Source organism: Danio rerio, chromosome 20 (assembly GCF_049306965.1).
Source record: "Danio rerio strain Tuebingen ecotype United States chromosome 20, GRCz12tu, whole genome shotgun sequence".
Classification (NCBI taxonomy): Eukaryota; Metazoa; Chordata; class Actinopteri; order Cypriniformes; family Danionidae; genus Danio; species Danio rerio.
The window spans coordinates 29,178,427-29,322,605 of record NC_133195.1 but is presented as its reverse complement, the minus strand read 5'-3'; the positions used below and the strand labels follow the sequence as shown (position 1 = coordinate 29,322,605).

Here is a 144,179-nt window from a genome sequence, read left to right as displayed (position 1 = left end):
TTATAATTGGCATATTATCGGATTATTTTAGATTGTAAATAATACATTCCTGTGATTCAAGGATGAATTTACTTCCGTATTCAGTGAAACAATGCTTAGAAAAGCATTGGTATATGCTGATTTCCTTTTTATTGGTACTCAGACATTAATAATAATAATTCTTGTTTTAATGTTTGATTCCTATAATTCTTATAATTATAAAGAATTCTAATGATTTGTTTACTATTAAACAATAGTTATAATTAACGTTTAAAAGCACCTATTTAATTTATATTTATTTTTACTTTATAAGTGTCTTAAATGAGACCTTTTAATGGTATTTCTACAAAAATATGAAGCATTTTTTAACACTGATAATAATAAATTCTTCTTAAGTGTCAGATCATTCTATTAAGATCATCATTTTAAATGATTTCTAAAGAATCGCATGTCATTTAAATTACTGGAGTAATTATGCTGAAATACAGTTTAAAATGTAATTTATTCCTGTGATTTAATCTGCATTAAAAAACAAATCAAATATTTTAAATAGTAATAATATTTCACAGTTTTACAGCTTAAACGAGACCTTGCTGAGTTAAATACTTTTTATAAAGCATCAAAAATATCTTCCTGATCCCAAACGTTTGACTTTTGTTAGTGTAAAAGTGCTTAAGACTGACCACCAGTGATGAAATCTGATATTTAATAAAAATCAAATTAATTTTTCATAATGTAATATATTCATGCTTATCCTTTGGTGTCACACAAGCTTTAATAATCATTTAAGAGGTGTTACATCATAATTGTGGAACAACAACACTATTTATAGACATATCACCTTGGAATGAATATTTTTCTTGTTCCAATTAAGCATATAAGGCTGTGTTAAACATTTTGTCCAGTACAGATGTTCATTTTATGTAATGTACTATTTACTGAAATATATATATATATATATAAATTTTTTTTTTTTTTTTTTTTTTTTATGAATTATTGAGTTATATTTATTGAATTATTTGCCCTTCAGGACTTTAAAAGAAAAGAGTCAATGAGCAAATGAGTTGTTTAACATACACTGAAAATGTTTTACTGACTATATGTACACAAATACAAATATTTCATATATAATATATTACATTTTTTAAATAACAGTTTTTTTTCCACAATGTAAAAATTAATATTTTATCTCAATGTTAAATAATGCATCAACACATTTACACACCCATTCAGTTGCAGGTTTCATCTCAACTTTGTTTGCTAAAGCATTATTTAGTTGACTCTGATTTTGTGTTTCTTTCTGGTCTTTCCTGGGGTCCGTTATTCGTACGTGGATTACTCAGTTAGCTGGATTTGGATATTGACGATTTGACACGATCCAGGATCGTTTCGTTCTTCAAAGCTGATCCGAGAGTTGTTGTCATGGCAACAGTTCTGCTAGGTCAAACCTGATCGGGAGCAGGTTCAATTCATATAAACAGGATTAGATCGGCTCAGTTCAAGCAAAGATAATACAGAAAGTATGTACCGAGTTCTGATATTTTCTTACAGTAAAAGTTATATACACTTATACACTACAAAATAGTAGTTTTTAACTATATATTTAAAGTTATAGTCATTAATAAAATAAATAAAGTTTTACATATTAATAAAACGTATGCAATCATCCTCGAAATGAAAGTACAAAGACTGCCAGCTGGTGGTGCAAAGAGAAAACTTATTGATATGAACTTTTTAGATCGCTTTAGTACAAATTGTGTATAATAGAAATGCACAATATGTGACTTTTTTTAAAAGCAATAATACATTTATGCAGTCATAAACATGTTTTGACAGTTAATATGCCAGTGATTTGATGCTTCACAAAAGTTGCAGACGCCTTTACCAATATCAAAATGCTTTTGGAAACAACCAGTTATTCTTTACACCGATTAAAAAACTGTACTATAATAAAGAAAATCTTTTCTAAATGTAGAACTAAATACATTGATTTGCATTGAAATACATGATGAATACTCTTGTCTTGACAAATGAAAGTGTAAAGCCTGCAGCTCACAACAAATGTGGAAAGTTCTTGCGTGTCATATTTAACAAACCGTTTACTGCTAATTTGATGTAATTTTGCTCACATGGATAATTGAATATTAGTCAGATGATGTCGTCACGCTGCTGTGCCGTCAGCCAATCGTTGCATTGCTGATCATGATTTCGAGGATCGATAGATCTGTCCTTCATAACACACACAGCGATCTCAGATCAGTTCATCCTGACATTCTAATCTGATTCGCGAACTTGTTTGAAGAACCAAATTAGCGAGAGAACAGTTATCAAGATTAAATGATCCAGGATCTGCCAAATAATCTTAGATCATTTAAGCGAGGTACGAAGAACGGACCCCTGCTGTCAACCGGCGAAAAAACAAAGAAAGATGTTTCTGATTGGTCCTCGTTTGTGCATTTGAAATGCTGATTGGCTCACAGAAAAAACCTTTTAGAGCCAACCTACAGTTGGACTTTGTCGATAAAATCTTTGTTGTTTTTTAAATAAAAAGTTTTAAAATGTAAACAACTAATTAAAAAATCACATAATCTAAATAAGTTGTCATTTAATAAGACTTTGTGAATAACTCAATTTTTAAAAAATGTCGGATAGAACCTTATAATTCTATGGTGACGATATGTACACTTATTTATTTAACAACATACTTGGTTTACATTTCAATTTTCACATAATATAGATATACATACAACATTAAATATAGGACTATTTCTGTACATGCATTTGTCAATTTGTATGTTTTGTATTCCTAATTTACTTATTTTTTAATTCTGTCCCGTCACTGTCATTTTGTTACACTGTGGATACTTCTGCCCCAAAAACAAATTCCTCATATGTGCAAACCAAACATATCTGGCAATAAATCTCCTTCTCATTCAGATTCTTAAGGCATAAAGAGTGGAAAAGCAGGAATCATCATCATGATAGCCTAATGTGATTATTGAACTTCAAAAGGCTGGGATTGAATGTAATAAATGTGAGTACAACGTGTTCAAAGTCAAACCATTGCCATAACGTGCTGTGCCGGCTTGTGGTTTCAGAGTACTTCGCAATCAATGAATACCGCACATTTATGGCAAGTGGTTGCTTATGGTCTAATGTTGATGACTTACGACAGTGTTTACATTATGCTGTTTATATTGTAAAATGTTGTAGAAGGATGTAAGGGTGCATTATTCTCATCTGACAGCTGCGAGTAGTAAACTATAGACATTTCAAAATAAGAGCGTGTTTTTGGGTTTATGTTTAAAAGTCCACCACAAAAAGAGTTAAAAAGAGTTATCCACCACAATTTCTTTCTTTCATGTGTTCAATAGTATTTGTTTTTTAGTCTGTAATTTTTGTTACACAAAAAAACTTATTTAATTTGAACAAAATAACATGTAACTTTTGTAACTTATTTTGAGCTCAAGAATAATATTTGAAACATTCCCTCACATTCTTTGTGTAAAAAAAAAAAAAAAATGATGAAGCTGCCATGTTTCCATCGTTTCAAAGTAAATTTCTGTATAAAAAATACCAATAAAATTAAAGTCATTTTAACCCTCCTCTACAAAATAATTGATTACCTGGAAATGTAAGTGTATATTTAAAATGACATTTATTATTTTGGCTTTCATTACTATTTATGGAAGTCTTCCTTTATAAAAATACAAATTTGAGGTGGGGAAATTTCAGAAATTTGGTTGATTTGATTTAAAATGAACCAGTGAGTTGCAGTTTAACCAAATCTTGCATCAAATTAAATGCTCTGATATTTGCCTGTTAAACAACCACTGGATCTGCATTCCTGATCTTGAATTAGCTTTGGATGAAAATAAATAAATGTAAATAACATGATTTAGCTTTTGTATAAGGTTATTTTTATTTGCGGTGGATGTAAAGGGATTTTAAAATGAAAATTTGCTCACAATCAACTTGCCCTTCCAAACATTTATGAGTTTCTTTCTTTTTTTGCACACAAAAGAAGATATTTTTAAAGAAAACTGAAAAACCATTGACTTCTATAGTAGGAAATACTATTACAATGTATGTCAGTGGTTACAGGTTTCCAGCTATCTTCAAAACTAGTCTTTAACAAAAGAAAGAAAAAAGGATTAAAACAAATAAAGAATTTTCATTGTTAAATGAACTATCCGCCTTAAGAAAGTTCTTAAAAACTAGAGTCAGATACTTTATATACAGTTGAAGTCAGAATTATTAGCCCCCTATTGAATTTTTTTTTCTTTTTTTTTAACATTTCTTAAATGATGTTTAACAGAGCAAGGACATTTTCACAGTATGTCCGATAATATTTTTTCTTGTGGAGAAAGTCTCATTTGTTTTATTTTGGCTAGAATAAAAGCAGTTCTTAATTTTTTAAAAAACATTTTAAGGTCAATATTATTAGCCACTTTAAGCTATTTTTTTTCGATGGTCTACAGAACAAACCATCGTTATACGATGACTTGCCTAATTACCCTTATCTGCCTAGTTAACCTAATTAAGTTAAGCCTTAAAATGTCACTTTAAGCTGTATAGAAGTGTCTTGAAAAATATCTAAAAAAGTATTATTTACTGTCTTCATGGGAAAGATGAAATAAATCAGTTATTAGAGGGAGGGGGGGATAAACGTAGGGTCTAATAATTCAAGGGGGCTAATAATTCTGACTTCAACTGTAAGTAGTCCAAAAGAAGAGCATTTATTCAAATATGAATTTTAGTACGACTTTTATTTATAATAAAACAAATATTTACTGCAAACTTTTGAATGTTGCTATAAACACACTTTTTCTCTTCCTCTCTCGTTCATTTTAATGCTCTAGCCATCCATCAGAAGCTGGAATCGGACGGCACAGAGAAGGTGGAGGGCTCTATGACCCAGCGACTGGAGACCATCCTGAACAGTAAGACATAAGACCAAACACATGCTCACAGTTCCACAAAGCAGCTAAATTTAGGGTCAGTCTTGCATATGCGATCTCCTCAGACCATCAAAGCCACACATTTCACGCAGACCTGGCTGTGTTTCTGCGTGTGTTCAAAACCACTCATATCCCAATCATATCTCCATGTCAATTCTCTCATGTGACGGTAGGTCAATAAACACGCTGGTTTCCTGCGGGCCGCACAAATAAACCAGTCACACACTGACATGCTTTCATCGCCGACCTCTTCTCTTTCTCCTCGCCAGCCGTTTTTACATGTACATTTAGATGTATGTTCTTACCAGGGCCACTTATTGCTTTCGACCCTCTCAGCCAATCACAAGCCGACTCAAGACGTTTTATAGTGGCCAGAAGGCTGGATCTTATTAAATCTGACCAAGGGAATCCAGAATAGCTTCGACCACCCAAGACGAGGGAGATCTTGAATTTATTTGAAGCTGAGCGAGGATGATTAAAACCCTTTTTATCAGCTGTTGCCCTTCTACACGCTGTTCTCATCTCTTTCCATTTGCTCATTCCTCGCAGGAGCAAGTGAAACTGCTGACACTCTGTTTCAAGAAGTGCTGGGCAGAAAGGACAAGGCCGACTCCACACGCAACGCTCTCAACGTTCTCCAGAGATTCAAGTTTCTCTTTAACCTGCCGCTCAACATTGAACGCAATATACAGAAGGTGGTAACACACACACACATTTATCATTTCATGGGGACTTAGATATAATGACTTTTATACTGTACATTTTATAAAGCAGTATATTTTACATATAATCACATCACTTACAGCCTGGGCCAGATTTTTGCATAGGCATTCAGGGGGTGGGGGGATGTTACAATGAAGAAAAATTATTTATTTATTGTTTTATTATTTTTTCTTGTAATGCTTATACACTCTAAGACAATTACAACAGTAAAGAACAAAATATTGAATATCATGAAATATGTTCATCTAGGGGGTGCGAATATAGCCAGGGTGCAAATTATACATTGACAATCAGGGGGTCAACTAATATTATTACATACTAGTAATTTTTTTTTTTTGTGTAATTCATGCTTCAGTGAATCAAACTAAATGACATCAATTTTATCGATGCAACATATTTCATTTATCAGTGTTTTGTGGAATAGTTTGTGTATTCTGACCAATACAGAATCCTGTGATTAGCCAGAGGTCAAACTATACAAACAACACATCAAATTTTACTTTACTTTAAGACCATTTGGAGAAACAAACACCTATTTTACAAGAAAAGTATTTGTGAACACTTACCATATATATCGGCATAGATTAATTGATGTGATTATGCATTTACAATGGTATAATCCATTATAGGGGTGGTCATTTGTATATTTATATTATCTATTATTTAATTAGTATTGTTAGTAATTAAGATTCAGAGTTGAGCAAACTATTTAGAGGACTGACCCCCATACATGTTGTTTTCATGTTCTTCAGGGTGGATCAAGCATTAATTAGGGTGGTCAATCCCCCCTAAACCCCCTTTAATTCGCACCTTGGCTGTAGGGTCACAAAAATTTTTGGCCCCGCTTACAGCAAACCTAATGCATGCATTTTCAACATAAAAATGTCAATACATTTTCAACAAAAACTTTGATTGATTTATCGTCTCTCTTAAAAATGTTTCCATGACATTAAAAAAAATCTCACAACACCACTGTTGCAAAATTAGAGATTGCAATTTTGTTTCTGTGCAAAAATAAATACTTAAAACACTTTTGGTTCAGGAAGGGTGAACCAAATTTATCAAAAGTTACCGTAAAGTGTTTAAAGAAATTCTATGTGTGTGTATTTTTTCATAAATATATAAAGACTTATTGAAATGCATCACAGATTCCACTAAAATAGATTTTATAATAATTGACAAAATTTTACAGTATCACTTTTTTATTGTGTTTACACAAATAGTTGCTGCGTTTAGAGCAAACAAGTCTTGTTTTGAAAGCCAAATTTGTCATCATATAAACTGTGATTTGTAAAAATGTGTTTGTTTGTTTTCCATCCAGGGCGATTATGATGTGGTCATCAATGATTATGAGAAAGCCAAGTCTCTGTTCGGCAACACAGAGGTCCCAGTCTTTAAGAAAGGTAATCTGCTAAATGTCTAATAATGTATGTTAACATGGATCGTTTTATATGCATTCTTTTTAGCTGGAGTATTGTGTGAATATTAAGGAAGCCTGTCCTGCATATGTGTTTATAGTGTATTCCGAAGTGGAGACTCGCATTGAAGCCCTGAGGAAACTGCTTTTGGACAAACTTCTGGAAACGCCGTCTACTCTGCATGATCAAAAACGCTACATCAGGTGTGTGACAAACTACACTTGAATTTCAAAAAGAACTGAAGTGTGCCCGGTTAGTTTTTTTTTTAAATATATAAATAAACCAATAGTTTTTATAACAATTTAAAGGCTACTAATTGGTTAGAAAAAACTGTAGATGTTACATTTTATAATTTGGAAAATATGTCAGGAAACAAATCTTTCCCAAAATGTACAGGAAGCTTGATAATTTTATCCAAAATTATTTTACATAGAATAAAATGATTTATACTGTGAGAATAAACTGAATGGGGTATATACACACAGGCTTTTAATTTCAGTCAGCCAGCCCCAGGGCTACCGGTGAATTGTCATCCCATACTAAATCACAGCATTTAAGATCTGATTTCTTTAAAAAACAGCTTTCTTCACTGCCTGGCTGAGATATTATATAAAGTGGGTCTCAGACCAACGAAGAAGCACTGCATTAAATTATATTTTTCCGCGCCATGACTTTAAGATATGGAAATTAATTTTACCCCAGTATTTTTAATAGAGATTCTGTGCTAGCCTACTACTTATCACGGCCGCTGTGTTTAAACGGTTTTTCGTTTCATTTTACGCTGTAACAACCAAATGAATTCTTGAGTCTATTCAACTGATTATATTTAAATTACATTAGAAAATTGATGCTGTAAAAGGAACTTTATGAAATTGAAAATAGCCACATAAACATTTCACTGGAAGTTCATCGTTGGCTGAAAAGCTGTGCATATAGTCCATTATGAATATGAATTTTATTATATTTTATACAGTACTGTTAAATAGCCGGGGGTCAGGAAGAGGTATTTATTTATTTATTATTAAATTATATGAAGGAAGTTTCTGATGCTCACCATCTGAAATATTATTACAATTTCAATTAGCTTTTTGCTTTAAAAAAATATAATTCCTTCAAAGTGGTAGCTTTTACCTATTTGTCATAAATTTGTTTAAATGTAATAAAACTTAGCACGATCTCTTATTTTTTGTATATTTTAATATGCACATTACATAACGTAATGTAATGTTAACGTAATGTAATTACATAATGTTTAATTTTTTCATTAAGATGTCTGTATTTCACCTGTGTTTTGCCATTTTATCCTTACAAATGCTGTTTGGTACATTAAAACGTAATATGCTTCTATGTATTATCACTTTTGTAAATTCTGTTTAACATTTGTGTTGTTCCACCTATAAAAGTGAATCAAAAATGTCATTTATGGTCAGATTTAAAAACATTACCACCAGTTATTTAAGCTAATGGCATTAGAAACCAGCATCCAGTGGTCATGACAACTCCTAGTAACAACATTGCCACAACCCATTGACCTGTGATTACAAAAAAGCAGATAATCAAATGATTCCCTCTCTCATATTTTCATTCAGATATCTGTCAGACCTGCATGCTCCAGGTGACCCGGCATGGCAGTGTATCATCGCCCAGCACAAGTGGATTCTCCAGCTGATGCAAAACTGTAAAGAAGATTTCATCAAAGAGCAGAAAGGTACACACACACACACACACACACACACACACACACACACACACACACACACAGATAGTCTGAAATAAATTGATGGCTTCTTTACAGCGTAAAAGCAGTGTGTGTGTTCTGTGTGAGTGTGTTTATATAGAGAGCAGCCCGTGTGTGGTCTGGTCGTGACCCTATAGAGAACAGGAAGTCCATAGAGCTCTATATAGTGTGGCGGAGCTGAGGGGGGTTTGCAGGAGACACAGACAGACATCAGGGAATACAAGAAGAGAGAGGAGCGTAGATAAACATTGGAGATGATTGGACACCTGGATCAACACCAGCGCTCATTTTTTTCTTTTTTTGTATCAAAAGAGAGAGTAAATGTCCAAGTGCCTGAATGGTACATGTCTTTATCTGTATGAGAGAGAAACATGGTGTGTGTGTGTGTGTGTGTGTATACTCTGTGTGGACATATTGAGTGTTTCAGAATAAATCAACAATGTATTCAAGAGCCCCCGAAAGAGTTTTAGTGCCATCTGTTGTAAGAGAAGAGGTATTACATGTTACTTAATGTTTCATGTTTGCTGGTAATTAATGCCATGTTCACACACTTGGTATAAAAAGGATAGATTATCCAAAAAATAAAACTACCTCATCATTTATGCTTCTCCATGTGGTTTTAAACTTTCATCAGTTCTTCTGTTGAACACAAAAGAAGATATTTTAAAGAATGCTGGTTTCTGGCACCCATTGACTTCCATAGTATTTTGTCCATGGATGCCAGCAACCAGCATTTATCAAAAAATCTTCTGAAAATATAGAACTTTAAATGTTGGGTGAGCTGTCCCTTTAAGATGCAATCACAAGTGGAAAAAGGAGACTTGTGTGCTTCTTTTTTCACTTTTGACCACTTTCAACTTCTCTAATGAGGGGAAAGTGTGTTGATAAGTATTGGCCTATTGATCTTTCAGTCTAGCCTACTGTGAAAGCTAGCTTGGAATGTTCATACTGTACAAACAAATGGAGGAATTTGTAGAAAAGCAGTATAACATAAAAAACACAGTAAAAAAACTCATAGAGGCTAAACTGATAGCTGTGGCTCCTGATGACAAATTGAAGACTTAAAAAGCATCAGTCAATGCAAGAAACTGAACACTTATTTACAACATTATTATTTTTAATCCACTGTCTTGGATTTTGTTCATTCATGAGTTACCAATAACCACAGTTTCAGTTAAAATCTTCTTTAAAGTTCTACTGAAGCAAGCCACTGACATCTTGGTTGGTCAGGAGTAAATAAACAGCATGTTTTAATTTTCAGGTAAGCTATGTTTAAAAAAGCTGATGTAGGAGCTTTCTTCTTGTTGTTTTGTTTCAGTGGGTGGTGTCGGGTTGGATCTGGATCGTTCTTCAGTTCTGAACAGGATCAGTCTCTCGGCTCCAGTGAAGAGAGGAGGCAGTTTCCAGACGCCTAAAGATGACTGTGAGTACAGAAGACCTACATACTCGACTGTTTAGATTTTATTTAATGTAAAACACAGTTAAACAGTAACATGGTGAAATTCATTCGGCTTAGTCCCTTTATTAATCTGGGGTCGCCAAAGGGGAATGAACCGCCAACTTATCCAGCATATGTTTTACACAGCGGATGCCCTTCCAGCTGCAACCCAGTACTAGGAAACATCCATACACACTCATTCACACTCATTCACTAAAATTCACCTATACCGCATGTCTTTGGACTGTGGGGGAAACCGGAACACCCGGAGGAAACCCACACGAACCAGGGAGAACATGCAAACTCCTCATAGAAACGCCAACTGAGCCAGCCAAGGCTTGAACCAGTGACCTTCTTGCAATGAAGCGACAGCACTACCTACTACGTCGCCTAACATAGTGAAAAATTATTTCAATTTACAATACCATCTATTTTAATGCATTTCTAAAATGAAAGTTGAACTTTAAGTATCATTACTTTATTCTTTACTAGATTCTTCAGAAATCATTTTATTAGTCAAATAAATGGTAATATCAATGATTGAAATAGTTGAGTATTGTTTTTGTTGAAACCACAATTTAAAAAGTTTAAGTGATTTTTAATATACTTATGGAAACTCTCATATTATGTAAAAATATAAGTACTCTTTAAGAATCGGTACACATTGTGTCATTAATAAACAGTCATTAATATAGACTAACACTAATCTGTTTTTATATCTTTTCTAATGATTTTTGGTTTCTATTTTTGTTGTTAAATCTTGTATATATAAAGCTTGTCAATTTCAACTATACATTCTAATATAATATTAGGAAATGTTTTTGGGCATCGAATCCGTATATCAGAATGATTTCGGAAAGATCATATGAGACTGAAGACTGGTGTAATCATGCTGTAAAATTCAGCTTGGCCTTCACAAGAATAAATTACATATTAAAATGTACGGAAATTGAACAATAGCTCACAGTATTAATTCATATTATTACTTTTACTATTTTTTAAATTATTACTATTACTATATTACTTATTATTACTTTTTTATTTAAAAAAATGCAAACTTGATGAGCATAAAACCTTTGAATTTTAGTACGTGTTGAATATACAATGGTAAAAGAAAATCTGCTCTTGTTTTGATGCTTTGATTTTGTAGCTTAATGCAGAGTAATGTAATGTAACGTGTATTTATATAGCGCATTTATTGTGTATGCCCATACACACAAAGCGCCTCACAATCATGATACCAACACAAGTGTGCAGCATCCACTTGAATGATTTGACAGCGACCACAGGACAACGGCGTCAGTGCACTGACAAGCTATTGATGGAGTGTAGAGACAGTGAATAGAGCCAATTCGGTGGATGGGGATTAGGAGGCCATGATTGTAAGTGCTGATTGAGGGACTTTGGCCAGGACACCGGGGTCACAGCCCTACTCTTTACGAGAAGTGCCATGAGATTTTTAATGACCACAGAATCAGGACCTCGGTTTAACATATCATCCGAAAGACGGCTCTCACTGACAGTATAGTGTACCCTTCACTTTACTGGGGCATTAGGACTCGCACAGACCACAGGTTGAGCACCCCCTGCTGGCCTCATTAACACCACTTCCTAGTTTTCCCATGTGGTTTCCATCCTGGTACCGACCAGGCTCAGCCCTGCTTAGCTTCAGTGAGTAACCAGTCTTGGGCTGCAGGGTGATATGGCTGTAGCAATAAGTTTGAATTAGGACAGAAAAATGGTGTCATTGTTGACTGGTTGTGAAAGTAAACGTAAAGCTCATTTGTCAGCTGTTTTAATTTTAGTAGCAAAATGCTGTTCTTTTTACAATTATGTCATATTGTTTCTCCAGCTTGGCACTATAAAAGCCCTCAGCAGGTGAGGTTTGTGGAGAAGCTCTCAGATGTAGTCATCAGTCAGCTGCCCAACTTCTGGAAGCTCTGGATCTCCTACGTCAATGGCAGTCTGTTCAGTGAGGTAGATGCACACAAAACTATGTCAGGATTTTAGAACAATAAAGTTTTGATTGCGTATATATTCATAATCATGCTTGTGTTGTCTTAAACAGACAGGAGAAAAGTCTGGTCAGGTGGAGAAGTTGAAGAAGAATGCCAGACAAAGACAAAATGACTTTAAGGTCAGTACAATAGTTCCAGAATTTTAGTGTAAAGATTGAAATCCATAACATTTTCAGACACCAAAATTGTTATATAGCATGAAATAAACATCAGTTAGTGTGTTGAAAGAAATCATATAATGACGGAGCAATAGAATAGCTGGTAAAAGTTTATATATTTCTTTTATTTTATACATTTTTTTGGAACATTATTAAATAAATTTGATTATTATTTTTTATTAGTAGGTTTATGTAACAGGGACAATGCAGTATAATATTGCTACAGTTTAAAGCAGCCGATGCTCCACATATAAGCTTTTAGTTAAAGGTTAATTTGCAGTCTTAATCTCTGACTTTTTTAGACTCTAAAACAATACAAATATCTTTATAATATATATACAAAAATACATTACCAATACATTAAAAAACTGCATGACAGTCATTGTTTACAAACCTGTTTTAGCTGGAACCACTTTTTCAACTCTCTTTGAAATTTGTTTCAACATGCTGTACCAAAGCAGTGTACCTTGACCTGGAAATGTATTTTTTTGTGTTTGGTTCTGTGCAGTTCTGATTGGTTACACTTAATCCCATTACTGCTTGATTATGATATTGATTTCAAAATCATTTTAATAAAAGCCACGTTAATACAATTATCAAAACTAAACAGATTATCTTTTTGTCGATTATTGCAGTGGTGCCATCAAATGTTTTCTTATTAAATAAATGTAATCTTTTTTTTTTATTTTTTTTTTTTTTTTTATTGTATGCCCATATTCACAAAACATTAACATCAAAATGTTGTAGCATAAAGAGAATGTACAGTCTTGAGAGTGAAAGTAAAAGAGAAATTAATGTAAAAAATAAAAAAATAAAATATATAGGTGAAAAATAATTAAAAGTACAATTACATCATCTTAGAGTAGGTTATAACAAAAAATGTAAATGAATGTCAAGGATGTTGTGTTAATTTAAGAGAGCTCTTTTATGTACTCCCAAAGGGGAGACCAAATTGACCAAAATCTATCAAATTTTTTATGTTTGTCATAGGTAAGTTTTTCTAATGGTAGCCATGTAGCAATCTGTGATATCCACATTTTAAAAGATGGAGCTTGTGATGCAGACCAGAGTAGCAAAATACATTTTTTAGCTAAATATACCAATACAATAAATAACTGGAATGCATCTTTTTCAAACAGATTATTTGCATTAAGATTCAATAAGTACAAAGCTGGGGTCATGTCAAAATTTAGCTTAAGAATATTTTCCAGTACTTTATGTATTTTCTTCCAAAATGGCAAAATTTTGCCACAGTCCCAAAAACTATGAATGAATGTACCTTTATCTTTTTTACATTTGAAACACAGGTCTGTGGCATTGGCAAACATTTTCTTAATACGTATTGGAGTTAAGTAGATCCTGTTAAAAAATTTAAAATTAAGCTCATGGATCCCAAGAGACGTACACTTCGGGTATATATTATCACATACAATTTCCCAGTCATTTTCTTCAATAGTTTGACCAATATCCTTCTCCCAAACATCTTTAAGTCCTAACCAGGCAGAAGTGCAATTGTTAGACAAAGTGTCATAAATCCTTGTTATCAATCCTTTTAAACAAGCTGAATTCAGTAAAAGGTATTCGATCTCTGTTGTTTTGGATCTGAGCTCTCCTTTGTCCAACTTTGGTTTTAAAAAATGTCGTAATTGTAGATATTTATAAAAATTGGATTTTGGAACGTTATATTGATCTACAATCTGTTGGAAAGATTTTATGGTGCCTTCTGAAAGTAAGCAAGATATTTGAGAGATGCCCAGTTCCCGCCATGCTGAAAAAACAGTGTTTTGCAATGTTAAAGGCATATCAGGATTAAAAGAAAGTGGGGAGAACAGGGAGAAAGGGCTGGAGATTCCCATATGTGTCTTTACATCTTTCCAAGTTCTAAGAGTATTTGATATGATAAAATGTTCAGAAATCTTTTTTAGTTTTATATAATTTTTAACAAATGGTAAATATTTAATTGGTAAAGGGGAGCAAGCTGTTTCTTCCATTTTAAACCAACTAGAGTTAGTCCTCTCATTACACCAGCTAATCATGTTTTTTATTTGGGCAGCCCAATAATACAACTGGAGATTTGGTAAGCCTATTCCACCCCTGTCTTTAGGCTTCATTAATTTAGAAATTTTAATACGCGGTCTTTTATTGTTCCAGATAAACTTTGAGATGTGTTTATTAAGATCTTTGAAAAATGAATTTGCTAAGTAGCTAGGTATGGACTGGAATAAATATAAGAATTTAGGAAGTACATTCATTTTTATTACATTTATTCTTCCTAGAAATGAGATTGGGAGTGAACACCATGTTTTCAGATTAAGTTTGAGTTTTTCTATAAGAGGTGTATAATTATGTTTAATAAGGTCTTTAAGTGAAGATGTGACATGGATTCCTAGATATCTAAAGCCAGTTTCTGATAATTTGAATGGGGAGATTAATTTTAAATGTTCCAAAGAAGGGGTGTTTAAGGGTAAAGCTATGGATTTGGAAAGATTTATTCTGTAACCAGATAAACTACTGTAGTGTGAGATGCATTCCAGCAATGTTGGAATAGACTGCTCTGGTTTGGACATAAATATGAGCACATCATCTGCATAAAGTGAGGTACGATGATCTTCCCCTCCTATTAAAATACCGTGGAAATTTCTGTTTTGTCTGATGAGTTCTGCTAGGGGTTCGATTACTAAAGCGAAAAGCAAAGGTGAAAGAGGACAGCCCTGCCTCGTCCCTCTTCCTATGCGAAATGGAGTCGAAGTGAGACCATTTGTAACTACTGTTGCTTTAGGATCAGAGTAAAGCAACTGGATCCACTTAATAAAATTATTTCCCAGATTAAATTTATTAAGAGTCGCAAATAAGAAGTCCCACTCGACTCTGTCAAAAGCTTTATCGGCATCAAGGGAGAGAACAAGTGCTGGGTGTCCCTCACCTTGGACAAAATTAATAACATTTAAGAGTCTGCGTATATTATCTGTTCCATAACGTGATTTTATGAAGCCTGTTTGGTCTGGCTTTATTAACTTGGGGAGCATACTCTCTAATCTACATGCCAAAACCTTTGCTAGTATTTTAGAATCTGTATTAAGTAGACTAATTGGCCTATATGATGCACAATCTTGGGGATCTTTATCTTTCTTAAGTATTACACAGATGTTTGCTGTTTTCCAAGTTTCAGGAATCGTGCCTTGATCTAAGATATTTTGTAAAGCTGGAACTAAAATGTTAGAAAGTTCAGGCCAGAATGATTTATAAAATTCTGAGGGGAAACCGTCAGGTCCTGGCGATTTGTTGGATGACATTGATTGTATCGCAGCTAGGACCTCTTCTGGAGTTATAGGCGAATTAAGATAATCTCTATCTTTATCTGAAATAATTGGAAGAGAAATATTATTGAAAAAAGTTTGAATTTGTAGTTGTGAAGCACTGCCTTGTGAGCTATAGAGTGATTCATAGTAGGATCGGAATGTATTATTTATAATGGCAGAGTCATATGTAGAGGTACCATTTGACATCTTTAGGGACTTGATTGTTCGTTCTGATTGTTCCTTTTTAATCTGATATGCTAACAATCGGCCAGGTTTGTTTGCATTCTCATAATAATTCTGTTTGGAAAGAAAAATTAGTTTTTTTATATGATTAGTGTGATCAAGGTTAAGTTTAGCCCTAGCATGACATAAAGTAGACCAGTTTGATTGAGTGGGGTTACTGCTGTGTAGATGTTCAAGTCTTTTGACCTCTTTTTCCAAATCTTGTCGTTTAGCTATGAGAGCTTTCTTATGCGCAGCAGTATAAGAAATAATATATCCCCGAATTGTGGCCTTGGCTGCATCCCACATTATTGTGGGAGAGACAGATGAATTTTTATTATCTGACCAATAATTCTGTATTGATTCCCGTACAATATTACAAAATTTGGGGTCCGATAACAAAGAAGAGTTTAATTTCCAGGTCTTGTTATTTGTTTTGGGGATTTCTAATTTAATATCTAATTGAACTGGAGCGTGATCTGAAATGGTAATTGAACCGATTTGACTAAAAGATGCAAGATTAAAATAGGTGTTTGGAATAAAAATATAATCAATTCTTGAGTATGAACAATGTGGGTTAGAATAAAATGTATAGTCTCTAGTAGTAGGGTTTAATTCTCTCCAACTATCAATTAGGCCAATTTCTTTACATAATTTTTTAAGTACCAAAGAAGATTTAGGATTAACTATAGTTCCTGATGAAGATCTGTCTAGTCTTTCATCTATCACACAATTAAAATCTCCAGCACAGATCCCCAGTCCTGTGCAGTGTTCATTAAATAACAAAATGATTTTAGACATAAATTTGGGAGAATCTTCATTGGGCGCATAGACATTCATCATTGTGATGTGCTGCCCATGCAAAAGGCCAGTGACCAAAATGAATCTACCCTCAGGATCTCTAATTTGGTTTTTCAAAATAAATGGCAAGTGTTTATTAATTAAAATAGTTGTACCTCTTTTCCTGGGATTATTTATGCATGAAGAATAATACACTTGACCCACCCAATCTCGTTTCAATTTTAAATGTTCACTATCCGATAGGTGTGTTTCCTGAAGCATAGCCACTTTAACTTTTTCCTTTTTTAAAAAAGTTAAAACTTTTTTCCTTTTAATCACATGTCCTAATCCTTTGACATTCCATGTTATAAATTTAGTCGAACTCTCCATTACCACAATGTGTAAAAGAAAATAAAAAGTAGACTGTAGTTTTCTTCATGAAAATAATACAATAACAGTATATGATGGGCAAATTTTTAACCTTAAAGAACAGCAAAAAACGACAAAACAACTCCCTCTCCCCCACCCCAGGCTCTGTCCCCAAATGACAGTGCCATCTAAATCCCCCTAAACCTAGGTCTCTGTACCTCACTGGGCTCAGGTAAAGAAAAATTATACCTGCTACCAACATAAGGTTCAGGATCATATTTGAGAGACACTTGCCTCACATTAATCCGCTCCAATAAAACAAATATAATCTCGGACTACCCATACAGCGAAAAAGAGAAAAAAAAAAAGTTAAAAAAAAAAAAAAAAAAAATGAAACATTTGTTTTCATTGAAACAAAAATGACAGGAAAAAATGATTAGTCTGTTATATGAATTAACAGTCACATCTGTCATTCAAAATAGAAATGGCGTATGAGAATCCGGATGAAATAAAGTCACTACTCCTCCAAATATAACTCAGATGAAAGAATACTTAAGAATTCCGTCTCCCTCACTTATCTTGCAAAGTCTCAATGAACTCCTCCACCGCGGCCGGAGTGTTAAACGTACGAAGTTCCGAGCCAAAAAGACAGCGCAGCTTGGCCGGGTACGCAAATCCACGGAACATTTTGCGATCTATCAGAATCTTCCTCACAGCATCGAATTCTTTTCGTTTCCTCATCACCTCTACCGATAGATCTTGAAAGAAGCGCACCTGTTTGCCTTCGTGAGTAATATACCTTTTTTTCAGCGCTGCTTGTATAATGCGCTCTTTATCCGCGTAGCGTAGAAATCTGACAAGTACGCTTTGTGGTGGGTCACTGCCTCCTGGAACGGGTCCAAGCGATCGGTGCGCTCTCTCAATCTCCAGCCTGGGATCAAAAGAAAGGTCGAGCCATTTTGGTATCATTTCCATCAGGAATTGAGCTAGCGGGGTAGAGCCCTCCGCTTTCGTTTTCTAAGTCGTCCACTTTAGCTTGAAGTCGAGTCACTGTTTTCGTCAAAGTAGATAGTTCCCTTTCGCGGGTCTGCAGAGCGTCTTCTGTGGTAGAGATCCTATTTTCGGTTTCCGTAACACGAGAGTCAATTGAAGACACTCTTTGTGACAAATTAGATAAAGTTTCGTGAACGACAGATACCGAATTCGATATAGCATCGAGACGACTTTCAATAGTGTCGAAACGTCCATCTATATTCCCCAATTGGGTACTTAGTGATCGTATTTCATTCAGAACTGGGTCCGTTTGCTCTACCGAGGTCGAGGCCGAGGCCGAGGTTGTTTCTGCTGACGTATTTTGTTTCTTCTTTTTCTGCGATCGCGAAGAAGAGAAAAGTGGAAAATCCTGGGTCTCGGGCATGTTCTCTGGAAGTTAAGCTTTTTAATTATGGAATTCTCTTACTCAGATTGAGGAGGGTAGCGATTTATTAAGTAATAAGGAGCGGAGCTACAGTTTAGGCTGCCATCTTCTCCAGCGTCCGCGAGCGCCCCCCAAATGTAATCTTTTTAATTGTGTTTCAGGTTTTGATCTAAATAAAGGTTTAATTACAGTTTTCATTTTTACTGAATGCAGTTAGGTGAAGCTTGTTTTTTGTTGTATTTAATTGGTGCATTTGGTTGTATGTAGGGCATGATTGAGGAGGTGACCCGTCGCCTGGTGCAGTTGGTTCGAGGTGCTCTGTTACCCTCTTCTCTTACTGAGCTCCAGCTGAGGCAGTATGGAGGCTGGGACACCAAAACTCCGCTCACTGGAGCTTGGCTCACACAGGTCATCCACACCGTCAGGTATTTGTGTGAGCTTGTAGAGAAAATGTAGGAATAAATGTATCTAAATGCACATTACAAAATGACCAACTCCAAAATTTTCTATTGACAAACAGGAAATAGTTCAATCAAAATTGAAAATTCTTGTCGCCTAAATAATACAACGTGTTGAAATTGTGTTGTAGAGAGAGAGAGGAAAAATATGTAAGCCTCAGCATTATAGGGACAGCGGATAGTTCACCAAAAGTGAAAATTTACTCTCCATTTTCTCACACGCATGTGGTAATAAAGTTTTATGAATTTCATTGTTCTCCCAAACATAAAACAAGATTTTCCAAGAGATGTTGAAACCAGCAGCCATTGAAATCAATAGTAGGAACAAAAAATACTATGGAGGTCAATGGCTGCTATATCAGTATATCTTCCTTTGTAATCAATAGAAGAAAGAGACTCAGGCTAAGTTTTTCCTTGCATTTTAAAACATGCACATGGTTTTGAAAACGTTGTCGTTTTACACATCCACAAAAACATACATGTATGATGAGTTTGCACTGTTGATTGCAATGTAAAATAAATCTACAGTTTACTTGCTGAAGCATTAGCAAACACTAGAGCAACAATAACTATTGCAGATACACCGTCATTGTTGTGTGTTTGTTTGCACTTGCCTTTAATCTACTACTCTAAACATATACTATGCACGTGACGTCAAAGACTCAGGCACAACAACAGCAGCATTTTCAAAAACGTTCAGCTCCAGATATATGCATTTTCAATTAAAAAACTCTATTTTGTAAACAAACAAAACGTATAAAATGTTTTTAAAAAATCTTAAAATGTTGTGTAAACAGCCTCCCAAACAGGTTTCGAACAAGTGGAGGCTCAGGAAATGATGACAGAATTGAAGTTGCAATTTAGAACTTCAGAAATTGTTTAAAAAAGGATACAGTTAGCACTAAAAAAATAATATTTGAACTTTGATAAAATAAAACATGCCTTTTAACTTTATTGATATTCAGAAAAAACAAATGAATGAGAGATGTCAGTATAAAACTAATTATTTACTATAATATAATTTATTAATAACATAAGACAGAATTGTCTGGGAAATGCTCATATATACTTATCTCTCTGTCATTTAGCATTACTCCAAATGTCTATGTATATTTTGCTATTTTGATGTTAATTGCATCATATATATATATATATATATATATATATATATATATATATATATATATATATATATATCACTTTAAAATATAAATTGCAGCACTTTTAGAAAAAAAAAAAACGTAACAAGTATTCAGTAGAATGCAGAACTTCAGATTCAGTTTAATCTGGATTAGATAGTTGTTTTTCCTATCACAGATTCTTGTGTTTACATATTAAATTAAATCTAACTGTTTGTTATGATTTTGAATAGCCTATTTTTAGTAGCAGTAGGATTCGAGCTAGATACTCTTATCTCAGCTAAGAGGTCGTGACCTTACATGTAAATATTACGTTAGACACATACTGTGTCTTTACATAACACAAATTTACAAACCACTTCAAATTTCAGATTTACACGTGCTGTCGTTTCTGCTGCAGTATTCTCATTCGCATTAATGTGTGACCATTCCTGTAGTAGTAAAATATTCATCCATCTTTGTCATATATTTTGATATAATTCTTGTTTTTCTGGTCTCTCTCAGGTTGAGTCATGAGGCTCTGTCGGCTCTGGAGATTCCCAATGACCTGCTGCAGGTGATTCAGGATTTACTGCAGGACCTGCGTGTGCACTGCCTGCTGACCACACTACAGCACACTGAAGAGGGTACGAGCACACATTCACTCAGCTCATTTAAACATTCATGAAGGATGAGTTTACAGATGTATTCTGTTCAATATTTCCTCAAAACTAACTGGACATAGAACCACAATCCTTCAGAAAGCATACTAATATTCTCGTTTGGTGCTCAAAATTGTATTTTAATTATTATTATGTTTAATTTTTTAAGCTGTTGTTTTGCCGTTTGGATGCTTCCTTTAGTATTTTACTTAATAGTAGCATTGCTTGAGTAGGTGAGATGGTTTAACACAGTGCAATTACATAAATAAATGTGTGTTATGAGAATTATTTGTAAATCTTTTTGCTACAAATCAAAATTTTAAAGAGACTTTTTCCTGCAGTTTTCTGCCCAAATAAATTGTGTAAAAAGAAATTTAGAAATCATCTTAATATGGACTGGCTGATAGGTACTGTATATTGATCTTTTGCTGATAATCTGTATGAAAGATTATCAGCAAAAGATCAACTGTATGAAACCAGCAGAGGGAGCTTTAGAGCTCTTGACTAGTAGATTCAAATTGCAGTTCAATATAAACAGCTCACCACTCTGGATACTGTTTTTTAAACAATAGCCATCTCTAGTGAGTTACATTTTTATTCATATAGTTAATTATTCATATATTTGCAAATGCTAGTTATTATTATGCTAGTTATCTTCCTGAGCACTTTCAAAGCCTCAGAATTCAACAGAATTCCATTCATCCTTTCTGAAGCAAAGTATCATTTGAATTTTGTTGCGTATGACTTTATTTTAAATAAATTAAAGTTCCATATAAGTGCAAATAGCCATTTGTTGTTGTAACATAAGTATAATTATAACTTATACTAAAATGTTTTGTACATTTAAATGGCTAGCTTACACAGTTAAAGTGTGTTTGTGATAATGTAAGAGTTGGAGAAGTGTGTATTGAATGTACTGATTTAATGTGATATAACTGTGTTTAGATGTAAAGAGACTTGCTGAAAAAGAAGATTGGGTTGTGGACAATGAAGGAATCACATCACTGGTATATCATTTATGATTTTAGTGTATTTTATACTAGTTCATTTGATTTCAAAATGTCACTGTTAAAAGCTTAATGATAACCTGTGTATGTGTGTGTTTCAGCCGGCCCAGTTTGAGCAGTGTATGGTTCAAATGCTGCAGTCTCTGAAGGAGCCCATGGAGTGTAAACCTGGAGAGATCAATGTACAAACCCTCACACACAACTCATAGATCACTTACAGAATAATCAATTAAATGTGGGACCCTAGACCACTAGGCCTGTCATATGTGTGATTTATACATTAAGTTCAACTGAATATATTAGCTTCCATTCATGGGTTATATGGATCTGACAATATTTGTCTGAGATACAATTATTTGAAAAAAATCTGAGGGTTAAAAACACCTAAAAAATGAGAAAATCACATTTAAAGTTCATTCATTTTCTTTCACCATAGTCTCTTATTTACAGTATCAGGGGTCGCCACAGCAGAATGAAACGCCAACTATTTTGGCATAAGTTTTTACAGTGCCCTTCCAGCCACAAACAGTTCTGTAACACATTTAAAAGTTATCCAAATTAAGTTCTTAATAATGCATACTGCTAATCAAAAAGTAAGTTTTGATATATTTACAGTTAGAAACTTTCAAAATATCGTAATGAAACATGATCTTTACTTAGTATTTGAATTATTTTTTGGGTGTAAAAGAAAAAGCAATTTGACCCATACCAATAATTTTTAACTATTGCAAAAAATATACCCATCAAAACAAGACTGGTTTTGTGGTAGAGGGTCACATTTGTTTTGTTTTTTTTGTCAACAGATCTTCAATCTTGATGTGGTTCAAGACAAAGCGTGTGAACAGTGTGTTTCTATTATGAAGGTATAGTGTGCATTATTGTGTGTGTATCTTGGGGCTTGTAAATGTAAGTCCTGCTGAGTTACCAATGTTTTAATGTCTTTGCTTGTTTTAGGTCTTCATTAAGTGCCTTGAGCAGCTCAGCACCAAGACTGATGAAGACATCAACACCTCTCAGTGAGTGTTACTATGCTTATATCATTTCATCAAAATGTTTATTACCGTTTCTTCAGAACAAGTTTGATTTGGTTAGTGATTCTGGATTTATATTTTTGGTTATTGAGTTATTGTTGTTTACAATAAAAGTCGACACTACTTGCATTTGATATGCTTTCTATATATAAAAAAAATATTCTGTACATTTAATGCAGAGACCAAAATAGGACTTTGTCTTTAAAATGCATGTCATAAACTATTTTTATTTAGAATTTAAAAACATGCTAACATTAAAATAAAATTCAATATTTTCATGGCTTTGTTTGAAAAAAAAAAAAAAAAAGATTTAATATAGGCAAATCTGAACGTCATGACCTGTTCCATTTTGCAGTGGTTTTGAGGATAATATCAAGGTCTTTCTCTTTCAGTTTATCTGTGGATTTGACTTCACCTGATCTTTTTGGAAGCATAAAGGAAGACTTTAGTTCAAAACCTGTAAGCTCATTCTTTTCATTTCCTCACAATTGTTCACAATGTTTCATTTCATCTTTCTCTCTCTCTTTTCATAGCAGTAATCAAGTCCAACAGATCAGTATTCTATTAAATGTTTTCAGATGATTTTATTATTCATATAAAAAAAGTTTTCTGGCAGTTAGCACATCAAGTTATGCTTCTCATATAGCCTACAGGTTTAAACCTGACTGACCTGAAGCACTTAATTTTATACTATTCTCTTTACTTTTTTATTATTAATTCACTTTCACATCAAAAAAGGCCAGATAAATAAGCATTAGCGTCCCTCTTTATATTAATTAGCCTTAACTATTATTTAGAAGAAATTTTAAAACCATTTTAAACAATAGTTTTTTAATAACTAATTTGTTTTGCCTGTCATGATGACAGTACATAATATTTTAATAGTCATTTTGCAAGATACTAGTATTTAGTTCAATTTAAAGGCTTTACTTCAAGTTAGATTAATTAGACAAGTCATTGAACTGTAGTGGTTTGTTCTGTAGCCAGTTAAAAATAATAATTTCTGAAAGGATCTAATAATATTGACCTTTGAAAACGGTTTAAAAATTTTAAAACTGGTTTAACTCTTGAAAAACTAAGAACTAATGCATTAAGAAATAACAAAAACAATATGCTGTCACAATTTCCTTGCTCCAATAATCATCACTTGGGAATGATTTGAATATTACTTTCACAGAAGGCCTAGTAATTTTGCCTTCGACTGTAAGTGTTTATTTATGATAGATTGAAATGCAGTGCAGAGGTGGATGTCACCATGACAGGATATTAGAGAATAGGAAGTGAGTGTTGATAGCAGCTACCTTCACACTGCTCTGACATGCTCATTAGTCACAGATGCTTTTGACTGAAATCCAAATAACACCGCGCTGTCACGTAATATCTGAACCACAGAGTGTCCCAGTCTTACTGAAAGCTGAAAACATTCTAGATGAAGAGATTGAGAGTAAGACAGAGAGAAACCAGGTAATGAGGCCATGGGTTTAAAATGATCAGAATGAAACCTCACCGCATTGATTGAAGATATACAGGGACCTCATATAACCCTAATGCGTTTCTACCTTTATTCTTCATCTTCAGTAATGTGTGCACGTGTTTGAGTAAACCCCATAATGTGTTTGGAATGATTTTACAAAAGATACAAAATTGTATAAATGTAAAATGCTATTCTGTAGCTGGCAATGCTCAACATTTGCTATGATTAGCCATTTGTAGTTATTTTGGGGACTTTTTCTTTCTTTCTGTGAACAGCTCTGTCAGTTCCTTAAGTTTGTGCAGATGTCATTGCAGTGCAACCACAAGTCTAATTTATCACATTTATAGTTGATGTATTCCTCCAACATTTGTTTATAAATAAGTTTTGATGTTATGTTGATGTAGAATATTTAAGCATATTGCATGTAACTTTTCAGTTTTTAACATTTCTGATAACATAATGAAACATTTTAAGAAGATCTGATAAGATTTGTTCTAAATTTCAAATAAAAATATTGCCATTTCATAGCATTATTTAGTCATAGATATTTATAGGAAGGAATGTGTCAGTAGAGCTGCCATTTGAGTACTGGGTAGCGCTCCTTTAAAATAAATGTGGGACTAAGGTGCAGTGGAGGACTGGCCATGTGGAGCTAATGATATATACACATTTATACATGTATCTATGGTCGGGACGTTTTAAATGACTTTATTTACATGTGTTTGTGTATATGGAAATGTATTCTCACTCCCTGTTAAATTTGAGTCCCTGTGTCCTGAAACACACCTGCTTTCATTTCTAATTCTAACGGAGTGAGCGATTAGTTTGTGGATGAATCTTCGTTATGAATGACTCATGTGAACCATCGATATCCCTGAATGTGCATATCCACCTTTCTGATCTAAATCATATATGCTGTATATATACATATACATATAACCTATCATACAATAATGAAAAAAATCTTTAATTATGAAATGTTATGTCTTTGTTTTCTTTGTTTGCACGTCACTATACCTGTACGCAGCTCAAAATTCCAGCATCTTTAGATTGGCTTTAGTCTTGACTAGTGCAGTTGAATGACTTTTGTCCAAGGAGCACTGTACAAATGTGGCGGCGATATTGACACATGCTCAGGGCCCATATGCGATATCTAGTGTATATATCTATGTTGTTTGTTCAGAATAAAAAGGTATTTTATTTGTTGTGATTTGAAAATCAGGTTTATTCTGCCAAATGTTGGTTTATTTACCGTTTAAACATTGGTATCAAATTAAAACATAACACCTTTTTTGTTATTTTATACCAAACAAAAGCTCAATTTGACATTATTTATGTTAAATTTAGAAGAAATGCCATTAGTAGCTTATACTGTATTTATGTCAACTAAATTCCACTTGGTGTTTATGTCATATAGTGCAAAGAAATGATTTTGTTATGGTAGTGCAAAGAAATTCTCACTTTTTTCCAAAAGCTTTCTGGGCATGCTGTGTTTTTGTTTTTTTATTGGTTCTGAAGAACACTTTTCCTGAAAAAACATCCTGTGTTCCGTTATGAAAGCCTTTGTCACACTTTCCATCTGCAACACAGCAAATATTCGAGCAGGAGATTGTTGTGAAAAACAGCAGATTTCTTCTCGCAGAGCTCAATGTAGCTGTACTCGGATGGGGTTTCCCCTCGTATGCAGTGGAAGAGCTGCAGGTTTCCCCTCTATCTCTCACTCTTTCTCTATTTTACTCTCTCCCTTTCTCTCTCTCTCTCTCTCTCTCTCTCTCTCTCTCTCCCTCTCTTTCTCTCTCTCTCTCTTTCTCTCTCTCTCTCTCTCTCTCTCTCTCTCTTTCTCTCTCTCTCTCTCTTCTTCGCACATTGTTTTATGGTTCACCGGTTTTTGAGTAAAAGCACAAAAATACCCATCATGCCTATAATATCATTGCTACACGTACATTTCTGTATACTCTATTTTTCATTTTATACTTTTACATTTTTTTTTTTTTCATGGAGTGTCTTGTATTTTTTAAATTTGCATTTATTTGATTAAATACAGTGAAGATGTTTTCTTTTTCTTTTTTTTTTTTAAATATTGTTACAAATGGTTTCCTGTTTGACTTTAATTTATTCAAAGCAGAATTTTCAGCACCATTACTTTCAAAATCATTCTAATATGCTGATTTAGCCCTCAAAAAGCATTTATTATTATTATCATCATCATCAAAATGAAAAGGTTTTAATCCTTAATGGACCATTTTCACAAGACTGTTATGATGAGTTTAATGCTCATCATAATCTTAAATCATTGAAAGTTTTTAACATTTAGATTTTGTTTTTTAAGTGTGAACAATTATATGAAATTATAAATGTATTATCATCTTTGCGTCAAATTACAAAAAACTAATTGGCGCTTATGCGAGACTTTTTTTAATGCAGCGTCTATGGGGATGAGGGTAAATTTGATTATTTGAATTTTGATTATTCTCTCCTCTGGCTGCCATTATTAGTCTCACACAATTTTTTTCATTTCTTTAAAAGTCTTGATCACACCATCGTGGAGTTTTTCTTTCATTATTTCAGCAAATAGAGTTGTAAAAATATTATTTGTTGTACTTTCCCATTTACTGGGCTCTAAGACCCAGCTTTAACCAACTGTGTCATTTTCCGTTACTGAGAAACCCGTATATGTGAAAAGGGTCTATACCAGGGTTGTGCAAACTTGATCCTCGAGGGCCGGTGTCCCTGCAGAGTTTTGTTCCAACGCTAGTCAAACACACCTGAATAAACTAATCAGTGTCTTCAAGATCACTTGAACTCTATAGGGAGGTCTGTTTGAATAGGGTTGGAGCTAAACTATGCAGGACACCGGCCCTCCAGGATCAGGTTTGCCCACACCTGGTCTATACGCTCAATTAAAAAAAGCAAAAAAATATTATTAAAAATTACAGTTTCAAACAGTTTCAAACAACATTTGAAGTGAAAAGAAAAACGTTTATGAAAATTGTATTAAACTTTTAAACAACAATCATTCTTATTTGAGAACTATTTTGATCATTTTGTTTGATCCAGTTCAAATGTTGACTACTATATAGTATATTATTCATTATAAAACAATGGGGGGGGGAAATAAATAAATAAAGTACCACTTGAAAATTCTCAATTTCTCTGTATTTATTAAATATGGGTTTGAGTCAAATGCTAATATTTGTTTTATGCATTTAATGTTTAATAACCTTCCTTCCAAATTAACTTAAAAATATTGTCATTTAGATTTTTTTTCTTCTTCCAAAAATAAAAGTAGGGCAGAATAACAAATGTTTTCATTAACTGCGATCAAAGATCAGCGCTATTCCACCGAACATAGATTTCTTTTGTTGATTACTATTGTTTACTCTTCTGTAACAAAAAATACATTTGACTCAGATCCTATGATTAGAAGCTGGTAGTTTTCAGGTAGTCTCGTTCTTCCTCCCCCTTATTATTACCTTACTGTTAAATATGAATTGGTTTCTTATGTGTGTGGGTTTTATTTTCTGCAGGAACAGCGTCTTCTCATCATTCTCAGTAACTGTCAGTATCTGGAGAGACACACATTCCTCAATCTAGCAGAGCACCTGGAGAAGAATGGCTTCACCATGGCAGACAAGATCATTAGGGTACAAATACACTTTCCTGTTCCCTTTTTTACTTCAGTCCACAGTTTTAAGCACCTTAACAGATGTGTTTCTAAGTTCTGTTGCTGATGTTGTCTTTTACTGAAGTGAGAATGACTCACACAGTCTGAGGAGAAGCTCAAGGGTTTTTCGTGGTGGCATTACTACTCACTCAGTCGGCAGCCAAGAGGGTGAAGCCCTCGCAAAAGGTTATGGTTACCTTTCCAGTAAATGCAGATGGTTTTGATGAAGATCATAGAGAATGTAATGATGAGAAGACTTGCTGTGGCACATAGAAGAGCTTGATTACTCATAGAAGAGCTTTAGCGCTTGATCCCAAACTGACCTGCTTATAATAAAGTGATAGTTCACGCCAAAATTACGCTTACTCTGAAGTTACTTATCAAAGTCAACAGGCACTCTCAACTGTCAGCTTACCAACATTCTTCACAATATCTTCTTTTGTGTTCATTAATGAAATATTCTGTAAATACAAATGAGAAATACATTTTTTATTGATCATTTATCAGAAGTTGTCTCATTGCATTAAAGTATTTGCATACACCTCTTACTCTAAATGGTGATTCACTCTGAGACTCAGCTTAACTTTATTCAAATTAAAGTGATGCAGCAATTACCAATGGTAGTGCAGAATGCTACAGATGTATTCTACAGATTGATTGTCTATTAAAAACCAGCAGCTTATAGATTATTGTTAAATGTGCATAGTTTTGTGCTACAAGTATGTTAGAATCGTGCAGTTTAGATGGTTAGTTCACACAAATAATAAAACATCAGTCATTATTTGCTCACTCTGAGGTTGTTTCAATGCTGTGTGCCTGCCTTTTTATTTGTTTTCAGACCACAAAACACATATCAATTCAAACAAATATCCTGCGTGTGCTTTTAATGTTAATGAGAGTGGACTGAGCCAAACCATAAGGTCTTTTGAAAAACAATGCAAAAACGTATGTGCTTACAAAAAATTCTTTGTTTTTTTTCTTAAGTTTTTATGCAAGTCAGAAGTAAGTCTTTTCTTTAAATTCTCATGTCAAACCTTGAGTCTTTGCATTTAAGTATCGTATCCTCAGTCAACAAGGGCAAGTACAAGTCAAGCTGAACTTACACTGAGTGAGGAATCTGTGCCATATAGGGATCAGAATATTTATGCATAGTGGACATAAATGCAGCAAGCACTTAGCATACCCTAGTAACTGCAAAGCTGCACACTACAAAATAAAAACACTGATACCATTAAATAGAAGCATTCTGGCAGCCAGGCACAGCATATTATTTTTGCATGGGCAGGACCTTTTCAATGTTTCTGAATAATTTGGAAAAGAAGATTGAGATGTTGATATCTGGTCTTTTAATGAGATCCCAGAGGTTTGTCCCCTATTGAAATGGTGCTTTCCATTCTGGTTTTTTTGAAAACGTCCCTAAATCTTAGCACATGTCTAAATAATGGACATGCATGAGTGGTCTCTACTCATTCTGCAAGAAGAGTGCGAAGGGGGATGATTGTTTGTGATGTTAGTGATTATAGTTTTTCAAGTGTCATTTACAGGAAAGAGTCTTGTACAGTATGTAGGGCTGCATAATAATTTTTGTGCTTTTATTAATTAAGAGAACATTAAATCTTTGGAGGGTTTATTTTACCTCGTCTGTTTTCCAGATTTATTATATTGATCATACATTATACTTTGTCTACATCACAGGTGTCAAGCTCAGTTTCTGGAGGACAGCAGCTCTGCACAGTTTAGTTCCAGCCCTAATTAAACACACCTGATCATACTAATTAAATCCTTCAGGCTTGTTTGAAACCTACAGGTGAGTGTGTTGGAGCAGGGTTGGAACTAAACTCTGCAGGGCAGGTTTGACACCCCCTGGTCTATATTATGAAAACTGGTATAATTTTAAGTAGCCTCCTGCAAAAGCTGATACAGTTTCTAATAGTAATGCCAATAATTCCAAATTATATTCAAGTTTACTTATAATTGTAGCACAAAAATAGATGCATAAGCAAATTTATTTAGAGGATAGTCAAGATTAATGTTTGGATTTATGGCATTAATTACAGATGAACTATCTGCAAAAAGCACCAACGGCTTTGTGAAGTTACAAATACTGACTGTATATCACTGTAATTTGAGCAGAGGACTGCAGTGAAGACTGCTAAACTCTAGTGACCATCATTCATTCAGTTGGAAAGTAAATTCAGTAGGAAAAATTCAGTAGGAAAAGGTAAATAAAACTTGTGCTTATGCTTTTTAAAATCTCAAAGAAAGAAGATATTTTCAGAACAATTAAACAGAAGGTCAAAATTATGATTCTTAATCAAGACAAGCTGAAATACAGATCACAGTTACAGAATAGTTTTTTATATGATCTGTGAAAAGGGGCAATGGTTTGCGATTAATCTGAACATGTTCTTCAGGTCAGCATAGATGCGCTGAGACAGCTGGATTATGATCTGTTTGAGATGTACATCGAGAAGAAGTCTGATCCTATCGTCGGCTCTCTGGAAACCGGGATCTACGCAGGTTATTTTGACTGGAAAGACTGCCTGCTTCCTACAGGTATCGTGTTTTCTGGATGCTGACAGCACTCTGTGGATGTTTCTCGAAGTTTACATTTGCTATTTGAATGTTAAAAGTGCACCACCTTGAAGATGGTACTAATAGAGAAACATCCACACGTTAGCTGTTCTTGATTCTGCAGTTTCAGTGTGTTGTCATTGCTTTTGTGTCAGAGTTTCAGTCGTGGTTGTGTGCCTGTGTGTATATTTAGTTTTTGTGGTGCAGACTTGAATTCTATTGGCTGCTAAATCATTTGGGTATTGCAAGAGCGTTTCCTGCTTCTGAGTTGTTATATGAAGAACTTGGTGATCTGTGCAAAATCAACCATTTTTCTTTCACCACTGCTCATGTTTAGTTCTGATCACTGATCCGTTTGAAAAACATATTTATCTCCGAAATATAAAAATATAATGCACTGGCATGAACTAATGTCACCGCTGTTCATCAGAGTTTTTTAATATGGATGTATTTAACAAGAGATGGTAAATATGTTTATAATTCTACAAATGATGTCTATTTGAGATGATTTTAGTTCTTTTCAAGGTTATACCCTGAACAATGATGTATTACCACAAAAATATTGAGCATCGCACTTGTTTTAAAAATGTTAAATGATAAAAAAATTGGCAAGTATGCAATAAAATAATATTATAGACAGACTGACAGACAGACCCACTGGCCACTTTATTAAGTACACCTTACTAGTACCATGTTGGAGCCCCTTTTGCCTTCAGAACTGCCTTAATCCTTCGTGGCATAGATTCAATAATGTACTTGATATATTCCTCAGAGATTTTGGTCCATTTTGACATGATAGCACCACGCAGTTGCTGCAGTTTTGCCTTCTGCACATCTATGATATGAATCTCCAATTCCATCACATCCCAAAGGTGCTCTATTGGATTGAGATCTGGTGACTGTGAAGGCCATTTGAGTATAGTGAACGTTTTGTCATGTACAAGAAACCAGTGTAAAATGATTCGTGCTTTATGACATTTCGTATTATTCTGCTGGAAGTAGCCATCAGAAGATGAGTAAACTGTGGTCATAAAGGGACGGACATGGTCAGCAACAATACTCAGGTAGGCTGTGGCAGTGACACAATGCTCAATTGGTACTAATGGGTCCAAAGTGTCCCAAGAAAGTATCCTTACACCATTACACCACCAGCCTGAACCGTTGATACAAGGCAGGACGGATCCATGCTTTCATGTTGTTGATGCCAAATTATGACCCTACCATCTAATGCTGCAGCAGAAATCAAGACTCGTTAGGCAACGTTTTTCCAATCTTCTATTGTCCAATTTTGGTGAGCCTGTGCAAATGTAAGTTTCCTGTTCTTAACTGACAGGAGGGGCACCTAGTGTGGTCTTCTGCTGCTGTAGCCCACCTGCCTCAAGGTTGGACGCGTTGTGCATTTAGAGATGCTCTTCTGCATACCTCGGTAGTGACGAGAGGTTATTTAAGTTACTGTTGCCTTTCTATCAGCTCAAACCAGTCTGGCCATTCTCCTCTGACCTCTGGCATCAACAAGGCATTTGAGGCAACAGAACTGCTGCACACTGGATATTTTTCCCTTTTTCTGACAATTCTCTGTAAACCCTAGAGATGGTTGTGCGTGAAAATCCTAGTAGATCTGCAGTTTCTGAAATACTTAGACCAGCCCATCTAGCACCAACAACCATGACATGTTTAAAGAAATTTGTTTTAACAAGCAGTTGGACAGGTGTACATAATGAAGTGGATGGATGGATGGATTGACTTTTTTATGTAAGTGGTGAACGGTACACTTCCACTAAGCCTAGAACTCATCAGCCAGTGTCTTCATTTCTCCAGATCAGTTTATTAATATTGAAATTAAGTAATTAATATACATGAAACATGCACAAACATGAAGCTTCTCTGTATGTCCTAAATGAATTAACTCATTGATCAACCTTTTCCCATTTTTTTTTCTCTCTTTCTGACTCAGGCGTGAGGAGTTATTTGAAGGAGGCTTTGGTCAGCATCATCTCTGTTCATGCTGAGGTGAGAGAACAAACCCTTCTGTAAAAGATGACTTTTTAGACCTTACTCCAGAAAAAAGGCACATGTTCTATTCAAAACTCTAGAGAGCTGTTTACAGCATTTAAAGGATATGCAAACTATGCTTTCTGGAAAATTATTTCATCAGACTTGGCATAAAAAAAGCATATAAATCAACTGTAAATGTACACCACAGTTCAACATTTTTTTTTTAAAAAGTAAAGTTTTGCTCACTAAGCTGCAGAAGTACAAATTAAAATACATTTTTAATTTTAAAATACTCTATTATGTAACTAATTCTTCATTTATTTGTAGCATAGGTCAACATAGATTTTCTGTATTCTTCTGTTTTTGCCCAGGTTTTCACAGTTTCCAAGGAGCTGGTTTCTCGTGTTCTTTCAAAGATCATCGAGGCTGTAGCAGAAGAAATGAGTCGCCTCATGCAGTGTGTGTCTTCTTTTAGTAAAAATGGTGCCTTGCAGGTATGGTAGCATCCTTCACATACACAATAAGCATTTGATCTGAAAATACTAAAATTGACATTACCCTTTTTATATTACTCTCTCGAGGCGCGTCTGGAGATCTGTGCTTTGCGAGATGCTATAGAGCCCTATCTCTCATCAGAGAGCTGGTAAGACATGCGACTGCAATGAGAAATTTAAACAGAAAAGGTGAAAACTGTTAGTATGTTAATGCTCATGATCTTTTCATTTGTGTCTCAGCACTAGTTTTAAGCAGGCATTGGAAGCGCTTCCACAGCTACAGAGTGGAGCTGACAAAAAGTAAGTTACACTTCAGTATAGTTACAAACATGACTGAAACCTTGACACTGATAACACAAAACTATTTAATATTTAATACTAACTGCTATTAGAGATTATTAGAAATGGGGATGATGATTATTAAAACCATTTAATTGTGATAATTTAGGAATGACTTTATTATGCAGATTGGTGCTCTAGAAATCAAAAGTTGAAAATGGTTTTGCTGCTTATTTTTTCTGGAAATTCTCTGATTAAATGTTACTGTATCTTTTGATCAATAAGAGAGTTTACAAGTACAGCATTTGACGTTTTTTTAAACATTATAACCATTATTACTATCAATTTAATGTGTTTTTTCTGAACTCAATCCTCGTGACCTCAAAATTTCAAGTGGTTATGTTTATTTTTAAATAATAACATTTGTGGAGGGGTAGTGAAAATGCAAGGGCAAGTTAAAATGATAACTGTCAGGTTGGCTGGGCCAACACATCTTTACATTTAGCCAAAACTGAAGATTACAAATTACGCTTGATTTTAAACCAGCCAGTAGTGCATCAGTAGAATCAGATCATACGTCTACACAAATCAATTTTGGTTTTATCCTGGAACATTACTTAGAATTGAGTATTTTGTGTTTACCAGAGTGTTTTTTAATATCTCTTTTCTACATGTATCTCTTTCTCTTTTCTCAGACTCTTGGAGGAGCTACTGAATAAGTTTAAGAGCAGTATGAAGCTGCAGCTAAATTGCTTCAAGCCTGCCTCATTTCAGCCTGTAAAGCGATAAACCTTCACAAAGCGCCAACATTTCAATTACTCTTTTGCATTGTAACACTAAGAAACCATTTCAATTTTAAAAACCATTAAAAGCCAATTTAGTGCCACTAAAATAGCTTTTTCCTTTCAGAATAATTAACTTGACCAGTTGTACTGCCTCTTCATTCACCTTAATGATCACAGTTTTGGTTTAAACTAAAATAAATTCATGTATGCTTACACTGAGTGGGTTTTTAATGTACATTAATGTGCAAGAAATGTGCCAGGATTCTGTTTTTGTGTTCGTGTCAAAGGGATAGAAATTTGCAGAGTTTTGCATTTTGTGGATGATACGGTTGAGTTCAGAAATGACTCTTGTCTTCTTTTTTCAAAAGAGTCGTTTCTCTTGAAGTCTATTATGACCACTGATGCATGCACACACCCTGTCTGGTGTCAGATGGAAAGAAACACACCCTGCCACCTTGAGGAAGTGTTTAATGCTGGGAGGTGGCCTTCACTCAAAGAGCACTGGCATGTGGTTTGGGAGTTAAAGAAATAACTGATTAGAACACACGCTAGACACTGAGTTAATATGATTTTTTTATTTAACCTTTATTTTATTATATAGGCTTTTTGTGCTAGTAAACAATCTGTAAAGTTACAAAGCACAAAGTCTTCAAAAAAGGTATTTAACCTCTTCAATAGAAATCACTTACCTGAAGCTTCTTGTTTGTTGCTCTGCCATTATGTAGAGCAGGGGTGTCCAACCCTGTTCCTGGAGATCTACTTTCTTGCAAATTTCAGTTGCAACTCATATCAAATACACCTGCCTGCGATTATCAAGTACTATTCAGATGCTGATTAATTAGTTGAGTTGTGTTTGATCAGGGTTGGAGCTTAACTCTGCAGAAAGGTAGATCTCCAGGAACAGGATTGAACACCCCTGATGAAGTGACTTAGATGATAACATCTTACGCAATTGCATGTTTGAGTCAGATTCATGGGAGACAGTCAAAATATCAAGCATTCTAAAGACCAGAATAAATCAGCCGCTGAAGACCTCATCCAGCATCTCTTGCATGGACAAAGGGTGCACTTGCAAGGCCACTTTAGCATTAGTTGCTTAGTGTGCCTCTGAGGCCTACTGATACAAATCTTTCTTGCTGATCTCTGTTTCACTCAATCCTACTAGGATCATGGCAGCAGTTTAAGCCCTGCGGTTGTACCCGTCTACTCAGAAGGGGATTAGAGTTGGTGTCTTTGGCATGGGAGGCAAACACCACAATCTCTTGAATTAGTTGCTAGAGCACCTCTTAAAGGCCAGTGGAGTGAAGCAAATTCCCTTAAAAGCTAGTCATTTCCCTTGGCGGCCATCTTTGAAACAACTCTCGGGCAGTTTGCTCAGGCATTCTGTCTGAAAGGAAAAACATCAAATTCTACCAAAAATGTTTGCCAAGTGTACGATTACATTGCATGTTTGGAATCACCAATAAAATTAAACAACAACTGTTTCATAAGTTACGTTTCTGAACGTCCGAATCAAACAAGATCTGCATATTTTCAGGTTGCCCTAATGCGCGTGCACACTCAACCTCATTTTGTGGCGTATTGAGTAGTTGCTGTCATGTGATGTGCGTTTGACAGGACAAACTCTACCTTGCGTTTGTCATATAGATTACAAAACCAGAAAAATCTTTCGTTTTCAAGTGCACTTGGTTCATTTAAAAGTACAGATTTCAAGCTCTATGTGGATATATTTCTTATGTCTTTGAAGCAAGTATTCACTGAGATTGCAGTGTTTGCTGACCACCAAATTGCCGTAAAAGCACACGTCTGGTCCTATAGCGATCGGTTATTGGCTCCTGTTCCAGTAGGCAGGGCTTCATTCGCCATATTGACAGTTACACTTTTCCCCATTCAGAACTATATGAGTGACATGTCTTGTGTATTTTATGGTTTTTGAGTGAGGCGTAACTCTGCAGGTCTTAATAGATGGCCTCTGTAACAATCACTCCCATCCGGGTCACGGCACCAATATAACTCCTTTGGTTGCACTTACTCCTCTGTTCTAGCTTGTTTTCACCAATTGTAGATTCTGGATCTGTGCTTTTGAGATTGTGGAATGTCTGATAAGCTGATGATTTGTGGGTATCTCTCTGTGTTTGGGCTGAAAAAAATAATTATCAGGTAAAGCAGAAAAAAAGATGTGTTGCAGCAATGTCCTGAATGCAGTTATTTTCCTGAACTTTAAATCATGTAATCACTACCAAAAATATATTTCTCATATGTATCTGCATTGATTTTAAAAATAACTATGTTTGTGTTGGAATGCATTGGACATCCTGAGAAAATGTGTAAGCTCACACAAACAAAATTTCTTCGAGTTTTCCACTGTTTACAGGCTCACGGCTTTACATTAACACATAAACATGTTTTGGATCATTTTCCGCTGCCTACAGAGCGGAAAGGTGCAATCATTAAAAACTTCCCTTAAGCTGTAGAGCCTGACATCAATACACCCACCTTTTCACCTAGTGCCACGCAGGCTTTGATGCTACTCTGTCAAACAGCTTCCCTTAAATGAGTGGGTGTTAGGCACTCTAAATTTAGAAAGAATAGAAATCAACAAACAAGACACTGACTGTTGGGAAAAGCTGTGTACAGTATCCATCATCTCACTGCACTTTTGCAGGTTTACACAAGTACTGTACTTGTAAGCTGCAATCACAGAGGTAGAGTTATGAAGCTTTTAAGACACCATTCTTCAACTGTCTCCAAGAGATTGTGAAGTTCTCACTTTGAGCTTATTTACAAGTTTGTCGTTCTTTATGGTACACAGCATTGTTAAAAACAGCCAATGAGGTAAACAGGTTGTTTTCATTGAGAATGAAGGAAAAAAAATAAATGCTTCTGTCAGTCTGCCTTTTCCTTTGTGATGTCATCAAATTGAGACTGCCCGCATCATCCTGTCTCTAAAACCACAAACACCATCCTGTGTGTCTCTGCTGTCATTCACATACACACCCTGTCTATAATATCAGCAGAAAACATTCTGCTTCTGTTGAATGTCATTGTGGGCATGATGTCCCCTCAAGTTCATGGGGATTCCAGTGTTTGTAGTGGGGGCTGAAGGTGGTCCCCTCATGCCATTTGGCTAAGCTTAGGTAAGCACAGTTGGCCCACCACTGATGCCACAGTTAGCCCACTAATGATGGAGAGACACGCACGAGTGACGTCCACTGATGTTTGTTCAGACAGAATCCTCTCAACAAAAAGATCATAAAACAATGATTGTTGCAAAAAAAGATGGGAAATAAAAGTTATATTTTGTAGTAGATAAACAACATCACACTAGTCTTTCATAGACATCACTAGTCTCTCACAGGTCCTCACTAGTCTTTCAAAGGTCATCACTAGTCTCTCACAGGTCATCACTAGTCTTTCAAAGGTCATCACTAGTCTCTCACAGGTCATCACTAGTCTCTCACAGGTCCTCACTAGTCTTTCACAGTTCCTCACTAGTCCATCACTAGTCTTTCACAGGTCATCACTAGTCTCTCAAAGGTCATCACTAGTCTTTCACAGGTCATCACTAGTCTCTCACAGGACATCACTAGTCTTTCACATAGTCCATCACTAGTCTTTCACAGGTCATCACTAGTCTTTCACAGACATCACTAGTCTTTCACAGACATCACTAGTCTCTCAAAGGTCATCACTAGTCTCTCACAGGTAATCACTAGTCTCTCACAGGTCCTCACTAGTCTTTCACAGTTCCTCACTAGTCCATCACTAGTCTTTCACAGGTCATCACTAGTCTCTCAAAGGTCATCACTAGTCTTTCACAGGTCATCACTAGTCTCTCACAGGACATCACTAGTCTTTCACATAGTCCATCACTAGTCTTTCACAGGTCATCACTAGTCTTTCACAGACATCACTAGCCTCTTACGGTACATCACTAGTCTTTCACAGTCATCACTAGTCTTTCACAGACATCACTAGTCTCTCAAAGGTCATCACTAGTCTCTCACAGGTAATCACTAGTCTTTCACAGGTCATCACTAGTCTTTCACAGTTCCTCACTAGTCCATCACTAGTCTTTCACAGGTCATCACTAGTCTTTCACAGACATCAATAGCCTCTCACGGTTCATCACTACTCTTTCACAGGTCATCACTAGTCTTTCAGCGGTCATCACTAGTCTCTCACAGGTCATCACTAGTCTCTCACAGGTCTTCACTAGTCTTTCACAGTTCATCACTAGTCTTTCACAGACATTACTAGTCTTTCACAGGTCATCACTAGTCTTTTACAGTTCCTCACTAGTCCATCACTACTCTTTCACAGGTCATCACTAGTCTTTCATAGACATTACTAGTTTTTCACAGGTCATCACTAGTCTTTCATAGACATCACTAGTCTTTCACAGGTCATCACTAATCTCTCACAGACATCACTAGCTTCTCACGGTTCTTCACTAGTCTTTCACAGACATCACTAGTCTATCACGGGTCATCACTAGTCTTTCAAAGGTCATCACTAGTCTCTCAAAGGTCATCATTAGTCTCTCACAGACATCACTAGTCTCTCACAGGTCATCACTAGTCTCTCACAGGTCATCACTAGTCTCTCAAAGGTCATCACTAGTCTCTCACAGGTCATCACTAGTCTGTCACAGGTCATCACTAGTCTCTCACAGGTCATCACTAGTCTCTCACAGGTCATCTCTAGTCTTTCACAGTTCCTCACTATTCCATCACTAGTCTTTCACAGGTCATCACTAGTCTTTCACAGACATCACTAGTCTTTCACAGATAATCACTAGTCTTTCACAGACATCACTAGTCTTTCACAGGTAATCACTAGTCTTTCACAGACATCACTAGTCTTTCACGGGTCATTACTAATCTCTCACAGACATCACTAGCCTCTCACGGTTCATCACTAGTCTCTCACGGGTCATCACTAGTCTCTTACGGGTCATCACTAGTCTTTCAAAGGTCCACTAGTCTCTCAAAGGTCATCACTATTCTCTCACAGGTCATCACTAGTCTCTCACAGACATCACTAGTCTCTCACGGGTCATCACTAGTCTTTCACAGACATCACTAGTCTCTCACGGTTCATCACTAGTCTTTCACAGACATCACTAGTCTCTCACGGGTCATCACTAGTCTTTCACAGACATCACTAATCTCTCACGGGTCATCACTAGTCTTTCACAGGTCCTCACTAGTCCATCACTAGTCTTTCACAGACATTACTAGTCTTTCACGGGTCATCAATAGTCTCTCACATGTCATCACTAGTCTCTCACGGGTCATTACCAGTCTCTCACATGTCATCACAGGTCATCACTAATCTCTCACAGGCCATCACTAGTCTCGCGTTGTCACTAGTCTCTCACATGTCATCACTAGTCTTTCACGAGTCATCACTAGTCTCTCACGGGTCACTACTAGTATCTCACATGTCATCACTAGTCTTTCACAGTCATCACTAATCTCTCAGGTCATCACAAGTGTTTCACAGACATCACTAGTCTCTCACGTGCCATCACTAATCTCTCACAGACATCACTAGTCTCACATTTTATCACTAGTTTCTCACATGTCATCACTAGTCTCTCACAGACATCACTAGTCTCACGTTATCACTAGTCTTTCACAGGTCATCACTAATCTTATCACTAGTCTCTCAGGTTATCACTAGTCTCTCACAGGTCATCACTAATCTCACGTTAGCATTAGTCTCTCACATGTTTTCACTAGTCTCTCACGTTATCACTAGTCTCTCACATGTTTTCACTAGTCTCTCATGTTATCACTAGTCTCACACCAGTCACCACTAGTCTTTCACTGGACATCACTAGTCTCTCACAGATCATCACTAGTCTCCTTTTATCACTAGTCTATTACATTTTATCACTAGTCTCTTTTACAGATCATCACTAATCTTACATTATCACTAGTCTCTCACAGGTCATCACTAGTCTCTCACAGGTCATCGCTAATCTCACATTATCACTAGTCTCTTACATGTTTTGACTAGTCTCACGTTATCACTAGTTTCTCACAGGTCATCACTAGTATCTCACATGTTTTCACTAGTCTCTTACATGTTTTCACTAGTCTCTCACGTTATCACTAGTCTCTCACAGGTCATCACTAGTCTCACGTTTTCAGTAGTCTCTCACATACGTCACTAGTTTCTCATAGGGTCTTCACTAGCCTCTTGTCTGCTCTGATCTGCCTGTTTTATGTGTAATGGGATTTGTTGTCCTGTATTGAAATTGCAGTCTGATTGACGTTGCTGAAGAAGCTTTTGATAAACCTTTGCTTTCATTCTGCATGCAGCTGAATAAGAGGCCCATGCCACTTCCTCCACCATCTTCCATTGACCTCTTTATGCATTTTCGGTTCTTTTTTGTCAGTTTGACAACAAACATAATGTTTCTTATCAGACTGAAAATAAATGAAACTTTTGGACTAGTTCTTGGTCTACATAAAGCACAGATTAGTCTCACCGAGAAAGATTCTTACCTTGTTCAATGCTGAACTGGCCTGCAGCTGCAGAGATGAATTGATTGTCCATTGCGGTTTAAAACACCATATGAGAAAACTGAATATTTAAACTGCCTGGCTATTCACATTATTGAGAATTAATATTAATAATTAAGGAGATAACCACATGTTGCCAGATTAACACCAAAAACTGGAATGAATGGAAATCTGGAAGTGTTTTATATATATCCGGCCACTTTATTAGGTACACCTGTCCAACTGCTCGTTAGCTCAATTTTTTAAATCAGCCAATCACATGGTAGCAACTCAATGCATTTAGGCATGTAAACATGGTCAAGATGATCTGCTGAAGTTCATACTGAGCATCAGAATGGGACAATTGAAGACTGTCACCAAAATTGGACAATAGAAGATTGGAAAAAAGTTGCCTGGTTTGGTGAGTCGATTTCTGCTGCAGCATTAGATGGCAGGGTCAGAATTTGGCATCAACAGTATGAAAGCATGGAGCCATCCTGCCTTGTATCAATAGTTCAGGCTGGTGGGGGTGGTGGTATAATGGTCTAAGGGCTATTTTTGGACACAGTTTTGGCCCATTAGTACCAACTGAGCATCGTGTCAACACCACAGCCTACCTGAGTTTTGTTGCTGATCATGTCCGTCCCTTTATGACCACAGTGTACCCATCTTCTGATGGCTACTTCCAGCAAAATAACACACCATTTTGTAAAGTGCCAATCATCTTAGACTGGTTTCTTGTACATGACAATGAGTTCACTGTACTCAAATGGCCTTCACATTCAACAGAATTCAATCCAATAGAGCACCTTTGGGATGTGGTGGAATTGGAGATTTGCATCATGAATGTGCTGCCAACAAATCTGCAGCAACTGTGGATGCTCTCATGTCAATATAAATCAAAATCTTGGCAGAATATTTAGTATTTATCTAGTACCTTGCTGAATTTATGCAACGAAGAATTAGGCAGTTTTGAAGGCAAAAGGGGGTCCAATACCGGTACTAGTAAGGTGCACCTAATAAAGTGGCCGATAAGTGTATATATACTTCAGAATAATTTCATTAGTTAAAATGCATAAAAAACTGCCTTTCCATTGCTGCTGTAATAAACACTAAGCAATCATTTTAGAAATTGTAGCTTGCTCTCTAGTTTGATTTTATTTGTGTGTGAATGAAGAGTTTATTTGCAAAAACTTATATTGTACATTGAAGAGAAAACTTGCAAAAAATATATATTTATACAAATAGGTAGAACCAGAGCTTTTAGCAGTTTTCAGAAATCATTTATTTACATTGACTATAAAAAAGTTAAATTGCCTATATTCTAAAAACAATGATTAACGGGTTTTGCAAAAACTCTTAATTTATATACATCTATTTACTGACCTTAAAATTAAAGTCAATAACCAGTACACTCTTTTTAAATAGGTTTTTGCACTGTTTTTATTAAAACCAAAAGCGACACCAAATTTGACCTATTTTATCTCAATAGCAAAAAAACAGCAAAAGTAGTGGAATAAAGAGTAAAACAAGTATTATACAGACTAAGCTATCAAAAAGAGCTGCCTTATGAAAACTTTTGTCAACTTTCTAAACTCATAAGCTATATACATCAAAATCTTTGGCTTTTACATTCTGAATGCAGTACATTGAGCCAGTCAAAGCTAATATTCACACTTTACATTCTCTTGTCATGTCAGCAAACAAGTAACACATTTAACGGTAATAAAGACACGATACATTCATAGTACTGTACAAAAGATTTGCATCTTTTCAGTAGTAAACAATACACAACTTGTCTGAATGTCTCGTTAGCACTAGATTATTCTGGAGGGATTCTGCCCAGTTCAGGTGTCCTGAAGCTTAGCAGAGTTATAACATATGCCATAACAATTTAGCTTAAAAAAAAGTCAAGTTTAGAGATTCCATATTGTAAATATTGAAACCCTGAGATCACAACCTCATTTGCATATTGATTAAACAAGAAAGGCACCTGGTGTTGATAACTGCTTGTCCATCATCTGTTCATAAACAGGATTTCATAACCCTAGGTTAAAAAGTGGTGCAAACCCACTTTCAAATTTATAAGTAGCTTAAAATTATTGTTCACCTCAAGTTTTTCACCTCGTACGATATGCTTTAAGACATAAAGCCATATATCTGCGGAAATGGCTCTCCAACTGGTCTTCCAACTGAACCTGTTTTTTCCCTAAAGGTTTGTTCTCCATTTCTGTCAAGTGGTGGAGTTTTAGTTTCTACCCACGATCTATGTTTCCATTCAAAGACGCGAGTTAGATTTAAACGTAAAACTGGAATATCACATAAAACATTAAAGCGAGTTATTAGCAAATAAAGCACGTTTCCTTCCAATGAGTGAAAGAGAACAAAATCATCCCCCTGATAAACTAGTGCCAATTATCAAAAGTAATTATTTATTTTGCTGAATTGAGAGTAGGTACTCTCAGCCTTTTTTTTTCGAATATAATAACTTATTTGCACCTCAAAAGACAAAGAAGAAATAAGCTGTGGCTTTACAAGGAGTGAGACCGCTAACACGCGTTTTTTCTTTCTTTTAGGATAAAACGTTTTGTCTGATCATCCATTTTTAATGCACATTTTCAATATGCTTGCGCTTCTTGGCATTTCCAATATTTGTTATGCACTTTTCCAAAATGTGCATAAAAAGAGGTGGATAGAAACATAGATACTGTCACCTTTGGCTTGCTTTATTTTAATTTGCATCGAACTGAACTGAATCATCAGCGAATTCCTTAGAACTAAACCAGCATAGTTTGGAACTGAAATCGTCAAATGAACTGAATTGGACTTGACATATTGATAAACAAACACTGACAAAACTTCATAGCCCATTTGTCACTGCAAAGCTGCTTTGACAATTTGCATTGCACAAAGTGCTATACACTAAAAATAAATGTGACTTGACCATACAGCAGAAGTTATTGAGCTCAAGTGTCATTCGCTTCTCAGTATTCTTCAAAATGTCTACTTGTATGTTCCACAGAAGGAAAAGGGTGAAGGTGAAGTCAGCCTTTAACCCAGGATTAAAACTTGCTTTATCCCAGGGTTAAACTCAAGGTTTAGCGGGTCAGTTTTGCGGGCCGCTGTTGTGGTGGTGTGTGATGACCCTGTGGTAGTCTTGGGTGGGTGAAAGGCTGTGTTCAGGTGGCAGGTGCTGGAGCTCATGGCTGCGGATGTAGTTCATGCTGCCCGGGTGAGTGAGGATCAGAAGCTGGCGAGCGAACAGTGGCTCAACCTGTGACACAATGAATAAACAAGTAAGTTTACATAAAATTGTTGTGTTTTGTAATAATTATTAATCAGTTTTTACAGAAGCATAAACAGAAGAATGTCAGACGTCCAGGATTAAAAGACGCACCTGCACTGTGTAGGTCCTTCTTGGTCTTTGACCCTCAGTGCTTTCATCCTCAAAGAACAGCAACACTTGGGAACACGGCGCAGGACGGGCGTGAAGAGTGTAGCTCTGCAACTCTGTGAGGGAAAACAACAAGGAGACGTTTTATTCACAGTCAGCTACGGGTGAGGTCAGAAAAAACATGCTAGAAAGAAGAAAGGCAATAACTGTGATCTAGAGTGGAGATCTACAATGTCATTGAAACAGTTGAAAGTTGGTTTGCTTTTGAAAGATGTCTTTTGTTACTTGAGTAATTACATTATTATTATCATCAGGGTGTCCGCGTGGTCTTAAAGTATTAAAAGTTGATAAATCATTTATGAGAAAATTAAGGCCCTTAAAAGGCCTTTATTTAAAAATCTTAATCACGTTTTTATGAGGTCTTAAATTTAGTTCAAGCGTTGTCCAATGTGTTTGACTGTATAGTGTTTGAAAGAGAATTATTTTCCTTCTAACATTAACAACGGTGTGCTCAATCCACGAGATTGGTTTGGGTCGGGGATTGTTTGGCCAAGCTTCTCCATCCGGGTGATGTCACGTAATTTGTGACAAAGGCAGGAAGGTGATGTGTCGCTCTCCACATGTAGCGAAACCATAGAGTGAAACAGCTGGCAAAATGGGAAAATGTAAGTTTAAACATGGCCTGAAGCCTGTCGCTGAATACAACCGCGTAATTTATTCTTTCAAGCTTTGATTCTTCCGAGCTTATTTGGTTTCTGTTGAATGGTTGTGCTTCATTGATTTATTGTACTACACCTGTTTTTTAACTGTTTATAATGTAAAGGTTTGATACTGATTAGAACTAGATTAAAAGGTCTTTAAAAAGTCTTAAGTAAAACCTTTAGAATTTGTGCATATACCCTGTATTACAATATAAATAGCTATTCTCTATTTGATTATATTTAGAAATGTCCAAACTGAATCTTCAGCTTCATTATTGCATCATTTAGTGTAACCTGATTTTTAAATATAAAGTCTAATATAGTGATTTGTTGTTCAAGAAACATTTGAATGTTGAAAACAGTTTGGATCATTATTTTTATGGAAAACTTTTATGGTGCCAAATAAATATGTTTATAAAAAGCAAACCACTGCTTTAGCATAGACCTGTAAATAAAATTTCTAACTTAAACTGCTGGAGAACAGACTTAAGGTTGTGAGTTCTAGAAGTTTATTGTTACACTGTAAAAAAAAAAATTATTTTAAAAAGGTATATTACTTAAAAAAGAAAAAAGTGAGTAAGGCTTTTGCCTAAAAAGCAACAAGTTGACTTTACTCAGTGAGTAAACCCGTTGTTACTTGGAACTGTTATGTTGACTTAATTTTAATTTTTAATTATGCACATAGTTCATTTAATGAACTATTCTAAGGAAATGAGTGTACTTTCAAATGTTACCACAGACAAAATGTGACTAATTTTGCTTTGCAACTTAACCTTTTCATATCACATCCATGATTATTTAAACGTGTGGAAGTACAACATTAAAAGTAAAAAATGAGCAATCAGCACCAGAGTGTGCCCACAATACAACATCTTACTCAGTATTTATCTTTATCTTCCAATTAAAGGTCGATTGAAATTACCAGTTTAAGGAGTCATCAAAAAACCTCAATGTTTTGCTGTGCTTGTCATAGTGTATTACTCAATTGTAAATGTCTCATAACTGAAATTTTTTTTTTCAGACTACACATGTATTTTGTTTTCTTTCCATACTTTGAGCTTCATGTTTATTATGGCACATGTGACTTGTGTGGCATTTGAGTGGTGTTCATCATCTGCTGGAAAACGAGCTTCAAAACACTCAATGAATTTGTGATGGGTGGTGGGCGCGAGCTAGTAGTAAATCAGATGACTGACGCTGCGACTCTCACTAAATGGCAAGCCACAAATGTTATGACACACTATTTACTGTAAAAGCTTTCTGACGTGTTTGTTTACTGTAAAGCTTGTTTATCTTTGGAGATGGGCAAACAAGATGATGCATACAAATAATGAATTTATTAGACCGAAGAATTACAGTTTCAAATAATTGACAGTCATTTCTTACGAAGAACAATGAGTGATTTAGTAGCCTGTTCTGTTTTCACTTAAAGGGATTGTTCACCCATACATATTGAAATATACATAGTGAAAATGTCCAAACCTTTGTGAGTTTCTTTCATCAGTCGAACACAAACTAAGATATTATGAAGGATGTTGCACACTGGTAGCCATTGATATACATAGTAGGAATGAAAAATAGTATGGAAGTCGATGGCCACCAGTTTCCAACATTTTTTAAAATACCTTTATGTTCAACAGAAGAAAGAAACTCAGTCTGTTTTAGAGTAAATGGATTGTGAGTAAATTATGACAGAATTAAAATGTTTGGAACTGCCTTCAGATCATGTGGTTCATAATTGTCGTAATCATGAATGTATCATTCTAGTCACCTGTGATGAAGAGGTGAGTGTCCAGCAGTTTGCAGTTCTGCTCTCGCTCCAGCTTGTTGGGTTTGTCTGTCGGTGGTGCGTGAGCTCCTGTCCAGTACACCCTGCAGGGGCAGCATCGGCGGGCGTAGAGCCCATCAGGAGCCATCCAGAGAATAACGCCCCGCTCCAGAGGCACCCCATCAGCATGAGGCAGTTCAACCAGTTCTGGAGCCCCAGGTGAGGCGTAGGCCTGTCCCTCTCTGCTGGGGCCCAGCTGACAGCCCTCAGGACTGCTCACGGTCACCTCTCGCACCAGCGCGTCTCGGTAAAACACCATCACATGCAGGCGATAATCTAATCAAAAGGAAGACACAATTTAAATAATTTCAAAATGGCCTATTGAACTAGTGAGTTTAAAATATTAAAATCATAATGTGAGCCTTTGCTGGGAAATAATTTGGACTACTGTTTTGATATTCCCCTCATCTACCTCTCATTTAGTCTGTTTGAACTCCGCCTGTTTTTTTTTACCCGACTGAAACATTCACATCTGCAATTCAGATTCCATCTAAACAACAATTAAAGCTACTAAGTCCCGCCCTCCGCTGCATAAAACAAATGCTGGATAAGTTGGCGGTTCATTCCACTGTGGCAACCCCTGATTATTAAAGGGACTAAGCTGGAAAGAAAATGAATGAATGAATTTGCTAATACAGTACGTCACAATTTAGCAAAACAAATCAATCAAGTAGGGTCTTTCTGCGGACTGCAAGACAGTGGCGTAACTTATAGTATGTTATAGAGGCGTAACTTACAGGGGCGTAAGCGGAGACCTATGTCAAAACTATGTTGTCGGCCAGATGGCGCTGTACATCAGCTATTAACAATCTACACCTAATCCACACCTAAACCCAATCATCACAGTTATGCACGTCTACACCTTCCCTAAACCTTAACCCAACCATCACAGCTATTAATGTCTACAACTACCCCAACCATCATAGTTATTAATGTGTAAAACTACCCCAACCCTTAACCCAACCATCACAATTATTAACGTCTACACCTTCTCCAACCCTTAACCCAACCATCACAGTTATTAACCTCTACACCTTCCCCAACCCTAAACCCAACTCGTCAAAGGTTTTAACGTACAGCCGCGAGATGCTGAGGCTTTCATACTTGACAAGCTCGCCGTTGTACTGTTATTTGCAACCACAGGGGGCGATGCTGAGTAGGCTTAGTTGCATGGTGGAGTTGCTAAATGAATAAATATATATATATCAAATGAGTTGGTTGGATAAATTGGGAGAAAACTCATGAAAACATTTGGTGAAAATGTTCTCTGTTCCGCCATCTTGCCAACAACATCTCGTTGTGACATCTGGCATGGTTCAATGGGACATTGATAACTGAAAGTTACGCCTCTCTAACTTACCAAAAATTATGCACCTTCATATTACATCCTGCCTTGCAGTTCGCAGACAGATACACTTGGATCTGACGCTAAATCTGCTACATTTGCCCAAGCTTTAAATGTCATTTTTGATATTTTGTTCATTCTGTATTTTAACATTTTGTGATGAATTTTAGTTTTTGGTGTTTTAATCTTCATTCATTTAGACAAAATAGTAATGAATGTTAATGTTGCGTATAATTATTAAGCTTTATAGCTATTAACATTTTGTTGTCATTCTATAAGGAAAATTGTAACACTTATGTTCAATCATATATATCGTCTGCTTTGTTAATATTTAGTTTCAAGGATTTTTGAGGTTTGTTTGTCTCCTACTTTTGTTTTATTATACTTAATTATACTTTGTGTTTTATCTGTGTCATTGTAGTGCAGATTTTTCACAACCTTTTCTCTTTTTAATCACAATACGCAGTATTTTAAATGGATAATTCGCCCACAATGAAAATTCTGGCATCATTTTTTTCACCCTTGCTCCAAACCTGTTTAAGTTTCTCTCTTTTGTTGAACAGATAATAAATATATATGTTCAAAATAGCTGTAAACCTGTAACCATTCACTTTCAAAGTATTTGTTTTTACTTTACAGGTTACAAGTTACAACATTTTTCACAATATCTTATTTTTTGTTTGGAACCAATTGAAGGTGAGTAAATGATGATTTTTTTTTTCTTCATGTGAACTATCCCTTTAGGATCAATTCTAGACTCTTATTTAGCCGTTCAGTATGTCAGCGTGTTTCTGATCACATGCATTTGTAATACAGTACCTGAGAGTGCCATGGCCTCAGCAGACCTCATGCTGGTGTCCAGAGTGAAGGGTGACGGCTGTGGATCAGATGCATTACAGCTGTAGAAGGAGCCACTGAACTGGTAACCTGCACATACACAAATACATCAATGCAATTGCAAGCTGCATGAACTTCCTTATAGTTTCTCTCAAAAACACACTGTACCAGGGTCCCAGCGTGAAGTGTACGGGCTCTGGCTGTACGAGATGTCAGAGAGGGTGGGATACTCCCTCCATCCTCTTTCTGCTGGAGAAATGTAGTTGCACACCTGTAGTGACAAGCACATATGGTGAGTGATCCAAAACACAAACAAACCAAAGGAGGAGTTAAAATGTTGTTTAGTTCTAACCTGAGATGGTGCTGGTGCATAAGTTGGATGCATTGGATAATTGGGAGAGCCTGAGTTAGACTGCGAGTCTTCAATAGATCTGGATCCTGCAACAGTTAAACATTACATTGTTTTTCACTGAGGCTTTACTCTGCTTGATAACCTTCATTGACAGTATTATGAAATATAAAGGTGCTGAATGTTGATTTTCAGAGTGCAGTTGATTTTTTTTTTGTCTCTTGCCTTTTTTAGATCCTTCCGGGACAATCCTATATACTTTATAGGGGTCCGATATGTCAAGTTGACTGCGCTCCACAATCTCCTCGAAGTCATTACTTTTATTAAGAGCACAACGAAGACGTGTTTTCCAGGTTGGTGGGTCAGGTTTGTCGACCCCTTCACGGAATTTGCCTTTAAACAGAGCCCAAGCCTGCAAAAAAGTAGGATATGTCAATAAATGAGTCCATCAGATGTCCATAAAAAAAGAGAAATATTAGGTTTCAAATTATTTTTGTTTTTTAGTTTTTGTTGATATTTGATTTACAGTTTTAGTGTGTAAACTACTGTACACTTCGTGAAAATGTTTCCTTCCTACCTGATTACACACTTTCAAAACAAACACAATAACAAAAAAAAAAACAAATATGAGCATCAAAAGTGTTTACCTGAGGACAAAATATGTGCTAACTCATTTATATATGTGTCAAATACTATATATTAGACAAATTAATTATATTATAAATGTCCTGTGCAGTTTTTTTCCTGAGAAAAAAAAAATGTAGGCCTATTTCATACATTTACCATAATTAACAGAATATTCTTTGGGCATTTCTTTAGTCAGGGATGTTCATTTAGAACAGATCACAGTGCAGCTCAAAAACAGTAAATTAACATTTTAATTTTTTTTACTTTTCCTCTTAAACTTTAGACCACTAAGTTTTACTAATTTGCCAAAAAATGTCAAACTATACTTAAATATGAGCCTTTATTTATTCAACAGGTCATGTATTGTTTAACTTTTATATCGATAGCATATCTGTTACACTGAATAACATTACAAACTTCCAAGTGGACACTATACTTGAATTTAATATACTTTCTACATATTTAAAAATCGCTTTTGCGAAATTTGATTCAGACACCAAAATCGGGCTCCCCTGCGACCCATGTGCGAACAGAAATATGCAAACAATGCACAACTTAATTCTTCAAGCCAGATACAATATAACTTCAGCTATATAATTATAGATGTATTTAACTTCACGCTGCTAGATAAATATAAAAAGCTGAATTTATAAACATGCTTTGAAAACTATTTATGTGTGTTTTAATAACAAAACCGAGCATCAAGACATGCTTCTCTACACTCTCTGCACCATAACTATTAGAGGAATAATGTGGTAACTTTAATTTTACTGTCCACATGTGTGTTATTACATGCAATTATATTACAGCAAACCTAGTGTTAAAAGTTAATCTTAATCCTTAAATAAAACAAAAATAAAATAAAACAAACTTTCGCATTATTTTTGTTAAGTGAACACGTTTAATTACTTTTTAAGTGACTTTATATTATAATATATCACCTTTTACCAGCTTTTTGGCTGTCAGTTATTTTTACTTTGTTCTTAAATGCACAATTAGCCTATTAGCAGAGTAAGACTGCTGCATGTTTTGTTGCTCATCTCCCTCCACGTTCAGAGTGACTGTACCTTGAAGAGCGCAGCATCCTCGTCCCTGTTGTAGTCCTGTTTGCCCGCGTGCTTCCACGGAATCCGAAAGATGCTCTTCTCGTCGTTCTCCCATACGAGTCCAGGGTATTTTCCAGTGTCCACCTGCTCGATCAGCCACTGGCGCAACTTTCCGTTACCGGAGCTCCCCGTCATCCCGCGCTCTTCATCCGAACACATCTAAAATAAGAAAAGAAAACTTTATCATTCAGCTCGTATCATTATGAAACTAAACGTTCAAACCGAAATGGCAGATAAATGAACAACAAAAATTGCAATAGAGTCTTAAATGAAAAGGTATGCGTACTGCAGAAGGTACAGAAGCGCGTGCTGGTCGTTCTCACAGCTTTCGAGTTTTGAAATGTGTCAGTAACGTAGTTCAGCTTTCGACCGCGACTTTTCTTCAATCGTTTGCATCTAAGGAGCGGGGCGGAGCGTTCGACGCGCACACGATTCCACGCACCTGCAGTGCGCGTGAGAGATGACGGACGTCCCGTAAACAGGCGGGGGCTGCTGCACATGTTAGGCTATATTAAACCCACGCCACCAAAGCGGGACTTTCAGCGTTTAATAAAAGAATATTCATTTCTTTGAATTCTTTGACGTTAAAATGTCAGCTGCTTGTCCACAGGTGTTATTTTAGAACAGTTGTGTTGTCAAGTTTGTGGCTCGATTCCAAAGTGGGTACAGTGAAATGTAGGCTATCAGCTCGTTAAACAATATGAGAAAACAAATTAAACTATAGGTAAACTTGACTCTGACAGGCCCTTAGACAGCCTGATTAAAGGGGTTTTTCTTATCTCTGAAAAAGTGGTCTTTTTTTTGCAGTTATTCGCTTATTTTCTATTTAACTATAAATATTTAAATACTGGATTTAGGTGATATTTTAAGCACTTTTTAATCTGGTGGTTAGTCTGATGGTCATCATAACAAAATATTTTCTGAATAGTTAGAATAATGAAATATGATAAATATGTATTTTAAAAATACAATTGTATTACATCATGTACATTATCAAGGTTTTTAATGAAAACTGTGGTCTATTGTAATATATAGGCAAATAACAAACTTGCCACCACAATTCATTTTTCGTAAGTCAGAATTTAGCCATTTGAATATTAAAAAAACTTAATATAATAATTATTATTATCATTATTATTTCTACAGAGCTATACAATTGTTCTAGCGTCTCTTGTAAAATAAAAAGTACATTTCAAAATTAATGGATAACAACAATAGCCAAAGTAGTATTCAAATAGATTTTAATATTTTTTATTGGTCATGTTTTCTTTCAAGTATAAGGTCCAAGATTTAGAATAAAAGTTACTTGTCCCCTTGAATTATTCACCCCCCTGTTTATTTTTTCTTTAATTTCTGTTTAATGGAGTTCCTCAAACATTTGAAACTTGAAACAGCTTGAAACGGTCTTGAAACTTTTACAGCCTACATTGTGAAAAAGGTTCCTCACAATTCCGTCATGTTGTCCAAACACAAATAAATTTAATTTAAGTAAATTGAACGTAAAACAATTAAGTTGTCCCCAAAAAATATAAGAATTGTTTTGATTAAGCTCATTTTAAAGATGCAGTTTGAACAACCAGCGAAAATCTTTGTCTTTGTGAACTACCTATTTGTATGCTTATATCTTATTTATAAACTCACTGATTTGTGGTTTGTTGATGTCTGGCAGTGGTTTGCTTTATGAATGTTCCTCAGTACTATAGACATTTCAGACTACCTGTATTAGCATTCTTAACTCACAGAGGCCAGTGAACATTTTTTTACAGTTGTAAAAGTAAGTACACACACTGCAATTTTGTCGTCTGCAGCTTTGAGTGAGCTTCTCATTGCAGAATGATGCTGGTTGACTGGCAATGTTTTTATATTCATCATCTTGGGAAAAAAAAGTTCTGAAAGTGATTTTAGCGATAATGCTATGCAAGATCTAGGTGACTTTCATCAATATTAAAGAAGAATTTGAGCTAAAACCGTGGGTCTTGATGATTCATAGTGAAAATTGCTACTTTTGAGAGTGTAAAAAAGCAAAACCATGAAAATGTTTTAAAGGTATCTTAAAGCGAAATGATGGATAAGTGCGAGAAACTATAGAAATAGTTCAGCCAAAACTGAAAATGATGTCATGTACATGTCAGAAAGTCGTGTCAGTTTGAGCTTCTTTGTTTAGTTGAATACAAAAATCTTGAAAACAAGTAACCTACATATTATTTGCTTTTCCTACTAAGGATGTCAGTGGTTATAACTTTCTAGCGTTCTTCAAAATAATAATTTCTTTATGTTTAACAGAATAAAGAATCTAATTAAGGTTTGGAAACACTTGAGGTCAAATAAATAGTAAGTACATTTTTATTTTGTGGTGGATTATCACTTTTACATTGTTTACATCTTTAATCCACAGCCTTAACAATGGTCTACTGAAGAAACAATTCAGTAAATTAACAGCATATTCTCATTTTGAATGGACTACATCTCTTTAAAACCTGTATTAATTATGTATACAGCATACTTTCTTTACAATTACACTAGACTATGTGTCACATATACAGCCATGTGAAACAGTTAGGCCACCCTATTGAAATTTATACATTTCTCTACCAAAAAACTTAGCAGGTCTTATAATTTGAAATGTAAAGCCTCAACATGACACCACATCTCACAACGTGTCATCATTTAATTAACAGAATAAAGTCGAGATAGGAAAGCTACAGGGGACAAACCCTATGACCCATGATTAAGATGCTTGTAGATCCACTTGTATGTTCTTATCAGTCTCTTACTTAGATCATTCTGGAGGAGTTTTGAGTTTTTTTGGGCACCACTCTTGCCATAGCATTTTAGTCAGAATGAGTCTGGACTTTGACTGGACCATTGCAAAACCTTGATATATTTTCTTCTGTTCAATTGTAGATTTGCTGGTGTGTTTTGGGGATCATTGTTAAGGTTCATGACCCAATGGTTGGTTAAACTTTAGCTGTTGCACGGGCATTGCTTTAAAGGGATAGTTCACCTAAAAATAAAATGCTCTCACCTCCAAGTGGTTCCACACCTTTAGGAGTTTTTTCTGCCATTGAACAAAAGAGAAGATATTTTAAAGAATGCTGGAAACCGGTAACCATGGCCTACCAAACAGGAAAAACTGTAACACTTTACATAATAATCCCTGAATAATGATTTATTAATGTGTAAGCTAAATAATATTTTATTATAAACTAACTTTACCTTCAACGTGAGTTCGTTTGTAAATGATTGTAGCTTACTTGTTAGTCAGGTTTGGGATGCTGTCCCAGGAGAGAACCCTGATCTCGGAGATAATTCAACCCAGGGCTCCCGTCTGGTCAGTAAGTAAAAAGGGGGGTCTGAGATGAGGTAGGTCTCGAGAGCTCCCTCTTTTAAAAGAAGGAAATGAAAGAGATGGGGTGGAAGGTGGGATTCTTCCAAAACAAAGAAAAGGCAGTAGAGCAAAATTTGTCTCTTGATTGTAGGCTTGGATCAATCTGATTTGATTTTTGTTGATTACAGATGAGAGACCAGTAGTGATTAATCATATCACATGCTTCTCTCGAAATTAGTTTGTAATCTTTACTTAGTTTAAGCTAAATATAACCAATATGCTCTTGTGACCTGCTAATATCTTTATGTCATTGCTTTACTTGGAGGGGCACGTTATCAATAACTCATTATCATTAACTCATTCTTAACTTCTTATGGACTTAAACTGTTCATTTTGATGTAGATAGAACACGTTTCGATTATTTCTAATGTCAGATGTGCAGAAGTGTTACATTTACACATGGGAGTTCATGAAAGAATGAGTTAATGATAATGCCTTAAATCATCATTAGATCTCAATGATGTTTAATGTACATATTAATTACATTATTCAGTTACAGCTATAATAATGTGTTGGCAGAAAAACAAATTCTATGGAAGTCAATGGTTACAGGTTTCCAACATTTTTCAAAATATCTTCTTTTTGTGTTGCAGCAGAAAGAAGTTAAAACATTTGAACTAAGTATAGGACGAGTAAATGCTGATGACTAGTTAATGCATTTAATTATCAGTTTCTGGCTTATTTTTGGTCACGCAATATGTTGTTGTTGTTCATCTGATGTTTTATTTCCCAATGTAAAGACCTGCCAAAGGTTTAATAATTGCTTATAGCATATATTAAACACTGAAATTTAACAGGGTGTCTGAACATTATTACAAGATTGTGAACATTTGACACAATCAGAATAATAACCATTACAAAACTGTAACCTTAATGTGAATCGTGTTAGTGTGTTTTTATAATGTCTGGTCTGAACTATCAAGTGTTATTGCTGTTGTTTAGAATTTTTTCTGCATCAAAAAGTTTCAGACTGATGGAGTCTAGTCAGTAAGGCTGATCTGTGTCTGTTTGTAACCAGCAGAGGGCAGTGACAAATAATTTTTCGATGAGAAAAATCAACGAACACCAAATGAGTAAACAATAAAACTTTAATATTATTTTATATCTGAACGTTAGCGTAGGCTACCAGATTTTTTGAAAATCTAGATTAGTGACAGTGGCAGACTATGATTTGATGGGTTCGTTTCTGATATAATGGAGTCATGTGTTCATAATGGGCTTTATTAATTTTTTAATAAAGCTATCACAAAAAGTAACACTTAAAAGTGTGTGTGTGTGTGTGTGCGCGTGCGTGCGTGCGTGCGTGCGTGTGTGTGTGTGTGTGTGTGTGTGTGTGTGTGTATAAAATATATATTTTTATTGTTCTTAGTAATCAGAAAAGCATGCATACACACGTGTCATAAATAAATAGAATCATCAGTATTTAATATTTTTTTTTCATTACATTTTATTTTTGGTTTAAAAACACGACAATATTTTAAAACCTAATAATGATGGAATTAATATAGTTTGACATTTTTACAGATTTGCAGTGATAGACATTTATGAAAAATGTGTAATGTTGTATTGGGTAATTTGAAGTTCATAAAACTATTAAATGTTTTATTTACACATTTATATAACATGGAATGTTCTAAAAAATAAATATCAAAATACATAATTTGCTTTGAACAAAAGAAATTATACCAACATATTGAAAAAAATATATTTCAATATTTAATACTTCATATATCGGTTATTCAAAGACATCATAGTCAAATTTCACTTTTAGATGCAAGTTCCTTTTATTAAACACCCTTTAGATTGTCTTTAAATAAATTATAAATTATTATACTTATAAAACTTATTAATAAAAGTATATTTAAAAATATTGAAAGCTACAGCTGGTGTGACATCATCAGGTCACATGACCATCAAATGACAGTTGTGAATATTTCAAAAGAAATACAAAGTAGGCTGCAATATTCGCACAATGTAACTATTTTAGTGTCCGCTAATAACGCCTGCTCCTGTGAGTTCAAATGAATACTGCAATGTGAGTAAGTGTGTGACGGTTTTAGTGAGAAAGACTATTAAGCCTTGTCTCGCCTTGTCACTCCGTTAATTCTCACCTATTACATTGTATTTTCATGTTAGACGCCTTTTTTCGTGTCAAGCTTTTTTACGACAGTCTCTGGATTTGCTCAAACCGAAAGTGTCAGGACGCACAGTGCTAAAACCGTAAGCAAAATTTATGAAGTTTTATACACGCGGCTAACGTAATACTGTAACGTACTGTATCACCGAGACTCTGTCATAAAACTGATGAGCTCATAGGATTTAAATGGAGGAACACGGAAGAGCGGTTGACACAATTTACTGGAAACTTAAGAGGCGGTTTCGGTTTGCCGGACATTGAGCCAGAATGTGTGATAACAGCTGTTTCTGTGAAAACAAGCAGGATACCATAGACGAAAGCCTGGACAAAACGTGTATCTTCTGTACCATCGCGAAGGGCGATGATCGATACACTGAGATACTCGCAGAGGTACGTTAAGTTGCTCTTATCTCCATTTTTTCTTTCACTTCCATGAATTGGCAGATTCACTCCTCTTTCTAAAGCTAATGTTTTATATAATTTTACATGTTTATAGTCTTCTTTACGAAGAGGAAGTTTTAGTTGTTGTCACTCTAAATTGAAAAATTAAGCCGTCATAATAAACATTAAAAGGGCTGGTCCAGTTATCAAATGCTTCGAGATCTATTCACTGGGGCGGTAACATGACAGAGGACAAATAGTTGTAGAGATTTTTGCTCTTATATTGTAATCAGATGTTTATATGTTGTTTTGTCCAAACCTATATACATTTATAAATATCAAATTAAAAATAAGTTAAAGCTGACGTAGATTCTGACCTCATCCGCGTGACAGGGGCGGGGGAACCCCGAAAACTTACCCACGGAGTGGAAAGATAGATACGTGTCGTGTGTGTGCACACAATATATCCTGTAAATGATGTAGTCCTATCCTGCTGTAATGCTACTAGTAAATATTTTTAATTTTCCATTAAATACTCCAATCGTACGTATTAATTAGCTAAACCAGTATTTAGATACTAGTAAAGTGATAATAGCAGAGTGCTTATTCATTAGATAGTCCTATAGTACTTGGTTCATTAGTCATTATTTTGTTGATAGCAACAAGCCCCAAGAAGCCATGAATTACATTGAATTGAATTTATAACAGGTAATGGTTGTTGTTAGGCACAGGGTGAAACAGATAGTCTGTTTGCTGCTTAGCTGCTACTATCTATTTAATAGACAATAGCACACATATATAGGCTAGATGGATAGTACTTATTTAAAATGTCAATAGTAAGAATTTATTTTTAAAAGTAATGTTTTTAGTTGATCTCTACTGTGGCTACTAGTAAAAGTTACAACAGTTTATTAGGTCTAATAAATAAGTAGTACCTATGAATAGCTTAAGATTTAAGATGTAATGATTAAGTAATAATAACCATCATTTAATGAATGTTTACAGGGAATATTTTAAAAAGATAGTAGTCACTTGGAATAATTATTAGCTAGAAATAAATATGTGATATTAAAAACAGTCTCTGTTGGAATTCATACTATAGTCAATACTTCATTTTTATGTCACTTACAGATTCCTGTATAAGTCAATGGGAGGAAAAGACAGATTTTTAGCCATCACTGAGTGTAATATTTACTTAAGTACATTTGTGCAGATATATTTTAATTAGTTTTTATATTAATTTAAATAATTATAATAATTTATTTGATTCATCTACAAAACAGTGATAGTTTATATTATATTTGTTTACCAATTGGATTTGCATTGTAAACCCTAAAAACAAGTTAAAAGTTAATAAGTGTTTAGTTATTATGCTCCCAAAAAATCCCCATAAATTTACAGATTTAAATTTACAAAATTTCTTCAGATTCTGTCTGACCCTGCTAATGACTAATTACTACTGTCTAATTAATAGTTAAGAGTATCTATTGAGTAATAGCCATAATATGTAAATTAAAAAAATAAGCATTAGTAATTAAGTAGACAAGTACTTATTAACAAAAATACTAGTCCCTCAAAATTAAGTACTAGAGTCATAAAATGTATACTGGAACTTTGCATATATGATAAAACATCTTGCCATATACAGTGCTGATTCTGCTGAACAAACAATATAATAAAATGGACACTGGTACTTTGAATATATGATAAAAACAACTTTCGTAGTATTAAGCATAGTCATTTTGTTGTGCTTAAATTGACTTCTATTTAATATATCTAGCTGTAGATGAATATAATGTGATTATTGTTATTGTTTATTTTTGGACAGGATGAGGACTTTGTTTGCTTCAGGGACATCAATCCAGGTGCACCTCATCACTACTTGGTTATACCAAAGAAACACATCTATAGCTGTTTGTCGCTCTATGCAGATGACATAAGTCTTGGTAAGATTGTGTGTTTTTTGTGGAGTGGCATTTGATTATTTGTGACTAACCATGATTTAGGAATAGCTTTTATACTTGCAGCCAGCAGGGGACAGCAACAGACAGAGAAATTAAAAATGGGCTTTATGCACATCTTGTGTTATTCAGCCAATGATGCAGGGGCGGACTGGGACTAAAAATCAGCCCTGGCACTGTAACCACACCAGCCCACATTACCACACCGACACAGCCCCATGTACGGACACGCATATTCACTACTCATATTATTGTACAGATGGTGAAATAATATAAGCAGTACCATATGTGCTACATATTTAAACATTTAATGCATGTGACTGGAACAAAAACAACCTATTTATAACAAATTTATCTATGCAATCATTTTATTCATTCATTATCTTTTCGGCTTAGTCCCTTTATTAATCAGGGATCGCCACAGCGGAAAAACCACCAACTTACCCAGCATATATTTTACGCAGCAGATGCCCTCCAAGCTGCAACTCACTGTGAAACCCCTATACACACACATTCACATACATGCACTACAGACAATTAGGCCTATCCAATTCACCTAGGGCACATGCGAGGGAAACCAGGAGGAAACCCACACGAACATGCAAACTCCAAACAGAAACATCAACTCACCCAGCCGAGGCTCGAAATAGCGACCTTCTTGCGCCCCTGCGCTGCCCCCTTTCGAGACTATTTCAGTTAAATTTATGCATTTGACAGCGTTTGATTTTAGAGACATTTTTTTTTTGCTTTCTGTGAGCTTTTCGGCACCGCCTTTCCTTTTTTTATGGTCCATCTCTGACAATCAGCTTGTGTTGCATTTACTGTTTGTTTGACATTCTTGCCAGATTTTGATTACGTCTGCATAACCTCTAATTGGGTCGGCCCATCTCAAACCAGTCGGTCATTGCCGATTGCGCCAATGCTTAACATTTATTATTATTATTACTACTATAATCATCATCATCATAATACTCACATCTTGCAAGAGTTAAAAGCTGCCTGCATGTAAAAACTATACATATAAAAAATAAAAATAAAAAAAAATAGCTGACCGGCCCACATTTAAAAAACGGTCTGGCCCTTCTGGCATTTCCCATAATTGCCAGATGGCCAGTCCGCCCCTGCAATGATGAACTTCCAGTGAAATGTTTATGTGGCTATTTTCAATTTCATAAGGTTCCTTTTACAGCATTGATGTTGTAATGTAATTCAATTATAATCAGTTAAATACACTTAAGCATTCATGGTTGTTACAGCGTAAAAAGAGATGACAAAGCGTTTAAATGCAGGCACCGTCATTAGCAGCAGGCTAGCACAGTAACTCCATTGAATATACTGGGGTAAAATTAATTTCCATGTTTTAAAGACATGGCACAGAAAAAATATAATTTTATTAATGTAATGCAGTGCTTCTTGTTTGATCTGAGACCCACTTTATATCGAATCTCAGCCAGGCAGTAAAGATCACTGTTTTTTTTTAAAGAAATCAGATCCTATATGCTGTGATTTTGTATGGGATGATTGTTCACCAGAAGCCCTGGGGCTGGCTGACTGAAATTAAAAGCCTGTGTGCATATACCCCATTGAAACCTGATCAGGGTTTCTCTGAGTCTTAAAAATATATGTAATATATAGAGTTTAAGGCATTGAAAAGGTTTTACATCAAGTCATTCCATTAAAAGTTCAATATATGCCATGTAAAAAAATGATGTGTCAATCTGTCATGACAACAGATGTTATTAAGTTAACAATATATTTAATAAGTTAATAAATCAGGTTTCAACTAAAATATTTAAGGTGTACAAAATTTCAACTGAATATTTAAGTCAGTTTGATTATTGTAAGTTTAGATGACTAGAACAGTTCATCTGAACTAAAAGCAATAAGGCGGAAATATGTCTTTTACAGTGTATAAGAATATATTAGTATTTTTACTTCCCAAACATTATTAGATCAACATTTACTTGATTTAAAACAGATAATTAAGTCTTGGGTCCAAAGTTGTACAAAAGTATTTATGGGTAAAACATGAACAAATGACTGTGAGGGAAATTAGGCCTGTCACAATAATCATTATTTCAACTTATCACGCAACACATAGGCATAACCTCAATCATTTTTGTTGATGCAATATATATCACCCATACATAAACATCAATTCTAGCAAGAATTTAGCTCATTGTGCAACCTCTCTATCTTTATTAAATATGTCAGTGTCAGTATGGTTTATAAAACGCTGTCATATTTACTAAAATATATTTTTTATGTGGGACCTTAACAACTGAAAAGAGATCTGGTAGCAGATATTGCAGCCTTGGTTACTTTTTACCTTGTACTTTTTTGTTAACAGTTATTTGTTATTTATTTGTTTAGGTGATGTGTTTTCGCAGTCTGATTCCAACGCCTAACTATTAAATTGTTAAAATAACTAGGATTGAATGAAATATTATGTGTTCTTTGGAAGAGTGTATACTTGCATTGTGATGCTATTATATTGTCATTCTGGCATTATATAATGAGTGGCATAAAATCTTGCCACTTATATTAAATATTGTCCTAAATGACAATAATAATTACATTTATCACAATATATTTTGGTGCAATATGTTGTACAACAAAAAACAGATATTGTGACAGGCCTAGGTAAAAATTACTTTTTCATTTAAATTAAGTAAATTCTTTTCAGACCACTGGCATTTATATATTCTTATTCTAATGGTAAACTTGAATTTTGAACATTTTGATGAACATTTTAATTAATTTCCATTTAAAACGAGAACTAAGCTTCTTATTTGATACCATTTTGTCTCCAGAGTAAAATGTATTGCACTTGAAAACAAGACATACAGAGGAAGAGGTGCATTATAAGTCATTTCCAAGATCTAGTATTTGCGTTCATAATTTGTTTGACTTACTCAAACTGAAAACCACATTTGTTAACAAGGGGGTAAAATCGAATATTTTCAAATATATTTCGACCCACAATTGTGCTTTTTAGAACCAAATATTTTTTTTGCTTGTTTGTTTGTTTGTTTTAGCTATTCTAAATAAAACAAATTGTGTAGTCTATAATCTGGAATATTTTTGTTATTTTCACCAATTGTCATTTTATGTGCTAAATAGCAAAACATTTTATTTATTTTATTTTTATTTTGTTTTAAAGGGTACCTATTATGCAAAAATCACTTTCATAAGGGGTTTAAACACAGTTATGTTGCAAAAGTCTCTGAATATAACCTGTTTCTAATAGTAAAAATATATATAATTTTTCTTTTACATCCCACTTCATAAAAGCAGAAACAATTTGATTGACATTCTCCCATTATACGTGTCATCAGAACAGGAAATCCCCGTCAATTAGTGACGATTTCTCGCTTATTAGCATAAGATGTTAGTCCTGTTATTTAATCTGCCACTCTGCTGACACGTAGGCATTTGTAGCTCCGCCCTCTTTTAAAAAAAAGCACAACCTTATTTGAATTTAAAGCAACAGTCACCAATGTGGCACAATTAGGATTTAAGCCTAAAGATGCAGTTTCAAAGAGTTATAAAACCAAAGAGTCCTATATTTTGAGCTGAAACTTCACATACACACTCTAGGGACATCAGAGGCTTATTTTACATCTGGCAAAACGAGCATCATTTAAATTCTCAAACAAAAAATTCTATCTCTCTAAAACAGCACAACACAATGGTGATGATATGGTTAATGTTTAATTTATTTTAATAATAATAATATTTAAATCACGTAAACATAGAGAGATTATATAGGAAATGTATGAATAAATTGTGATTATTATTTGCAGTTAGGGGGATGGCAGAGATGGGAAGAAATGTACTGAAAGCCAACAATGTGACAGATTTGAAAGACATCAGGTATGCCTTTCTTTCATTTTTCATTCATTTTCATTTTTCATTATCATTTATCAAGTACTAATTTTGAGTGAAGCTAGTATAAAATGAGAATGTGATCGTATTTCAGTCTAGGTTTCCACGTGCCTCCGTATATCACCGTCCCACATCTGCATCTACATGTTCTTGCACCTTACAGCCAGCTGTATAAATGGGCAATAAATAAATTTAGAACCAATTGGTACATAAACGTGAGTAAACTAAAGCTATTTCTTATGATCACACTTGGTTGTATATAAGTTCATAAAGTTTGACAATTTTTTTTAGTGTTTCAGTTTGTTTTTTGTGCCTTATAGGAGGAGAAGACTGTTGAGATTCTGATGAAGGGAAAAACTCAGATGGTCTAAAAGGGATTTGTGCTAGATCTGAATCTTCATGAATCTTTGTCTGAGGAAACTTGAAATCACAAGCCACTTAATTGAAGATTAGGGTCACTGCAAATTTCATATTTTTATTTTATTTACTACTGAAGCCTTTTTTTTACTAGAATGGAAGATTTATATTACTGACAGTTACTAACAAAGTGTGATATTTATTGTTATTGCATAGTCTGTTATTCACTTTATTCATTTTAGATCACAGTCCACATGCTTTATTGTCAGCAATGATCAAATACCATAGTATTATTATTAATTATTATATAAGAATCAGAGGTCATTAAAGCTCATTCATTCATCATTCATTTTCTTTTCGGCTTAGTCCCTTTATTAATCTCGGGTTGCCACAATGGAATAAACCCCTAACTTATCCAGCATATGTTTTACACAGTGTATGCCCCTCCAGCTGCAACCCATCACTGGGAAACACTCATTTACACACATACACTAAGGACAATTTTAGCTTACCCAATTCATCTATAGCATGTCTTTGGATTTGTGGGGGAAACCGGAGCACTCGGAGGAAACCCACGCGAACACGAGGAGAACATGCAAACTCTACACAGAAATGCCTCAATAAAGCTCAGTATATACTTATTCATATATTGATGTACATGCATTCTAATTGATGATATATAAATGATAATTTATCTATATTTATGTGTTTTGAATAAAACCTTTTTTTTCTGAAAGCGGCTGATCATTTCTGAATATTTAAATAAAAATGTTGTGATTAAGAGCTTTTTTTATTCTTATAAATTAAAATTATTAATTAAATAACAAAACATATTTTTATTCTTAAAAAATAGCACCTTTTACCACATTCAGATGTTTCATATGTTTTTTAGACAAAACTTGACTAACTCTTTTAAAAACTTTTTAATAACAAATAAAAACTCTTATTCTAACTAATTTTTTTCAAAACAAAAAAGCAGTCAATGTTCATTATAACAAACCTGTATGGATTAAAACAAATGTCACCATTTTACTTAAATGCATACATAGTTCCCATCAATCCAGAAAAACTAAGAATTTCCTTGTAATTATTTCCATAGCTGTTTACATATATTTATTCCCGTTGTTGCTTTGATTGAACTTTTTCTTGTATTTCTGTGTATTTTTATTATATTTGTGTAAATTGCTTTGAGGTTCCTTTTTTTAAAACAGCATATAAAAATACTAAAAGAATAAGTTTTTAGTCATTATTATAAAAGATTGTTTTTTTGTTAAAAATAGATCACATCTGTGGCATGTATGGTATTTTAGGAATAAGGAAATGTTAGTCATGTGAGAAACAGCATCTGTGTAGTTATAAAGTTCATGCATAAACTAAATAAAAAGTTTACACATGAATGTTTCCCCATTCTAACTAGACAAAATTAGACTAGACAGGCTAAAAAGAGAGCGAGAACTTTCTATGAGAATGTTTTCTTTGTGTTGTCAACGTAACATGGAACCTGTCTCAGTTGATGTGAAATTTTAAAGAATGGCCTAATTTATATGAAGTGTTATATTATTAGAGTGTAATTGTTTTTTAATAATTCAATGGACTGTAGTCAATTATTCTGTTTATATGGTTTATAAAACTTAAGGTTGTATTGGTAAGAGGTTGGGTAACACTTTATTTTGGTGATCCATTTGAGTATTAGTAGACCGTCTGCTTAATATGTTAATACTGCTCTTTCAACAGACATTTAACTGACTATAAGAAACTTTGGAAGTACATGTCAACTTACACTGACCCTAACCCCAATGTAACAGTCTACTTATAATCTAATGAGAATTAGTTGGCATGAAGATGCAATATAACTTCAATTCAACTAACGCACCATCAAAATAAAGTGTGATCAGAGATTATATTTTACGATTTTGTTCTTCAGCTCCGATGTGTGCTAGTAGTTTCTTACACATCTCATGCAAAGCCTTCTGTTTTGTGTTGGTTTGATTTGACACTTGCATCTTGGTGATTTGCAGTAATCTAAAATCTGTTTAAGTGATATAGAATAGTAATCTGCCTGGGTCTTTTCTGGGCTTTTATGTGACAATAAGTGCACACCCTAAAATGTTTGTCATTCAATCAGAATGAAGCATTAAAAAACCCCTACTGTAATACAAAACAATAAAAAAGTTGTCAGCCTGGCTGGCTTGTTACTGTAGATGGTGTAACGTATTAAACCTTGCATTATTTGACTATGACTTCTCATTTAAAACACAGTAAAAGTTAATCCTAAATCATGTTTAAGTGGTTTTAATGTACTCAAACTGCCTTCATTAAAACACAGATTTAACTAGCATACAACAATGAAAAAACAAGAGAAAATGTTTAAATTAGGTATACAGCAAAGCTTGATAAAGCCAACTTATTGTTGTGTTATTTAAAATTGCCTATATAATATACTTTTGCTATAAAATGTTATGTTATAATTCTTCTTCTTTTGAGACTAAAACACTGAAAAAAAATCTAATAACTATTCAGAAAAAAAAAATTAATCATGTAAAAACAAAAACTTTCTGTGTAGCAGAGGCCAGCTAGTGAAGTGCTGTGCAGATCAACCTCACTCCTCTGACCTCTAAAGGTGCTTCTGCAACAGAAGCTAGAGACCCTGGTCTTAAGCCTCCTTGTTAGAGCAACCGACTCTCGTACGAAGAGTTCCATCCCACTTCGGAGCGGGTTGGGTGGTGTAGGACCGACAGGGTTACAATGGTGCCGTGAACCAGATGGAAGTGTGATTTAAGGGGGTGAGTGTAGCAGAGGCCAGCTAGTGAAGTGCTTTGCAGGTAGACCTCACTCCTTGACCTCTAAAGGTGCTCCGGTGAAAGACACTAGAGGCCATGGTATTTAGCCTCCTTGTTAGAGCAACAGTCTCTCATACAAAGAGTTGCCGGTTTAATCCCAGCTCAGAGTGGCTTGGGTGGTGTTGGACCGGCGGGGTTTTATTGGTGGTGCCATGACCCGGATGGAAGTAAGGTAGGGGGGGGGGGGGGGGGGGGGCACTTCATAGCTAGTGAAGTGCTATGCAGTTACACCTCTCCTCTGACCTTCAAAGATGCTCCAGCGACAGACACTAGAGACCATGGTCTTCAGCCTGCCCATTTGATTTGCCGGTTCGATCCCAGTTCAAATCGGGTTGGGAGGTATAGGACCAGCGGGGTTACACCTGCATCTGTTTTTTCATTTAAAAAAAGACAATTTAAGAGTTACAGTACATTATTTGATCCTTTATTTAGCTGATATTTTTCTAATAAACTTGCAGAGAAACTGATTGCCAAAACAAACAAAATATGATAAACATGCTTTGCAAATATGGCAAGACATGACAAATTCTTCATATTCCGGATTAATGTAAGTGCATGTTCAGTTAGATTAATAAGAATCTCACATATAATAATAAATTATAGCCTATGAATATCCCACACAATATCTAGTCAAATATCAGATTTAATTCTCCATTGCTTTTGTTGACCTCAAACACTTAAATGTGATTTACCATTTTTACAGTTTGTATCAGTCTGCAAAAGGAAAAGAAGACAAGTAGTGAGGACTAAATGTTGTATAGTTGTAGAGAACGTCATTTCATTTTTTTCAGTTGTGTGTTAGGTGTTTAATGTACTCTTAGCACGACTGCTGTTCACTTCAAGAGTAGCCTATCAAACAGTTCTTTATAGACCAAAGCTTTGCGTCAGAAATCTGTGATCTTTTTCATTACACATCTCTTTCTTTTCATTTTTAAATGACACTCAAAGGTCATCAGAAGCTCAGGTCCACAAGTCTGTTTACATTCACTCAGATTTTAGCACAAGGAAAGCATCCACAGAACATTTTCTTGAAGGGGTTGTTATTATCATGTCTTTTGGCCTGTGCCAGTTTGATAAGCACTTCCCCAAGCACAGCATCAGTTTTCTGCACATTGTTTAAGATGTAGTCTGTCATGGGTCCTTGCTCCTCCACAAGCATCGCCACATCCAGGAAGACTTCATGAAGGCTGTTGAGTCGGTTTTCCAGCTCCAGCAGTTCCCGATGTCGATGCTCGATCTGGTTGAGTGCAGAGCGAGCTGTTTTGCCCTCTGACATGATGTTATCGTTAAAGACGTTCCACTCACCGTTCTCCAGCATCTCCTCTATCTGGTCACCTGACACCTCTCGACCGACGATCTCCATTTGTCGTTGAATGTGACGCTTGCATGATTCCTTGTGATTCATCTCAGCATCATTGTACTCGGTCATTGCATCTTGGAAGTTGTTGCTCAGGGTGGCATACTGTGTTCGGGCGATTCTGGCTACTGCTGAGTTGATGCCATGCTCCTCTTGCAGCTCTTTGGCGTGGGCGTCCATCTTTTGTAGACGTGCCAAAACGTCCACCCCACGGGTCTTGATGTCACCTGCGATGGCATTGGCGTCACGCTTTACATAACTTGTACGTGTCGGTTCGTTGAGTATTCGTGTGTTTTGGTCCCTGAGCCGCTTGACCTCGAGGCGGATGAGCTGAATCTCACGTCTGGTGTCTTGAGCCTCGTCAAGCACAGACTCCATATCTTCACCATTGTCAAAAATGACAGCCTGCTGGCTGAAGTTCTCCTCCAGATCCACATTGCTGAAAGAGTCAGATTCTACCTCCTCTAGATGACTGTCGGTCTCTGAGATGGTCAGAAGATGATTTAGTCGGTCCCTCATGATTGCTATAAGAAAGAATGAAGAGCAAAGGACATTAAGTATGGGTTCATCTTGACAGGGTTGGTTTGATGTAAAGAAACTCTGCTCTAGTTAATATCAATAAGTGTGAACACAAAAAAACAGAACAAAACGCAGCAACAATCAATGAGACCCCTGAAATAGTGAGTTTCAGATTGTGTTCAAGTTGGTACACTCTTAAAAATAATAAACAGAATTAAAAATAATTCTGAATAATTTCAGAAGGAGGTTTTTGCCCTGCAACCATTATTTTTGGTTCCTAAAAAGAACCTTTCAGTAAACAATTCTTAAAATATTTTTTTTTCTTATTGTTAATAACATTTTTAAAATCTTTAGTATTTTTTACTACAAATAATGCTTTTATTAAAGATTATTTGTGAAACCAGCCATACAAACTCATTTTTTTTTTGTTTTATTTAAAAGTGTAGTTTGCTTGTCTTGATTAATTTATTCTGGACCACCAAAAAGTAAATAACAATTTTAGTTCTGGTTCTCTTTACACTCATTCAATAGACACAAAAATATATAAAATTGGGATTTTATAATTTGCAATATTATTTTCCCTCAAGCTGTCCTTGTTTTTAGGCATTGTGGAACAAAAATACCTTCTGACTGTAAAAGGCAGATAACACTTCCTTATCTACCACGAAAAAGTCACAAGTCTAACAAGTTTATCCGTGAAACTATTTCTGACTGGCGTCACTCACCAAACAAGTTTGAATGGATTGAATTGATACTTCAGCTTTTGTTTCTGTAAAGATAATATGCTCTTTAGTTATTTGTATTTTACTGCAAAGCGTATTAAAAAGAGATAATATATATATATATATATATATATATAAGACTTTATTTGAGTCACTAAAGCTTTAGCTACAGATAAACATGTGGCACACTTCTAAATTATTTAATTTTGGATTGTTGGGTTACTTTTGAAACATTTGATAGAGCTGAAATTTAAATTTATAATGAAGATGTCATTTAACAAATTTTGGAAAAAATAAATTAAGGACAAAATACGTTCGCAAGTTAACATATTAAAGTAATAGACAGAAATATTTATTATAAACAAAGTTAAGCAAGTATATTTAGCATATTGTGTTACTTTTAAACCATCCATGTGTTACTTTTGTCTCTACTGATGGGGTCAAAAGAAACAATGTGCAATTTATGCTAAAAGTGAAAATAAGTTGTTCTACATTTGTACAAAAATACCACCTGATCACGACAGACCACTCTTGTGAGTTAGTAACCATAGCAAGAAATATTTCTGTCTAAAATAATATCTTTTAAAATGAGTTTTTTATGAACAATTAAATGTTGTTTTGTTTCATCTCTTGCCTACTCTTTTAGACATGCTGACAACATTATAATGAATTTATTAGCCTAATAATGAACAATTGCCCATAAAAACATAATGTAGAGCTGAAATGTGAAAAGCAAAGTCCCATGTCATCTACAAAAAAGTCCATTACCTTATGTTTTTGTCCAAATGATTTGCAGTTTGAATTAAGTCGACATGTCATGTCAGTACTACAGCTCCATCCTCTCTGCAGTGAGGCGGCTGATGTCCTCCTCTCCCAAGTGGGGGGGTGAAGGAATGCGCGGTGCAGGGCGTAACTTTGACGCCAAACCTGTTCGCTGAATAGTCTTCAGACGTGCGTTTCGTTACTTTTGACATCATCTCTGTTTTAAGAAATTCCTCAGCGGTCAGATGATCTTCTTCGTGTCTTCCATGTCTTTTCACTAGCCTGCGTTTAAGTAAAACTATGCAGTAGTCTAGGCCTCAGAGCTATGATGATGATGATGTGTATATACGTTGTTTATAGGCTAGAATAAGAGAAGACAACTTTAAAATATGATTAAGCATCTGATATTGTTCCTTGAGGCGCACTTGTGTTGTTCGTGGTCAGATTAGAGACCAATCATGTAATTATTATTACTGTTATTATAATAATTATTTAAATAATTGTTTTGCATTATATTTGAATTTTTTTTATAATTATCTTTTGAGAATTGTTTTCTCTTACAATTATCCTAACGCAATATTAAAATGTAAAAAATGAGGAAACCGAACCGAATAATTACAGAAGCTTTTGTAAACCCAAAAGCTGGTCCAAAATGATTTAGAGACACCAGAGTTTAATCAGCCAGTGAGTGTATAAATAATATTATTCGTGAATTGCATAATTAAAAAAAAAAAAAGAAATGCTGTAATGAAGTAGTCGAGGGTTTTTTGCTTGGGGTCTAGAGATCCCAAGAAGGCGCAAGAGTGTTGGAATTATTTAGAGAAAATGCATAGGCCTACAAAATGTGTAACTAACAAATATAATTTATTATGATCATGTTTAAGGCGTTCGTGGTAACTAAACAGTTGAAAAAGCCTTTGGGACAGTTCTGTGTTTAGGCTCTACTTTGCTCGGTTCTCCCCTGGCCCCGCATTTCTTCTGCCCTCTGTCGGACACATTGGTCATCACTGCACACCTGATATAAGGCGGAGTCTATGACATCATCCTCACTCGTGCATCGCTGGCTGCAGAGGTGAAGTCCTGTTACGTTAAATGCATTTGTTATTTTCACGGACGGATTGGCTTTTGTATTAAGCTGATTTTAGGAGGAAGGGACAGAGAAGGATATAATTTGAGGTAGGCCACAGTCATAGTAATGCTTGAAAAATTTGTGTTATTCCAAGTGGCAAATAGTTTCATTAATAAGAGTCATTTTATACATTGAGCTAATATTACAATTGCACGATTTGGGATTGATTATAATTTTCTGTAATCCGTTCTGTTTTTAATGAATCTATATATCTAAAGACCATACAACGCACTCCTGATCAAGTAGTAAAACAATGATGAAGCGCACTGTAAGAGAAAGAGTTAAAAAAAAGCTTATATTTTTAAAACGTGTTCGTAGAAACTGGTCTTTCTTGTCTGGCAGGTACACGGGCACGTAGATTACGTCAGACGCTTTGACGGGCAGGTTATTCTGTTTACAAGGGCTGTTTGTTGGGCCCATATAGTGTACTTTAGTAACTGCAGTCCATGTATATAACTATGCTGCATATATAATGAATTCTTAGATAAAATACGTTTTGTATCTTTCAGTCAACTACTTCAGCTATGAGGGACAGACTTGGCCACCTCCAGGAAGTTTCAATGTCTAATGGGACAGTTGCAGAGCATGAAACTGCCCATTCACTCCCTGCTTCAGAAAACACAGACCTCTATGACCTTCCTCAGGACTCCAGCACCAACCCTGACATGGAAGCTGTGTTTGATGAAGCACAGGAGGCTCGCCGTCAAATTCACTATATTCGTCTGGAAGTAAAGCGTCTCAGGGAGCAAAACTCACACTTTTTTGGCTCTAGTGCGTCTAATACCACCAGTGACCGCAATGCAATTGCAGCTGACATCAAAACTCGTGGTCAGGAGATGCTTACACACCTTCGCAACATGGACTCCCATGGAAAGGAGCTAGAGTCAAAATATGGTGTCAATTCACCAGTGGCAAGAATAGCCCGAACACAGTATTCCAGCATAAGCAACAGTTTTCGTGATGCCATGGTGGAGTACAATGATGCTGAGATGAGCCACAAAGAGTCCTGCAAGGCTTATATTCAGCGGCAGATGGAGATTGTGGGGAGAGATGTTACTGGAGATCAGATCGAGGAGATGCTGGAGAGCGGTCAGTGGAACGTCTTCAGTGAGAACATGGTTTCTGAGGGTAAAACCGCACGGTCTGCCCTCATCCAAATCGAGAGCCGGCATACAGAAATGGTACAGCTGGAGAGACGCATTAAGAGCCTTCATGAGGTTTTTCTGGATGTGGCCATGCTTGTAGAGGAGCAGAGCTCAATGACAGACTACATTCAAACCAATGTTCAGTCGACTGAAGCAGAGGTCAGGCAGGTCCTTGTGAAGCTGGAGAGAGCCAAGAGACATGATAGGAACAACCCATTTAAGAAAATGTTCTTCTGGAAACGGTGAAATGGCCACACAGTGTATAGTGGTGTTCAAAAGAAACAATTGTCCAAGTATTACAGATTTTATTACAGTTCTAATTTCTAATTTATTTCTCCAAGCAGATTGCACACATCATTACAATAAAATCATTACAAACTTCATAACATATTTAAATATATTCATCATAATGTTTATATTGAGCTACTGCCATTTTCTACAGATAAGTGCTGAAAATCTTAATATTCACATTTGAAGTGTTGAAGATATTTTATCAGTAGTTTATAAAATAAAAGATGTTTTACTCAAACATGTCTATAGCATATGCAGAGAATCATTATAACTTTGAATGCTTTTGCTATGGAGAATTTGAAATAAAAAGTAATTTAGAGGATTGTTTTTTCTTTAGAAAATGGCAATTGGTCAGAAGAACAAATGTTGCCACCACTGTCTTTCCAGTTTTCATTGATATTGTTTGCTCTAAAATGTATTTAAAAATTTAGAAGAACTATAATTTAGTTGTTGACGGAATAGGGTGGCATGATTGCTAAGGGGTTAGCATGGTTGCTTCACAGCAAATTTGCTGGTTCAAGTCCTGGCTTGACCAGGAGATCTTTCTGTGTGGAGCTTGCATGTTCTCCCCATGTCTGCTTGGGTTTTGTTCGGGTGCTCTGGTTTCCTCCACAGTCCAAAGAGAAGTTCTCTAGGGGCATTAGATACACTAAATTGGCCGTAGTGTATGAGTGTGTGTATGTGTGAATGAATATATGGGTGTTTCCCAAAACTGAGAGTTCACAACTTAGTGTACTTTCTGTGCTGGTTTGCGGCAAGATGGCCATCTGCCAAATAAAACATATGCCAGAATAATTAGTGGTTTATTCCACTGTGGCGACTTTTGCTGGAGCAGGTACTAAGCCCAAGGAAAGTGAGTACAGAATAAAGAAAAAATGTTTTGCACCAACTGTGAATTTTCAGTTTCTTTTATTAGAATAAATTCAGAATTTGGTGCCTTATCTGTTGTCTAGATTTCAGACTCAGAAGTGTTTATTCATTGATCCTTCGGCTTAGTCCCTAGTACTGGGAAACACCCATACACTCTCTCATTAACACACACGCACATACTGTACACTAATTTAGTTTGTCCAATTGACCTACACCTATCTATGACTTACAAGAGGAGAACATGCAAACTCCACACAGAAATGCCTCCTGGCCCAGCCAGGAGTTGAACCAGCAACCTTCTTGCTGTGAGGCGACAGTGCTAACCACTAAGCCATCAAGTGCCTATTACAACATGTCTGTGAGGCATCTTAACTACTTCATTTGTACACAAAATATTTGTCAGCTGTATCTCATTCTGTGTGCATTCATTCAAATGGTATTGGCTGATGCCATAAATTAGACTGTAACTTTGTTACCTATAGGTCACTTGTGTCTTCCTCACGTGAAACATAATAACTCCTGCTCACATCTATTAAAATAAACACATGCAATATTACACAAATCTTTCTGAGGACATGTACAGTTGAAGTCAGAATTATTAACCCCCCTGAATTATAAGCCCTCCTGTTATTTTTCTCCCAATTACTGTTGAAGGGAGAGATTTTTTTCAACACATTTCTAAACATGATAGTTTTAATAACTTATCTCTAATAACTGATTTATTTCATCTTTGCCATTATAACCGTAAACATATAAAAAAGACACTTAACTAGGTTAATTAGGGTGACTAGGCAGGTTAGGGTAAATAGGCAAGTTATTTTATAACGATGGTTTGTTCTGTAGACTATCGAAAAAATATAGCTTAAAGGGGCTAATCATTTTGACCTTAAAATGGTGTTTAAAAAATTAAAAACTGCCTTTATTCTAGTCAAAATAAAACAAATTAGACTTTTTTCAGAAGAAAGAAAATTATCAGACCTACTGTGAAATTTTCCTTGCTCTGTTAAACATCATTTAGGAAATATTTTAAAAAAGAAAACAAAAATCAAAGGGAGGCTTAAACAGTATGTAATACTTTCTCTTAGGACAGTGTTCCATGAGAGTGTTATGTTGATACATAAATGAATTCTGTTTGTTCATCTTAGTCTACTCTTCAATAATAAATGGCTTTTAATTATTAATATTTTATTGAATAGAGATGCATTTAAGAAAATGTGAATAAAAAGTACGTTTCTAAACATTTTTGCCAAAAAATGCTGTTTTGTTTATCAAAAAATTTACTAAATAAGACTGCAGACAAGACTGATGGGAATTCAGCCTTTAAATAAATAAATAAATAAATAAATAAATAAATAAATAAATAAGAAATTACATTTTAAATTCAGATTTTGCAATATTATTGCCTCCCCCCCCCATACTTCATTCAAATTGACAACTTGATGCTTAAATGTTGAGTTTCTTTCTTTCAAAATAGATCTTACCAATCCAAAACTGTTGATAGTTAGTTAGGCCACTGTAGACTCACGCAAACCCAACAAACACAAAGCTCATGATATGAATGTGACTGCTGGATCTGAGCAGGTTTATCTGGTGACATCAATTTTAGACAGTGCTGTTCCTGCTTATGTTAATGCTATGCTTCCTTTCAGCTCTTGCCATGAGGATCATCAGTGTGACTTGGGTTACTTAGTTTACTCCCTATACCTATCCCCTGGCTGCAGATACAAGGCTTAAAAATCATTGAAAAAATAATAATTGTGTTATCATTACTCATCCTGCACTTTTTCAAAACCTATTTGAGTTTCTTTCTTCTGTTGAACACAAAAGAGGATCATTTGAAAAATGCTGGTTGCTGGAATCCATTTCCATTGAATTTATTAAAACTATGTAAGTCGGTGTGTGCCAGCCAGCTAGCATTCTTCAAAATATTTTCTTTTGTGTTCAACAGAAGAAAGAAACTCAGAAAGCAATGGTCTCAAACTCAATTCCTGGAGGGCAGCGGCTCTGCATAGCTCCAACCACCTCCAACTCACACCTGCTTAATATAGTCTCTAGTAGTCTTGAACACCTTGATTATTTCGATCAGCTGTGTTTGATTAGTATTGGAGCAAAACTGCAGAGCTGCGGCCCTCCAGGAATCCAGTTTGAAACTTATGTCATAAAGATTGTGAGTAAATGATCGTAACTTTAATTTTTGGATGAACTATCCTATTAATATTCCAGACTAAAATAAAAGTGCGCTGTTTTAACTGAAAGAAACTTGCACTGACTGATCTTAAAATATCAAATCAGTTTTTTATTTATTTTGTGTGTCAAGATGCACACCAGTATTTTTTTTTCTAAGGCACATTTATAAAAAATGTCTTAAATTTAACTATGGTCTACAGTTTGTGAGTCTTAAAGAGATTCACCCAAATCTCATAATTTACTTACCGTTCACTTGTCGCAAAACTGCTTGAGTTCATTTAGTTATTTATTTTTTGAGGAATGTTAAAAATCTGTAACCATTCACTAACACTATCTCATAATGGAAGTCAATGATTACATTTTTCTAAAACTCTTCTTTTGTGTTCAACAGAAAAAGGAAACTCAATGTTTTGGAACCGCTTAAGGGTGACTAAATGCCCAGTTAATTTTTAGTTTGGGTCCGTATCTAACTATCCCTAAGATAATATTTATTGTCTTTATTGGGCAATTGTGATATATAAAAGAAAAAAAATTATGAAAAAAAAACACAAATTCTACAAATTTGTAAATGAAAAGAAAAAACGCTGCGAAAAAATAAGATGTTGCCCAATGTCAGATGAGTCATTTGTGTTCTTGCTTAGACTTGTGAACAATTATTACAAAAACGCCTCAAGTGCTCTTCAGCAGTTCTTCAGTGAGCGCGCTCCCGTGATGCCGGTGTCTAGCACGCGCTTGTCTTGTTCCAGTAGTGCTCGAGAATCACCTGAGCATCAGACCAGACTCCGCTCTGTCAGCAGCTCCAGCCAAGTAGCATGATGAGACTGTCTGTCGCCTTTCGCCACGCTCGCCGGAGCCACTCAACCATACAAAGATCACGTACTTGTGTCAAATTTTTATCCCGGGAGAACAGACACACACCTGATATCAGCGCGGTTTCTTTTCTGCGGGCTCGAGAAGCGAGTTCTACCAGCGGTACAACTGAAACAGCAGCCAGTTTACAAAGTCATGCGAGAAAATACGAAGGACCACCGTATGAAAGAGCAGTTGGGTAAGAATTAAACTTTGTCAGTAAAAAACGTTCATATCGAAAAGTAACACGTTTGTTTATACAGCTACTTTAGCTGTAACGTTACTGAAGATAAAGTGTCTCTTGTGTTGCCTTGATTTGTTTCCACGTGCTGCCGGTTTTTGTCTGCCTGCTGATGTAACTTCTGCTTCCCATTAGTCTTCAGTCTGTCTTCACACTGTGCGGATGTAGTCTACTATAGTTGTTCTGTGTCCTAACTAGGTTACATGTTCATATTGTGATACTGTATAAGTATTTGAATGTCCTATAAAGTGCGACTCTTTATTTTAACTAAACATGAATGTTTTTAGTGGGTCAGTGTTACATTGAATGTCCTCATCTAACCCGCTCCCCTGGTGGACGATCACAATACTGATCGTCTCTCGGTAAAGGATTTCTTTTAAGTGTTTGTTTGTGGGAACAATAGTTATTTTAAAGTATAAAAGTTTTTTTATTATTTTAAAAACTAAAATAACTCATATATGTTCACCATAACTGGAAACTGCAGTTGGAAGACAAACTATATCAAGTATATACAACTAAGTAAGAAGGGAAGTATACAGTTATTTTAGTAAAGCAAAAAACAATGAAAAGTGTTACAGCGCTCTTTGGTCTTCCCTGAAATTATATATTCTTTATGGGTGGCATTCATTATCTAATTTGAATCAGTGCCATATCAAACCCTAGTGAAGTGATTTTTAAATAAATTACACATTAAATGCAACCTAAATGTCTATTTTAAGGGTTCAAATATGTTTTGTGTCAAATGTCTTATTAAGTGTAATTGATATATTTGTGTAAATTCAACCTAATACTGACCTGTACTTAGTACTATGTAATGTATGTATAATAATACATATTATTAGTAACTTTTAATATTAAATTTGAAATGGTAACAACTTTTTGATGAGGAATTGGTGAACCCAGCAGATTAAATTATAATGGCAAAATGTAAAGATTTAAAATGACAGGGCTGCATTATTAAATAATACTTTTTAAATAGTTTTAAGCCTTTAACTGTTTTTAAGTATATTTAAACAAGTTTCTGTTTAAGCCTGAACTTATCTTGGAAAATTTTGTATAATATGCACATATCATCTATAATTTAAGTGTGAACTCCAGATGTGGGGTGGTAGTTAAGAGGTTACAGATGTAACAAATTATTATCTGTCTAAAAGATTGTTTAATATATAAACTATTGTTGCATAGAATTAAGGATTTCTTTTAAAATAATAGTAAAAATGTATGATTTCATTATTTTTTGCCTAGGGGGAAGAATTATTTATTTAATTTTAAATGTAAAATTTGACTCTAAAATGTATAGTTTTAAGGTATAAAGAAATATCCCTTTTTGATGCTGGAATATTGCTTTCCCTCTTTGTACCACATACAATTGACCCTGGGTATCTTTATGCATGTCTGTAAATAGCCAAAGGTCAGGTTGCTGTTAAATTGGGTTAAAGTAATCAGTGAAGATGTCTTTGCAGAAAGCCTTGCAAAAATATTTACAATGGCGCAACAGACTCCTCTGTAACATAAGATACATTTATCTGCTATTTCCAAAATATGTTAGCCAATCTGCTCCAAATGATTATGTTCAGCTGAGCAGACAAAAACAAATACCTCAGATATGAATGTAGCAATATTTTTGTTTGTGTTTATTTCTTGTTCATATTCTCATTTAAAAGTCCAGAGCATAGTTTATATTCATTTCAATTCAACTTTATTTGTATAATGCTTTTCGCAACATATACACAAATAATTTTTTCAAAGCAGCTCTACAGAGGTGCACAATATTGCATAACAATCAAAATCAGAAAAGTTAAATTAAATTTTTGTAATGTGATCTGAAGATGTCATTGATATCGAGGTAAAATAAAAGAATAGTGTTATCAGACCCTTATTAATGCTTGACCTAAATTTGCAGCAGATGCTCTAATTGATTTGTGGTTTAAAATCTTGAGTTTGAGAAATGCATTAAAATAGCCAAAATATTGCAGTGCTGGTTGATTGGATAACCAAAATTTCTTTAAATGCATGTCACTTTTCAAATTTGGCAAACTATTTTTGTTTTTCTGTAATTTATTTTGCAATAAGGAGATAATTATTTTTGAATGATTGGCATAATTTTGGGGGAAGTGCAACTTCAAATATCATTCATTCATTCATTCATTCATTCATTTTCCTTCGGCTTCATCACCCAGTACTGGGAAACACTTCATATATCTATTAATAAAATTATAATTATAAATTAATAATACACTGCATAGTCTTCACTGTAAAAATAATATTTTATAAATCTTTTTTTAAAGATTTAAAGTTATCACATATTGTGTCCAAAAGAAAACAGTAAAGCAGTTATTTAGATTGTCTTTAACAATATGGTTGGAGTGAATGAGTGTGTCTGGTTTGTGCTGTAGAATAAAGTCAAAGTGTTGTTAGGTTATGCTGATCATACTGACTTTATTTTACTTAGAAAATGAACAACAGCTTAAAAGACAATTCTCATGGTTCTTTTAATTTTTGTGGAATTAATGCAGTTACTGAAAGATGCAATCAAAGCACTGTGATTTGAGTGGTTAAATGTGTATTTTGTGTGCATCTCATTTACAGTGACATTGTTCAGAGGTGCAGAGAAGAGCTCAAATCTATTGGAGAAAACAACCCAGGCCTTAAACCCACACTGGCTATCATACAGGTCTGACTTTGTTTTTTATGTAAAGAGTTTAAATGTGTCAGTAAATCTTAGAAACTAAAAGCTGGGATGTTTTTACTTATCACAGGCTGGTGAAGATGATGGTTTATTGGAAATGAATAAGAAGATGGCTGGAAAGGTATAACTGTGTGTTCTATTTAGTCTAAGATCTCACAGTATATTATATTTTAAACATTTTTATTTATATATAAATAAATTATCAGGTAAAATTGAAATTGTCTATTAACTTATAGTTGTTTTCCCAATGATATGTTCTCAAGAATATATTATATACCACTTTAGATTAGTTTGAATGTTTATATTGTCCACACAGATTGGCTTAAATGTGATGCAGATTTGTCTTCCACACCGGTGCACAGAAGAGGAGGTCAGTGATATCTGATAATTGGAAATACAATAAATATATTTTATGAATAAACAAGCATTACTTGTTATACTGCATTCCACAGAAACAGTTCTCTACAGTTCTGTCTCACGATTCATTCATTTTTTTATGCTCTTGAATTGCAGGTCATTGAGGAGGTCTTGAGGTTAAATAAAGATTCTCGTGTTCATGGCATTTTCCTGCACCTTCCTCAGACCTTCCTTTCCAAAAGTGTTCGTAATGCCATCAAGCCACAGAAGGATGTGGATGGGTACGCAACTTATAATTAGATGCTTATGTGTACAACAATATTTTCAAATGAACAGTTTGCCACAATCATCCGTGTGAGTAATCTTGAGAACTCACTACCTGTTAATGTTTTAGGTTACACTTCATTTTACGGTGACATAGTTACAATGTAATTATTCATTTATTTACTAAGTAATATTAATCAATTACATGCACATACTATATGGCTGGGGTTACAATGTAGGTTAGGTTTAGGGTTTGTTACCTGTAATTATGCATAATTCTTTGTAATTATTACTATAGTAAGTGCTACATCACTACATCTGCTTTGATTAAAGTGTTACCATATTTTAAGTTAGTATTTTTTGTCTGTGTTTTTGTGGTAGATTTATATGCATGATGGGGTTTTGCACCAGAAGACCTTTTTTTCTCAGTTTCAAGAACTATTGGCAGATTAAAATGGATTTTGCTGACCACATTTTGCTCCACAGAAACTGGGAATGTTTTAGTTCTAGGAACAAAGTTCTGGGAAGCAAATTAGCTCTTACTTCAGACTATGGTCTAATTTAGCACAATATGAACTACAGAATGAGTATTCACTAGTGTGTGTTAATCAGGTGAATGCATGCCATACGAAACATTGGCAAAATATTTTTTAATATTTCAAAACACTTTTTTAATGACACTTAATGTACCTGTCGCCTTTGTCTGTGGTGTTGTGTTTATTTATCAGCCTTAAATCTAGTTAATCTAGGCTGCTGTTCAGAATAAAGCCTATCAGCAGTTGTATAAGACTGAAGGGTTTATTCTGTGAAAACAAGCACCTAGATGACACACATTATTAATATTAATACATTATTCCACTTATTGCATGGCTACTCGGCACAAAATTAAACAATTAGACATAAAGCATTATTTAAATGTGATGTAACTCTTTAATTTAATGTAAAGCTTGCAGAAAAGAAAATGTCTGAATGTAGTCTGCACTGAACGTATGTAATGTTTAGTCACAAGATGGCGCCAAACATTAAAGAACAGTGGGTTGACAGATAAGCATATAAAAATGTATATAAATGTACTCACAGATGATTCGTAGTACCCAGACGAGCCTGTGTTTATGAGTTTTAGCATTTGTTATCTAGGAATAACATACAATAGATTGTTGTGATTGATCAATCAGAATCAGTTATTCCAGAAAGCTATGTAATAAGTTTGTATTCCTTTTTACTTTTTAATCATATAGTTCCATCACCCTTATAACATACAATACACAATGACAACACTTCTTTAATAACATCATCCTCTATCCTCCAGTTGTTGATCATATTAAACCCAGTGTTTGATGTTGCTGACTTACAGTTTACTTCACTTCAGATTTCTTTGCGACAGTATAAATGCAGCGTTCTAGTTCTTAGTACCCAGAACAAAGGCCTGTATTAATTACAGGATACCTTATAATATATTACAAGTACATTTATACTCACAAACGCATTTCACATTTTTGCTTTTGTAGGGTGTGTGATCTTAATGTTGGCCGTGTGGTGTTGGGTGATAAGACAGATGGCTTCACCTCACCTGTTGCTGGAGCTGTGCTGGAGCTGCTTGCCAAACATGGTGTGTATCTTCTTTTAATGTTTTTATTATATAGACAACTAAACACCAAAATGTTCCACAAAATGTACATTAATAAATACTGAAGAGTTCCTCTAAAAGTAATTTAAAATGCCTGCTTGCTGTTCTTCAAGGTATAGAGTAAATTCAAATGTTTTCAACTTTTCATCAAATTACAGCAAAACATTAATTCTGTGTAATCGCAGCACATAATACAGAAAGACCTGTTTTGCAATTTATTCATGTCATGGTAAAGCAGAATTTTTAGCCTCCATTATTTAGTCTTAAAGGGATAGTCTACCCAAAAATGAAAATTTACTAAAAATTTACTTTACTTCAAGTGGATTAAAATCTTTGACTTATTTCTTTAATTGAACACAAAAGAAGTTATTTTGATTAAAGCAAAAAACCTGTAACCATTGACATCCATAGAAGATATAACAAATTATGCAGAAGTCAGTGATTACAAGTTTTCAGCTTTATTCACAATAACTTCTTTTGTGTTTATGAGAAGAAAAAAGTTTTTAAAAGCATTGTCTGGGGGATAAGTCAGTAAACTGTATCAATGTCACACTTTAGAAGTCATTCTTTTTTTATTGGTGGAATATGCACAGTTTATGTATACTCTATGTAAATATACACATATCTAAATGTCCTTGCATTTTGATTATGCATGCAGAAATAAACAGATATGTTCCTTCTGTGATTACACAATTTAGGCTGATTCTGTTTTCAAGCAATGCTGTAAAACATTAGGCACATTCAAATCCAGACTTAAAACACATCTGTTTAGCTGTGCCTTTACTGAATGAGCACTGTGCTACGTCTGACAGAGTGCACTAGTATGTCTTTCTTTTCCTTTTCATTATTTTATAACCTGTTTTAACACATTTTAATCTGTTTTTATCTGTTTTATACTATTTATTTTTATTTAGTTTTTCTTATATACATGTCTCTTTTATTCCTGTTGATGTAAAGCACTTTGAATTGCTGTTTTGCATGAAATGTGCTGTATAAAATAAACTTGCCTTGCCTAGCTTAGCTATTTAATATTTAATATTGAATATTTTCAGTTTTTGTTGAAAAAAATACTGTACTGTCTCTTTTAATAACATTAATTTGTCTTCTTTCTTTAAAAAGTATCGTTTTTGTCTGTGAATTAAATTCTGTTGACACAGCATTTATCTTTGTGTAATTCATTTTTAGATGCTCCGTTAGTTGGCAAGATGGCAGTGCTGGTGGGTTTGGAGGGACCCCTGAAGGTGGCTCTTCAATGTCTTCTGCAAAACAATGGCATGATACTGCAAACCTGCAGGTGGAGCTCAACAAACCTGCAAAAACAGGTAAGTTGTCTGATAGATGTGGGAGATTTCGATTTAGTTTATATTTATGCGCTGTTTGCCATTTTAACCACCAGAGGACAGTGTTGCTTTTTTAAGGAAGATCATCTGGATAAATCAAGGTATACTTAAAATTGGACTCTTTCAGATCATGGATTCAGATGTGGTGATAACATTAAACACAAACCAAAATCACATTCCATCAACATGGTTAAGGCCAGGCGTGGCAGCCATCAACCTCGGTTCGGCACTATTGGAAGGTATATTTCTTTCAAGTAAAAAATACAATGCTTGGCAGGAAAAATAACACTTGATTTTTATGTTGCTGGTGTACATAAACCATACATGGCACTACTTTTCTTGAGAAGTCTTATCTGATACTTGAAGCAACTGTTATAATTATTATGTTTTTACTCTGAATGTGAAAGACAAGGATGTGGTTGAAGTCAGTCAGTCAGGTTTTCTTCACCTCTCATTACCTGCCATCTCCAAAAAACCTTAATGCATTTCGAGGCCCGTGCTATTTCCTCCACAGCCCACAGAGATTCCATTAGTGTGGGAACATAATAAGACACCACTAATTGTATTTCCTTGAATGCTCAGTCTGAGCCAACTTTTCTTAAATATGATCTTTATTTCTTAGAGCACCCTGACAGCTGGGAGGCCACAGTTGAAGCCCAGTCTGCTGCAGGACTTGGTCCTTTAACTGCTGCTTTTCGAATGCAGGTGAGAGACCCTCTGTTGCTGCTGTTTTTTTCGGTTAAGTTCTTTAAAATTGGCTAAATGATCTACTCTAAAATCTAAAATAAGTCTGTTATTTTATTATCTGTCTATCAAATCTTTTGAACTTGTGATTTAGTGAATTTAAGTGAAAGATTTTATTAGTGCAGTTTTTGATTCACATGTTACTATTACAATGTTCAGGATTGTTATTCTTTTTTATGGGCACATCAGAAATACAGTAAAACAATATTACTATTAAATATTATGATAATTAAAATAACTGAATATATTTTATATATTTAATATAGATATTAAATTTGAAACTACATTTTATTAGGTTATTGAAAGTTGTAATAATATTGTACAGTTTAACAGTTATTTTTTTATTGATGCATATCAGTCAGATAGTTATAGTATTGAATACAAAGAATCACAAGACATCAACTGTTCTGATCTATCAGCAAAAAACAATTAGTTCACATTTTCTTCCACCATGAACTAAATCAGGGGTTCCCAAACTTTTCAGTCCGCGACCCCCAAAATAACAATGCCAGTGACTCGCGACCCCCAATATCCTCTGAGGTGGTTATAAATACAGAAACCTTGCATGCAATGAAGCAGACACACAAATTAAATTTGTGTCAGTGCTTTAAATGTGCCAGAAAGTATAACCTGATGTTATAAAATCAAAATGCATCTGACGCTATTGCTGCCTTTAATATAATGTAATTACCCCAGGGGTCGCAATCCAATAGAACTAGTAACTATAAGCTACTATAATAACTATATAGTTTATAGTAACTATAAACAACTATTTTTATTTTCAGTATAGTTATGGATAAAATATGTTAATTCTTATGGTTTAATAAAAATAAATAGATTTTTGGAAATCACCAGGCGACCCCCCTTCATTGCCCCGGGGGGTCCCGACCCCCACTTTGAGAACCACTGAACTAAATAATACAAATTTATATTCTAGCATCGAAAACAATGTAAAAAAACACAAAACACTAATAAAAACATTTTAAAAATAAGACTAAGTAATATTATTGATCAAAGTAACACATATTAGGCCGTACAGCAATACAGAAAAATATATTAATACAAATATGGTACAGCAATAAAAAATAAATGAATAATTTAAAAATTAAATCGTAAACATCCATATTTTCTGCATACATTTCATGCATACAGTTATTTTTGATCAAATAAATGCAAATAAATGTTTTAAAAATCTTAAAATCTTGCTGATCCTAAACTTTGAGTGTATTTTCAAAACGTTTGCTAAGGAGATGTTTTTGGTGTTTGTGTCAGCATGTGGTGAGGAGTAGCAGAAGGTGGATACAGGAACAGCAGTACCAGCCATGGAATATCCGGCCGCTAAAACTTCACCCACTGTCACCTGTGCCCAGGTATGAGCAAATCCACCTAGTGCTTTCTACAAAATAAACATCAGTCACACCTCAGCTTGTTCATTGTGCACTTAACTAATAGTTCTCTGTTTTGTGTGTTCATCAGTGATATCGAGATCTCCAGAGCACAAACTCCCAAACCCATATCCCAGCTTGCCCAGGAGATCGGCCTGCTACCAGAGGAGCTTGAGGCCTATGGGAACACCAAAGCCAAAGTCCATTTATCTCTCCTCAACCGCCTCCAACACCAGCCTGATGGCAGATATGTGCTGGTAGCAGGGTGAGACAAAATCACATGATATGAAAGCAGTTCTATACATTTGATTGACCAAGTGATAAGGTGCAATTGGTTAATGCTAAAATTATAAGTTTGTTTTGGTTTTTTTGAGTTTGTGGTGTTTTCCATGTTCATTATATTATTGGCAGGGGTTGGGGAGGATGGGGGCTAGTTTACTTAAATTAATGATCAAATAAATAATATAATAAACTTTAAAAGTATATATTTTATGCATTTAATTATTTGCTTCAATTAGCATGTGATGAGCGTGAAATGTTTTTTTAATGTTGTAACAAAACTAGTAATCAATTGTTTAAGCTGTTAGTCAATTAATAGCAATTTTACAATCTTTTTGGCTTTGACCACAATAGATTTGTAGGGTCAAAATTTATTGACCGAAAGAGTGGTGATTGATTACCAGTTCTCCAATAATGTTTATTTGTTTTTTGCTGTGTCAGTGTCTCATGCACACTGTGTGGATCAGCTAAAAAAAGGTGAATATGCTGTATGGACATTATTATGGCAGATTAAACTGTGGTGTCGCAGTCACTGGCCGTTGCCTGAATGTCTGCTACATAAGACAAACAAACTTGAAAACACTCAAGACCAAAGTCTTCATCTCATTGGTTGAATTCTGTAATAATAACAAAAGATGGAGTGTTCTTTAACACTGACACTCCACCTGGAAACAAAGCCAAACCCTGTCTTGTTTTTAAATGAATTTATTAGATTTACACTGGCCAGTTATGTGGGGAATCAACTCTACATTTTCACATATCTAAATATGACCCCGAGCTAAACAACTGTGATTTAATTCCTTTTAGATGTTAGTCAGGTGGTGTGGTTCTTGGCCACTGAAAGCTGAAAGGAAAGCCTTTCTATCAGTCTAAAGTTGTATATATGAATATTTGAATACATTTTCATTTGAATAAACTACCTCCAAAACACTCGTTTATAGCCATATTTACTGTTCGTATTGGACTATATGGTTGAACTACTTCTTGTATTTTTTTTTTTCTGTAGCCAGTTGACCAACCATTTAGTCAGTTTTTGGAAAAAAAATCATATAAATTTTTTTTATGTCATTCTGCATCAGGTGCATTAAATAATACCAATACTAACCGTTACACCATTTTTAATAACATTACATTAAATGCTGTAGGTTTTTATTTTTTTCTGTTAGTTCACATTAACTAGTGTGACAAACTAATGCTAACTATTGCAACCTTGTTACCCAAGTTAAAATGGAACCAAAAAGTCAAACAGGAATTATATCGACCAACAAAGGCTCATTCTTAAAGCGTAGCCCTATATACATTTCTGGAGATTGTAAATTATGTAGCCAGAAATATGTATGGCTTCATTTCGTCTTAAAAATGAACACTATGGTATGACGCCATTACTTTTCGTGCTTACCAGCTGACCGCTTACCTCCATATGGACGGCTTTCTTGCTGTTACCAGTTTGCCCAGTAGCCCGCTATGTATGTCAGCGGACTTGAGACGCAGAGATGAGGTGACCATGACCACAAGGTTTGAGTCCGGTGAAGAACAGTTCCAGAAAGCATGTAAGACAAAAGCAAAAGCCAAAAAATAAAATAAACAAGTAAATAACAGGTTGAGAATGTGGTAAAATCTGAAAACGTGGTAACATCAGGCAAGGGCTTTTCTTTTTCTGGATTGCTTTTTAAAACTGTCGGTTGGGTTTAGGGAAATGGGTGGGCGTTGGTCAACCGGTGCTTTTGAAAACACTATTGGTTGGGTTTAGACAAGGAGGAGGGTGGGTCAGTCAATCATTTAGTCAGTCAGTCGACAGCGACCTCTAGTGCATTTATGAGAGAACAGCAGGTGCGAATAGTAATAGCGAGAAAAACCGAGATCTCAAAAAGTGTACACAGCAGCCTCTGGTGGATTCATGAAAACAAAAACTGCAAAACAGTAGCATCTGGGACATATTTGCCGCTCTCCAAAAATGTATATAGTGGTAGGCTTTTAGAATGAGCTGATGAAACTTTTTTCATCAGCTAATGCTAAATGCATTGACCATATTTTAATACATTGCAGGAACCTGAATAGTTGAAGTGCTGGTACTAGAAGAGATAAAAAGCATTTGAGACAAACTTCAGCTCTATGTTTGTGTTTTCATGCTTTCGTTTGTACTCTGCCACTAAATTCCTAGAGAGAGTGATTGGTGGGCCAGGGATCTTATCTAGCACCGGCCCTCAAGCCCACCAGGAGCCTCCCTTTCATCCGTGTGTGTGAAGCGTGGCTCGGTCAGCTCCGATCGGGGGCCCAGGATCTCTTTCATGTGTGTGGGGAATGCGCAGACCCCTGGCTTTATCAGCGGCCCCTTCCCGCTCCCCTAACTCTTTCTTTAAGTCCGGCTCTTTGTTCTGCCTACAGACGCTGTGAAGCAGCACTGCCCTCCTCACCGGCCTACTCAATTACTGTCAGCCACTGGCATGCCTTTACTGCGCTGCCAAAAGAGCCGCTCCACAAAGACGGAGAGAGGGAGGATGCTGATGGGGAGAGGGTTTGCCGGTAGTCTAATGTAGTCAGATCAGAGGGAAAAAGAACAGGAGAAGATGGATGAATAGATGTATAGTCTCACAGCCCTCTCTCTATGAAAGCATGTGCTGATAATGTTTTTGCTCTATGTTTTTCAGTATAACTCCCACTCCTCTGGGCGAGGGGAAGAGTACAGTGACCATAGGTTTGGCTCAGGCTCTCACCGCTCATCTCAAACTCAACTCCTTCGCCTGCCTGAGACAGCCTTCACAAGGCCCAACTTTTGGAGTCAAAGGTGTGCTTTACTTTTGTGTATGTGTGTGTGTGTGGGGTGGGGGGTGTTGGGGGATTCATGAAGGAAGAAAATGTGAACTAATTGTATATTCAATTCAATTAAATTCAGTTACTTTTTATTTTTATTTCTATAGGGCTTTTACAAAGTAGATTGTGTCAAAGCAGCTTAACATAGAAGTTGTAGTAAATTGAAACTGCCAGTCTAATTTTTTTTCTAAATTAAATATTGGTATATTGTTTGTTAATAGCCAAAAATACATTGTGCTCATCAAAATTCTTGATTGTAATCATAAATTAATTTTAATTATATATTAATATTTATGAGGATATTTTGTAAATGTTCTGCTGTAAATATATCAAAACATAATTACATGTATTAATATATATTTACTTTATACTAAAGCATCTATTTTATTTGATTATTAACCTTTTATTTGCAAATGTCAAACTCCATTCAAATGTCTTGCAGAAGTATTAAATTTGTTGCTGCGTTTGAACTCATTCTTGTAGTTGTAGCAAAACTTATTTTGCTAATTAGTAATATGCTCATGTAGGCGAACATTAGGATGATTGGATCCTTAGGTTTGAGATCAGATCTGATGCCTGGCTATATCAGACATATTGAGCTCTATTTTAGCGATCTAGGCGCAGAGGCGCAAAAGCATTATGGGCGTATCCGAATCCACTCTTGCTGATTTAGGGACTAAAAAATACTGTCTTGTGTCCTGGCGCATGATGTAACAGGGCTGTGCTTATTCTCCTAATGAGATATGGGTGTGCTTTGAGCCCAGTCAGAGTCTCATTTCCCATAAACAATATAGCATTAACAATAATAACATTATATAAATGCAAATTGTCATGAATAAACTGAAAAAGCTCTATAAGATAAAGAAGACATGGAGCTAGTAGTTTTTATATTTAGGTAGAAAATAATAATTTTTGTAACATTTTAATGCTTTAATTTTTTTTCATATGTAAAGATATTTGTGTATTGCTGTACATCTTGTGTGTATTAAGCAACATGCAAGCGTTTGGACCCACACAGGCGCATAATTTATGTCCTCTGCACGAGACTTTAGACCATCTTTTAGTTGGTCAATGGCATAGTCTATTTCAGTTTTTCAAAACAGCAGTGTGCCCTAACACATCTTCTTTTTAGACCGGCATGCCCATGGGTCCACAAAGTTGTGCAAATGGATTTGCTATTTAAACAATGTTGCGCAAAACGTGAAAATTTGTGTTGGTCTGAAAATGGCAAGAAATCACGCCAAACACGTCTTGCGCCTTATTGTTTTGGGTGTATGATAGGGCCCATTGTCTTGTGTTTTGGTTGCTTTGTGTTTGTCAGTCTGCTTCATTATTTGGTCTCCCTGCAGGAGGAGCAGCGGGTGGGGGATATGCACAGGTCATTCCTATGGAGGAGGTGAGTTACTACAGACATCCTGTCTCCCGCTATCAAAAAGCCTTTTCCCATCTTACTTAAACTGATGAAAGTTCTCGAAAAACTCACTCAGCCATTAAGAAGAAATAAAATTAAGTGGTAAATGATGGCAAACACTAGGGCTGTTTTTTACGTATACACTTCAAATTTTAGATTTGTAGTGTAATGCCAGACTCTGTCTGTAAGAGAGAGCTGACATTGTATTCATCAGAAGCATTTCTTTTTCTTCTCAGTTTAATCTCCACCTCACAGGAGACATCCACGCTATAACCGCAGCTAATAATCTAGTGGCGGCAGCTATTGATGCCCGCATTCTCCATGAAGCTACGCAATCAGACAAGGTAGAGCTCTGCTGTCTTAATGTTTTTTTGAGTTTTGCACAGGATGTTCTTCCTGAGTTTTAATGTTGTGGTTGATCAATAGTTAGCCTGTCCATAACATTAAAGCAGGTTGTTTCTGGTTTTATAGGTAAATGTTTATGAGTTTCTTATCTTTTTATGACTTGTATGATCTTTTTATGTCTTTTAGGCCCTGTACAGCAGACTAGTGCCATCTGTTAATGGTGTGAGGCGCTTCTCTCCCATACAGCTGGCTCGTCTACAGGTGAGTCTGGACTTGATTGTTACACGTCAGACCTTTTACGTTTTATTGTTTGATAATGCCCTCATCCTTGGATGTAACCAGAGAAATGCTTTTCAGTGAAGGGAAATGAAGGCTTCATGATAACTAAAAATGATTTAAATTGGTTTTCAAGCATCAGAAATTCACAGTAAACTTAAAAGATCCAGACTTTCCATTATCTTAAACGAAGCTGGATAAATGAGGTATTCTGATTTTAAATGAATGACTTAAAATGAAAATGACCTCAATCTTTATTTTCCTTTATGAGTTACTTTCCTCTGTTGAACACAAAAGAAGATATTTTGTAGAATTCTGGTTAATGGCACCCATTGACTTTCATGGTATTTTTTATTTTTTATTTTTGCTTACTAATGGAAATCGATGGGTGCCATCAACCAGCATTCTTCAAAATATCTTTTTTAGTGTTCAACCGAGAAAAGTAACTCACAAAGGTTTAAAAATGTATGAGGGAAAATTAATAATGAGGTAATTTAAATTTTTTTTAATTTTATGTTATTTTGAAAAAATAAACTCAAATGTTTTAAACAAGTAAAGGGTGAGTAATTGATGAAACAATGTTCATTTTTGGATGAACTATCCCTTTAAAAAGCCACAAATGTGGATAACTATTTCTTTAATCCCTAATCCTTGTCTAGTAAATGGGATCCCTAATTAACATCCAAGCTTACATTTTAAGTATTTGGAATAAATCTTTCTTTAAAATATGACAGGAATGGTCTACAAACTTTGAAGAATCTATTATTTGAGCCTTGTGTACAAAGTTTTTCTAGCTTCTACCCATTTAGTATGTGTTGGTGATTTAGTGGACTTCCACTGCAAAAGTATAATCCTTTGGGCCAACAAAGAAGAGAAAGCTAGTGCATTTAATTGACCCACTGGTGGTGCAAGGTTTCCAGTTGTCACACCAAATATTGCTATTACTGATCTGATTGTAATATCCTTTTCACATATATAAGAAAAGGTCTCAAACACAGCAGACCAAAATGGTCCTTGGGGTGGGTCACGTCCAGAACATATGGCCCAAGGTGCCCTCATCTCTGTGGCATTTCTTAATTTTTTTTTAGATTAAAATTAGGACTTTAAGTATCATTGTGGCCCTTGTAGAAAGTGATTGTAGAAAGTGCAGTACATCAGGTAACAAACAGGGGTCCTCATGTAGCTTCTGCGAAAACTTTCATATAAGGTTATAATTCACAGCAGTTCTCAGCTGTTCACAAGTTTTAGTGTTTTTCTCTTTTTGTTTAAGTAAACAAGTGGTGTTGTGCTATTCTGGCTGTGACACAGATAAGCCCAGAGACTCCTCTAAACACAAACTGTTTATGTTTGCTCAAAGACCGACTGGGTTGACTTGCATTTGGAGAGCCAAAGCTAGTGAATTTCTGAGAGACTGACAACGATAAAAAAACATAATTAAAACAAGAGTCTGAAAAAGACATCTGTGACCATACTGGGGCCTCCAATCGCAAAACATTTACAATTTAGGAAAACACTACTGGATTCTTTATCTGAGACAAAGCCAAAACTAACTGCAGCAGAGAAAATGGTTTAATAGTCAGTTTGTTTGATTTGAAGGATCAGCTTTTTCATTGTCTTTTTCTCAACATTTTATTTTTCAGCGTCTTGGAATAAACAAATCCAATCCCACTGATCTCACACCACAAGAGGTCAGTGCTTTTGTCCGTCTTGACCTTGACCCTGAGAAGGTCACATGGCAAAGAGGTAGGAGCCTGCTTTATTTGCATTGCTTTACTGTTCTTCATATGACACGTTCCTATAACAAAGTCTCAACAATTGACTGGTCACAGAAGTATTTTAGGATTACGTTGAATGGTATGTGATGTAAAAAACATGTGGTATGACAAAGTACATGGCCATCAGGATGCTATTTCAGCATTATTGTACTTTGTGACCCTTTCATTTGAATCCATCACAGTTCAAACTGGCCATATTATTACATCTGAGAGCAGTCTTTAGGAACTAGTCCCCCTTGAGCACATACAGTAACACGCCTGCTCTACGCACCTGGAAGAGATGCCAAATGTAAACCTTCTGCATTGGGTTATGACGTAGTGCCGTCTGATCGCTGGGGAATGAGATTCAGCTGGATCGGGGTGTTTCCCATTTCACTCGTGGCCGCCTGGGAACATCTGCTGACTTTAGCCCTACATTCAGAAGATAGTGCTGCAATGACTGATGGGATATTTGCTCTGTCGGTTCAAAAGTGCACAGTAAGACGAGGGGCCTGGAAGATTAAGAACAGCTTTACATCTCTCTCCTGCTGCGAATGTGTGTGTCTAAGGAGATCTGACAGAACTTTCTCTCTCTCTGTGTGACGTTCATGAATGTAATGTTTAAGCCAATAGCTTTTCCCGTGGTCGATAATGGGAGTATATCACTATAAATAATGATCCTTTGGACTACATCGTCATGGGGCTTCCTTGTTACTAATAAGTCTTCAGATAAAACTTTTAGATGTGCCATGTGGTTCATGTACGGCATCTCGCAGAGAGATGAATTAAATCCGATACACAAGAGGAATATGGGAGACATCCAGAAAGCAGACTAAACCACTGTTGTAATTTTTGCGGCTTGTGACATGTTTAAAATGAGTTTAATAATTGTTCAGCATTTCCATGAGAAAATACCAGAGGGTTTGAATTCTTTCTCCTTCAACATCCCGGCCCTCTGGGAGTTGTGTTTTGTCTCATGCTGCCCCCTCCTAAATTCAGTTTGGAAGAAAGAAAAAAAAAAAAAATGCTAAATGCCTTTGAGGAATGCATGCTTATTGAAAGGTTGTGGTTTCTCTTGGTGTTCACCCCTCTGGGTCTCCTTAGGTCATTGGTTTTTGAGATTCATTAGATTGCCTCATACATTTACTTTGCAGTGACGGCCAGATCTGCAAAATCAGTCCAGCTTGTATCACTTATCGTCCAGCTGAGTTCCATCATGACGTGATTCCTTCCAGCCTTGGCTTTAAATACAATACTGCTATTTTGCTTCAATTGAACAAGACAACCAATATTACCTTTTTATCTGATGAATTAAGAAAATGCAATCTGAATTTTATTTCTAAAAAATGGGTCTTTTTTTTCATTTTCTATAATGTTTAATGCTGCTGTTTGAGCTTAAAAAAGCAAGTAAAAACAAAAAGTCCACTATACTTCTGGTAATGTACAATTCACAACATCCGAAATTTTGGGAGCTGTTTAAACAGAACTGTGTGCAGGTATAGTGTGTCAACAGTCAAATTGGAGTGATAGAAACACAGTAAGCCTCTTTTTTTTTAAATGTCTTGATGTTAAATAGGATTTAAATCCCTTCCATTTTGAGGCCGACCGCAACGTGACAAAGGAGTGTGGTTTACCCCGCACACCAAGTTGGTTGACAGCCCTGTATTAAAATGTTTTCATAGTAGCGCGTATAATCATACCAACAAGACAGGCTGTGCGCAAAGCAACTAGGATTAAAAGATCTGTTCAGCTCTTTGTGATCATCAATCATCATCAAATCTGGTCAAGAATGAGTTTTCCAAGTTTAAAACTTTTTTAAAAACATTTGTAATGAAATTCAGTGATTTACTTCAGCTTTACTTATCACCACAGCTGCGTGTCTGTACAATTATAAAAGAAGATGCTTCAATCTCGGTTTGTGGGCGTTAAATCAGGTTCATTTTGTACATTAACAAAATGGATATCAATACAGCAGTGGATATTAATGTCTGTCCTGTCACATTTACCATGCAAAAACAGTGCAAAGTTAAACGAAGTGAACTTTTTAATGACATTGTATCTAACTCATCGTTGTAACTCCACAACATATACATCAAATAATCATTTGGGAAAGTTCTTACTGTAGTATTTCTCACAAACGTTACATGAAATCTGCTTCTTTCATGTCTGTCACTGTGCTGTTTATCTGACACAGCTGAGGCAGAGACTGAGGCACACTCTGACTGGCACGTGGGAATGGTGGGCGAAGAGAACTAGCATTAAAGGCACAGGCAACAAAAACAGCTCCTTTTTGTTCAGAGCAGAAAATTACAATATTCTGTAAGGTAGAATAAATAATCTGATGGGTGTTTTGAGCTGAAACTTTGCAGACAAAATCTGGAGACACAAAAGTTGTATCTTAAATCTTGAAAAAGGGTAAAATAAGTGCCCTTTAAATTATTCCCGCAATCCCTGTTTGAGTTAGTAACATGTTGTTGCTATATCCAAGAGATTTACCAAGATAATATACTGATACACATGCAGTTTCTTTACCTACTATTTCAATTCCCAGACATAAAACAGCATTTTGTAAACTTTTTTGTTTTTTTGACATTACTGTTGACACTTTTCCACTGCATGGTATGACTCTACTCACAAGACAAGGCAAGTTTATTTACAGTATACAGCAAAGTCCATGGTAATTCAAAGTGCTTTACTTTAACATGAATAAAAAACAAGAAAATAAAAACAACAAAGAATTAACAATTATTAAAAACAGATAACAACACCTTGGTGCTGTTTGGTATGGCGTGGTTAATCTTGGTTTGCTTTTTCACTACATTTTAGTATTACTTTAATTGTGTGGGATTACTGTTTGAATTTCCCTATTTTGCTCACATTAAATCACCTGGCTCTTCAGTCATCCATTTTTGTTGCTATTACGATAAATATTTTTACTTTCTGTCATTATTGTGCGAGAGAGAGCTTATACAGAAGATAAATCACTGCTTGCTTTGCCACTTATCATTAACTTTTCTTTTTCATTTTGTTTGTAACTTTTAGAACTATAAAAATATGTAAGCCTTTTTTTCTTGCTTTTCACACTTCTTCACCTTACATGGGCAGATCATAGATACTCAGACAGACTTTTCACACCAAGAGGAACATCTGCACCTCGTCTACTGATCAAAATACAGCCATGTTGAGTGCTACAGTCAAAACAAATTAATCCTACAGTAGCTGTTGCTGACTTTACTGTGTATTTAGGTGTCTTTTGTAACAAATAATGGTCGAGGTGGTAACTCAGCCGAGGTGAAAAATAATAAAGTACTGTACCAAGTGTAAACCCCCCCGAAAAAAGAGAGCTATGTTGAACCAAACCATGTCATACCATGTATTGGAAAACACCTTATTTGTAGTTGACTTGCCATCAGACAGACATTTTCTGTGCGCTCTTCATTTGTTTGTGCTCTCAGAAAAACTGTATATCATTAGTTTAAACTGACAGGGATTGAATACACATGCAAATATATTGTTGCTGGAGTAACAGAGGCGCTCTTTTGGAAAGTGGGGAGAGAAGCAAGCAGCTTATTTGCATTTAGAGACACCACCCAAAACAAAGCTTTACTGAATTATTTATACTGATTATAATTTGTGAGGTACTTTTTCAGTAGAGACTTTAGTGACATTTTTGGGACATATGAGGCACCGACATTTTTAAGAAGAGGGTGTAATAAGGTTGCAGTTGAGAAGTTATAGCATCTGTTCATAAGCAAAACTTTTTTCAGTGAATAGAGGCTAGTAAAACTACTCAGTTAAGTTCGTTTTTAGGCATTTTGTAAACCTTTATTGGATTTGACTATGAAAATCAAGCTGGAGAGCAGTGGGACAGAGAGAGAGAAATAAAGTCATCAAAATAGCTTGAGTCAAAAATTGTTGTGCTGCTCTTGGTCCCAACATTTTTCTACTTGTATTGCTTAATTCGTATTTAAAATTTTGAATAATAATCTTGTTTTCTCCTGTTTCCAACAGTTGTTGACACCAATGACCGATTTCTGCGCAAGATCACTATAGGCCAGGCCAACACTGAAAAAGGCCATGCTCGCCAGGTTTGTGGTTTACCTTAATTACTCAATTAACTAACAGCTAAAGGTGATCTTTAGTAGTTTTGTCCTTTTTCTTCATGATCTCTCTTTTTCCTTCGCATCCTTCTCTCATTTTTATGTAAATTCCACTTAACTATAATCTATTAAGTGCAGCACTGTGTCAGCTGCTGTCAGAAATAATGACTTTTAAACCAAATCAACCAGTTAACAGCCTGCACCTCAATGAGAAGCAGTCAAACTAAAAGCAAATGTTTAAAAAAAAGCATTATTGCATGCATAGCAATCCCAGCCAAGCACTTGCTTACATTCGTCTCCCTCCCACTGTACCAAAACCACTGAAATGTGCTCTATGGCCCACTTTTTGTTCTTGAGAGACATAAAGCATACTATATCTGTGTGTTTTGGACGGTACAAGTGCGTTTGAAACTGGCAAAGAAACATCACACTTAGACATGTTACCTCAGGCTTTGCAAACATTGACTCTGAGGCTAGATCATCTCAGCAATCAGGGTGCTGTAAATGCAGTTAAATGGCAAGTAATGATGACACAAGTGGTATGTGTTAAGCGGCCCGTCTCTCCTGATAGGGCATCTGGCCACCACTCCTCTGCGCCCAGCTGTTTTATTGGGGGAGTATTTATTAGCTGAGAGTTAAACCAGGACAGCTCGCTTTTACTCCAGCTGGGCTTGTCTTGGACACATGTGGGAGCAGTTTACTGTATGTGATAAAGAACCAGACTTGGCAGATGTTGCGTGTGTGTGTCTCTGACAAATCTCTCCTCTGTCTGCATCCTGACGACTCATTTTGATGGAAATCACCTAAATTATGACTGACTTTCTCTACTCATTCTTCTAGACCCAGTTTGATATCGCGGTGGCCAGTGAGATCATGGCCATCCTCGCTCTGACTGATGGATTGGCTGACATGCGGGCCAGACTGGGGCGGATGGTTGTTGGCAGCAGCAGGAATGGACAGGCGATCACTGCAGATGACCTGGTGTGTGTGTGAGAAGAAGAGTAAAGGTTATTGCACACTGAATCCGAAATTTACGTCCGTAATTTTCGCACGTTAAGAAATAAATTTAACCTCTCGTTGTGTCAATTGTATTGACGCACTGCCTCCAAAACGTTGTCCCTCATAAAAAATTCGAACTGGGTTAGATTTTTTTTTCACTTTTTACATCCGAAAAAGCACTTCGAGAGGTGTTTTGACAGTTCAGAGCCACCGTACAAGCGAAAAGCTAATACAGAATGCCGTTATTTGAGCTATAGAACTTTATGAAAAACACAGTCATTAAATAAAGACAAAATGTGGTGGACAGTTGAAATACCCTATATGCTGGATTCTGTGACTGGTGCACCTCTCCCCTGATGCTTCTTGGTGTGTGTGTGTGTGTGTGTGTGTTTGTGTGTGTGTGTGTGTGCGTGCATGTGTGCGTGCGTACATGCGTGTATGTCCATACATTTGATGTACTGCTCATAGACATTAATAGATTGCGTGGTCCGCTCTCGTTCAGTGGCTTCAACACGTAAACGCGGCAACCATCTATTTTAATGCCTATAGGTACTGTCAGCCTCTTTTCAGGATTTACTTAAGTAGATGAATGTCTGAAGTATCACAAGCAATGTATCAAAATTCCACTGGTTTCCTGAAATAAACTTTGCATTTTGAGGTGATTGTAGCGAAGCTCTTTGATAATGAGCTGAACTCTCCTTCCTCTCCATTCAGAATTAGATGAACAATATGTAGCCTATTCCTCTGTCTTTTTTACTTTGGAGAAGAGAGGAGAACAATATATCACTGCTTGAACTGACTCTGAAATGTTTTGCGTTTTTTTGTACTGGACAAACTAATACACATTGGACTCAGTGTGCAAGTTTGTTTTTGTGATGATTTTTTCACATATGAACACAAAAAAGAATGCATACGAAAATATCAGACTTCAGTGCGCAAAGACCTTAACTTAAGAAATGTATGGCTATGACCAGTGCTGGCCAGTGCAAGTCTTTAGCCAATAAATATGCTGTAAATCTTGATATGAATTTTTTTATTGTGATTATTAAAACGGCATGCATCAATTCAAATTATTTATAATAATTGGCTTTAATATAGTGACCTATTTTTTTATTAGGACATCAAAAAAGCACTTAATGGCTAATACAGATGTGTGCTGATCAGTTGTGCATCCTAATGCTAAAATTAATTAAAAAAAAAAAAACACTTCATAAAATCAAATCAGCATTAGTGGTGAGTACACACACTTTATGAAACAGGACATCTGCAACACTACATGCATTGCTATCAGTAATAAAAATATATATTTTTTAACCCTTTTGTGGTTTTTTTAAAATACATAAATTAAAATACAATAAATTGTGGTAAAAGCTTTAGCTATAATAAAATTTATTATTTTACTAGACGTTTACATATATCACCTGGTAGTGTGATTTGACTGCATTAAGCATTTACAAAATAATATCTATACTTAATGTATAATATTCAATAATATATAAAGAAAAACGTTACTTGTTTCAAGGCTTTATGAGTTTCTCTCTGTTAAACACAAAAGAAGATATTTAGAAGAATGTTGGCACCTATAACTATTGACTTCCATAGAATTAGTTTTTCTGTTTTTCCTATTATGGAAATCAATGTTTACAGGTTTTCAGCATTTTTCAAAATATCTTAACAGAAAAACAGAAAAAAACAGAAAAAAACTCAAAAAAGTTTGAGGGCAAGTAAATGGTAAGTATATTTTAATTTTTGGCCGAACTATCCCTTTAATTTCTACTTTTTATTTGTATCTATGTATTTATTTTTACATTTGTAAACTCTAAAAAGTCTATTTGTTTCCCCATAAAGCTTTATGAGTTTCTCTCTTTTATTAAACACAAAGTAAGATATTTAGAAAAATGTTGGAAACCTGTAACCATTGACTTCTATAGTATTTGTTTTTCTTACTATGAATGTCAATAGTTACAGGTTCCCAGCTTTCTTCAAAATATCTTCTCTTGTGTTCAACAAATTCAAAGATTTGAGGGTGAGTAAATGGCGAGTAACTTTTCTTTTTTTTTTACATTTGTTAACTCTAAGACTATCGGTTACACCATAGCAATATGGATAAAACCTAAAAACTATTGCAACCAACATATCTTGACATTTCTTTGTTCTTTTGCTTCTCCCAGGGTGTGACCGGGGCTTTGGCCGTCCTCATGAAAGATGCTATCAAACCCACACTAATGCAGACACTGGAGGTGAGACCTTCCCTGTTCCTGTACCCCAAACTCTCCATATCTTTTACACAGGCGCTTGCTTGTGCTATTTTTCTTATTCTGTCTCCCACATAACTGTCCTATCTTGATGGAAACTCCCAAACTCGATACTCTCAGTGTTGGCTAAGTGATAGGATATTCGAGGCATGACATAGAAAAACACACTCGTACAGTAACGCATGCACATCTGGTTTTGGTTTTGGCTCAGTGGGAGTGTGTCTCTGTCTTTCACTATCACACCCCGAACACCACAAGCAAACTGGAAATGAGAAGAAGACAGTGGTGAAAAGCCTGATTGTTGGAATGCCTTTCATCTTTACGGCTTTTAAACATGCTAATGACTTGTGATTGATGTTTGGGGTGTACGGCCGTAAGTTTGTGCGTGTGAGATGCAGAGGAGTTGCGTGTTTGTAGAGAGAGACGCAGAAACGCTTTGTGAAACCTTTCCTGCCTGTTTCCTGTTTCTCTTGTTAGGAGGAATCGTATCAGAATGGACCAGGCAGCAAAGGGTTGTGGGAACACTCAGTTTGTAGTGGCCTTTAATGTCCATGCTGTGAATTGGGGGGTGTGTTAGTGTGAGCATGTGTGTGTGTGTGTGTGTGTGTGCACTTTAAACACTCAGATTACTTTAAAAACATTTGTAAAAACATATTGACTCAAACTAATTGGGTAAATGCACATTTTAAGTTAGTAGGACTTTTTTTTTTTTTACCACACACTGACAAAAAAGTTATTCAGTTTATTTACATTTTTTAAGGTAAATGGTTGCAAACAGTTTATACAGGCTGATTTTAAACAAATAAATAAAATTTTTGCTAAGTTCAACTTATTTAAATTTAACCCATATAAATTGTTTGCAACCATTTACCTTTAACAAATAGTAAATCTAATGAATCATTATTTAATTTCATGTTTGTGATGAATGGGGTGGCACAAGGGCATCTCTCAACTTATCACAAATTTAATTACAGTTTACCTGAATTGTTAAATGTTTTACATTCACGCTGATATTTATGCTTATGCATTAGTAATAGAATAAGTCTTAGTAATCAAAGAGATTATTTTCTCATACACGCATGCATAAAGATGTTTTTTTTAGCCCATTTTTAGCCTAACCACAGGCACAGGTAACCATAAACCCTTCTAAATAATAGAAACATCTAAATCCCAACACTGCAGTTTGCATAACGTTTTTATATTGTGTACTATGAACTTCAAAATCAAAATCTGAGTACAATTAGTTTGGTTTTACTTTGTGCATATGTGTGTTTGTGTGTGTATGTGAGAGAGGAAGTGAGTGAATGACAGCCCAAGAGGATGTATGTGTGTACACAGATGCATTTCAGACTGTTTGATTAACAATACACAAGAGTGTTTGAAGTAAATGTATCTTTAAAGGATTGTATGGATGCTTCTTAATCAGCTCCCTAACTCTTGAGGTTGTTGTGAATCAGTAATGACATGAGATCTTTCTCAATGTACAACATCAAAACTGGAATTTATGGGGGAAATTTATGGGTATTCATATTTTGAAAAGTTTTAAGTTACATTTTTGATGAATCATTTGATTGTTTCTTATGCCAGCAATTATATAATAATTATTATTATAATAATTTTATAATGTAAAATTCATTATACTAATCAGTTCGGAGTTTGAGGTTCCTTTGTGGTTAAAGTCTGCATTAAATCAAAATTGCCTCTTCTTATATTTTTATGTAGGGATGTCCCGTTTAGGTTTTTTAGGAAGAAATAGGATGTTGCTTCTGTGAGGTAGCTTGAACAATCAAGTAATAAATAATTCTTCACTTTAAGACTTTAGTGCCTTTTGAGTACCTTTAAGACTTTTATCTGACTTGTTTTTGTTTTTTCCCTTATAATTTGCACTTTAAAAGTACCAAGGGAACATGGTGAGAGAAATGTTCCTTGATTTTCGCAGTGCATTGTGGGAGTGAACGTTTCATTGCACTGTAGAAATTTTACAATTGAGATGGCACTTAAAATGGCTGACTCCATGATCAGAGATGCACTCTATGTGTTTTGTATGTTTGCTGAAATGAGATGCACATTAAAATTTGACACTGACTGAGATTTGTTAAACATTAAGAGAAAATGTTATTAGAAGCAATTAATACTGTTAATCAGAAAGGATGCATTATATTCATTGAAATGACAGTAATGACATGTTAAAATTCATTTATCATCCTAAAAAAACTGTAAAACATTTCACATTTGCTTAAATAATAAATGTTCAGTTTAAATAATAAAATATGCTTTCATGATTACAATAGATTAGTGGTCTTTTTGAAGATAAACAGTGTAATGGTCAAAATGAATAGATAATTTGGCCTGTTAAACAAGCATAACCAGCCAGTTCCTATCTGCAGTGCTCTTTCTCAGTTAGTTTTTCCTGTTTTCTAACTTTTGCTGACGTTGGCATGTCAAATCTCTCCTCTTTTCCACATTCCCAGAGCAAAGGGCTCCAATCATTCTCTTTCCAGTTTTTGATATCATAGTTTTTTTTCTGTAATAGTTTTCCACAGGATAGCTTGCTGGAAACTATACTTTCTTTCCATTTACAGTCACTCACAAAAGACCAACACTCGTTCCTTTTTTTCTGACTTGCTGTCAAACTGCTAGTGATTGAGCAAACTCATCGCATTAAATTGGTTTGTTGAATTGTTTTGTAGATACACGCAAGTCACTGACTGACCTTTAGATTATAATGAGATACGTATTCTTAAAATCAGCTTAGTTGTTCACATTTCAGCACGCTTCTATTATGCTTCTTTATGTGCCAGAAATGTGATCTGAACTTAAAGACAAGAAATTATGCCCTACTTTTTTTGTCCATCAACGATATAAAATAAAAACATAGTTATTATAGTAGAATCTGATCTTCACCTCTACCAACTAAATGTCCTGCAGTTTCAGAAAAAGCTTTTCAAATGAATCCCGAACTGTGTTTTGAACAAATTCACTGAACCAAACTGAGTGAATCTGATTAAATTAAACGAGTCAATAAGCTTCTGGCAGGCTGCTGCGGCTAAGAAGGTCTAAGCTTGGCTCACTCGTCTTATGTTAATGTGAAATATTTTGTAATGTTTCGTATCGACCAGCACCTGCATGAGCTGCAGTGAAAGGAGGATGCTGGGATTCAGTGATAAAAGTTTAGGTCAATAAAGGAAGGTTGCCCCTTTCTCTGTTTGATGGAAAGCTCATTTTGTTCAACACCGCTTGTATCCTTTTCCTGAATTGAAATGACTTCACCATTACTCCATTCTTGTTTTTGTGTGGACTTTCTTTTCCATCTTCCTGCAGTCTCTCCTTCCTGTCCCTTCAGCTGTCAGCGTGTGTGTGGTGTCGCTTTCAGTGTTTGGGAAGTGTCAAAGGACCGCAGGGTCATCGGTTCAAACCACACATTTTCACAAAGCGTTGAAGTCTTTCTGGCTCTTGATGCTGTAACAGACTTTACAACAAATTTATTCAATGTTGTGAAATGACAAACATACAAGCTCAAACAAGTTATGAAAAGTACTCAAGAGAAGAAGAAAAAAACGTGACCAATTTCAGCAGTCAATCACAAGCTCTTAAATGACTTTCTAAAGTGATTTTCAGGTAACATTGAGGCTGTTCGTCTGTCATGAACACTTCAGGTGCTAATGTGTGCAGGTTTGACTTGAATGATTTTTGTTGATATTGTTTGTGTGTCTGTCATGTCAGGGCACTCCAGTGTTTGTGCATGCAGGGCCTTTCGCTAACATCGCCCATGGGAACTCCTCTGTCTTGGCAGATAAGCTGGCTCTTAAACTAGTTGGAGAAGAGGGCTATGTTGGTAAGTACACACACACAAAGACACACTTGTACAGCTATCTTTATGGGGACTTTCCATAGACGTAATGATTTAACTGTATATTCTATCCCCTGACCTTAACCCAACCATCAGAAGAAACAATCTGCATTTTTACATTTTCAAAGTACTTTATTCTGAATGATTTGTGAGCCGTTTTACTCATATGGACCAAGAAAATGTCCCCACAAGTCAATTAACTGGTATTGCTAAAATTATGGGGACATTTGGTCACCTCAACATGAGGAATACAGGAAATACACACATTCAGTCACACACCGCTGCAACTGCTTTTTATAGTTTGACAAGAGACAAAGCCTATATTGGTGCAACTTAACCCTTCTATGCCTTTATGGACATTTTAGTTTTGCTCCATTCAGTGTAAATGTTCCTAAAATGTGTTGTTATTTATATTTTAAGGTTTCACCTTTCCACACATTCACCACTACTTCCCTCATGTCTATTTGTAAAAAACAAAGTGTCCCCACTGAAACCCATTGTACATTTTTGCCATTCATTTGTTGGCATAGCTTCAAATTGTCACTACTTTTGTTATATTTTGGCACTATTTCTTTCAGATTTGACTGATGTACTATTTTCTTTCTTATTTTTGAGCACTTCAGTACAGTCGAAAAAAATTATAAAACTGAAATGATTTGGGTGCATCAGTATGGAAAGTTTTTGTATGTATATTTAGAGAAATTTGGGGATGTCACTGTGGCGCAGTGGGTAGCATGATATCCTTACAGCAAGAAGGTCGCTGGTTCGACCCCTGCTGGGTCAGTTGGCGTTTCTGTGTGGAGTTTGCATGTTCTCCCTGTGTCCGGGCGCCCCGGTTTCCCCCACAGTCCAAATACATGCGCTATAGGTAAATTAAATAAGCTAAATTGGCCGTAGTGTATGTGTGTGAAAGAGTGTGTATGGATGTTTCCCAATGTTGGGTTGCAATTGAAAGGGCATCCACTGCGTAAAAAATATGCTGGATAAGTAGGCGGATCATTTTGCTAAGCCAAAAAGAAAATGAATGAATGAATTCTAAGAAATTTGTTTGTGTGGTACTTTTTTTATGTGATTCATCCTCCCTTCTTACACGACCAGTCAAACTTTTGGGGTCAGTAGGCTTTTTAAATGTTTTTAAATAAGCTTCTCCTTCTCACCAAGGCTACATTTATTTCATCAAAAATACAGTACAAATTGTAAAATTGTGAGATGTTATTGCACTATAAAACAACTCTTCAAAAGTAGTTTATAATTGAATTTAATCATTTACTCCAGTGATTTTGAAGATGACTTTTCAGCTTCATTACTCCAGTCTTCAGAGTCACATGATTCTTCAGAACTCACTCTAATATTAATTATCATTGTTATTGTTATTATTGTTATTATTATTATTATTATTATTATTATTATTATTATTATTATGGTAATAGTAATGAAAGCAGTTAGGACTGGAGTAATAATTTCATTTGAAACTACATACAATAAGAAAGCAGTTATTTAACAATTTAACCTTTTTTTTTTTTTACATGTAATAAATGCCATAAATGCCGCCTTGATGAACATAATATTTTTCTTAAACAAAACCTGTAAAAAAACTGACCCCAATTTTTTGACCAATAGTGTATATCCTTAAAAAACATTATGTAAACAACTTGTAAAAGAGTTTTTGTCCTCTATAGACCTGTGTGTACATTTTCAAATTGAGACACAAGTTTAGTAGAGTTGTTTTCTGGTTTAAACCAGACTTCTGCTTGAAGCAACTACTTTGAAAGCAGTATACAGCTCTTAAATTATACATGTAGCAACATGCATTAGAGTATTTATTTTTGAGACTTAAAGGCTCATCATTTAATGTAATGCTGAGTGGTATGTTCAAGTGGCTAATTGGCTATTGGTATGTGTTGCTGTTTATATTTAAACCAAAGAACAACTCAAATTTGATTATTTATTGGTTAAACTGAATTGGTTTTAAAATACAATAATGATCATTTCAAATACATGAATTGACTGTGCTGGCATAATTATAACAACAACAGCATTGTGGTCAGTAAGAAACAATATGGCACAAGAATAAAGAGCACAACAACAACCGATCATTTAACTTAAATCCCTGAAGAATGGTATTTGGTTTTGTTTGTTTTTTCTGAATCCAGCTAATCTGCTCAGTATTGGCACACCTGAACATACATGCCTGCAAAGCACACACACTCACTCTATCTATTTTCCCATCTCTCCTTCACCTTATCACTTCCTCTCTCCACTTCTGTGTCATTCCTCTATTTTCTATCGCTCCCCCTCTGCTCAGCGATGTGCTCCAGACACTGAAGGAATGCTGGGAATTACAGAGGCTCTGTGGTCCTCGCTAAGAGCAGTGGAAGCTTCACCCCTTCATTTAAGGACAGGCTGAAGAGTGTGTGTTTACAATGAAAACACTGCCTACCAAATCAGCCCAAGAGCTGTGTTGAGTTACAAACACTACAATTTGAGATGCCAGCATGAAAATGGGAAATTCTTTTGTAAAGGATCTTTTAGAGCAGCATTACAAATTAAAATGAATCACTGTGCACAGTTATCACCAATCTTTTTTTACATTTGTAATGAGAAGTGCTTATACACTGGCAGTTGACAACCAGAAATTTACAGATTTTCCTCAAAATCAAAATTAGAATTTTTTTGAGAATTCTAATTAAATATTAGTAATGTTACATTTTGTTCTATTAAAAATAACAAAAAAAAAGCGTTTTCTAAAAAGCTAGATGTTTGAAACATAATGAAATTGATAAATAATATTGAGTTTAATAATTTAAACATTCCCAAAAGCCAAGATAAGGAATGAAGTTAAGGCAGGATATTTATAGTAGTTTTAGAATGATCTGATGATGGAAATGAGCGATGAGGATCAGCTGTAGTCGATCATATTACGTGCTCCTCTCGAAATTAGTTTATGAAACTTCACAAAAATTATACAATCAATCAAGCATAGTTAAGAAGCACCAAAATAGACATAGTTAAGTAGAGCTTAATAATAAATGTGTATGTACAAAATAAACTAAAAACACCATTATTTAATAGAGATTAAAAGTAGTTAAACACATTTAAACAACAAATCATTAGGATGGCAGGCACAAGTGGTAACACGATATGTTGGTACAAGCTAATATGATTGTTGACACATCTGATGTTATATAAACCAAATTTTTAAATGTTTTTTGGACAAGTTGTAAGTGGTTATTTCTCTGATTTCCACTCCTTTGCAGCTGTAACTGAAAAGGCACCCTGACCAAAGGCCCTTTTCCAGAGTGGGACAATACAGTCTTCTCTGGCTGCTTCTCGTTGTGCTCTCTGTGTGGTGTTCTTTATGGTTGCAAACTGACTGAGAGTTGTAGATGATAGACCATGAAAGATTTTATAAATCAGACCATTTTTAAACACTTGAGATTTGAGAATACTTGAAAATGAGATTTTCCCAGCTTAACAGTTTATGTTGTTGTAAAATTGTACAATGATGATGTCTTAGAGGCTTTTTATCCAGTATTTTAAGTTTGTATACTCTATGGGCTTTAGTGTTGTTTTGTTTGCTTGTGACCAGGTTGTTTGACACTGTTACAGAACTTTTTAATTTGACATTTAAAAGCTAATTTTGAGTCAATTAGGACAATTTTTCTATTTTTAGTAATATTATTACTTCTAATACAAGAACAATTTCTATCACTAATAATCATTATTAGAAGAGTATTTTTGTAACATTTAACAGCATTTTAATATCCAGATTTTTGTTTATTATTATTAATATTAATTTGCAACTATATTTTGCAGCCTGAAACCTTATTAGAGAGCCCTCTGTTGAACAATGTAAAAAATTATGATTTAGTGCATTTCGAAAGACAAGCTGCTGAGACCTCTTACTTGTTCTTATATTCTAAGAAGTCCATATTAGACTTGGAGCGTCAGCCCCAACAAATAGCAGGAATGCTGAGAGTTGTTGACTTTTGCAAAATATCAGCGAAGAAGGGAGACGTGTGTATGCGTTACCTGATGCCAAGGTATGTGTGGTATGTAGTGGTTTTGCTGTGAGAGGGAGGACGTTACTATCAGCTGATTATACACAACAGATCTGCTTCACAGGAAAGCCGCTGATCTGCTCAAGAATACCAGAGTGAATACTACTACTTTTAGGCTACCCAAACCAAACTGACTGCCCTGCACATGCCTCAGACTGATAGATAGCGTGATACTCCGAATTCTCTGAAAGTTCCTGAAGGGCAATAACATACTCCCGCCTCACAGCTGTAAATCTGAGCTGACCTGTGTGAGCATGACACAAGGCCCGGCCATGTGTACTCGTCTACAGGGAGTTTCATTCAGGAGGTGGTTTACTTTTTACAACACCTGGTCATCTCAAGGTCAGGAGAACTGCCTCCAGGAGAACAGCCTGATTCACAGCTCAAGCAGAATTACTGCAGATAACTCCAACTGCAGGACCATCTCGTGCTTTCAGTGTTTTTTATGCTTGAAATTATTTTAAGGTTGCTTAAGTCAGTATTCAGGTTTATGGGACGATTGGCTGCAGTTCATGTGCTCTCTTGTTTTCTTAATTTTCATTCCTAAACATTCAATCCACCGAAATATACATTTCAAGAGTTCACATTTAGCTGATGATTGATTATAAAGTGAGTTTGGCATGCTGTCCTGGGAGAGAGCCCTAAGCCTATAAGATCCTCGAGCCCAGGGCTTCCTCCTATTTCCAGGGCGAGATGGATGTTTGAGCTCAGGTAGGGCTTGAGAACGCCCCTTTTATTTAGAGCTAATGACAAATTAGAAATGGCTATATAGAGATATACTGCTGGTTAAGAGCTCGACTGTAGTGACAATTTTGATTGATCGATTCACTGATTCACTAAATAAAATAACTGGTTATTTATAGTGAGCTAGAAATCATCTGATTGGTGAATCATACATTAGTTAATGCGCGACCAGCCGTGATCAATCAGAAGCATGTGATCCTCTGGATGGAAGATTGTTTGCTTAAATTTGATCCCGCACACTGTATGGGAAAAAAACTCAGCATTGAAAAGGCACCCTGACCAAAGGCCCTTTTCCAGAGTGGGACAATACAGTCTTCTCTGGCTGCTTCTCGTTGTGCTCTCTGTGTGGTGTTCTTTATGCGCATATCTTTGGAATGTGGGAGGAAACCGTCACCTGAAACAGTGACATTCTTGCTGTGAGACAACATTGCAAACCACTAGGCTGCTGTACCACCCTATAAAGGGTAAGGAGGAGGAGTAGGGGTGGAAGGGGGATTCTTCAAGGCTAACATAACTGAAGTTAGAAACTGGTTATTTATAGTGAGCTAGAAATCATCTGATTGGTGAATCATACATTAGTTAATGTGGGACCAGCCGTGATCAATCAGAAGCATGTGATCCTCTCGAAATTAGTTTATAAATAAACTTCACTTATTTTATTCACCTGAACACAATTTTTTTATATAAATGTATACTTGCATTCTTCCTCCCTCCATTCTTTCCTTAATTCTTAAACAGGATTTTTTCTTTCCTTCCGTAAACATTCTACAACATTCCTTTGAATGGCACATATTTTGCCAGTTTTTACAAGATGTAATTTAGGTCTTTAGTGTCCCTGGAATATGTATGTGAAGTCTCAACTCAAAATACAATTTAGATAATTTATTAAACCCTGCTGAAAAAATTATTTAAGAGGTCCGAGTAAAAAATGCCTGTAGATTTAAATGCAAATGAGCTGGTTGTCCTCCTCCCATAATTGAATGATGCGGCATGTCTGTTTTAAAGATACTCATAGTCAGTTGTCAAAACCAGTGACAAATAGCAATGTTACGTTAACAGTGAATACGTTTACATGGACATCAGTAATCAAATTAATGGCCTTAATCTGAATAAGACAATAATATGATTAAGGTGTTTACATGTGTTGCTTTTTGAATGTTCCCTTCATGATTCTGTTTTGTATGTTGAAGCACATAGTTTGATTGATTTTTGCGCCACCACGCTATTCACATTTCCTTCTGAGTTTCATGTAATTTCAGGTATTTCATTTTTAATTTGTCGACTTTAACTGCAGTTTGGCACTTTTATTCAGGAACATTTCATGCATGCCTCCCGTGATCAACGAGATATTGGATGAAAGTATGAACTGCTGGAATATTGTTTGCTTAAATTTGATCCCGCACACTGTATGGGAAAAAAACTCAGCATTTTGTGATGCAGGTGTCTTTGGTGTATGTGTGTAGACTCTCAAAATGCAGTAAAAATCCTACATGATGTTAATAGTTTGATTGCGGTGTTTACATGTCTGTACTGCACTTTAATAATGTGACTAAATTGGCATACTCCACATGTCTTAATTATTTATGTTTAGTTTGATTATTACTTTAGTCAGATTAAAGACATCAAAAGTCACCGTTTACGTGGTAGACTTTTAATCAGAGTATTGTGTTAATTGTATTAAAATCAGATTATTGGTGTCCATGAAAATGTACAATGCTACCATTGCTGTTGAACTGTCACATTGATTTATATGACAGATATACCAAAATCTTATAAATATATAAAGTGTACCACATACTTCTTGAGGTGAAGCTGGAATACAGATGGTTGGAATAGATCTATCCTGTATTCCCATATTTTTTGCAAACCCTGTTTTAAATTGCCTCTCATTCAAAAACTGAAAGATCAGAAAAATCATGATCTCTTGACTTTGGATCCTGGTATATTTTAGAATATTTAAAAGAGGGAACTAATGTGTTTATACCACTATTATATTGATGTTTACACTATTTATTACATACATTACTCTCCAAACAGGTGCAAAAAGTTTATATTGCATAATAGGTGCCCCTAATGCTTGGTTTATTTTTTGTCTTGCCATGTACTTTCCTGTAAATCACAAACTAAAAGTCTAAATTTACGGATTGATTACATTGTTCCTGCACTGACCTGAGCAGTGTGACGTGACACAAATAAACAGTGATTCTTTCTACACTGGATATGGCAAATGCAAGTGAGATTGTAAATTCTATATTTATTTACACAAACTGTATGAAAATAACTAAGTAAGCAAGATCTGATGCATATAAGACTAAAAAAAGCCTGCCTTCCAGATATTACCTTTGTTCAGAACTGAATGCCAGACCACCACATGCCTACACACACATACAAACATGCAGAGCCTCAGAAAACATGCCAGACCTCTCTGGTGGAAATAACAACATTACAATTCCCATTCCCTCCTGCTCCAAAAAGCCTGGGAAGTAGCACAGGAAGCTTGCAGGGTTCTGGGAAAAATGGATACGTGGAAATCTTCCACACATGCTTGCTGCTTAATGGTACATACACACATTAATACTGACCGGTCCAAACACAAACAGTAGATGTCTCTCACACACAAAACAAACAAACTAGGCTTGCGGATGAGAGGAAAATACAGTAGTGTTGAAAACATCTGAACTGAATTGGTTTGTGCTGTTAATGTTTTGAACGCCACTGTCAGCACTTTAGGGAAACATTGCAGTAACACATGTGGAGCGCTTACATGCTCACTTGTAAAATGGTTGTAATTACATCCTTAATATGAACAAACTGCAGTACCTCTTTCTGGAATGCGGGGACAATTCGATTACCTTGTAATTGGAGGTCACTCAAGTGTGCGTGTGAGAAAGCATGTGTGAATGAAGTGCTCTTATCCGGTTATGCTCTGTAATAATAAGGTATTGATGCGATTTTTTTTGTTTGTTTACATTATTTGAAAAATTGAAAAATTTGTTTGTTTACATCATTCTTTTGCACAATAGAGCAGTTGTTTTATTTCAAGACTGTATGTACTGTACATTGTTTAATTGTCTTCTCTTTCCTTGCTCAGTGACAGAAGCTGGTTTTGGTGCAGATATTGGCATGGAGAAGTTTTTCAACATTAAGTGTCGGACTTCTGGACTGAGGCCTAATGTTGTTGTGCTGGTTGCCACCATACGCGCTCTGAAGATGCATGGAGGTGGACCAAATGTAAGTGTGGTTTGAGCAATTTTGCATGTCTCACATGCTTGAATGCATTAGAAATAGGGATGGGTAATATGGCAACAATTCCATATATTGATATAAGTCGCATCATTTCCTGATAACAATACTATATATATGTATATGTATATATATATATATACATATCCTCCGGGTGCTCCGGTTTCCCCCACAGTCCAAAGACATGCGAACAGGTGAATTGGGTAGGCTAAATTGTCTGTAGTGTATGAGAGTGTGTGTGTGTGGATGTTTCCCAGAGATGGATTGCGGCTGGAAGGGTATCTGCTGTGTAAAAAACTTGCTGGATAAGTTGGCAGTTCATTCCGCTGTGGCGACCCCGGATTAATAAAGGGACTAAGCTGACAAGAAAATTAATGAATGAATATTTCTAATAAATATGCAATATGTAAACATTGTAAGGTTTGTGTAATATAGCACTCATATCAATTAAGAGCCTGGACGGGTGAAGCTCTGGACAGTTTTGTTCCAGCCCTAATTAAACACACCTGATAAAACTAATTGAGTCTTTCAGTCTTGTTTAAAACCTACAGGTAATGCCTTGCTCAACCTAAAGTTTTAGTTTGCGAAATTCTGTCCTACGGCTCTGGCAACAGGGCAGGATAAAACAAGAGGATTAGACATTAAAAAAGCGAGCTATTGGTCCATATATTAAATTTTTGTTCAAAGAAGTCATGTTTTGTTCTACTATTCTAGTCTCATGCATCTCACATGATGCAATTTTGCAGGTCACAGTTCACCAAGCTTTCGAACGCAGTTAACTGTGAAACTTGCCACACGAACTTGTGTTTCCGGTCTGTCGTATTTGCATGCATATGAATGGAAGTATATAGGTCAAAAAGTGCAGTGTGACCATGGCTTAAGTGTGTTTAAACAGGGTTGCAACTAAACTATGCAGGGCTACAGCCCTCCAGAAACTCAATTTGACATCCCTGCTATAGAGCAAAATATTCAACATTTATTATTAGACTATAATTATTAGACATTTTGTTGTCAATACAATCTACATATTGTCATATTGCACACCCTATTAGTAATACATTTGATAATTTTACAATTTTCTGTGTTTTGTTAAAAGGTTACAGCTGGTGCACCACTGCCTAAAGAATATATCGAGGAGGTAGGCAAAGCTTGTTTTTTGTACCCCAGTAATTAGTCTTATTCTTGTTTTTCTGGAGGTTTTTGAGAACATAGACATACTTTGATATTTTAATACACATCTTCCCAGTCTGTGCTTTTCTTTCAGTACCTTTTTGATAATTCCAGAGCTAAGGAGCTGCTGTTTTTCTTCAAACTCAATTTCCTCTGAGAAATCTAATACCATTCAAATTCAAATGTAATTTAGATTTACTATCCAGAAATTTTCATCATGGATTTTTTTTACATTGACCTTACTTCCACACATCTTTCTATTTTATCAGTCATAAATGTATAATATGTCAAATATCATTTTATTGTTGTATAATAAGTTTAGGAGAGTGCAAAAAAACTGAAACAGAGACAGGGAATTTTTGTGCTCATGCTGATTGAATGAAATATGGAAATATAACATCGGACGAGAAATTGTTTTCAATACTTCTGCCTTCTTTCGGTGAAGTATTGTTCCCCTGAGAAATGGTTGCTTTTGTTTTGAATACAATTCTTTTTGAAGGAACAAGAGAAAGAATGTAATGTTTTTTCTTCCCATTTAATCTTTGTTACTGTCACAGTGTCTTACACGGGGATCTCCAGGTTTTAATTATGTGGGTTATTTATAAGCATAAGCTTTATAGTATTTGCTAACATGATACAGCATTACTTTTTATATAAATCAAATTCAGTACATGACCTCTTGTAACGCCCACATGTAGAAAAAAATCATGATTTATTCGTTTCATTTTAGTAAAAGGAACATGTTTTGAACACATTTTTTTTCTTTCTTTTTTTTTTTAAACTCAACTTGTGTTCTATCCTTATCCAACAATAAGTGGCGATGTTGCTCCCCAAAGGCCTGATGAGAATATAGAGTGTTTGGAAAGTGGTAGGGGAGCAAATGAATGAGCGTCTGGCCGTCCTCACCCAGGCCAAACACCAGAGCACCTCACTTTCAGCCCATTCAGCTCCTCTCTTCCTCCCTAACATGGTTTGTGTTATTCAGTTAACAGGGTAAATGCAATCTCTGTTGTTGAAGCTACAGACACCGAGGCGTAATGGGAACTGTAGTCTAGAAAAGGCCATACCTGCTTTTCATCAGTCTTTCTAAAGCAACCCCAGCTGAGAAAATAACTCAAGTGCTTAAGCTAATTGTGCGGTTCTGTAATGAGAACCAGAAAGCACCAAAGCATATCTCCTGAGCTTTGGGTCGCTATTCTCTGAGACTAGTTCTGCTTCATAAGCAGCAATTAGTTAGGAAGAAGAAAAGCAGGAAGTTTCCTCTCGAAAGATCAACTGGATGACGTTGTTCAAGGGAAAACGGTTTATCCTTTCTTGATAAAACGTTTGGCTCCAGCTAAGATTTTAATGCTTTTCAATTTTGTCTAGTTAGTGTCTAATGAAATGTCTAATTTTATGTTTGATCACTAAACTTATTGTTGTTAAGTATTGAATTAGCCCTAGTCAGATGATCTGACCCTGTGTTAGCATTGACACAAAGGTTACCTTGATGGATTGGAAGTTCACTTTACCATGCAGTTTTCATAAATGGCTGACTGAAATGGTTGTTGATTTTAAGCTTGAAATAAAATTGTTTTGCTAGGACTGATGCTTCTAAAATATGTGAAAAATAGGGCATTTATGAATCATTGACAATTTTACTTATTTTTCCAATTTATTTGGTTCTTTTTGCTTTGTTTATCATTTGTACAATATTTCTGTATGAGTTTGAGAAGATTTTATGTTGTGCTTGTAGAAAACTTATAAATAAATTATTAACGTTAAAGTTCCTTCCTTTAAAGGTCCATTTTAAACCCTGTTTCAGCAGTCTTTTGGTACAGAATTTCAGTTTTGATGTACAAATGTACATTTTGTAAGCTGTAACGGTGGCAGTGTACAATTCAATATAAGTCAATAATTTGTGTAAACATAAAAAAATAATAATAATAACAAAATTTTCTTTGCTGAGGCGGGATCCAAACCCGGGACTTTTGTCTAAGATGTTTTGATGTGAAGATTTTAGACTTAAATGTAGCAGATTTAAAAGACGCTTACTCATGGAGAAAACATCCAGGTAACCTAAGATTTTTTGGTAAACAACTCTGCGGACGTTACGCTGGTCGGCGTTTGGAGATACGAGTTGGCACCCCTCCATAATAGAGTCGGCACCCCTCCATAAACGATCCAGCAAGATACTTTATAGTGCAGATTAGTACAGTTGTGCTTAAAAAACACTTCGATCGCCTTTCTTTATCAGGACAAGTCGCATGTAGGTCGCGTCTCTGGAACACTCGCTCCACCTTCACTTCCTCTCACACCATCTTCTTCTTCCAACCAACACAACCAACCAGAGAACACTTCCTCACTTCTCCCATGGGTTCCTCTATTTATCCATTTTTATATTTTTTCATAATTGAGGAATTTCCATATATGGACTTAGAGGGCGGTGATTTGTCTATGGTTGTTAAACCTTGCATCACCACAAAACTGGCATCATAAATTACCAATCACATGAATGCTTTACATCAAAAATATTGCATCCTAATTGAAAGTTATATATTATTAATGACACATCCTGTGGTGCTGACGCAAAAAAAAACTAAACTTTGCACACATTGGCAATAATAAACGGTATTAATGCAGCGAATGTAAACAGCACCATTAAAAAGAAACATTCTTTGTGTTTTTTCCATCAGAATTTACAGCTGGTTGCAGATGGCTGCAGTAACCTGAAGAAGCAGATTCAGATCGCTCATCTCTTTGGAGTTCCTGTGGTTGTTGCTTTAAATGCCTTCAAGTAAGAGTAGATTTATATACAAACTTTCAAAATTTCATACTCCAAAATTAATTTTGCTTATATAATGTGATGGTTACAACATGAGGTTTATTTAACCATTGACAAGCAAGAAGGGTTACTACGAAGTCACAGCCACAGATGGTGTCAATAATTTTACTTACCTTGGTCAGGATCACTTTTCTTGAAGGGAGTGTTCATATGAACCTTTATAATCATGACAGGACACTTGTTGTGAATATGAGGGAGATTTGTAGTGCATGCTTTCGACTCCTGTCATTAGATCAATTATGTCATCTTAAATGCAAGGATAATGTTGTTTGAGATGTATTTGCCATGACAACTTGACATTAGCAACACAACATGATTGTCATAAACATGACTGTCATGAGGCCATTATAATCAATATGAATTTTATAACAGTGTCATTAATATTTTTCTTGACCTCTACTATTATGGTAAAAAATTTGATGTGTCATTAAATAATAATGACACTATTATAAAATTATGGAGTGCTGTCACGTTCGTTCATTAATTTTCTTTCGGTTAGGTCTCTATTTCAGAGGTTACCACAGCGGAATGAACCGCCAACTATTCCAGCATATTTTTTATACAGCGGATGTCCTTCCAGCCACAGCCCAATATTGGGAAACACTCATACACACTTATTCACACACACAATCATACACTACTGACAATTTAGTTTATTCAATTCACTTAAAGCGCATATCTTTGGACTAAATTGGAGAAACCAGAGCACCCGGAGGAAACCCACACAAGCACGGGGAGAACTTGCAAACTCCACACAGAAATGCCATCTGACACAGCCCGTACTCAAACCAGTGACCTTCTTGTTGTGAGGCAACAGTGCTAACCACTGAGCCACCGTGCCATACTTATTGACTCATATACTAAGAAATTGTAATGCTAAAAGTGATCAGAATAATAGCTATGACACAATAAATATGGCTATATGACAATCATGTTCATGACAGATTTATGACAAGTTATGTTGCATTGGTTATGTTAAATTGTCATGACAAGGACATCTCAAACAGCATCTTGGATTTTAAATGACAACTTAGCGAATAAGCATGCATAAAATCTCCTTCATGTTCATGACGTGTCATGTCATAATTATTAAGGTGTCGTAATGGTCTTATGAACATCCCCTTCAAGTTAAGTGTTACCCATCTGTCTTTCTAGCATGCTTTAATTTTTTTCTCAAAATTTTTGATTAATATCCATGTTTAGCCAGAGTGTTGTCTGCCCTGTGCCCAAGTATGTTTTTCTTTAAATCAAGGACAGACACTCAAGCAGAGATTGACCTGGTTTGTCGCATTGCAAAGGCTTCTGGGGCGTCCGCTGCAGTGCCATGTCATCATTGGTCCAGAGGTGGACGGGGCTCTCTTGAACTGGCACACGCTGTAAAGGAAGTTGCTGCTCAGGGAAGCCGTTTTCAGTTCCTGTATAACTTGCAGGTGAGAACAGACGCAAGTAGTTACAGTGTAGAAGAAAACAAACAAAATGATCTCGTGTAAACCAAATTTAATCTAAGACCAGGCCAGGCAGACTCAGAGTGATGAATTAAACATGATTGTATCTGAAAGGGAGTCTTCTATAATGTGCTAATGGTTTTTTCCCTCCAGTCTGAGCATGTCAGGTTTAAGGAGGGTCTGTGGAGGCATCAGCTGGTTTGAGTTAACCTTAGTGAGTTTGGAGGTTGTGACATTGATTAAACAATGCTATGAAAGGAGCTGTAATCTCTGCCCTTGGCTCTGGCTGGTCTCTATTATCCTATTAGAGGTCTGAACACTTGCTATCCCAATCATCTGCCCAGAGAAATGACTGGGGTGATTTTATGGCCATCAGATTGGCGGAAGCTTCAATTCAGAACTGATAATGAGGTTAAAGTGTTTTTAAATTCTTCCCGCTTTTATCTGCATGCCTTTTATTTCAAGGAATTAGCGTGTCCTGTGCTCTTTTTTTCATTTTTAACAGGATCCTATTGTAGAGAAAATTCGCACTATTGCACAGAAGGTTTACGGCGCTGAAGACATTGAGCTTTCATCTGAGGCTCAAGCTAAGATTGACTACTACAATCAACAGGTGAGAAGGGCTTTACACTGAACATTACAAACACACAGCTTTGATAAATGTGTAGACATATGCCGATATTCAATATATCATGATAATGAACATGCATAATATTAATATCGTGATGCCATAAATAATTATTTATTATTTAAACATTTTGAGTGTTTTTAAGAATGTTCAGACTGTTGTTATAGCAAGCAGTGCTGTTCACCACAACACCAAATGCTCAGACCTAATAGGTGATTTATTTTTAAACATTAATAAGATGTGAAAGTATTTTTAGAATTTTCAGCCTTTTAATGTTCAGTGACAATCTTAATTTACCAGGAGTATCAGAATTAATTGTTTCTTTGGTGCACTGCAATGAGAACCCGGACTTGGTTTTGGTAATTATTTATTGCATACGGATGTCATTAATCTAATATACGCTATGTTGCAGTAGAATACTATGGTGAGGGAGGCCAGCATGAGTAATTAAGTGAAGTTTATTTATAAACTAATTTCAAGAGGAGCACGCGCTTATGATTGACAGCGGCTGATCCTCATTAGCTACGCATGATCCACCAATCAGACGATTCCTAAATCATTATAGATAATCAAAGCATCTTACCTTAGCCATCTTTGTCTTGAAGAATCCCCCCTTCCACCCCTACTCCTCCCCTTTCCTTATCAGGGTAGCACGGAGGCCCAATGATTAGCATCATTGCCTCACAGCAAGAACGTCAATGGCTCAGACCTTACCTGGCCAGGTTGGCGTTTCTCTGCAGAGTTTGCATGTTCTCCTCGTGTTTGAGTGGGTTTTTCCCGGGCACTCCGGTTTCCTCCCACAGACCAATTGTTTAAATCGTCAATTAAATCGTCATTAAAGGCAAGCAATGATTTCAGCATACAATCTTCACAGCCAATTCATAATCAAGCAGGGGAGTTCTCGAGATCTACCTACACTCAAACTCCCCTCTCGCCCTGCAACAGGAGGGAACCCCGAACTCAAGGATCTCATGAGCTCAGGCCTCTCTCCCGGGACAGCATGTCAATCATTGGCATTTAACAACTTGCTTGACAATGCTCAAAAAGCAAGTGGAGTAATATTTACGTTTGTTTACTTGTTTTAAATGCTCATGTTGTTCTGTGCATGTACTTGAGTTTTGTTTGATGCAGAGTGTTTTTTTTTTGAGCTGGTAAAATTAAAGGTACAGTTCATATATCTGACTGCTTGTGTTTAAGGACAAGATTGTATTACAAATACATATAAAATGTTTTTTTTTTTAAATGATACATTTTAATACAAGAATTATTGTGCTGTAAAGTAGAATATTAAATTATGTATGGAAAGCATTGTCAATGCACTGTGATGCACCGAGATATCGGATTGAACCGAATCGATGGCATGATAATCGTAAATGAACCAAACAACCAGTGTAGGTTCACACCTCTTTAATTTAAAATATGTAGTACTGTAGTCAAGTAATCCTTAATTTTTTTAGCACTTTTACAATGAAATTGCATTAAAAATAGAAAAAGCTATTATATTTCAGATTGTAAATCACTTTAGCATACCAGGCAGCAAGCAGAATGCTGATGTAGTTCTAGTTAAATTAAAACAGATTCAGTTCAGTTTAATACAAATGCAATATATGACACCTAGATATAGCCACTATCTGCAATTACATATTTAGTCACAATAGGCAACGCTTGGACTTATTTCTGAAAAAAAATCTAATAATAAAAATATTGAAATAAAAAAAAGTCAGATTTCATATTGCAGCGTAACAATTCCAATGTTCAAGCATGAAAAACTGGCATAATAGCAAATGTTTCTTAACCTGTTTACTTACTGATATGAAATAGTTAAATAATCTTGGCCCAACCGGTTGGAATTGTGTTCAGTGAAGCAGTGCATCTCAAAACATTACAGTTAACGGGTATCAATAGCCCAGAGCCGATGATATGCATGTCTCATATGGGTATTAACATTGTCTATAAATCTCTCACAGGGCTTTGGTGCTCTTCCTATCTGCATGGCCAAAACCCACCTGTCTCTCTCTCACATGCCTGAGAAAAAAGGTGTTCCCACCAACTTTATCCTGCCCATCAGAGACGTCCGTGCCAGCATCGGCGCAGGCTTTATCTACCCTTTAGTTGGAACAGTAAGTGATTATTCTCGAAATCTGATGAAAGCTCTCGTCTTGGTCCATTCTTTTCAGTTCTATCTGCATGTCCACACTTTCATATTTAATGGTTTTCACTCATTCAATGCCATCCACTCTACACATTACCTTTTTTATTATTACTTCCTCTACTGCTAAGTAAGTATATGTTTCAGTTACTAATAGGATCCAGGATTACGGTTGAACCTGTGATCTATGACCTCTGAGGGTTTTTTAAAAAAAGCATTCAGGCCAAATTCCTCTGCCTTCATGTTTTTGCTCTCTTAAAAAACAATATTGCCTGGCCTTAGGCAGATATATCTCTTCTCTAAATTCCTGACAATGTTTGGTTAAGGCAGTTTTCATTAATGAGAGGTCTATTGGATTCTCGGTTCCAATTCATGGTAAAACCTGTTGAGACAGTTTGATTAAGCCTTGTGAAAACAGATTTTAGAGAATGTGCGGTCAACTTTTGAATGACCCATGCTTGTGTATGTGTGCGCACGTGTTTGTGGTTTTCATTAAGAAACTCCATCTGTGGATTTCCCAATGTTTGCTCTACTTTCTTCCTAAGCCCAGCTGGTCCACCTCAGGAACCGGCATTCCAGTCAGACGTCCAGCTTGGTGGATATACAAGGCTGGACTCTTGATTCTCCATTGACATTTTAAAACTGAAAATTACAAACACTTTAGAAAATTACAAGCGTTTTAGAACGAAAACTATCCACATCCACACTGGCATTTTACCTAGATTTTACCTAGTTTTTTATTCACACTACACTGCTGAAAACGCACATCACCTGATCACACACACAATATGGCATGCACTGCAGCATATGCGCAAGTCTGAGCTCCAGGCAGATAGTGGGTGCTTTGAGCACACATTTCATTAAGGATCTTCCTCTGGAATTTAACTCACTATTGTTGTTAAACGTGATATTTAATTAATCTTGTCTCTATCTAACGACTTTTTGGTCTTTAGAGTCTTTTACTTGTTCTCAGGTAACTTTGGCTGGGCGCAAAGATGACTTAATATATTAATGTAACCACATACACTAATTCTGCACATTTGACTGATTGCTTGCGTTTATTTCCTATATTGTATAAACTTATTGTACGTTATACTTTTATAATGACCATCATTCATTATTAACTGATATTCTGCAAAAGAGAGGGTATGTTTCATATTTTCACTGAAAATGAAGGGAGACAGTGATGCTATAGGCTTCGTTTTGTTATAAATATGCTTACAGTGAAGATGACGATCATAGAAATATGGAGCTACACGACACCTCGACATTGGTGTTTGTTGTTGTTAATATCAAAATGAAAATAGGCAGTTCCTCATTCATTTCATCTCTTTCATTTTCATTTCATTGATAAGATAATGAAACAACGTAGCCTGCAGGGTGATATGAATGACAGTATAAAGTACTTCTTCCTTTGAAGATTTACCAGTCGTATCTTCGGGGGTTTGTTTTCCATATCAAACTTGCAAAGTCTGAACTTAAGGAAAGGATGCAGGATTGAATTTTGTGCACTTAATATTGAGAAAAAAGCCCCAATCAGGTAGTGTGAATTTCTGCAGCAAGGTCTCCGTTTTCAGATGTCTCAGTTTTCCCCCATCCACACTGACATGGAGCAGCAGCGTTTTAAACCAAAATGGGCTCTTCATTGTTTTCAAAACTCTGTTTTCCGGCTCGAAAACTCCAGGGTAGTGTGGACGGAAGGCATAATCGTAGCAAAATAAGCGCTTTAAAACTAAAAGGTATTAGTGTAAATGGGGCCTGTAATATTTTAAAAGGTTTTTGGCACTACCATTACATTAGGTGTCTTCGACATTGCCTGCAGCTGTATTTAACTGATTGGCAAGATTAGCCATTGCATTGGGGATGGAGGGAGTTGGGATTTTCTCCACACAATTCTCAACCAACTACATCACTTGCCTGTTTTGGTTTACCAATAGTAGACTTGTAAAGTTTGCGAAACCATTGATCATGTTTTAAATTCAGTTTGGTGGCAGTAGAACAACCAAAAATGAAATAATTTGCTGACCCACAGGCAATACTAGATGTCTTTCATATTTCTTCATTAAAATATTAAAGATGTTTTTGTAGCAGAAACGTGATGCTTGGTGGTTCATAAACTGCAAGTCAGCAGCTCCCAGCACGAGTATCAATACATGTGAGTTTGCACCCGTTTATGCATCATTAGAACAAAAGCCAGTTGCAGAGGCTGCAATGACAATAATTTTAGAAATAATGTTAAGGTTTTTGCACAGAATGATAGTTTCGCTTTACAAGACCTTAATGTATCATCAGGACTATATATGTACCGTGCTCAGCGTATATAAGGCCACCCCTCACAAATCTCTCTTTTAAATTCATATTTTTAACAGGAAGCTATACAACATTATATTTGTGCATGTACATTAGATTAGTCAGTCCTGAAGTTAAATCTGGAGCTTATCTAACAAAATAACTTACCACAACTGTCCAAAAACTAGTACACTCAGATTTATATGTTATAGAAAAATATTAAATACAAATTTAAGAAATGGGAAAAGGCCAGGCAAGGCAATTTTTATTTATAAAGCACAATTTTACACAACCGTAGTTGATCCAAAGTGCTTTACAATAAAATAAAATATTTGAAAACATAAAATAAAACTTGTATTCAAATATAAGAAAAGGAAATATATATATATATATATGTATATATGTAAAAAAAAAAAAAAAAAAGACAGTGAAAAAAATTTTGTTGAAATTTTGTAGGTTGTAATTTTTTTTCAATGTTTTGCTTGAATGAAATTGTATTATCTTTCAATTTCTAAATATGTTTGGTGACTAAAATATTATTTGAATAAATATATCTGTTTAACAAATCCATTTTGTTTAAATCACTAAAAGCCTATATTCACTGGAAAATTGATAAAAATATTCATTTTCAAAATAGGTTGTACTCATTTACGCTGAGCATTGTATTTTTCCTGTACATGCCTTTTCTCTCAAAACAAACGTAGCAATTTGCTTACATTTAATGCATTACCAAGGACAATGGTATCAGCTGAAGTTGTAAAGTAAAAAACAAACTCACAGACATCTAGTATGGCCTGAGGGAAACTAAGTTAAGTCAGTTACATTTTTAAATAAACCATCCCTTTCATTTCTGGACCACCAGTCTGTGATATAAATAGCAGTGTGTTTGTCCAATGATGCTTTTTGTTCTTTATGATATTTAGTTCTGACTAGCCCTTCCTCTAGCTGAAGTTTCCTTTTTTAATGGCCCAGCTTGATTGAGCCAGCATTTTTGTGTCTTTTTGTGGTTGTGTTTTTTTGGCGGGGTGAGGCTGAGGGAAGGAAGCTCATTTCCGGGTTGAGAGAGCGGTCCTGGCTGCAGTGTGGGGTCAGGGTTAGGGTGAGGTGTCCGGCATGCGGCATGCTGGGAGATGGGTGACTGTGACCTAGCCTCTCCGGTCTGACCAGCACTTGGCCCTCTTTCATCTCTGTAGGCCTGCTGCGGGACACTCAGTCCAACGCTCGTGACCTCTCACCTTCAATCTTTTGCAGATTTTCTGCCAACTCTTTGAACTTGAGCGTAACCATTTCATCATTCCATCTGTTGTTCAGAATTGACTTTTTTTTTTTAAATATCTTAATTTAAATTGTCTTTTGCTTGCTCACTTACTTGTACTATAATCTACATGGGTCCATTACATTTATGCATTTGGCAGACACCTTTAGTATCTTGCACTGAAGGCACTAGGGCTGCACAATATATCGTTTCAGCATCGATAACGCAATGTGATCATTGGCAATAGTCATTGCAGAATATGCAATTTATAATTTCAATGTATTTTTAGGCTTGTGACTGTATAATGATTTTAAAAGCATTCAGGCATGAGAAATTGAACTGTTTGTAACTGAATTAATAATGAATTTTATTTAATTATTTTAATTTTAATTATTCAATTGCTGTACCTGTATAATGTTAGACTCGGAAAATGCTAAAACATTTTCCTTCTCAATTGTGTGTGTGTGTGTTTTATTCTATTTAAAAGATTTTAGATTTTATGCAGATGCACTCCAATACAGAATCATCCAAATCAATAATTTTTTTTTTTTTCAAATAGTTATATTCAAGTCACCTAATGAAATTGTATTTATATCGCAATCTATAATAGAGTATATCAAAATATGGCAATGTTAGATGTTTCTGATATTGTGCAACCCTAGAAGGTACCTATTTTATTACTTCTTGCGTTCCCTGGCATATCGAACCAACTGCCTTGGTGTTGGTAGTGCCATGATCTATTGTTTGAGCTATGCGAAGACTGCGGTAAAGTGGTTATGCATTGGAAAATTAACAATTCGATTTAGTCCTAGAATTCTCTTTCAATCATTCTCTTTTTTCCCTAGTCCCTTTATTAATCCAGGGTCGCAACAGCGGAATGCATTGCCAACTCATCCAGCATGTGTTTTATGCAGCGGATGCCTTTCCAACTGCAACGCAGTACTGGGAAACACCCATGCACTCTTGCATTCACACCCACACATACACTACGGCCAATTTAGCCTACCCTATTCACTTATAGCGCATGTCTTTGGAGTGCCTACCGGATCACTTGGAGGAAATCCACTCAAACACGTGGAGAACATGCAGACCACAAAGAAGTGCTAACTGACCCAGCCGGGGCTCGAACCAGCGACCTTCTTGCTATAAAGTGACAGTCCTATGCACTGCGCCACTATGTCACCCTTCCTAGAATTTCCAGTATAGGGTACTGAGTATCATAATTCACTTCAGAATGATCTTTTTCAGTATTCCACACTGGTTCTCAACATCAATAAATGTCTGTGAAAAAAAGGGTTATTTTACAAGCGTGTGAATCCTATCTTTCATTGATGGCCAAACTTGCATTTAAAATGGCATGTAATCATCATATTATGCAGGTCAGAATTGTAGACAGGTGTGTCTATGTGTTTGTGTATTTTCCTTCAATGCAGCCCCCTCAGGGGCAAAGCAGACCTGGGGGTGGGGGTTACAGGAGGAAGTAACTGATGTCATGCTCCAGATATGTGAGGGAGGGTCAGCCAGAGAACAATGGGACTCAACGGATCCCAGCTTCCATTCAGCTCAGGAAATTTATTGCCCAAATCCGTGTCTTCTGTAAAACCGCACAATGAATTCCTGATGATACTGCTGGAAGGCTTATGGTGTTTTGGTGTGCTGACATGAACATATGTCAAAAGCAGCCTGGTGCAGGTTTTAAAAACACAATGGTCTGCGGTGAGGAAAACATGACCCATGTGAAGCCAATGCTGAACTAAATGAATTAAGTTGCCATTTGTTCTTGAGCAGTAACTACATAATGGGCCATTGTGAATGGAAATAATTGTGGTGATTTTTTTTATGTGGAATAGCAACTGGGCTTATAGTTTTAGTGTGGAAATGAGTAGTCGGTAAAAAGAGTAGTTATTAATTAATAGTTAATAGTAGTTAAAAAAACAACAACAACATGCAAATGAAAAGCCATCAGCCTTTCAATTTTTTTCATAAGGTTGTGTGTTTGCTTTGGATTAACAACACAGCAACAGCCTCAGATGCAGCAGAATGATTTTATAGGACCAGGTTAAACTTTCTGGCGCCTTTTTGGCAATCAAATAAATTAAAAATCAATACAGGCCACAAATTTGAACATTGAGGATGATTTCTGAGGGATGGTCTCCAAAATTAAACCAAGAATGAACTTGTGCTGAAAACATTGTGCCCATCAGTGTCTTTAGGTGAGGTCAATTAAACAAATAAAAAAATGACTATAAAAATTATATGATTGTGAGACTGCTGCACTTTTTTGTGTTGTCAATTTACTTGTGTTTATATAGGCCTATTGTTGTGTGTGCTTTGTTTGTATATTTATATGAATGAATGTGTGCGGATAAATAAAGGGACTAAGCCGAAAAGAAAATAAATGAATTAATTACTTTATTAAATAGGGCAACATGGTGGCACCTAACAGCAAGAAGGTTGCTATTTTGAGCCCCGGCTGGGTCAGTTGACATTTCTGTGATAAGTTTGCATGTTCTCCCGGTGTTCACGTGGGTTTCCTCTGGGTGCTCCGGTTTCCCCTACAAGTCCAAAGACTGGCGGTTAAGTAAATTGAATAAACTAAATTAGCAGTAGTGTATGTGTGGGTGTGAATGAGAGTGTATGGGTGATTCTGAGTGCTAGGGTTGTGGCTGAAAGGGACTCCGCTGCGTAAAAAACACATGCTGAATAAGTTGGCGGTTCATTCCACTGTGGCGACCCATGATTATTAAAAGGACTAAGCTGAAAAGAAAATGAATGAATGAATTTGTTAAATATTCTGAGCTAAATGATTTGACCTAAAGTCACAAACCTGGTCTCTTTTCAATTCTTTGGGTCATATGGAGTCCAAAGTTAATATATCCCATCTGTAGAGACTTACCCATTAAAATGAGCCTCATGGTGATGTCATACTGGAAAATACCTTTGTCAGTTAGCCAACCAAACAAAATAGGGGAAGAACATCTGATGTTAAAAACAAAACTTTAAAAAATTTGATTTAACTCAAATCGCTTCATCTCCTAGATGAAGATCGAAGAAGTTAATTTATTCCCGTAAGCCATTAAACAGCTCCTGGCTTGTCATGCATAAGATGAATCTTTCTTGTAATTGAATTATTTAAAGCTCTGATGAGGTTCTGTTCTAAGAAAAGATGGGAATAGGAAGTCACGAATAAAGGCTCGGGGAAGATAATGTCTTCCTTCATCCTCAGAAGTGCATGTGACCACCGCACACAAAGGTTACTAGGTTGTAAACAGCTGAGATATTAGAGATTGATGACGTCCGTGGCTCTTTGGAATTGAGCGCAGCAGGACCTTGTTTCTGAGACCTCTGTGAAAACGACAGACCATTTCATTCTGTGGACAAGATGGAATTCCTGGATAAATGATGTACGGTTTCCTTTGCCTTTGTCTGCCTTGGTTTGTTTTCGATGATAATTGAATTGAGATAATGCCTTTCTTTTTTGCCTGTCTCTCACATGTGTGCCAGTCACTTGATTTTAATCTGTGGCATTTTAAAAGGGGTTCTTCATTTTTCTTTTATATAATCAATTGATTTGACCATTGGCTTCAAATTTGGTTGTTTGGAAATTAAAGGGATGACCTTAAGGCTTACTGATTATTACACTTTTGTACAGGTTTATACTTTGTATTAGAGCATGACATTTACTTGCATTGATAGAGGAAGCATAGGGAAAACATAATGAATGCAGACTGCCTTAATGACAGATCATCTTACACCGTTGTATTTTAAAAATAAAACATTCGTTTTAAGAAAGAGCACTCATTGGATGATTTGGGTTTGGCTTTTCTGGCTCCAGCGTTAATTTCTGTTTACAGTTTAGATTTGTCTGACAGTGAAGTCCTTTGGTTTTAACAAGATTTGCCTAGAAAAGACATTTTGCAAGAAAATTTCTTCAACATACTTCAGCATCTTTGAAACAACTTCTTGTTTTAGACTGAATTTATGATCCTTCCTACTAAGTGAATCTAAACCTGAGTTCCCTTGTGACTCCATTACACTGTTTCCTCTGATGTTTTGTGGGCATACAATATATTTGCCTTTTTGTTTTGATACCTGTGTCAAATAAAACTGAGCACTGATTCTGTTTTGTGCTATGTATACACTTTAGGTACTCCCTTCTTCTTTTCTCTTGTCTTTCAGATGAGCACTATGCCAGGCTTGCCTACACGACCCTGTTTCTATGACATTGACCTTGATCCTGTGACCGAGGAGATAAAAGGCCTTTTCTGAGGACACACTCTTCACCAGTGCGAACTCAACTAGGTCTTAATTCACACTGCAAACATTTGTGCTGAGTTACAATGTTTCGATTGGCTTTACTTAGTATTTCGTTAAACTATGTAAAATTTCTAATTCTGTTCTATTGAGTCTGCAGACTGAGGTTGTATTACAAAACATGAAGTTTATATGATTAAAGGAATAGTTCACTTCTAATGACTGGTAACCATTGAGTTCCACTTAAGTTCCAGTTGAGGCTCTCCATTGACTTCCATAGTATTTAGTTTTGATGGCATCAATTTTAAAGACATCTTTTGTGATTAACATTAGAAAGAAACTCATACAAGTTTGAAACAAGTTGGGAGTGAGTACATGAAGTGAACTACTCCTTTAAGGATCACGTATGAGTCAAATTTTTTTTTTCATTTGGTAAAAAAGTGACACATGACAAAACAAATTGGGCCACATATTCCTGTAGTCTGAACTCCTGAAGCCAAAAGTGTTACAACACAGACATATTTTTATGCTTTTCAAATGCCATAAATAACCCATTTATCCTAAGTGATTTAATCTGTTTTTCCATTTTTTCAGGTGTTTCTTGTTTTCCATGTTGGTCTCCATTCATATGCCTAAGATTACAAGCTCATCCAATGTTTAATGAGAATGAAACTACTGGGAGAAACTTCAAACATTCCATCTCATTGGTTTTGCACACTTGTGTTTGTTTTTAAAACCAAATCTTAAATGTTCTCTTACTTGATGAATTTTTCATTTCGCAGCAACTTTCATCAAATTGAATGTAATTTTTAGTTGTTGGTTTGGATAATTGGTGAGTTTGCTGTTGTAATTTGACGATACACAGGGCAACTTTTAGAGCAGTGATGCTTAGAAACTCTTTAAACTTTTTTTCCATTTATAATGCACTTTAAAACAGTACAGTTGAACAAAGTGCTGACAATAGAATGAAACAAAGCCTAGCACAAACTTTAAAATAGAAATAAATAAACGTAAAATGTCAACATATCAGGCTGTGCTGAAAGCCAACTTTAGCAAACGGGTTTTAAGAAGAGATTTAAAAACAGTAATGGAAGAGGCTGGCCTAATATACAACGGCAGCCCATTCCACAATTTAGGTGTGGCCACAGCAAAAGCCTGATCCCCTCTGCTTTTGACTGGTCCTGGGCACATCCAGAAGGAGCTGGTTGGCTGACCTGAGTGAATGATAAGGTGTGTAGGGACAGAGAGGCTCAGAGAGGTAAAGAGGTGCAGCACCATTAAAAACAAATAAAATTAACTTAAAATGATCCTGAAATGCAAGGAAACAAGGAAGCTAAATCTATTACTGCACATTTAAATTGACATTGTAAGCAAATTTGATTAAAATTAATTATATAAAAACCCAGTTTTCTGTTCACATCTGAAAACTTACTGGAATAATAAGTTTATGCTCTTTTCTTTGTTCCTCTGCCACTAAGCAGCTGCCATTTTAAATGTTTTCTGACAGCTGGGGCACATGATTTGCTGCTTGGTTTCTGAGTGGAGGATCTCAAATAATTGCATATGACTGATCTTACAGATCCACCCAGCAGGCACAGGGCAACAACATGACGTCAGATTGATGTTGTACCTCAACGTTGTGGGGGAGTTGCAATTTGTTTTGAAATTTGTTTTAAAAATCAGGTTGACATCAAAACCCAACATCAGACTGACATCAAGGTCCAATGTCCAACCTAAAATCAACCAATGTCTAATGAAGTTACAGCTTGATGTGTTGATAGTACCTCTACAGTGTCTATCAGTTGTTGGATTTTGGTTGTCATGTCTAACGAATAAATGTCAGTATTGGATGTCAATATAATGTAGGTTTGAGGATGTTGGCTTGGCATTGGATTTTGGTCATACAACCTAAAATCAACCAAATATCAACATAATTTGACATCTTTATTGGACGTCAAAATAACATTGTGCTTAGACACTGACTAGACATTGAATTTTGGTCACCTGAAGTCAAAACCTAAATTTAACCTAATATTAACGTCTTATGACAATGTGTACCTGTAGGGCTGATACAGTTTTGCCTATTCTCAATGAGAAAGTAGTGAAGCAACTTTGCCAGGCAGCATTGCTCTTAAAATTACTCTGTGTATCATCACCTTTATCTTTACTAAACATTTCTGTTTAAACGCTGTTTACAATTTAATGACGCACAAAAGCTTTTAAACTCATTTCTTATGGCTTAAGACACCTTTAACATTTATGTCTTGAACTTAATTATATTTGACTAACAGTATTAAGGCAAACTCCATTAATTTTCTTTTTATTGTATTAGTGTTTACGTTCTCCTTTTACTGTGACATTAAATCATTTCTAAGTTTCAGACGTTTGTTGCAGCTCAACATAGCGTGCTTTTTAGACACTACACAAAACATAATGACTGTTGATTGGTTTGACACCTGTTCTGTGTCTTTCTTTCTCTTTTTGTTAAAAACGATTTAAATGTACAAGTGTTACTTACTTCCCACTACCTGTGTACGTGTAAAAACATGCCAGACAATCTTGTTTTAGGCATTCCAGCGTTATCTGTTATTCAGAGTCTTAAACTATGGTGTGCTACGTGAGGATGGAGAAATTCCATTGACTGTTGCATCAGTTGCGTATGCTTGAAACACTGTATTTTACTGCTGTTGACAGATTCTGCCATGAAAATGGCATTCAGAGAGCAAGACAAAAATAAAAGCAGCACATGATTTTCAGTGTTAATAATGAATGAGTTTTTGTTGTTTTCAGAATTCAGAAATTGTATTATTTAATCAGTCTCATCACATTACACACCCATAAGACTTCCGTTTACCTTTCATTCATTCATTTATTGACACAAATTAATATATTTCTGTCACTCAATAGACCATTTTGAGGGATTTAAACAATAACAATGGTCCTCATGTATTTCCTGTTTTACATTTTTCATTTCCATAGCTTCTGAGAATCCACAAAAAGTCCAAATATTGCTAAATCATCCTATTTACTAGCTATTAACTAACTTAAAGTTCTGGTTGAATTGCCTCTTGTTACAGTTACAAATAGTTTGATAACCAGCAGGAAATTTTCATGGGCCTATGACATCATCACATTGAAATTTTCGATAGTCCATTTTAACCATTTCATCAGGTTCATAAAGAGATCCTTATGTAAATCCATGTGAATAGAAGGGTTAAAAATCTTCTTAAGAGATTGATCACTTTATGAGATAATCAGGATTAATGTACACTTTAATTCAATATCGGCAAACTGTGTTGATACTATTTAAATAATAAAAAAATAATAATAATTAAATACACAGGCATGCATATTTATACAATTTGCTTTCACTTACCAATACCTATAATTTGCTGATTTATTTAATTTATTTAAAAATTCATTTATTTAATTGGTTGGACAACATTGACCTATGGAATCTATACATTCTACAAATGGAAATTCAATAAATGCCCTGCTAATAAAATGTTTAAAAAAATGTAGTCATCAATAAGGATTACTATGTTAATAACCATTATTTTTAACTCTATTAAAGCAGTTATGCACTCTCACTCACTCAGTTTCCTTTGGTTTATTACCTGATTTATGAGGGGTTGCCTGTGGAATGAACCGCCAATTACTCTCGTTTTACCGGTGGATGCCCTTCCTGCTGCAACCCAGCACTAAGTGTATACTAACTCATGAATGTCTAATGCTAGGAAACAAACCCATACACCTTTTCTTCTTTAAATCACATACACTGTGGCCCACTTAGTTAATCCAAATGATATATACTGCATGCCATTGGACTGTGAAGGAAACCCATGACAAAACATGGGGAGAACATGCAAGCCTCTTTGCTTTGCTATGAGGTGACAGTGCTAACCACTGAGCCACCATTTACATAAATGGATATTATGAATGCCTGTTCAGCTTTTTGTGACTTTTTCAATTGATAACGTTTTAACACCATGCATGTTATACGTCATTTTCTCAGTTGGGTTTATTTTGTTCATAAACTATGCGATCAGTTAAAACCAAGGGTGTCAAACTCAATACCTGGAGGGTTGCAAGCTCTGCAGAGTTTAGTTCCAGCCCTGCTTCAGCACTCCTATCTCTAGGTTTCAAACAAGCATAAAGCACCCAATAAGTTTAATCAGGTGTGTTTTATTAGGGTTGGGACTAAACAGTGCAGAGTTGCGGCCCTCCAGGAACTGAGGTTGACACTTGTGCTTTAAACCCTAGTAATTGATGACTTTGATTTTAGAGTGAATTAAAATGCCACTTACAGATTCAAATACTCAGAGGTGTGGCATGTTCATAGCGCATTTAAAGGAGTAGTTCACCCAAAACTAAAAATGCTGTTTTCATTTACTTCCATCGTCAAAAACCTTATTGAGTGTTTTTCTTCTGTTGAAAACAAAAATCCTAAAAAAAAAAAAAAAAGGTAACCACTGACTTTTCCATAATACTTTCTCTTTCCTCTTTCTCCAGGTTTTCAGCTTTCTTTAAAATATCTTCATTTGGGTTCAACAGAAAAAAAACAAAGGTTTGCAAGCATCTGAGTCCGTGTAAGTAGTGAGTCATTTTTCATGTTAGGGTGAACTATCCTTTTTACTCCTTTAGACCCTGTCCATTACAATGGACATCACATGTCAGCCCATGTTTTAGTGGTTCCTTAGCACTCAAAAACATCCAATTTTAAGCCTGCAGTCCATGATAGTGGCCTATTTTCATCCAATGAAATGGCAGTAATTTAAGCCCGGCATGACATCACCACTCCAGACACAGACGTAAGCCACATTTAGCCACAATGCTTTTATTCAGATTTATTTATATGTTTGCCAATGTTTCATGGATTGTATGTAAAATAGAGGGATTGCACTTACTAATTAAAGTTTAAAATCTTCTGTAGCATTGCAAGCTTTAGATCAGATTTTCAAAAATGTCTGTCGATTTGGATAAACAATGGGTGTTCAAGATCTGTTTCTGTATATAAATCTCCAGTAATGCTGATTGAATCTATACATACATATATATATATATATATATATATATATATATATATATATATATATATATATATATATATATATAGATATAGATAGATAGATAGATAGATAGATAGATAGATAGATAGATAGATAGATAGATAGATAGATAGATAGATAGATAGATAGATAGATAGATAGATAGATAGATAGATAGATAGATAGAAATTGATGTAGTAATTTATTGCTGAAACAAATTCATATGCAGAATATACAGATCTTGAAGTTTTTGAGCATAGCAGATGGAAATATCTCAGATGTGGAAATTATGTGGAGTAATGAGGAAGATGAAGATGAGGTTTGTTATAAACAATATGCAATCTTTACAACAACAAAAAAACCTCAAAATTAAAGTAAAATGTTAATGTTTGTGATTTTGAAAATAAATTTCAGAATTATACAAGTAATCACAGTATTTTTGTTGATAAGGTTCGAGAAGTACAACTCTTCTGAAAAATCTACTTAAAGGGTGTTGAATTTGTATTATTATAATTTTGGTCTTGTTTATAGGAGCCTCAAGAACTGTGAAATCATACTTTTACATTTTTCTGAAACTCTGAACATAATTCGTGTCTGAAGGGGTAAGTCAGTGAGTGAATGCCTTATTGAAGTGATCCCATCTTTGAGTGAGTTAATGAATTACTAATCCATATTGTGAAGTCAGACTGTTGCTCCACAAAGATGGCATTCCTCTAGATTAGATGTCTTACTCCTTTATTAGGATAAAAAGCTGAAATGTATCAAAAGTAGCAGGCGTCTGGCCTTTACATTCTTGCGTCTCTACAGGACATCGTTCAATCAAAGACCCACCATGAGGGCAGCAGTGCTCATTAATACCCCTGTCAATGAGAGACCTGTTGCTCTTTTCATTGAAAACACCCGTACAGGACTGAGCAGCTCAGCTTAACATTTACCCAAATACTCGCACACAAAATCTGGAAATACTTCCTATAATCTCTTACTCTATGGAATAATACCTCAACATGCATGATTGGCAGTCTAGTGGTACTTTTGTTGTCAGAAAGGAACAGATTGTGTGTGTGTTGTAAAAGAGGAATGTAATTATTATTCTGTGGATTTGAGATTGTTGCTGCCCTTTTGACCTTTTCGATGCGTTCATTAAGGCCACAATTTTAGGTGCCCCCAAGGAGCTGTTAGTGCTTAAATGAATGGTTCATCCAAAAATAAAAATGTACTCACAATGTAGTGGTCCAAACCTTTGAGTTTCTTTTTTTTTCTGTTGAACACAAAATAAGATACTTTGAAGAATGTTGGAAACCGGTAGACAATAAAATAGATTGTGTGTGTGTGTGTGGGGGGGGGGGGGGGGGGGGGGGGGGGGGGGGATAGATATTTATATAGATATTTAATATTAATATTAAATATCTATATTAAGTTATGGCCATGTCAGTAAAGGCTTTTTAATGTTTTTCCACATTTTTTGAGTGCCTTGGACTGATTTTTTTCTGTATATTCTAATGAATCCTTTACCCAAAGATTAGAGCACCAACATATTATTTAAGCTACCCCTGATCATTTTTTGTTTTATTTTGAAGTCTTCAAAATATCTTTTACAGTATACAGAGAAACTCAAAAAGGTCTTGAACATTTGCAAGTGACATTGTTTAAGGGATAGTTCACCCAAAATTGACAATGTACTAACTATTTACTCTCCTTCAAATGGCTTCAAAGTTTCTTTTTCGGTTGAACATAAATTAAGATATTCTGAAGAAACTTTTGACCATTGACATCCTTGGTTGGAAAAACAAATACAACGGAAGTCAATGGTTACAGGTTTCAAGCTTTTTTCAAAATATCTTTAGTGTTTAACAAAAGAAAAAAGTCAAGCAGTTTTGAGACAAGTGAAGAGTGAGTTAATGATGACAGAATTTTCAATTTGGTTGAACTATCCCTTTAAGATTATATAACAGTTGAACTCAATTTCTGTTTGACGGAGAGAAGATTTTTTTTCAACATATTTCAAAACATTAGTTTTAATAACTCTAATAACTGATTTATTTTATCTTTGCCATGATGACAGTAAATAATGTTTGACTAGATGTTTTTCAAGACACTTATACACAGCTTAAAGTGACATTTAAAGGCTTAACATGGTTAACTAGGCAGGTTAGGTTAATTAGCCAAGTTATTGTATAACGATGGTTTGTTCTGTAGACTATCGAAAAAATATATAGCTTAAAGGGGCTAATAATTTTGACCTTGAAATGGTCTTTAAAAAAAAAAAAAACTTCTTTTATTCTAGCCAAAATAAAACAAATAAGACTTTCTCCAGAAGAAAAAATATTATCAGACATTTAGTGAAAATTTCCTTCATCTGTTAAATATAATTTGGGAAATATTAAAAAAAAGAAAACAAAAAACATTCCAAGGGGATTTAACAATTCTGATTTTAACTGTATATATCCAAGATCCATCAAGATTTAAATGATCAAAAAAATTAAAGTAATATTCTAAAATATTATTACCACTATTATTGAATATGCTTGTTTTTATTTTTAAATGTATTTAAAAATGTATTTCTGGTTTTAGATGTTTAATATATTCCTGTAAATTGAAACATCCTGGCTAATACAAAGCTGTTGCTTATAGTTTAACAAGCTGTGATAAATTTATTTTTAATTTATTTATATTTATTGTTGGACAGAATCTTTAAAATATATATATTTTTAAATCCTATATCTTGGATATTTATGTAAAAATAGATTTTTTGTCAAGTGGAAACACTTCAGTATAATATACAACTAATACAACATAAATGGAAAAACAGCAGTAAATCTTCAAACTGTTAATACATATAACATATACCGTACAGTTTCTACATCTGTATCTGTCTACGGTGCATTTTGAGCACAAGCAACATCTGAATAGGCTCTACCAAGTGTTTTACGTCAAAAATGTTTCCGCCTATGTCACACATCTCAAATCAGCTATTATGTTTCAATTGGGTTATGCAGTTGAGCCACAAAAATGAAGATTCAATTATATTTTAAGGTTGTTCTTTTGTGACATTTAGACAGTCTGTGGCAGTTTGCCTTGTTTTTCATTTACCTCACTGCAACTGAATAAATCCCCCTATGATGCAGGGACGCCAGAATTATTACGTCTTACATACATGCTTCTAACTGTGATATTTAGTGGCTATTTTTTACCTTTATATCCTTAGCTTGTGCATATCATATAAGATCAGACACTCAACCTCAGGATGTTTAAATGGATTTAGCCAAACTGAAAATAGTGTTATCATTTACTCACCCTTCACAGGTTCCAAACCTGTTTGACTTTCTTTCCTCTGTTGAACACAAAAGATGATCAATTAAAAAAATGTTAAACTGGTAACCTACAACTTCCAGAGAATGTTTTTTTCTACTATGGATTCAGTAGAAACCAGTTTCTAACAAAGTAACGAAACTCACAAATGTTTGAAACCATTTGAGGGTGAAAGTAAATTGACATTTTTGGGTGAACTATCTCTTTAAGTGGTGCTGTCATTGTACAGTATAGCGGCTAAGTGTAGCTGACTATAAGTATTAAATCTTTATTAATAAATTTACAAATAAAGTCTTTACATTTATGTTACACATCAGCTAAAAAGCTTTAATCAACTAAAGCTAGCCATTAATAACTTATTGCTTTAGTTTTCTGCTTTTCTACATCTGGTAAAGATGAAGGCCACTAAAAGGTAGAATACCAACATTTTGAATCACTTGAGCATGCGTGTGTGTTTGTAAGTATGTGTGTGTGATGGGTTACATTGGGTAAAGAATTATTTAATTATTCAAATCCATTGAACTTTTCCTGATGAATTAAGTTAATTATGAGACTACAACCCACAAACTGTTTGATGTATTCATAATTCACCTCTCTAAGTCATTGCAGAAGATTGTTCTGAAGATAAAATTGGCAATAAAGCCACTCTGAATAGCATTACAGCTCAAGTATGTAATTTCAGCCCTGTTTAATGTTGCCTTGAGAATCTACACAACAAACAACCTTCACAAATGATCTTTGCACTCACAGCTTCACTTCTTTGGATCATTTTTGCCTTCAACATTGTTTTGCTGTTGACAGTAAGCAGCTGTTGTGTGTCAAAAGGAAAATCTTCAAGTTCGACATTTCAATTGAATCAAATTTTATTAAGTTCCGTCATCTAATAAAAACACCAAAAGGGTTCATTCATGTTTTAACCCATCAAATTGGATTCCTATGTAATGTAATGTAATGTGTATTTATATAGCGCATTTATTGTGTATGGCCATACACCCAAAGCGCTTCACAAGTCTTTTCACACCACCACCAGTGTGCAGCATCCACTTGAATGATGCGACGGCAGCCACAGGACAACGGAGCCAGTGCGCTCACCACACACTAGCTATTTCCTGAAGGGCCACAGCTCTGTTTTGCTCCAACCCTAATCAAACACAGCTAATCAAGGTGTTCAAGACTACTTTAGAATATTAAGCAGGTGTGAGTTGCAGGTGATTGGAGCTAAACTATGCAGAGCTGAGGTTTTTACTTGGCTTGCACTTCTGTGGTCGGATCTGATTTCCCTTTCAGTGTAATGTGCCAGTCATGGTTTTATACCATCTAAACACCTTCGGGCTCAGCCATGCTCTAAACTCTCGCTATTGGTGAAGCTGAAAAATGATTGACAGATTTAAGTGGACTACTTACAAGTGCTTGGAAGTCTCAGGGTACCCACACTATGTACAGTTGCCTTGAACCAGCAAAAGCACGCTTGTGCCCCCTCCCGTCTTCCCCGATGGCCCGCATTCACGTTACATTCGGGCTAGGGCACGCGTGCATCATCGATGATGCGCTGTTCAGTAAGTGCTCTCGCTCAGCACACTGGAGATTTCTTTAGTTATATCGCTTTAGTCGTTTGGAATGCAGTGACACGCAGTCAAATATTTTGCCTCACGTCTCGCTTTCAGTTTCAGACTCAGTTTGCACTCACACACAAGCGTACAGCGCCAAAGCCCAAGTGAACCAACCAGGCCAGGGCCCAATTCAGAGCACTCACACTTCTTAAATGATCCAGGAAACGGGCCTGGGCACGATTCGGATGGCATAGTGTGAGTAGGCCCTCAATGTTTATACTTCACAGCAAAATAAACCCATAAATGGCATATTTAGTCAAATGACAATCTCAGAGTCAGATATCCACAAACAACTGGCTGAAAATCTAATGGAAATTGCACAAAAGCTGAAAATATTTCAGTTTTTAAGTTAACATTTTATTGGAAACAAAGCCATCACAGGCTCAGAGTCAGCCTGGTGAAAGGAGTGGTTCTTTTTTTTCTCAAAAAGAAGACCTTTTTGCAGTTATTTGGCTAATTTTCTATTTTATAATGAGATTTGAATACAGCATTTTAGTGACATTTTAGCAGTATTTTTAGCAGAATTAGCTTGTCGGATGGTCATCATAACCACACTTTTTGATATACCAAAAATATTTCCTAAAGATTTATAATGAAGACATGTACAATAATACAGATTTTTAAAATACAAAATAATAATAATAATAATAATAATAAATAAATAATAAACTGGAGCTTATTGTCAATTATTAGGCTATTATAATAACATTGTAATTTATTTTAATATTAAGCAATTATAACAAACTGGCCAGCACATAAAATTTCAATTCGAGTTCAAAAATCTGACCATTCGAACAGTCAGAATTTGGCCATTTAAATAAAAATAATTAAAACATATAATAATAGTAATGTAGAGCTTCACTAGCCTCTCTTGTTAAAAAAGTACATTTAAAAATTCATAGATAAAAACACTTAGCCAAATTAGAATTTAAATAAATTTCGATAGGATTGCTTTTGGTGCTTCATACCTTTTTATTGCTCTTCTTTTTAAGAATAAGGACCAAGATTTAGAATAAAAGTTACCTGTAAAATGTTTTCTATGTTTAAAAACAATACAGTAGCGAAAGATGACTGTACTTACGTCAGATAGTAAAATGAAAATAATTGGTAGCATTGACCAAAACTGATTAGCTAAAGTCACTCCGAAGCGACAACCAACAGAGGATTCCACTTGGTCTTAAAGCCTTTTTAGTTTGGTTATTTTCACTGTTTACGAAAGCAACGCAGGTAAAATAGGACAAATGAGCTCATGTATAGGACAAATTCTGGACCTTAGTCAGAGAGGGGTGAGTCTTCCGAACCACCCTGGCTACCTGGCAAACTACCTCATATGGATAAAAAAAACATTGTGTGTGCCAGCTGTGACAATTAACCCTATTAACTATTGAATATTATCAGCGAAGCAATGGGTTTACGAAATCAAAATCATTTAAAATCATAGAATTGTACAGGTCAGTCTGTTATTGTTGGGGCTACGGTGTTAAATGTTCACTTGCTTTAACATGATGCTAACTAAAACAAACTGATTGGTGGCTTTACATATCAGTAAGATGGTGTCTGTGTGTTCCTGAGTGATTAAAAGCTGCAAAGGAGTCTTAGGATCTGGATAAGAATAATGAAAATTAAAATGGATTAAGAAAATGTAGCTACCAAAAAACAAAACAACAGAAAGATAACTTTATGGATTTAACAGTGTGCTCATACCACTTCTCCTGCACCACAAACTACTGCCTCTAAATATGGTCTGGGAATTTCTGAGAGGCGCACATGTCTTCAGTCCATTCTTTAAATATCCTTCCCCCTTATTTTATTATAGTGTAAGTTATCCCATTACAATAAGCATTCCTTTGGTCAGTGTAGCATATAAGAATCTCTTCTGCTTTATCTTTAGATAAACGTATAACTAAATTATCCAAACAGATCTCATATAAACTACTTAAGAAAATACTATGTATTATTAAGTTTATTCTTATTCCTGCTTGCTAGGTGTTGTTTACTTCTCTGAACATAGAGCTAGTGTATCGTGCCACAGCATGGTGGCTTGTGCAATCTCAGTTGTGATTTGCAAGCGGTCTGTAATTTGTGCATTTAACGATTCTAAACAAAATGCCTTGGAGCACAGCCAGACACGCAATTAACGCAGAGAGACGGACCTCGCTGCATGGTTGGTTTAGATGCTTGCATGTGGACGCAAACTACACTGCCCTCTTAATTCGAGATTTCCTGCGGGACACGTTCCATGAGCTGTTTTTCTGAGGAGGCCCATCCGGCACCCAATGTTGACATTCCCACTGTCTGTACATAAAACCAGACTGAAGCTTTAATAATTTTTCTTTCTGCAGCTGCATGCCAGTAAAAAATGTTGCTCGACATACTTTTAGTTTTATTATAATGAGGATGGTGCTGTACTTAAAAATCTTGTCATTTTATAAAATTTTATTGAAGTTGCAAATGAGCTTTTTTGTTGTTGTCTAAAAACGTGTCATTGGGAAACTGGTGGAGAGGGGTCTGGATGCAGACCTGGTGCAGTGCAATCTGAGCTGCATCCAATGCTTTTTAATGGGCTCACCCAACCCCACCCCTAACCCTACCCATCACAGTGACATCACTTTTGTGATTTGTGACAAGTTTTGTTGTTTTGATGTCAGATGTCAGACAAAAACAGGCCGTGATGTATTTGTTTATGTCAAGTTGTCATAATTGGTGTGATCTATGCATTTAAAAATGTCATAACTGAGGGAATGACACAGAATGACAGCTGTTGTAAGAATGATCTCATTCATTCATTTTCTTTTTGGCTAAATGCCAAAGCAGAATGAACCACCAACTTATCCAGCACAAGTTTTACGTAGCGGATGCTTTTCCAACTGTAACCCATCAATGGGAAACATCTTTACACACTCATTCACACACATACAGACAATTTAGCCTACACTATTCACCTGTACCGCATGTCTTTGGACTGTGGGGGAAACCGGAGCACCCGGAGAAAACCCAGCTGAACACAGGGAGAACATGCAAACTCCACACAGATCACCAACTGACCCAGCCGAGGTTGAACCAGCGTCCTTCTTGGTGTGAGGTGAACGTGCTACCCACTGCACCACCGTGCAGCCCCAGCATGATCTCAGTCACATGATTCAATATATGTGTCATGTCATGATTAGAAAGGTTTAATGACAGTTTCATGAACACCACTTCATAAAGTAGTGTTACCAAAGTTTTCAACTTTCTTCAAACATTTTGTTTTGTTTTCAACAGAATCAATTAGCCAATGATGATTTGAACCACTCGAGGAAGCGCAAATAGTGAGTAAATTGTATTTTATTGGATGAATTATACCTTAAAAGCGTTGTTTTTAATAAATCAATTGTATATGTGTGTTATGTGTTTGTGTACTTTTAGCATGGGAAGTGTGTGTGGATAGGCTATAGGATAATACTGTGATTCCTAACATGATGACAAGCCACACCATAAACCAGCTTGATTTTTACTTTCCTGCCTCAAAACTGTATTTTGTCCACTTCAAGGACGCTGCCCAATGTGAAATAAATTGTTTAATAATATATAAAGTGATGTTGTCGCTCTCCCAGGTCTGTCTCTGGTTTGATGCTGTAAGGCGTGTCTGGCTGCTCTCCATGTGATACTGATGGGAGGAGGGCTCCTAAAAGTGAACCTACCGACCCGTTTCAACACTTTCCAAAGCAGACAACCCTCGGGACGGACTGCAGGGCGCATTTACTCGAACTGTTGGATACCTTCTTGCTTTTGAACGCTCGTTATTTGACTGAGAGTGGCGAAACAGCGACGTTATTGATCATGGGAGCGACACCATCCGTGCAGCGGGACGCGAAGAGCCCTGAAGATGCGCCGGAGGACGTCAGTGCACCGCTCAGCGACGCTCATGATGGAGAAACCGCAGATGGCAAGGTAACATAACAACTGCAAAGTGTATTGTTTTCGCTCTGAGCTGGTGTTTCGGATGTATTCGGGGTTAAAACTGCTGAATGTGCTCACCTAGATATCCCCGTTCGGGACCCCTTGAGTGAGATGTGTGGCGCAGCTAGTTTTTGAGCGTCGCTTCATGTAAACACCTGATACCTCTGACAGCTGTGCCTGCGCTGCTCGCTTTTGTGATTCGGCTTTGCAGGTTTTCGAGGAAAAGCTAAACCGTGTTCATGCTTATTATTTAAAAGCTTTTCGGTCTACTTCAAGTTTAATATGTAGATTTGCAGTGTAGGCTAATTTTTAGTCAGCCAGACATACAGCAGAGGTGCGACTCATTTATTCAAGGACAGAAATATTTGATTTTATCAGTAACAGACATAACTACATTTCTGTGCCTTTTACAATTTTCCATGATGAGTGTACATCCATAGACTGATTGGAGTCTTGACATGATACTAAAAAAATCTCATTCATGCAAATTTATCAACAGATCTGTAACATGCTGTTAAAGATTACCAAGAGGTGTCTTTCTAACCACAATAAATATTTTACCTAAGTTCTATTAACAATGCATTTAGTGTTTTTACAGAATATCAATTTAAAAGTTGACTGGTAAGCTTGTATTATATTTCTGCAAATTTGGCATTGTGGGATGCTAAGCAACAAATGGACCGGAGTAAAGCAACAGCAATTTCCTCTTACTTTGAGTATCCTGTTATCACTCTGTTAAAGTCCACTTCGGATTTATCATTTCCCACTCACTAATGAGAGAAACCCAATTTAGAGTGACTGTCAAGTAGGAAAAACATCTCTCTCTCGTTGCAACCCATACATTTTTTATGCTTTTGCAAATGGCTTGTTTATATGGATTCGTATTTGTTTATTTATACAGTCAACTAAGGGAAAACACTTAAAATATGTTCTTTTTTTATTGACTTAAATGGTTCCTTTATTATTCATGGAGCATTTTCATCCAACTAAATATTTTTGTTTGTTTGTTCTGTTCAACACAAAAGAATCTAAAAAAGTTTTCCTGCTTTGGAGGTCAGTGGTTACAGGTTTTGAACAATCTTTAAAACAAAACTTAATTTGTGCTCGACAGAACAAAAAAACTAAAAGTTTTAAAACAAGTCAAGTCAAGAGTGAGTAAATGATGACAAAACTTTCATTTTTGGGTGAACTTTCACTTTAAGAAAGAAGTGGTGGGTCTTAATTGCAGGTACTTTTTATCTAAAAGTCTCAAATTTGTATGAATTTTTGCAAATCAGCTCTTGAAATCACCCCCTCATGAAGTAGTGTTTTCTATTGAGATCAGGTACTCAAACAGTTTTTTTTCACTGTTGCGTGATGCCTTGCTTAATTTAGAGACACAAATTTACACTATGCTGTTATTTCTTGTCATGTGCCAAATCACAGGGTGCATAACTTACAGCTTGGTGTTATATTACTTTGAAAAACTATGTATCAACATGACAAGAGCTAATGTATCCAGGAGAAGCTGTGGAGAAAAAAAATCTGGGATTTTCCAGGATTCAGAAAATGTTGATGTGAAAAAGTGAAACGGGGCATCTTAAGCTGCTATGATGAACAGGCATTATCACATGAGATTTCCAGTAGGATATAAATGTTTTATTTTGTCATCATTTACTCACCACCAGTTAATGAAAGTAAATTTGGTTATTATTGTATTGACTTGTCATGTATAAACCAAATAAGACTAAATATCACAATCATACGATCAATTATACAGATGTTTGGGTGATTTTTACAAATTCATAAAAGGACAACCTTTTTCTTTCTGTATGGATCAGTTATCTAACATTTTAACAGTTTGTCATGATCTTTTGACAATTTCATCTTATGTTAACTCAATAAAAACACATATTGATCACATTTATTATTTAAAAAGTGCTTTCAGCGAGACCACAAAATAAAATTATTGACAAAGCCATTTATGAGATGATGCCACTGTATTCATTTTACATCTTCAGAAATGGACAGGATATTTGCTTGCCTGTGTACACATCTACCAGTGGATTAAGCCCTTGGTTACAGACAATTATTTTTCAAGATTTCATAAATATGTTTGCATACAGCGCCTGCACAATCAAGTGCACATCCTTTTAAAGTATACTCTGTTTGATAACACCCACAAACTTGTGCACTATAAAGATTCATCTTGATCCAGTATCTGTGCTATTTCTCTCCAAAAGTTATGAGTGAAGAAACTGTTTTTATTTGTTTATGTTAAAGTCCCTCACTTTCTTTTTTCCCCCTCAATCAAACTGTCTCCCAACACAATGCCTATTTTTTGCCATCTTCAGTTGTTTAAACTTTAAAAGACCCGCTTCAATGTTGACAGATTGTTGAAGACTACAACAATTTAAAGCATGTGAGCAAGCTTATAAAAATTGGCTAAGTATTAGTAAACACTTACTAATACATTTCTATCTATTCGAGTTATTGACATATTCTTATTAAATGACAACTTATTTACATTATGGGATGTTTTCAAAAGTTGTTCTCATTTTAAGTCTTTTTATTTATAAAAACAAATGTTACATACATACTTTTTTCCGATGGAATGCAAAAACATTGAAGCTCAATATCTCAATATCATTCAGAATGCAGATAGAACCTTATAGGTGCAAAATGACGATTTGTGTGCGTGTCGTGGGCATTCACAGATGCATAAAACTGATGTAGCCTACACTTCACGCTTTAGGTTTCAAAAGATTTAATATTTTGTAAGTTAATGCATTTCTATTTATTTATTCAAAGAGATCAACACAACAAAAGTTTAAAAGATAAACTCTACAGCTTGTATTAAAAGAGTTATGTGCAGAAATGTGTTGGGACTCATTTTGTTCCAGAGAAGAGCTACAATTTAACGTTTTGTGCCATCAAGCAAGGTACAATGACCTTGCATTTTGTTTCCTCCCAGCATGCCATTCCTCTTCTTCAGCTGTTCAGTTTCATGAAGTGCAAGATGATTGTCTCTCCAGCTGGACTTGTATACAGTATTCACTTTTTTATCGACAAGAATAAACAAGCAGAACAAGCATAGATGCAGAACTAAAAGACAAAAAAAAAATGAAAATTCGGAGCACCCAGAGAAAGCCCATGTCAACACGGGGATAATATTCAAACTCCACACAGGAATGCCAACTGGCCCAGCCGGGAGTCGAACCAGCAGCCTTCTTGCTGTGAGGCGATTGTGCTACCCACTGCATCACCGTGCTGCCCCTATTTTATACACATCAGAACACAAAAGATATTTTGTTTTGTGGTGTGTTGGTAACTTAATAGTTTTTTACTTATTTCCATTTCATCAGAAAATATATATTTTTGTTCAGATATAACCTAAACAGGTTAGGAATGACTTTAACAAACAACGACATAACTTCCTTTATCCTTTTAAATTTAAAAGGCGTCTTAAAACCCATCCGGTTTAATGACTTTTCTGAATTCTGTGTAAGTCTAAATCTTGACTGAAACATGTCAAGGCCTGTTTGAGCTATGGAATAATCAAATCTAAGTGTTGTTATTGATCAGATAAGGGCCCTTGAACAGGTGTGGTCTGGGACAACACGAGACGCTGTCCTGTTAACAGTGTACGTGTGCGTCCGTTTAGCAATACAACATGCTGTGTATACAGCGTTTGTGTGAGGCGCCCTACTGGAGATGTGGTTGATAAACATCCTCTCTGGCGCGCATAGGAATTTTAGTAATTCCTCTCCCGCTTTCACTCACACTCTCTCAAAAATGGGTCAAAACATGGATGGGGCCGAGCACCTACTCCCTCACATTTCAACATATCCTCCTCCTGAAATGCTTCCAAAACACTCGCTTTGTGAAAAAACCAACAGAGGCGGAACTTTAGCCCTCGACTCTTTTTAGAGCGTTTGCTGTAGATTCAATGGGTAAAT

At 35.5% G+C, this 144,179-nt stretch overlaps 7 protein-coding genes and 2 long non-coding RNA genes across 14 annotated transcripts in view; 6 read left to right on the top strand and 3 right to left on the bottom strand.

Annotated features, from left to right (window-relative positions):
- Positions 1-34,274, top strand: part of exoc2 (exocyst complex component 2) — a 51,578-nt gene extending 17,304 nt beyond the window's left edge. The window contains exons 7-28 of one of the 2 annotated variants that reach the window (XM_073932001.1): positions 4,842-4,922; positions 5,490-5,635; positions 6,985-7,066; positions 7,182-7,284; positions 8,671-8,789; positions 10,138-10,242; positions 12,110-12,234; positions 12,326-12,394; positions 18,788-18,945; positions 20,622-20,743; positions 21,704-21,765; positions 21,867-21,947; positions 22,569-22,628; positions 22,720-22,781; positions 23,189-23,255; positions 27,798-27,914; positions 30,349-30,490; positions 32,463-32,518; positions 32,875-32,997; positions 33,085-33,146; positions 33,238-33,297; positions 33,972-34,274. In XM_073932001.1, the coding sequence (XP_073788102.1) occupies positions 4,842-4,922; positions 5,490-5,635; positions 6,985-7,066; positions 7,182-7,284; positions 8,671-8,789; positions 10,138-10,242; positions 12,110-12,234; positions 12,326-12,394; positions 18,788-18,945; positions 20,622-20,743; positions 21,704-21,765; positions 21,867-21,947; positions 22,569-22,628; positions 22,720-22,781; positions 23,189-23,255; positions 27,798-27,914; positions 30,349-30,490; positions 32,463-32,518; positions 32,875-32,997; positions 33,085-33,146; positions 33,238-33,297; positions 33,972-34,065 (2,096 nt within the window). In that variant the 3' untranslated portion in view covers positions 34,066-34,274. 2 annotated transcript variants of the gene reach the window in all.
- Positions 26,010-27,545, bottom strand: LOC141379246 (uncharacterized). The gene is made up of 2 exons (XR_012395744.1): positions 27,125-27,545; positions 26,010-26,445 (listed from the first exon to the last, which is right to left on the bottom strand). It is a non-coding gene; the product is annotated as an uncharacterized lncRNA (long non-coding RNA).
- A 7,719-nt stretch (positions 34,275-41,993) lies between the features above and the next one.
- irf4b (interferon regulatory factor 4b) lies at positions 41,994-51,525 on the bottom strand. Its single transcript, XM_068215641.2, has 9 exons — positions 51,050-51,525; positions 50,725-50,922; positions 49,256-49,442; positions 49,034-49,119; positions 48,850-48,952; positions 48,664-48,771; positions 46,443-46,775; positions 43,974-44,086; positions 41,994-43,850 (listed from the first exon to the last, which is right to left on the bottom strand). The coding sequence occupies exons 2-9, from the start codon at positions 50,920-50,922 to the stop codon at positions 43,683-43,685; spliced, it is 1,296 nt and encodes a 431-aa protein (XP_068071742.1). The 5' UTR covers positions 51,050-51,525; the 3' UTR covers positions 41,994-43,682.
- On the top strand, positions 48,484-50,924 carry LOC141379247 (uncharacterized). Its single transcript, XR_012395745.1, has 4 exons — positions 48,484-48,540; positions 48,661-48,766; positions 48,853-48,973; positions 49,265-50,924. It is a non-coding gene; the product is annotated as an uncharacterized lncRNA (long non-coding RNA).
- Positions 51,526-56,083: 4,558 nt separating the features above from the next.
- On the top strand, positions 56,084-63,605 carry si:dkey-25e12.3. The gene is made up of 5 exons (NM_001025555.2): positions 56,084-56,678; positions 58,498-58,615; positions 62,437-62,506; positions 62,613-62,733; positions 62,839-63,605. The coding sequence occupies exons 1-5, from the start codon at positions 56,556-56,558 to the stop codon at positions 62,887-62,889; spliced, it is 483 nt and encodes a 160-aa protein (NP_001020726.2). The 5' UTR covers positions 56,084-56,555; the 3' UTR covers positions 62,890-63,605.
- A 2,512-nt stretch (positions 63,606-66,117) lies between these two features.
- stx11b.1 (syntaxin 11b, tandem duplicate 1) lies at positions 66,118-69,123 on the bottom strand. The gene is made up of 2 exons (NM_200862.1): positions 69,082-69,123; positions 66,118-67,596 (listed from the first exon to the last, which is right to left on the bottom strand). Exon 2 carries the CDS (start codon positions 67,589-67,591, stop codon positions 66,704-66,706), a length of 888 nt encoding a protein of 295 aa, NP_957156.1. The 5' UTR covers positions 67,592-67,596; positions 69,082-69,123; the 3' UTR covers positions 66,118-66,703.
- A 704-nt stretch (positions 69,124-69,827) lies between these two features.
- On the top strand, positions 69,828-73,072 carry stx11b.2 (syntaxin 11b, tandem duplicate 2). Of its 2 annotated transcripts, none has more exons than XM_073932002.1 (2): positions 69,828-70,147; positions 70,714-73,072. In XM_073932002.1, exon 2 carries the CDS (start codon positions 70,729-70,731, stop codon positions 71,593-71,595), a length of 867 nt encoding a protein of 288 aa, XP_073788103.1. In that variant the 5' UTR covers positions 69,828-70,147; positions 70,714-70,728; the 3' UTR covers positions 71,596-73,072.
- A 2,368-nt stretch (positions 73,073-75,440) lies between these two features.
- mthfd1l (methylenetetrahydrofolate dehydrogenase (NADP+ dependent) 1 like) lies at positions 75,441-129,098 on the top strand. 4 transcript variants are annotated; one of them, XM_005160551.5, is made up of 28 exons: positions 75,441-75,745; positions 78,377-78,461; positions 78,547-78,597; positions 78,793-78,846; positions 78,990-79,114; positions 80,606-80,706; positions 81,910-82,046; positions 82,192-82,303; positions 82,687-82,769; positions 84,081-84,178; positions 84,285-84,458; positions 87,121-87,257; positions 88,633-88,679; positions 88,931-89,038; positions 89,226-89,300; positions 90,956-91,058; positions 95,081-95,157; positions 96,010-96,150; positions 98,340-98,408; positions 102,147-102,258; positions 110,170-110,309; positions 111,418-111,459; positions 114,167-114,267; positions 115,568-115,745; positions 116,266-116,373; positions 118,356-118,508; positions 126,261-126,367; positions 126,930-129,098. In XM_005160551.5, exons 1-27 carry the CDS (start codon positions 75,510-75,512, stop codon positions 126,348-126,350), a joined length of 2,937 nt encoding a protein of 978 aa, XP_005160608.1. In that variant the 5' UTR covers positions 75,441-75,509; the 3' UTR covers positions 126,351-126,367; positions 126,930-129,098. The 4 variants fall into 4 exon arrangements, with proteins under 4 accessions (XP_005160608.1, XP_005160609.1, XP_073788136.1 ...); XM_005160552.5 differs by having other exon boundaries at positions 126,261-126,383; NM_001242996.1 differs by having other exon boundaries at positions 75,445-75,745; positions 126,261-129,098.
- A 10,900-nt stretch (positions 129,099-139,998) lies between these two features.
- The window catches only part of akap12b (A kinase (PRKA) anchor protein 12b), a 59,237-nt gene continuing 55,056 nt past the window's right edge, over positions 139,999-144,179 (top strand). The window contains exon 1 of the mRNA NM_001281788.1: positions 139,999-140,232. Coding sequence (NP_001268717.1) covers positions 140,122-140,232 — 111 coding nt within the window. The 5' untranslated portion in view covers positions 139,999-140,121. The remainder of the gene's footprint in view (positions 140,233-144,179) is intronic.

What these genes read in the sequence shown, in the direction of transcription:
- irf4b (XM_068215641.2), bottom strand. Translation starts at nt 50,922, where the DNA reads ATGTGTTCGGATGAAGAGCGCGGGATGACGGGGAGCTCCGGTAACGGA. An exon ending in AGGATGCTGCGCTCTTCAAG is followed by an intron (nt 49,443 to 50,724) that starts GTACAGTCACTC and finishes ACTTTTTTGCAG; the next exon opens with GCTTGGGCTCTGTTTAAAGG. An exon ending in CACTCACCTCTTCATCACAG is followed by an intron (nt 44,087 to 46,442) that starts GTGACTAGAATG and finishes TTTCCCTCACAG; the next exon opens with AGTTGCAGAGCTACACTCTT.
- si:dkey-25e12.3 (NM_001025555.2), top strand. Translation starts at nt 56,556, where the DNA reads ATGTGTGATAACAGCTGTTTCTGTGAAAACAAGCAGGATACCATAGAC. An exon ending in TGCAGATGACATAAGTCTTG is followed by an intron (nt 58,616 to 62,436) that starts GTAAGATTGTGT and finishes TATTATTTGCAG; the next exon opens with TTAGGGGGATGGCAGAGATG. An exon ending in ACAGATTTGAAAGACATCAG is followed by an intron (nt 62,507 to 62,612) that starts GTATGCCTTTCT and finishes ATCGTATTTCAG; the next exon opens with TCTAGGTTTCCACGTGCCTC.
- stx11b.1 (NM_200862.1), bottom strand. Translation starts at nt 67,591, where the DNA reads ATGAGGGACCGACTAAATCATCTTCTGACCATCTCAGAGACCGACAGT.
- stx11b.2 (XM_073932002.1), top strand. Translation starts at nt 70,729, where the DNA reads ATGAGGGACAGACTTGGCCACCTCCAGGAAGTTTCAATGTCTAATGGG.
- mthfd1l (XM_005160551.5), top strand. Translation starts at nt 75,510, where the DNA reads ATGATGAGACTGTCTGTCGCCTTTCGCCACGCTCGCCGGAGCCACTCA. An exon ending in TACAGCTGGCTCGTCTACAG is followed by an intron (nt 89,301 to 90,955) that starts GTGAGTCTGGAC and finishes TTTATTTTTCAG; the next exon opens with CGTCTTGGAATAAACAAATC. An exon ending in GAAGGTCACATGGCAAAGAG is followed by an intron (nt 91,059 to 95,080) that starts GTAGGAGCCTGC and finishes TGTTTCCAACAG; the next exon opens with TTGTTGACACCAATGACCGA.